The 126,114-nt window shown below is 32.9% G+C and overlaps 10 protein-coding genes and 7 pseudogenes across 13 annotated transcripts; 8 read left to right on the forward strand and 9 right to left on the reverse strand.

Moving 5' to 3' along the window:
- Positions 1-5,727: 5,727 nt before the first annotated feature.
- LOC120164312 lies at positions 5,728-7,228 on the reverse strand (annotated as a pseudogene).
- A 544-nt stretch (positions 7,229-7,772) lies between these two features.
- LOC120164313 lies at positions 7,773-9,426 on the forward strand (annotated as a pseudogene).
- Positions 9,427-9,846: 420 nt separating this feature from the next.
- LOC120164269 lies at positions 9,847-11,244 on the reverse strand (annotated as a pseudogene).
- Positions 11,245-11,664: 420 nt separating this feature from the next.
- On the reverse strand, positions 11,665-14,387 carry LOC120164268 (ATP-dependent Clp protease proteolytic subunit 4, chloroplastic-like). The gene is made up of 2 exons (XM_039174027.1): positions 13,941-14,387; positions 11,665-12,352 (listed from the first exon to the last, which is right to left on the reverse strand). The coding sequence occupies exons 1-2, from the start codon at positions 14,315-14,317 to the stop codon at positions 11,869-11,871; spliced, it is 861 nt and encodes a 286-aa protein (XP_039029958.1). The 5' UTR covers positions 14,318-14,387; the 3' UTR covers positions 11,665-11,868.
- Positions 14,388-16,546: 2,159 nt separating this feature from the next.
- On the forward strand, positions 16,547-19,304 carry LOC120164272 (phytochrome-interacting ankyrin-repeat protein 2-like). 2 transcript variants are annotated; one of them, XM_039174029.1, is made up of 3 exons: positions 16,547-17,230; positions 18,044-18,215; positions 18,972-19,304. In XM_039174029.1, the coding sequence occupies exons 1-3, from the start codon at positions 17,105-17,107 to the stop codon at positions 19,184-19,186; spliced, it is 513 nt and encodes a 170-aa protein (XP_039029960.1). In that variant the 5' UTR covers positions 16,547-17,104; the 3' UTR covers positions 19,187-19,304. The 2 variants fall into 2 exon arrangements, with proteins under 2 accessions (XP_039029960.1, XP_039029961.1); XM_039174030.1 differs by having other exon boundaries at positions 18,044-18,212.
- A 4,118-nt stretch (positions 19,305-23,422) lies between these two features.
- LOC120164266 (LRR receptor-like serine/threonine-protein kinase FEI 1) lies at positions 23,423-30,206 on the forward strand. The gene is made up of 13 exons (XM_039174023.1): positions 23,423-23,557; positions 24,587-24,815; positions 25,184-25,319; positions 25,421-25,492; positions 25,599-25,670; positions 26,575-26,646; positions 26,746-26,817; positions 27,219-27,319; positions 27,514-27,681; positions 27,788-28,120; positions 28,470-28,715; positions 29,358-29,491; positions 29,674-30,206. The coding sequence occupies exons 2-13, from the start codon at positions 24,719-24,721 to the stop codon at positions 29,683-29,685; spliced, it is 1,515 nt and encodes a 504-aa protein (XP_039029954.1). The 5' UTR covers positions 23,423-23,557; positions 24,587-24,718; the 3' UTR covers positions 29,686-30,206.
- Positions 30,207-31,390: 1,184 nt separating this feature from the next.
- LOC120164265 lies at positions 31,391-34,924 on the reverse strand. 2 transcript variants are annotated; one of them, XM_039174022.1, is made up of 6 exons: positions 34,631-34,924; positions 34,149-34,552; positions 33,936-34,070; positions 32,969-33,151; positions 32,047-32,208; positions 31,391-31,863 (listed from the first exon to the last, which is right to left on the reverse strand). In XM_039174022.1, exons 1-6 carry the CDS (start codon positions 34,875-34,877, stop codon positions 31,462-31,464), a joined length of 1,533 nt encoding a protein of 510 aa, XP_039029953.1. In that variant the 5' UTR covers positions 34,878-34,924; the 3' UTR covers positions 31,391-31,461. The 2 variants fall into 2 exon arrangements, with proteins under 2 accessions (XP_039029953.1, XP_039029952.1); XM_039174021.1 differs by having other exon boundaries at positions 34,149-34,564.
- Positions 34,925-37,817: 2,893 nt separating this feature from the next.
- LOC120164277 lies at positions 37,818-41,215 on the reverse strand (annotated as a pseudogene).
- Positions 41,216-42,955: 1,740 nt separating this feature from the next.
- On the reverse strand, positions 42,956-46,449 carry LOC120164271 (annotated as a pseudogene).
- Positions 46,450-53,746: 7,297 nt separating this feature from the next.
- Positions 53,747-69,488, forward strand: LOC120164267 (pectin acetylesterase 7-like). Of its 2 annotated transcripts, none has more exons than XM_039174026.1 (13): positions 53,747-53,758; positions 67,107-67,242; positions 67,338-67,420; positions 67,571-67,700; positions 67,774-67,847; positions 67,926-68,012; positions 68,124-68,248; positions 68,343-68,403; positions 68,486-68,545; positions 68,619-68,696; positions 68,827-68,932; positions 69,061-69,212; positions 69,292-69,488. In XM_039174026.1, exons 2-13 carry the CDS (start codon positions 67,116-67,118, stop codon positions 69,412-69,414), a joined length of 1,206 nt encoding a protein of 401 aa, XP_039029957.1. In that variant the 5' UTR covers positions 53,747-53,758; positions 67,107-67,115; the 3' UTR covers positions 69,415-69,488. The 2 variants fall into 2 exon arrangements, with proteins under 2 accessions (XP_039029957.1, XP_039029956.1); XM_039174025.1 differs by lacking the exon at positions 53,747-53,758 and adding an exon at positions 66,078-66,177 and having other exon boundaries at positions 67,101-67,242.
- On the forward strand, positions 58,553-61,117 carry LOC120164276 (annotated as a pseudogene).
- Positions 69,489-74,693: 5,205 nt separating the features above from the next.
- On the forward strand, positions 74,694-77,416 carry LOC120164273. Its single transcript, XM_039174031.1, has 5 exons — positions 74,694-74,778; positions 74,896-74,965; positions 75,476-75,585; positions 76,597-76,711; positions 76,877-77,416. Exons 1-5 carry the CDS (start codon positions 74,715-74,717, stop codon positions 76,986-76,988), a joined length of 471 nt encoding a protein of 156 aa, XP_039029962.1. The 5' UTR covers positions 74,694-74,714; the 3' UTR covers positions 76,989-77,416.
- A 180-nt stretch (positions 77,417-77,596) lies between these two features.
- LOC120164275 (rop guanine nucleotide exchange factor 14-like) lies at positions 77,597-83,621 on the reverse strand. The gene is made up of 8 exons (XM_039174032.1): positions 83,431-83,621; positions 83,030-83,191; positions 79,779-80,170; positions 79,332-79,481; positions 79,163-79,237; positions 78,801-79,070; positions 78,138-78,485; positions 77,597-78,027 (listed from the first exon to the last, which is right to left on the reverse strand). The coding sequence occupies exons 2-8, from the start codon at positions 83,106-83,108 to the stop codon at positions 77,692-77,694; spliced, it is 1,650 nt and encodes a 549-aa protein (XP_039029963.1). The 5' UTR covers positions 83,109-83,191; positions 83,431-83,621; the 3' UTR covers positions 77,597-77,691.
- Positions 83,622-93,504: 9,883 nt separating this feature from the next.
- On the reverse strand, positions 93,505-94,449 carry LOC120164258. The gene is made up of 4 exons (XM_039174015.1): positions 94,341-94,449; positions 94,133-94,249; positions 93,828-94,007; positions 93,505-93,670 (listed from the first exon to the last, which is right to left on the reverse strand). Exons 1-4 carry the CDS (start codon positions 94,368-94,370, stop codon positions 93,524-93,526), a joined length of 474 nt encoding a protein of 157 aa, XP_039029946.1. The 5' UTR covers positions 94,371-94,449; the 3' UTR covers positions 93,505-93,523.
- Positions 94,450-96,540: 2,091 nt separating this feature from the next.
- Positions 96,541-97,334, reverse strand: LOC120164210. The gene has a single exon (XM_039173972.1). It carries the CDS (start codon positions 97,162-97,164, stop codon positions 96,556-96,558), a length of 609 nt encoding a protein of 202 aa, XP_039029903.1. The 5' UTR covers positions 97,165-97,334; the 3' UTR covers positions 96,541-96,555.
- Positions 97,335-110,872: 13,538 nt separating this feature from the next.
- On the forward strand, positions 110,873-112,237 carry LOC120164314 (protein MODIFYING WALL LIGNIN-1-like). Its single transcript, XM_039174063.1, has 3 exons — positions 110,873-111,138; positions 111,281-111,420; positions 111,879-112,237. Exons 1-3 carry the CDS (start codon positions 111,034-111,036, stop codon positions 112,105-112,107), a joined length of 474 nt encoding a protein of 157 aa, XP_039029994.1. The 5' UTR covers positions 110,873-111,033; the 3' UTR covers positions 112,108-112,237.
- Positions 112,238-112,848: 611 nt separating this feature from the next.
- On the forward strand, positions 112,849-121,665 carry LOC120164256 (annotated as a pseudogene).
- The last annotated feature ends 4,449 nt before the right edge of the window (positions 121,666-126,114 follow it).

Here is a 126,114-nt window from a genome sequence, read left to right on the forward strand (position 1 = left end):
TCAATTATGTGATGGTTTATTATTATTTAAATTAAGATTAAATGATTATTAGGTTGTTGTCTTATCGTTATCAGCTCTGATTGCCTTCTTTTTTTTCATTGCTGCAAGTAGCCATTATAGTCATAGATGACCAACTTCTTGTTTATGCATAAATAATTGTTGTACAAGCTGCTAAATGAAGTCAAATAGTACAGGCTCGGCAGCAGCAGGTGCAATTAATACATATATTATAATAATTAGTTGAGTTCAAACTAATATCCCTAAATAATAATAATAATGGTTATATTATTTTTTTATCAACTTGTGCTAAATATAAGATCGTGTATTTTAAGAGGTTATTAATTATTTGACATTAAACATTTATATATTTATGTATACGTTGCGTTTATATTTACAATCTTTAAAAAAATAAAAAATTCTTTAATCACTAAAATCATCTAATTTGTACAATAATTAATTATATAATTATGATACATTAATTGTCACACCTAGGGGTGTATTCGGTTCGGTTCGGTTCGGTTTTTTATCAAAAATTGAACCGAACCGAAATAAACAATTTTTCAATATTTAAACCGAAACCAAAACCGAATAGTTAAAAAACTGAAACCGGTTTTTTCGGTTCGGTTCGGGTTTTTTAACGGTTCAGGTTTTTCGGTTCGGTTCGGTTCGGTTTTTCAATGAAAAAATCACTTGAAACTATAATTTTTTTTAAAAAAATTGCCTATTCGGTTTAATATGGAACAAATGGGTTCCATATGGAAAACCCAAACCGAACCGAATTAAAAAAACGAAGCCTTTAAACCGAACCGAAAACCGAACCGTTTAAAGCCAAACCGAACCAAACCGAACCGTTTTACTCAATTCGTATCGATTTTTCGATTTTCTCGGTTTCGTTGCTCACCCCTAGTCACACCCATGGCCATGGCCATGCCCGATGGTAATGCCATCAGCCTACTTGGACAAGTTAAGAAAGAGGTGGCCAGCCACTTTATTTTGGATTTTTTCTTTTGGTTTAGGACAATGATTAATCATTAATAGTAAAACATGTACACATGGAGTAGTGGGTCGACATGTTCTACACTTTTTTATACAAAAGACAACTGTTTCCTCACCAAGCATCTGTTGGGATGTTAACACACGAATTGTTGGATGGTTAAATATAGTTTTTTTTATAAAATAATTGCAAATGCTTTGGAGTAGAACATAGTAAATAATACTTAGCTATTTACAAATTTATTGTATTGATTATTTTGTAGCACGACTGTATGAAGATAATAATAATAATAAAAAATATAGGATGAGGGAATTTGTTGAGTGTCCTTAATAGTTAAAGAAAATGTTATTTTTCTTTTGAAGTTATAGGTTCGAACAACTACGTCTGTAAGATATATATATTATCAATGATTGAGAAAATTTTTGAATAAATATTATCTTATAATCATCTCAAAACATAAAAAATAATATAGGACAGGTAGAACCGATTTTCTTTCGGTTATTGAGAATGAAGCGATTAAGGTATATTATCTTATAATCATCTCAAATTATCCATAAAAAATAATATAGGACAGGTAGAACCGATTTTCTTTCGGTTATTGAGAATGAAGCGATTAAGGTAATACTTTATCCCATCTATTATATCAAATTATTATTTTATCCTTATATATATTAATTATTAAAAAAAAGTAACTATGTAAAAACGTCTATTATATCGAATAAATATAATTTGATCCTCGAACTTTTGAGAAATTGCAAATTTGATCCTCAAAATTTTGAGAAATTGCAAATTGGATCATAAATGATTAAACTCCTATACAATGGGAATAGATGATGTTTTTAACTTTATTGATTATAATCTAATTATGAGTTTGATCCATGAATTTTTGTATAAATTTTTTAAATTATTTATGTTTCTATTTCGACAATCGTATGCAACATCCTCTATCTTATCATTCGTATGAGTCGAGTAAAGAGTGTTATAGGAGGGTTATGTATTTGTATAACCCCTGTAAATTTTACCCTATCTACAATTCACATATCAGTCGTGCCACCACATTGCAGAACAAGAGCTCTTGTGGAGCCTTTTATCTTTGGTGTAACAGTGGTGGAATGTAACATAATATTACGGTCACATAATACAAGGGTCAAAAGTAGGATAATCTCGACCAAAATATGACACGTTAAGGGCTTAATATGCACAATCTTATATGGACCAAAATACATTGTTGTGAATGTTTAAAAATAGACTAAGGGAGTAGGCAGGGGTGATCGTCCTCTGAAAATTTAAAATTTAAGGGTCTAATATGCATAATCTTATATGGACCAAAATACAATGTTGAGAATGTTCAAGAATGTTGATAGTGGAATTACAACAAATAATTATAATCGTAGTTTTTAAATTGTGATAATAATTACACAATGGATTGGAAATCAAGTGACAGAATAGATTACGTTTGTGTATAAAACAAGTTTAATTCCAAGGTAGTAGTTTGAAGAGTACATGCATAGGGTTCGGCTGTCAATTTCCGTCATTCATAAAATGGTTGTCCCTTGTTCCCATGTGTAATGGGTAAGGGGAAGGTAAGATAGTAGGCTGCCCTCAACCTGGTGTTAAGGGCAGTTTCCGTAAAAGACCTCCGAATTATAAAATGCCCTCCAAGGGACTCGATCTCACGACCTCAAGATTAAGAACCTTGTGCTCTATCAACTGAACTAGATAGTAACTCCATTTCCGTCATTCATGTTCTCTCTAATTATTGACCAATAGGTAACTATACATTTTGATGGAATTTTTATTGGAACATAAATTATATAAAAAGGCCGTATGGGGACCAATCTCCATGTGATAACTGAAAAGTAAAGTTAACTGTGACAACAATGCTAAGTAGTAAGCGTACAGGACAATATTTGCTTTTCCTGTAACAAGTATATTATTGTAAAAGGATTAAAGTGCGCTCCATGTCATTCAATTATATGTTTGATAATAATCATCAACCCAATGATTTCGGTAGTAAAATAAATATTATTATTCTTTGAAGTCTCGAATTTGAATACTAGGAATACAGTGATATTTTGCATTGATTAATGAGAACCTTGTATAGCAACTATAGAAGATTAAGATGTCAATTATGATTAACTAGGCATTGATGTAAAAGTAAATGATTTATATGGTTTTATTGATACAAAATAAGGAATTTAAACTTAAACAATCCATTGACCAACACATTCGTATATTATTCCTCCTTGTGGTAGAGCATAGGACAATAGGGCCATTGTTGAGACATAAGGGGTTCCTGAAATTAAAAGGCGCACATGATTGTAATATGTGTGGAAGGATAAGGATAAATAGCATGTTTCTCTCATGTGACCCTTGTCCCTCTTCCCCTTCTGCAGTTATGCTACTCCACTTTTTCATTTCTTTATGTTTGTGAAAATCATATTCGAATTGATTCAATAGAGAATTAATGATTTAATTATATAAATTAAACTGAAAGATTAGAGGACCGATTAATATTAAATAAACATAAAAATAGTAATTTGAAGCTAGGTGTGTCCAAGTAAAAATGTGAAGGTAATTGAGGCGGAGCAGACGAAGTGGGAAGATGGGCGATGTTGAGGTAGTAGGGTCTATTTGGTTTTTGGATCATCTAAGTTGAATGCTGTCAAAAGTAGCTAGCTACTGCTGGCTCATACTCCAATTTCATTTATCACTTATAAAGCCATTTGTTTATGAATAAAGTTCAAAGTTAGTCACTAAAATTTTATAAAATAATAATTTTTTAAGCTTCACATTTTCACACTTAATGTGGTCCTTAATTTTTTTTTCATTTAATGTGACCTTCAAACTCAAGAAAAAATTTAATAAGACCTTTAACTAATAGTTCCTATCGTTGATCGTTATAATGTTGACATAATCGTTCGTAATGTTTAAGTGACGGTTCACGATGCTAACATGATGATTAATGGTGGCTGATGACATGATAAATGAGTTAAACTGATTTTTTGTCAAGTTCGAGGATCAATTTATTTTTTAAAGTCGAAAGGTTTTTTTTAGAAAAATAAAATTTTATTTTAAATTATAAATTTATAAATATTCAAAAAATTAAATATAAAATAATAAAAATAAAAACTAAATTACTATATATATATATATATATACTAAACTATTATTTAAAAAATAAAAATACTAAAAGCATTACTAAAAGATTTTTTTTATCATTTAAGACTAAAAAATAAAAAATAAAATACTTAAAAAATAAAAAGAAAAAATTCTAATGATTTCAGAATTAATCATACATTCTTTACCAAAAAAATAAAAATAAAAATGTATTAATTTAATACTTAAATTTATTTTTATCATTTAAGACAAAATGTATTAATATTTACATAAATTTATAGTTAAATTTTAGGGAAAAATACTACTTAATTTTAATTTAGTTCGAGTCAAAACAAACAATTTAAAAATATTTTGTTTATGAACTTACCTATACGTTATAGAATGGAAAGAAGATTGAGGGATTGAAAATTAAAATATAGAAAAAGCGGAAAGATGAAAAATACATATTTGATTGGTATGCATGATACGAAAATAAAAATAATATAATTTTCTTTCTATTCATTGTTAAGTTATATTAAAAATTGAGTAAAAATAACTATTTTTTAAATATATATATATATATATATATATATATATATAATATAATTTCTAATTTTTTTACTTTTATATGCTAGATTAGAACATCATTTTCGTCCAAGCTCGAGTAAACCTTGATCAAAATCGAACTCCATGTCTTCAAAAACTCCGGAGTCCTTAGCCAGGGAGCTGGATTGCACCTTGTTCCCTGCCTCAGCTCTAGTTGATAAAGACAACTAAGTTACCGAGTGCCTTCTCAGACTTGTTGTGAGAAGGGATTTGATGCACATGCCTCATAAGATCAAATACCCGAGAGTCTAAAGAGTTGCCATTCTCTTTTATTTCCTCCTCCCTGAAGGTAACACCATTTTGGATTTCATTATCAGGAAGGTTCTCTCTGATAATTTCAAAATCGTAGTGCTCCATAGGAAGAAATACATGAATTACGGGATACTCTAGAACAACCGTATCAGCTAATTGTTGCCGAATTGGGGCCTTTATGTCGAACTCCCGGAAAGGTGACTTTCCCTACGACAACACAAGAAAATCATCAGTAGGATGGATAGAATATTTTCAGCAGAGGAAAACATGAAAGGAAAGCATCAAAACATATAATCTATAATTCAAGGTCAAAAACAGAAAAGCTAATTGTTAAGTACAGAGTGAAGCTCCCGATTCTATTGACTTCAATCCAGGATGAGTGCATTAAACATAACCCAGATAACTGAGCTTAACTCCAGTTTTAACATGGAAATATAGCAAAATCTAGCAAACAACAAGCAACAAGATCACGAGAAGGTTGCTGAACATATAGCTCAAAAGAAGAAAAAGAATAAAACCCAGAGGCATAAATCACCTTGGGGTATTTTCGAATGAAAAACTTGAGGCAGTCGAGCTGCTCTTCACAGAACCGCCTTAGAGGATGATTCCAGGCCCCAGGGGCTAGGTTGGAGATGGTTTTCAATTAATGTGCAGAGGCTTGTATCTTCATGAACACTGGAAAAAAGAGGGAAAAAACAATGCATCAGTTGTCCAAGAAATGTTAAGCAGCCACCTAATCTTAACGAATATTAAACGGCAGCTCACCCATGGTCAAATTAAACATCTGTAGAGTGAAACCGCCACTCATGGTCCACGAAATGCACTTCTTCCTATAGACAGAGCAAACTAGTAAGTAGGTGTTTACATGGAAATTAAACTAAAAAACATCATCACCATACATGATTTGGTTTTTTGAATGACTAGAAGGGGAAGAACCTGTGGTTAATTAGTGTTGGTAATGCTCAATCCCACATAGTATTGAAAATATTTAATGCTTGACTTTCTCACTTCCTTGAGTGATAGAGAACAAGGGGATTCTCACACACCGCCGCCGCCGGCTCGGCTCGTGGTCGTGGTCGTGTTTGTACGTGTCTTTGACACGTTCGCTCACTCGGATACTATCTTTTTAGAGGAATTTCTCTTTGAAAGAAACAAATGAAAAATTTAAAAGATTTCAAATGAAATTTATAGGCTGTTGAGGACTGTTTAAATTTCAAATGATAACAGGAGTTACAAGAGTTATTTGATTTAATTCCAGGGGTTACATGATATAATTTCAAGAGTTATAACAGCTGAATAATGATGCAATGAACATGTACTATTTTGAGTCAGGTTCATCTAGACGTTTCAGCTATTACAAAAGAATAGATTTAATCCTGAAATTTTATGGACGATATTAATATTATTTCTAGCCTATAAATAAAGACCCATATTCAGCTTCTCAACTCACTCTCAAACATTTACAATTCACTTACAAAAGTGTTTTCTACAGTTCTCTCTGTGAGTTCTCTCTGAGTGTTTTCCAATCAGAAGAGCAATACCACCAGCAGTCAACTCGATTTCGGGTAAGGAATTCGGAGTGGCCGTGTTAACATCGGGGGACGGTCCGCCTACTGCAGCGATTACACACATCGGGACGAATTCGTTTCTAAGACAGTGGTTTTTGCCACGACACGGTTTACGAATTTATTCCTTTTAATTACTGTTTATATTTTCAATCAGTGCTAACGGTGTAGTTTTGTACTTCATATATCCAACAACTAGAGTTTGAGTAGTTTCCCTCCTAGACATCCCAGAGGGGAGAAACAAGAGCTTAGTTCTCCGAGAAGCAACAACAGTACGGAGAGTTCGAAGGGGATATGGTAGCTTAAAGTGATGATGAGAGCAACTAGTAGTAGTATTACATAGTTTGGACCTTATTTTTCAGCAGTTTCTGCAACCCTTTTTATTTCCTCCAGCAGATTATAATCTACAAAGCAATTATGGGTTTAGAAAAGATGAACAGACTCATAAAGAAATAACAAAAGAAAAAGAAGGTGAAACCTGAGAGGAGAAGATTATCGTCAAATTGAGAGAGATGAACAAAGGAAGTGATGTTCCTTTTTCCATTGCAGCCGGTGCGTTGCTTGTCAGCTTTAACGCAAGGGAGACTGCATGTGCGGAGGCAGCAACCCGGGCACTTGTATTTTGACGCCTTCTCTTTGCATTCTTCACAATCACCTTTTCTTGAATCCTCCATTTTCTTTCTTTCTGTACTTTACGAATAAGGAACAGAGCAAAAGGGATTTTACGCCTGCATATAAACTACAGAAATGGTTACTGAAATATGAGCAAGTTTCTGCCTTCAACATTGAAGTTTCAAAAGTAATGAAACGATTACTAAAATTATCGATTTGTAACAAAATAATTTCTCAACTGTTAACAGGTGTTACCAGAGTCACATAAATCTGATGTGAATCATTTGAAAGGTTAAGTTGGTATTGTTTGATCACATTGACACCCTTTAATTAGTCACTTTGACTTCCACTTAAAAAATCATAAACCTCCGTATCGATCTTTATTGACATGTCGTCGATGCTGACATCATTTATGACATTCACATAGGTAAATAAATGCAATCTTGTGAAATTTGGAATAATAAAAATGTTCTCATTTTTCAAACACCAACTAGGTTGTTCATACATATTGTTGAAAGCTTGGGTTTGTTTGGATGGGAATTGAGACAAGTGAAGAAACTGTTGCAGAAATACAAAAATTATAATGGTAGGGGAGTTGAGACTTGAGAGAAGGCATTGATTGTTGTACAGTTGTAAAGTGTAAACTACTACAACCTTGTCCAAGTTGGTCTGATTTTAGACTAGGGTCTTTCTCTTTTTCCTAGCTGTTCCAACAAATTCCTTGAGCCCTCCAAAATTTCTTATAGATCTGACCAAAGCAATTCACTCAATACCACTTTCTTAAAACAACAAGAGATCTGTTTGAAATCGCCAGTGCTCATCAACCATGAAGAGATCACTTGGCAGCTTAGATTCTTTTGGTGCTTTGATGTCCATCTGTCCAACTACAGTTCCAACAAAACAATTCCAATTTTGTACTTTCATTTAATTTTCTTGAATTCATTATTTATACGTGAAAACAAGTTGTAATTAAATTTATTTGTTTCATTTTGGTCTGCAGATAAACATAGTCTGAGAAACGATCATATATACAGCAGGGACTGAGTTCCAGTCGATATTAGACGGATATGATGAAAAAGGGTGCTTGGAAGAATCGAGACATGTTTCTGAGAAGAAGCAGAGATTAAGTCCTTGGAGAAGAATTTCAAGTTCAAAAACAAGCTCCAACCTGAGAGAAAAGTGAAACTAGCTCAAGAACCTCGGCTTGAAACCGAGACAATTTCATATCATCATCTGCAGCCACCTGGAGAAGAGGTGCCACAACTTTACTAATCCAAAAAAAAGAAGAAACCGAGACAAGTTACCGTTTGGTTTCAAACTCGCCGTGCTAGATGGAAGACGAAGCAATTGGAAAGGGACTATGGCCTTCTCAAAACCAGTTATGACACTCTCCACCATGATAATGCAGCTCTTCTCAATGAGGTAATAATAATAAATTATATTTAACTTTTATATTATATTTGAACATATAGGAGATTAGAATTGTGATATTATGCAGATAAGAGAGTTGCAGGCGAAGCAGAGTGGGGAAAGCACCGAGAGCAATATTTCAGTGAAAGAGGAGGTGATTGTGCGTAAAACTACTTGGAACAAAGTGAACCTATTTGACAACTTCATCAGAGCCTGCAGATCTCAACTATGAGAGCTTCAACAACAGCACCAAGAGATGGACCGAAGTGGAAGATTATAAATTATCATATATTTTAGATTTTTTTAGTTTGTTTTTTCTATTGTTAACCTGTTTGCATCCCCTCAAATTTTATAAGTTCATCTCTTTTAAAATTTTAGAAGTTCGCCTCCCCTGATATAAAATCTTACGTCTCTAAACAACACTAAATCAATTGACGCCACCCTTTTCCTGAACTCAGAAGACGGTTCATTGGATAGTAACTCGAGTGTTATCTTGAATGAAGACATCATCATCAATAACAGTTGCCCCAACAAAGCGGCTATTTTTCACTATTTATATCATTGTCTCCTAAAATTTTATAAGTTTGTCTCTTCCTAAGATTTTAAAAATTCGCCTTTCCAATAATAAATTTTAGGTCTGTTACTGAACATCGCTAAATCAATTAGTGCCACCCTTTTCCCGAACTCGAAAGATAGGGTCATCGATAGTGACTCGAATGCTATCTTGAATACAATGCCACTATTTCTTCGCTGTTTATATCATCAACAACATCTTCTTCACCTTTATCCATGGATTGCTCCAATCTCTCCAAAACAACTTATCAACCACACCAGTATGTGAAGATGGAAGAACACAATTGTCAAATAATATTATTCGAAAGACTTTAATTTCACTCAATTTCATAGTATTAACTTTTCGGGGGGGGGGGGGATGAATTTTTTGAAGGATAAAATCAATTTTAGATTTAGTTTAAAAAAGTTTCAACTCAATCCAGTCTAAGATAATAATTAGTAAACAAAAAATATTAATTAAATTATTAAACTTTTAATTTTAATCAAAGAATCAACAATTAATATAACTACTATGCGATAAATAAATTTATATAATAACATTATTTATTCCTATTAGTTAGATATTTATCAATTTGTATAATAACACATTTAGAAGAGCAGATAGTAATGCTTGAAAAGGAAGAGGGTGATTTGCATGGAGATGAGATGAAAGAGGACAAAGTATAAAAACCCAAATCACTCAACATAAGGATTTGAACAATGAACTTATCATTAACATTAGCATCATTCAAAATAACACAAATACCTTCCTTTGTAATACCCATACAAATAGCAAAGCAACCCAAAACATATATGCATCATCAAAATTCAAACCTATGTATACTCATCTTTACAACACATAAAATGTATACATTCCAGGTCAGAGGTTACCATCGTTTATGAGTTCATTCAAGAGGGTGGTTAACAAGGAATCCCTTCTCTCAGCTCGGCTCTCTTCCCATCTCCTCTCTCCTCCTCCCTCTCCTTCCAAGCCTTTTCCACCATCAACCTCTCCCTCTCGAGCTTCTCCATCGATTGCTGCCATTCTTGCTCGAACAACTGCCTCTCACGGGCACGCCTCTCCATCATCTCCCCCCACTGCATCTCCATCCTCAGCTGCTGATTGAAAAATTCCCTAACCACTTCCTGGACACCAGAACTTGGTCTAGGAGATTTATCCGATACAATTGTGTCAGCTTTTTCCTCTTGCGTGAAATACCTCTAGTAGGCTTTCTTCTTCACTTTCATCTTCATCCTCGCCTTGTTCAGAGAATTCGTCCGAGGATCTATCAGCGGTTGTTCTTTTCATCCTTTCTTTGTCCAGGTAGAATCCGAACCTGCCTCCGACTCAAGTAGGCGGCGCTGCATATTCTTGGCTCTTTCAGTGAATAATGCATGTAGTTCCTCAAAGAATGGGAATTGGCAACCATTCTCAGGATCAGCTGTCTCCTTCCCCTGCACAAATATGACAAAGAAACATTTACACAAACATAAAGATTGTCGTGTGAACAAAACCAAAAATAAAAGATTTTGCATAAAGCATCCGTTTCGAAAGAAATTTGGAAAGATTGCAAAGCACAAATATATATATATATATGGTTAAGACAGGTTGTGAGGAATCACAGGACAAAAAAATGATAATTCAGGATTTCTATCCTTGAATTATACAACAAAAATTGCAGTTTGAGAGTAATTAAAGAGGGAGAATGAGGAAGAAAGGACCTTGTAACGATTGAGAAGATTTTTCCACTTAGACTTGCACTGATCAGGGGTTCGGGTGAAGCCTCCATCCTTCATCTTAGCACTGACGACCTCCCAGAGGGTCTTGTTGTGCTTGGTGGCGGTAAAGTCCCTTTCAAGCTCACCTCGTATGAAGATCAGTTCCCGAGTCTCCTCCTGCCCCCACTGCCCACCCCCTAACATCGCTGCTGTTTATTCCAACTCCACCAATCCCTCTTCCCTTTAAATTAGGGTTTTATTTTGCAAACTTATGACTATATTTTCTCCTTTCTTTCGATAGCAAAATAAAGGGCTGATCTTGCCACTATTTCACGTAAGCATCTTTTAACTTTGTTGTCTTTTAAATTAATCCGAGTTTTCCAAGCTTGGTTGTCTTTGCCATCAAGGTGGAAGCATGGAGGTCCCCTTGGTCCTTCCTCCATTGCCGGGCGTTTAGAAATTAGAAACTTAAACTGTATTTGGTAGGCAAAACTGCTGCATACGTGCCGGAGTTCTTCACTAGGCTGTGATAGCTAGCCAGCCCATTCATTTATAGATCCAATTTGACGAACACATTAGGCTTTGTTAGCTAGCCAGCCCGTTCATCTATAGATCACTTTAAAGTTTGAGATCAATTAAATTGGATGGTCGAATTCTCATCAAATTAGCAAATAGGTGTAATTTGCCGTCCCAGCAGACCACTAGAAGTTTCTTTCTGTATACAATAATTTGTTAAGTAGTGAAACTACCTCCAATGCAAATTAGTGTTACCAAAATATACACGTTTGTTTAGAACTAGCAAGTACAATTTTCATGAAAGCACCTAGTGCACTCAAATACACACCTGAAGAAGACTGAATGAACCAAATGTCTGTGCCTCCATTTCATTCCACAATATTCGAATCGTTTCTAAATCACATTAATCTATTTCACTTTATGCATGCAGCAACCAATATGTTCTTATTTGTGTTTTGCAATTCAATACATAAATCTACTTGACAAACACAAATTGAAAATCAAGGGACAAGCAAGCCCCATTAAAACATAAACCTCTTGCACCTAGTATATTTCATCATCTGGAATATCAGGGGTCAAGAATTTCTTTGGATCTTTACTGATTTCCTCATAGTTTAATCTTGGCTTCACTCTTTCCGGCACTGGTTCCAATGGAATAATCATATCTCTATCAATGACTCCATCTATTATTCCATATTCAACTGCTTCCATTGGAGACATATACCGATCCCTATCAATATCCTTCACTACTTGTTCAAATGAACGTCCAGTAAAACCGGAAATTATTCTGGACACATTGTTCTTGTTATGCATAATTTCCCGTGCTTGGATTTCTACATCTATAGCTTGTCCACTAGCACCTCCTAGAGGTTGATGAATCATTATCCGAGTGTTTGGCATTGCAAGGCGCTTGCCTTTGGTGCCACCACCAAGGATAATGGAAGCTGTTGATGCTGCGATGCCAATTGCAATCGTGGAAACATCAGCCCGCACAAGCTGCACTACATCGTATATAGCCATTGTAGCACTGGTACAAATAGCAAAAACAGAAAATAAGCAAAAGGAAAGGTGATACAATCAGAAATCAAATAGAAGGCAACAAACTGTTAAAATTGAAGCATAGCAGGAAAGTTTCAAGTCTTTTGTACCAACAGGAAGGAGAATACAAAAATGTTTTAAAAAATAGAAAGGGAAAGAAAAGGTAAATCACCCTTATTTTGATTGCACAAAGACAAAATAATAAATAAAAAAGGTTGTTCAAGCAGTCTTAGAAGGGAAGGAAATGGAAATTTATCAAGTTCATTAGCAAATTAGAGTCTTCGTATATCTTGCAAAGTGAATTGTAATAATGTAAGTACATTAAAAGAAATTACATGGAACAGTCCTATGAAGATCTTCGAATTTCTTCTCCGTCAAGTAAAATGTTTCCCTTACAAAAGAAGGTACCCTTTGTCTCAAGCCTCAATTCAAATATAGTATATAAGAATACATACATGATTTCTAGCCTAGATTGATGACCTAAACTGCATTTAAAGTGCAAATGCTCTATACTTTCAAGAATATGCAATTATGCACACTTCCAACAGACCCTACAACAACAACCTATGAATACCTGAAGATTGCATAAACCAAGGGGGTTGTCTTCCCAAGGAAAGGGTAGGTTAGAAGAAGACAAGGAAATGATTCAGCTGTCTTCTTAGAAAGCATCTATTGGGGGTAAAATTTGCCCCTTTTTTAAGGAATGGGAGGAATAAAGGGTACTAAGAAACTTGATCTTGGTCATTAGAAGAGACAAAGAATAAACACACACCCAAATGAACAATAAGATTGTGAACCATCACACATGACAATTGAACGATACAGAAGGATTCTTTATGCTCGGATGAAGCAATACAATTTCCATCCCCAAGTTGAATCTACAATTTAAGAGTTGCAATTTGGCTTGCTGGACTTTTATATCATAGGCTCAGCCATGATTTGATATATATTTTAGGCTACTTAAATTATTTTTTACTTTTTAGTAATTAGACTTGCCAGCTTACTGAGAACTAAGGTAAGGAATCTATGCCCTTCAATTAAAGGGGGTTTACAAACAAGATAGATCTTCAAATCATTACTATCATGCTCCTTCAATAAAAAATATAAGGAAGAAAATGACAATCCATATCCAAGGAGAATACAACCACCATCAGATAAAATTGTCATATCGTTTCCAAAATCCTAACAAATGATGTGATACTAGCTGAAGCAAATAAAAAGGTCATTATTCAGCTTTATAAGGGCATATTAAGGTCATAAATTGTCAGCTCAATAATTTACCATTGAACAATACCACATTATTCAAAGAAAAAAAGGTCACATTAGTGATTCCCCTCACGGCCTCACCCCCTTTTTTATTAAAGAAAATACCCATTGATGAAGCCATCTGATATGAATTTCCCAGATATCTATAAAAAAAGATCTTCCTTTCCCATTCAGAAAAAGGAATAGAACAAAAGTTTTAGCAACAACGCGTTTTTCTCATTATCTCAGATTCTCAAAAGAGAACAACTGAAAAACTGAATAATAGGATCTAAGCCTAAGGTTAAAGGGCAGAACTTGAAAAGGGATCATACCTCAAAGAACCACCAGGGGAATTAATGAATAGTCTGATATCTTTAGTAGGGTCCTGAGCGTCCAAAAGCAGCAACTGACTTATAATAGCATCGGCCAAAAAATCATCAATTTGGTTGCCAAGGAAAACAATTCGCTCCCTCAGCAGCAACCCCATAGCATCGGTTTCAGCCCCTCGCATGGCGGTGGCGGGGGTCTGAGGGGCTGATAATTTGAGGCTGTTAGCGGTGGCTTTCAGTTTGAGAGAAGAAGAAACGGGTGTGGGCGAGAGGCTCAAAAAGGGAGGGGTTTTGTTAGGGAAAGGAAGAGAGGGTTTACATTTGAGTTGAAGGGAGGAGAAAGCAGGGTTTAGAGCAGATGAGAGTGAGATTAAATCCATGGCGATTGTGGTGTTTGATGCGTGAGCGTCGAGAGACTCAGATAAGCAACTCCCACTCAAGCCGCCTCCCCTTTCGCCCTTTGATTTTGATATGATTTAAAGCAAATAACATACCAAATTATCTACCCACATTGGATGAGAATAACGAGGCTTAATTCACAATCAGGCCCTCCAAGTATAAACATTTTTTTTACTTTACACCCTAAACTTCTTTTTCTTATATTCTGACTCTCTAAATATACTCATCTTCGTTCTTTATACCTCAAAGTATGACCCCATTATACATTCTAGCCCCTAAACGTTACAAAGATTAAAAAATCCGGACCAATTAACTTGCGCCATTGGGCATCCTCCTCTTCCTTTTATGGTGATCGAGTCTGATTGATAAATTTTAAGATATTGATGGGTGCGAGGATAATTATGACAAATTCAGAAAGTTGAAAGATTTTTAATGACATGAATAAAGTATAATTAAGGTTTTAGTAGAGTTTGAGGGCATATATTTGATTGGTTGATCAAGTTGCATATCTTTGTTCCCTCGTGTTTTCTTATGACATTGGTTATAGATCTATTAGAAATACCCATCTTCCTTCCTTTAGAATTCTCTTTTTCCTCCTCTCTAAATAAGATTAGAAGAGAGATAAAAAAGGTTTCAATAAGCTTTGATGGCCAGATGTGAAAATGGAAATATGAGTATTTTAAACTTGAATATCGATTTCATAATTTTAAAAAATTTATTATAAATTCGGGTTATTGAAGTGACAACTAAAATCTTAATGTAAAAATTGGGGTAATAAGATATTAGAACACTATAGCCACAACTTTTTCATGATGCCTAAATCTGAATTTTATTTTTTGTATCTTGTCATTTATCACATTACAATGTATGAAACGTTAAGAGTCAAAATATAACAATACACATTAATAGTTAAACCAGGATAAAAAAATCAGGATGCAAAATATAAAAATGAGTGAACTTAGAGGGTTAATTTGTAAATTAAACCAAGATAATAATAGTAATAATTAGGCTTAATTTAAAAAGGTGCCTATGTTATAACTTTTTTTCATTTAAGTTCCACGTAACACGCAAGATGCGGCTTTTTTTTTTTTTTTCACATAACATTTTCGTTAAAGGGTGATCGTAAATTGTTGAAAGATAAAATTCAACAGACGGATAACGTAAGGAATCAAAATCATTCTGTTTAAATTAGTGATTAAAATCGGTTAGACTAAAACATATGGAACCATTTATATAATTTATCTATGTAAAAATTACATATTCAATATAATATAAATAATATAAATAGTATATATATATATATATATATATATATATATATATACACACACACACAACGTAAATAAAATTAAAAGAGATAAGAATTATAGGAAACATTAATACTAATTCATACTAAATTGAGATTAAAATAAAATGAATGTACATAATTCGGAGTAGCAACTCATCTAAATATCGGAATAAAGCGTGAATTTAAAATAATAATAAAATAGAAAAACTTGTAAAAAAATTATCTCAAGAGAACTTTGAAAAAAGTACTTAATTGAACAAAAAAAAAAGAACTTCAAATACCAAATTAACCTTGAATCCAATTTGAAGTACATAATTGGAGGAAAAAACTAAAGTAGCAAACTGAATCATGATATCAAATTGAAGTACTAAAATGTACATTAACTTTTTTTTTTAAAGGAAAACATGCATCTAAGATTAACCATAAATAGCATAAAAGCAAGGCTGATGAAGGCCTAAAGCAAACTGGGCAAGGGTGTGAGCCACCACATTGATCGAGCGGCGGATAGTGTGTACACCAACATGAGGATGATCCTGGAGCAAAGCACGAGCTTCAGCAAGATGAAATCCAAGAGAGGACAGGTCAGCCTGGGTAGAAAGCAACTGATGAACTACATTGGCCGCATCACTTTCCAGGCGAACATGTTGATAATCCAATTCAAGAGCCAGTCGGAGGCCATTAGTGATTGCCGCTGCCTCGATCGGGACTGCTTGAGCTGCAACAACCAGTCCACTATAATCCCGAGCAACGATACCAAGAGCTGGAGAACCAGAGGATGAGCGTGCACCGTCAGCATTTATGTATACTGAAATTTGTTAAAAGAAAAAGGATTCTGATATTGTGGGCTAGCCTGGACCGTCAGCCCATTATCAAGATAACCAAAAGTAGCATATGGCATTAGATATCGTGGCATCCATTTTGCGATACCTCTCCTCTCCCGTTTCCTTCCTGATTTAGGGTTTTCTTTCGCTACGTATTTTCCTTCCCGATTTCATAAACATCGGTATTCCCACTCCTAGTCGATCTATGATTTGTGCATTTCCTCTGATTTTACTGTAAATATTCAATCAATTTCATCAATTATGTTTGTAGTGTCTTCTCCGTTTATGACTTGCACCAAAAACCTCCGTGTCTTTGGTCCTGGTTTGAATCCCTTTGCTCCTTATTGCATCGCTCATCATTCCCCTGCTTATCGCTAATTCCTTTCTCCCCCCTCTTTTCCGTCTCTATCATGTGATTCCTCCTCCCACTGCCTCCCTCTCGTTATTGTCAACTTTCGGGGAATTTGTTTTTTTTCAAGAAAAAAAGATCTTACCCTTTGTGAAATTTCATCTTTTTACTACAATATCATGTAATTCTTCGCCTAAACAATCAATCAATCTGATCTGAGGCCCTCTTCTTTATTTTCTGGGTTAAGGAAATAAAAATTATATATATCTGCAACGATATTGGTTGGTTTTTTGTTATTGAGTCGAAGAATATGACCCAAGTGCAGTCTTTGAGGAGAAGTTTGTCAAGAAGGCGCTCGTTTAGGTGTGGGATTGATAGGGATGATAGAGGTTGGACGTTGCTTCACATCGGAGCCCGAAAAGGTGACCTCGATAAGGTATCTTTCTTTGTTTGAACCTTATTCTTCTTCTTGATCCATAAGTTATTTAACAGTTATAGTATTTAATGCCAACATCAGAAGGCAAGGATAATGCCGGAATTCTACCTGCCTTTAGTGGTAATACTTGAAATCACTTATCAAATTTAACAGAAAAGAAAATTCTTTTAGGACTATGACCTCTATTTTATACCAATAGTAAGTGGACATTTGTTCTTTGATTTATTGCTCTTCCATTCTTGCTTTTATCTGAGATTTCCCTTTTACCTGGATTTTATATGTTGAGGAATGGCTGTCAATGAGCTCTTCTGTGATTTATTTGTTTTGTATTCCCGTGGGGGTCTCACTTTATCAGTCATTCAGTTGTCCTTGCCACTAACTGATTTACTTGATTTTCACTAGATATTTTTTAGATACATCCCCTAATGGAGCTGAACATGTTAATCTTTCATCATCTGGCTCAAACAAAAGACTGTTGAACCCAATTGTTACAAACTGATTAAGATTCATATGAAGGATAGAAAGGAGTCGGAACAAAAAAAAAATTAATCAAGTGATTAAGATTCATTATCACTTTCTTATGTTGAAGCTTAGCTATTAGATGTACAAATTTTCATTCCTCCATACCAAATGGAACATATATGTTATCAACACATGTATGAATGATTCAATATGTAAGACTCAATTTCTTTTGAGCTCTTTGTCACTGGCATTTATTGTATATTATTATTTGTGTTTCTTGCCAAACATTTCGCTGAAATAATTCTCCTTTCCCATGGAAATTGAATTCTAATTTAAGGTTCTTTGGAACAGGTCAAACAACTTATCAATGAAGGGATGGATGTAAACGTGGCTGCATGGGGCCCCAAATCCCAAGGTATCACCCCACTCCATCTTGCCGCTGAGGGTGGCCATGTTGAAGTTCTGGATGAGTTGCTTGAACGTGGTGCTAATATTGATGCAAGAACTATGGGTGCCTGTGGTTGTAATTTCCTAATCTCATGTTTTCCTATTTTGTCTCTTTAGTGACTATATACCATAGTTAAAAATTGTGTTGTTGATAACTTATGACCTGGTAAGTACATTAAATAAAAAACTACAAGTTAATTTGGGCCCTGTTAACCATCTAATTTCCGCATTTAAACTTTGCTAATTTGATTATATTTCACAACTTAAAGCAGCTGCATTTCTTCTTCGAAGACTCCTCTATTTAAGCTTCCATGCTCATCAAACAAACACTATGAGACAATCAAACATTTGTAGTAATTAGTAACTACCCAACCCCCCCCCCCCACCAAAAAAAACACACCAATACACACAAACAAAAAGTCAATACTGTTGTCAGTGTTTTAAGAAAAAAACTTGGACACCACTAGGCCCAAATAAACTCTTAATTTGTTATAAATTGTGATCCATTTCCTGCTAAAAATGCTTTAAAGAATCCCAATCATCTAACTGCACGTTAGATTTTTTTCTTTTCATATTTTTGTGCAAAGTTAACAGCATTCAATTTGGACATATTAAAGATATGCTAGTTTATGATGATTTTGTGTATTTTGGACAGCTTATACTAGGAGTGTACATAGTATTAGTGGCTTGAGGGTAAACACCAGATTGGTGAATGAAATTTTGGGCTTGATATTACAAAAAATTGAAACTTAGGATTTGTTATAAAAGCATGCGCCTAGATGCAAGAAAGGCTACTGATTTCATTGCCCCTTGTTTTTGTTGTGAATCTCAGGGACACCACTTCACGCAGCAGCTAAAGAAAGAAAGAAAGAAGCAGTGAAGTTCGTGATAGAGAATGGGGCATTTTTGCCAGATGACATCAACGATTGCAGATTTAATCCACCACTCCATTACTGCCCTGGCCTTGAATGGGCCTATGAGGAGATGAAGCGTCTTCAAAGAGATAGCTCTTCAGCAGGGGAGACATCTTATAGCTCTGAAAGTTGACGCCCCTGCTGTGTTTGGTGCTTTAAGAAGTGTTGGCCTACTAATAGCTGTTTTTGGATGTGTGTTTGCTATCCGGTTTGGTTTTAAAGACTGTCGTTTGCATATTTGATGGCATGTTGCCAACCAATAAACTAATACTCCCATGGCATTGCATCACGTGCATATGATATTGTATGATACATTGATGCTTTGAACGTGAAAGTTTTACTCCTGTAAGAACTTAAATACTATCATGTTTTCTTTCTTTTCTCTACGCTCTACTGTACCATAGGTTCTCTTTACGAGTATCAGTTCTAGGCAAATGATGCAGGCCCAATTTATTAATAAATTAGACGCTAAGTTTTGGGTTAATGAAAATGTCGTCGTTTTGTAATTAGGTAACAAGGTGGTTTTGGGTTAGGGTTTCAATCAATGATGACTGAATGAAATTGTTTTCTTCTTCTTTTCTCTGCGAAAGCTGCCTGCTCTTTTCTATAATATTTATGTTCGACTTATTGGTTCCTTAAATCTTTACCACCTTCTAGTTTGTTCTCTATCAATAGGTATCAGTTGGATCCAAGTCATTTGATTTTTCTCCTATTTTCTTCCTAAATTCTTAAACTTCCATTCTTATCCACTTGATCTCTTGAAATTTGCCTTCTTCTCTTTGATTCTTCTTCTGTTTTCCCTCTATTTCTTAGATTCTCGATTTAATCCATGTCGCGAGTTGAATGAGTTTTTTCTTAATTTTTCTTCTTCTTCCGTTCTGTCTCCTTTCTCTGAAATTTCATGTTAGTTCCTTCGATTCTCCCTTACTTTATGCTTGCATCGGCGCAACATGGGTAGGGGAGTATCTAGGGCCTAGGTAGGCCGTACGACATGGCCCATGCGGACCCAAAATCAGCAAAACTCGCTGCACCTTCATTCGGTTTCGAAGTCTTGTGTGAAAAATAATGGTAAAAAAGTAAACTTAATCAAATACTAAAAAGGTAAAAAAGAGTTTTTTTTTCAAAGTAAATAACATATAATAAACTCACTCTAAATATAAATTAAATTTTTAGGTATTAACTAAATGTATAAAATCGAAGTTCAGAGATGAAGCTGACATCAGCCGTTCCCTATAGGCCCAATTAGGCCGAATAGTTAAAATTAAAAGTCCAAAAGTTCGGCCACTTATTGGGATACTTATATAATCGAGTTGAGTCAAACGTGAGTCCGGTTAAATTTGATTCGACTAAAAATGTATAAATCTGAGTTTAAATATACTCAAAAATTTACGAACTTAAAATGGTGTATAAAATTACACTGACGGTATGAAATCACCAATTAATTCGAGAATAGAGGGGTAACAGTGTCACCCACTTTCTTCCTCCTTCACAATGTATTTTGGAATCTAATCGATCATTTCTTGATATCCATGGCTTGCACTACAGACTAAAAATAATCATTAATTGAATTTTTTGTTACTTGATTGAACTGATATGTCAGTGATTTTCCTATTTATTATTGTAACTATTGTTAGTATTAATAAAACTCAATCTTATCAGTATTCCTACTGCTACCGCTTTGACTTGCTACGCTACCGCTGTCGATTTAGAAGATAGTGAGATACCTAGCAAAGTGATATAATATCATAAAACCTTGAATCCCCCTTCTTTGACATCCTAGATTTCTCCTCTCTCTCTTTTTTTTTTATCCATATATGCATGGTAATCAGAAGATGTTGCTAGTATATCTCAGTTAACACTAACTGTATTTCTTACAGAGTGTGAGTTTGTAGACCAGAACCCCTAATGGGTAGGAAAGAGATCTGCAAGTATTTTTTTTCCCCACTTTCAAATTTATGTTTCAAGGTGCTTCGCTACTACTTTTTGTTATGTAGATGTTCTGGTGGGTGTCTGTTTCCGTTTTAGCTGTTTTATGGAATTAAAAGGGTTTAGCACTTAGTATGGCAGAAGATACAGGATGGGTGATTTCATGGTGATTGATTAGCAACAGAGTGGAATTGGAATGGATGGTTTCTGGTTTGTTGAAGTGGCATCAGTTTCTAGAAGCACATATAAAGGAAAATAATAGTTAACAAAACTAAGATTTTAGAAAATCCAATTTCTGCATTTTGAATAATTCATATTAAAATATGATATAAATCACCAAATGTTTCATCCAAACATACAATGAGAGAATTAAGGATAGAGCATCTTGTTCATTGAGTGACCTGTTAAACTTGTGTACATGCATTTACCAGTTCTGCCCATGGATTGATTGTTTTTAGAAAGAACGAGCTCCTTGACATAAAAATAGGAACTTTTTGTACATTACCACTATTTGGTTTCATTACTTTGTTTTTAAAATGTAAAAGGATATAAAGAAAACAAATCATGATATTTGAGGGTTTACCTCCTTTTATATGGCTTGAGCAGCAATGAGCTTGTAGTTTTTCCTATGCTTTTGTTATTATATTTTTGTTCATCAAATAGATATATCACGAGTAGGACTAAGAAGAGGGGCAACTGCTAGAAGAAAAGGAATAAGTAATTTTGTATTTTTCATCTGTCATATTTGTAGACCTTATTTATGCTGTCTTTCCGTGAATCTACATTGTTTCTTTGATGTGATCTGGCAGCGAATGTGGAAGATAATATGTTAAACTTGAATTTTGTTAATCAATTCCATGTTGATGGTTGTACATACATGTAAGTTTGAATTGCATTGCAAAACATGTGGCTGTAGGTCAAGTTCATCATACATTCAAATTCAGACTGCAGTGTAATAAATCAAGGGCACCAACTGCCTGGTTTTTGCATGGAGTCTTCATTTGCTGTTTTATGTATTGCATTATCACAAACACCATATACTTTGAACATCATTTTGCCAAAAAAAAAAAAAGGGATTTGAACATATCACTGTTTGTTGCATGATGATAAGTTGCCTTTTCCCCCCTCTTTATTCAAGTTATAGAACTCTCTCTCTCTCTCTCTCTCTCTCTCTCTCTATGTGCCTGCATTTTGAATGAAAGATTTGGTTAGTGTTGTTAGGGTGGCAAAGTCTCGAGGCAGTTCGAGTCCACATATTTCTCTCTGGCCTCCTTTCCTGTAATATGCTAAAATGAGTGTTCCTTCATGTTGTAGGTGCAATTAGCAAATGAAAAACAACTCGGTGATCATTATGGCTCCAAACATCCGAAGGAAAACCCTCCGACTGTGTCAAGTTGATTGATTTCCAACGCAAAAGAAAAAGGAAAAGAACAGATTAGCTTTTCCTCTATGATTCTAGATGTTAAATGTTAAACCAATGGAAATGACTTGTCTATTTGCCTTTGCCTCACTTTTTTGTCATCTCATGTGTTGAATTGCATGAACGATAATAAAGATGTTACCTTTCTGCCTGGATATTAAGATTTTATGAGTTCATAAGAGAACTTTGTAGAACAAATTGGATTCTAATAAAATGTTAAATTTCTTGGTGTTGGTCAGCAAATCATATGTTTTAGGGTAGAATAAAAATTAATTGACATCAAGTAAATAGCAGTATAAAAAAGTAACTTTAATTTGATAGAGTAGAATAAAAAAAATTACTTTAGAATGAATTATTGTTTTTCGTGAACGATATATATTTCTTGAAAAAGAGCTTTTTTTATATATAAAAAATAATTGTTTTAAAAGATATATAAAAGTTTAACATTAATCTATAGACTGTGATATGATAAAATTTGATCATAAAATTTTAAATGATTATCATATCTAAGTTAACCAATTAACGTCTAGCTTAAACTATCATTAACTTTTTAACGAAAAATTTGAAACATATGAATAGTTCAATGATTATTCTAAAACTGTCGAGGGACTCAACAAAATAATATCTTATAATCAAGCGACTAATTTATAACTTTTAATAGTTAAGAGACTTAATAAAATAATATCCTATAATTATGGGATTATTTGTGTATTTTACCGTAAATATTTTTATATAGTAATTATAATAAATTTAATATTTTTAATATAATCGGATTAATCAAATATATAGATATATAAATCTTACATAAGATCCGGGCGTGGACAAAATTTACTGTACCTGCTTAGAGTTTAGACTACAGGTTTTACTCGCTTCTAGAAAGAAGAAGCGTCGGTTTGGCACGTACGGATAGTCGTGGTCGCACGTGAGAAAACAGTATCACCTCAGCTCGCCAGCATCGAATCTACTTCTGTTCATCAGCTAAATCTCTCTCTATAGTCTCAAAACATAACCAAAATTAACAAGAACTAAAAGTAATCGTAATCGAAGAAGAAATAAAGTATTAGCACCGAGTTTCATCTCTCCATTTTTCATTTTGTATTTTTTTGGCTCCTTTTCTCTCCACGGCTCACACTGCCTGCAGATCGACTCAATCTCAAGGTTTCTTCTTTTTCCTCTTTTTTAATTCCGTTTTATTCTCCAAAGTTTATCTCCGTTGTGTTTAAGTTCATGATTGATTAGTGTTTGCTTTCTTGCTCGAATCTTTACTTTGTTTTTAGGTAAATTTCTTTTAGCATATGCTTGGAATGTAAATAGCCAATGTTGAGGGACAATTTCCTAGAATCCCATTTTCGTTATTACCATGTTTTATGCCTTGTTATTGTTTCCGGTTAATGTTTCAAAGTTTCTGTCACTTTATCAATGTAGCTCTTCTGTTCTTTCAGCTCTAAAAGATGCTATGATCAATCAGTAATACTTTGAGAGGCCGTTAGTTTATTTTCTAATTGTGAGTTTGGGTTGGAGAAGTTGGTTATTAGAGTTTCGAATTTAACATAAATGCCTCAAAAATGACGGCAGATTTGGGGAAGGACTTGCTTGTATAGATGCTGGTAGTCAGTCTCGTTCTATTTAGATAAAGAATGCTAATGCAGCAAAAGTTTTCATGATGTACATGTTGTTTATCAGAAGTATTCATTTTCCTTGAAAATGCTTTTAAGGTCTAATTATGCTACTTTATATATATATATATATATATATATTCTGTTTGGTTTTATGGTGTATGCTGGCTGGAAACGCTTTATTGTACAAGTGTAAGCAACTCTCATACACTAGCATTGTCCACAACTCCACATCATGGATAGCCAAACTGAAATGGTTCTCACGTTGGACATTTTTTCATGATTAGAATTATTTGATCTGTTACAAGACTTCAGTCCTCTATTTGTCCTTTGGTTATACACGAGGCTGCTTTGACGACCTGTGTTTTTAAATAATGTTTGTGTGTGTGTGTGTAGAGAGAGAGGCGATTCTTGCTTGGTTTTGAATTATGCATTTCTTTCTGCACAAATGGGAAGGAACTTGGTAGCTATTTGAATTGGATTGAGAACATTGATCCGCATTCTGCACATTATTTCTGTTTCAAATATCTTTATCATTTGTAATTCATATTTTGCTTCTCTTTCCTGCCAGACATCATTCGATTTTTGTAGCTGCCAAGTGGAGTTGTAGTCCGGGTAACCATATGTTATAACAAGGGCAGATTTTTGAGTTTGGCGTATCGGATGATTTGTAGTATCTATAATATGCTTTGTCAGTGCCAACATGGGCATTCGTCTTATGAAATGTCAATGGCCATGGCTGCTTCTCATTCTTTTCTCTTTTATCCTTGCAAACAAAGTCAGAGCTATCAGTCCTGATGGTATGTGATAATTTAAGCTGATATTTGGAAATTTCTTTTTACTCCCCCTATTCTCTCACCATCTGCGGAAGGATCTCAAATGCTATCTTTATGTTAATGCTCATTTGGTTGGAAAATATTGGTTAATTTGTCTCACTTAGGAAAAATTACATGCTGAATATCTCCACCTTTTAAAACTTTGGTGAGGGTGTTTACATTTTGCTTTCTTTATCCTTTCCTTTTCCTTTTCCTTTTTGACACCATCTTTTAGAGTTAATTCAGATATAACTGATTTTGGCTGGTTATAGTCTCTCTAGGTAGGCAGTGATTCTTGCTAGAAATAGGATTATCTGGTTATAGATTGTGAAAATGCTTTTCCTGTTATGCAGGAGAGGCACTTCTGAGCTTCCGGATAGCAATTACTAGTTCAGATGGCATGCTTTCTAAGTGGAGACCAGAGGATCCCGATCCATGCAAATGGAAAGGGGTGGAATGTGATAACAAAACCAAGAGAGTAACGACTTTGTGAGTTTTGAAGATCATGTCCAAATATAACATCCCTTAACTCAACTGTGTGCCTGAAAGTGCCATTTAACATGTTTCCTTTCTCTACGTTTTCTCTTCAGGAGCCTTACCAATCATAAATTGAGTGGTCCTATATCACCTGACCTTGGGAAACTGGAGCACTTGAGGCTTTTGTATGTGTTAATAGGACTTGCTTATGTATCTTTGTACTTGATGCATGATTGGTATTCAAATGTATTTATTGCAGCTGATATTTTCTCTGGTTTTTATGTGTATCAGAATGCTTCATAACAACAACTTTTATGGGGCAATTCCTTCAGAGCTGGGTAATTGCACAGAGCTGCGAGGAATGTAAGTATTGTTGATTCTCCTTACTTGAAAATTGTTGTTGGCTATTCTATAGATATTTCTTTAAATTGTAAGTACTGTTGATTCTCCTTACTTGAAAAGTGTTGTTGGCTATTCTATAAATATTTCTTTATTTAGCTTTGGTTCTGACGCCAAACAATAGTTTGACCTCTAAAATATTTGTTCTATTATTGGATTATGATTTATAGATGGATTGGAAGGGATTTAACTAGGATTTCTGTTCTTATATGTGATACATACATACATGCATATATATATATATATATGAGAGAGAGAGAGAGAAAGATATTTCCGTTGTATATAAATTGATAAAAACTGTACATGCATTGGTGGCATATAAATTGTAGAGCAGTAGACTTGTTTAATTTCATTAGTATCAACCTACAAAATGTCCTTTTTGACAGTTGGGAAAGGCCAAGGGGAAAAGTGAATCTTGGACCTTCCCTCAATTTGGATGGGTACAATCGGTATAAAGATTGAAAGGACCTTTTCCAAAATTTGATCCAACTTGGTCGTTCTTGAATTAAATCTATTTATCATTCATATAAAGAGCTGAAGCAAAAACTCAACCTTTCACTTGCTTTTGATTGCTTAATGCTGTTAATTTTGTGGTACTTTTTTTTGCATGATCGGAGTAGACATATTTCTTACTTTTTCTTGAAAGCCACCAATGTTCTACTGGTTTTGGTTATATTACTTGGATAAACTTGCTATCTTAGTTATTGTACATATTTTTAAGTAATGGCATGGTTGTGTTCACCTAGTGTGCATGTAAATATGAAGTACCATATGTTTTAAAGATTCTTTAGATTTTTTATTAAAGAATTTATTTTGGAATTACCTGTATTCTTTATTTTATTATACTCTAATCTATTCTCCTTTGCAGATACTTGCAGGGTAATTACTTAAGTGGATTAATTCCAAGTGAATTGGGAAACCTTTCTTCACTTCAGAATCTGTAAGTTGTTTGTCTTACTAATAAATGTGAGCCAGAGTGATAAAGAGACTAAGCATTTGGATTACTTAATGATGCTTACACTGAGCTTTGAATTTTCAGGGATATCTCAAGCAATTCTCTCAGTGGATATATCCCTCCCTCGATTGGAAAGCTACATAATCTCGTTACATTGTTAGTCCCCTTAAAATTTGTTAGTTTTTAAGTGTAGGCTTTCTACTGAGTTGGTACTTAAAGAATTTATCGAACAGAAACTCATCTTTGATGATTGTATTGAATTTCCGGCAGCAATGTGTCTAACAACTTTCTGGTCGGGCCTATACCATCGCATGGTGTCTTCAGCAACTTTATGGCTAGTTCAAAAGTACAAACTAATTTGGTATACCATGTTCAATAGATATTTGGTTATTTATATGCTAGAATAATCATGCCAGAGGGATGTTACTCTTGTACTCAATTCTTTATTTGGCACTTTTAATATCTTCATCTTCCTCTAGCTACTTCATCCTGAAAAGTTAAAGAAGATTGATGTACCATTATTATGCTAAATTAACAGTTTAACTCTTTTTTTGTAGTTTCATTGGAAATCGTGGTTTATGTGGAAAACAAATCAACGTGGCATGCAAAGATGACAGTGGTGGAGGAGGTTCAACATATTTTGGATCACCTACTTCAGGTAAGCTGCGTGTGCCAGAAATGTGTAAGTCTGATTGTTTGGTGCTCATCTCAGTGTTAATTATGAATGTAAAAAGATCAATTTGTCCACAATCTGAAATCTTGATAGATCTGTTACCTTTATTCTTGGATTTATTATATTTTTGGGAGGCAACTCAATCTGGTTTGTATTCAATCTTTTTTCTTTTGGGATAGCTCAAAATCAAGTTGGTAAAAGGAAAAACTCCGGAAAACTTCTTGTTAGTGCATCAGCAACTGTAGGTGCACTGCTTTTGGTGGCACTTATGTGTTATTGGGGTTGTTTCCTATACAAGAAGTTTGGTAAAAATGAGAGCAGAACTCTTGCAATGGATGTCAGTGGAGGTTTGCTTCCAACTTATCTTCAATTTTGGAAAATCTAGCTGTGTCCAATTTTCATCTTTACCCTTTAAGAGTCAATGTCTTTGTTAATGTGGTATTGTTGCTTCAGGGGCATCCATTGTTATGTTCCATGGAGACTTGCCACACTCTTCGAAAGATATCATTAAGAAATTGGAAACTTTGAGTGAGGAAGACATTATAGGTACTGGGGGGTTTGGGACAGTATACAAGCTTGCAATGGATGATGGCAATGTTTTTGCATTGAAACGAATTGTGAAGATGAATGAGGGATTTAATCGGTTTTTTGAAAGAGAACTTGAAATTCTTGGAAGCATAAAACACCGGTACCTTGTAAATTTGCGAGGATATTGTAATTCACCTACATCAAAGCTGTTACTCTATTATTACCTGGCTGGTGGCAATCTTGATGAAGCTCTCCATGGTGAGTCTCCCTTAACCTACTTTTATTCAAAGCAGTGGTCTGACTGGCATAAACTTGACATTCTTATTGATAATACATATACATCTACGTATATGTATACGTATTGCGTCTTAATTTGCTTAGGCAAGCAATTTGTTTGCACCTTGTGCCTCACTCATTGTGTATGTTAATGCCTATATTGCCTCTTGGGCTCTTGACAACATTGAGCTTGAACATAAATATTTCTTCTTTTTCACCACTAGTTAAGATTTCCTTTATGATCTCGGGTCCATTTCTATTCTATTAATTTGTTGAATGGATTAATTTCTTTATTTGGGAAGATAATGCTGTTTTATGATTCTTTTAACAGAACGATCTGAGCAGTTAGACTGGGAGGCACGTTTGAACATTATTATGGGAGCAGCAAAAGGACTGGCCTATTTACACCATGATTGTTCTCCAAGGATCATTCATCGTGACATAAAGTCGAGCAACATTCTACTCGATAGCAACTTGGAGGCTCGGGTATCAGATTTTGGACTTGCCAAGCTGTTAGAGGATGGAGAATCTCATATTACAACCATTGTTGCAGGAACTTTTGGTTATTTGGCTCCAGGTATGCAGTTACGATATTTCCTTCTTGTCTATGATTGTGGAGCCTGATGCTTTGAAAATGATTACTGTTAATATTTGGCAGAAGACAAGTGAGAATTGATCCCATAAAAAAAGTTATTTTTTCTGAGTTGCTTTTAATGGCTTATTTGGCACTTGACAACCGATGATTTTCATTAATATTTTATTTGGCCCCTACAGATTTTTGAAGTAAAAATTTAGCTGAACTTCTATGCAAACCTCTTTTTATTAAAATTTCATTGGACCAAAATGTGCTCTTAAAGTATTTAAAAATATATTTTTTTTCCATCAATTTTTTACCTTTTGTAGATATAAAAATAAAAAATGCTGCTAAACAAGTTTGATGCTCTATGACCTTGAAGTTCACATCCCATCTCACGTTGCTTAAACAGATTATGGCTTGTTTAAATTTGTGTCTTACTGTCTCAAGAAAATAAGAACTCCAGTCTTAGCTTTATAATCTAACCAAAGGAAAGGTTCCGGTCATGCAATTTTGGTCTAAGTATTTATTATTGTTTTCTGTAAAGCTGCAATTAGGTTCTTGTTATGTGGTCTAGACATTGTTATGTAACGCAAGTTTTCTAAATTCAATTTGTCTGAAATCTGTTTACGCTTCCCTCAACAGAGTATGTGGCAAGTGGGAGAGCAACTGAAAAGACAGATGTCTATAGTTTTGGGGTCTTGGTGCTTGAAGTCATAAGTGGAAAGAGACCTACTGATGCATCCTTCATTGAGAAGGGCCTGAACATCGTTGGTTGGGTATGTTTTCACTTGTTGACATTTTGTCAAATTGGCTTAGTCTCTTTTTCATTAATTTTCTGATTAAGCCTTTAAATCACATGCTTGAGAAGTCTTGCATTTGGCAGTATATAAATATACCCTATATATATATAATACTTGTGGGTGTAATTACCTGACTGGCATGTCCACTTTTTATGCAGTTAATTTCCTAATTACAGAGAATAGGGAACGAGAGATCGGGGATCCAAATTGTGAAGGGGTGCAGGCAGAAAGCCTTGATGCTTTACTCTCAGTAGCCATCCAGTGTGTTAGTTCAAACCCAGAGGACCGGCCCACCATGCACAGGGTGGTGCAGTTGGTTGAATCAGAGGTTATGACCCCATGCCCAAGTGATTTTATGATTCCAACTCTGATTGAATAGTCAAAGCCGAAAATGAGATTTGTGTGTATGGTTTCACGGTCTCCTATTGTCTTGAGCAAATTCCATTTGAAGCAGTAAACGAAGAGATGTTGAATGTGCAAGATCCTCACTCGTGTTCATTTTTTGACTAATTCTTTTGTGCAGATGAATGGAATGTATGGTGTATTCGCGCATTGCGCATATTACATTTGAACCTCAATTTGAGTAGTTGAATAGAATTTGAGAAATGGCATGGGTGAACATCCATTGCCTGCAATTTGCCATGTGCAAGTGCGATGAGATCTAACCTTCACCTTCTCTACCCTTTTGGTACGAGTCAGTTGGTCATTTAAGTGTTTTTTTTTTTTTGGTATTATCCCATTCCTTAGTCCTTAGCTTTCATTTCTCCCTCTCCCCCTACCACATGTTGAAGTGAATATGAGATGATGACGCGTGTAAATTGAGAATATTTTGCCTTTTTGGGTTTGTTTCATTTTTCTGTTGCCTGCATGTGCCTGTTCTACATTTTACACACGGGACGACTTCTTAATCTTCAACCGAAGATTGAGAAGCGAACAAAAATTGAAGACGGGTTTTATTGATGATTTCAACCAAGTCGTGGGTTTGGAGATTAGAACGTAATGTACAAATTTTCATTTAATTTTCAAAATGAGCAATTTCCCCCCCAAAGGCTTAAAGCACGTGCATAGGTTAGGAGGTGCATATCGAGCGAATCAATTGATCACAAGTTGAGTAGTGCTTAACCCGATTAAAAAATAATTCAACTCGTTTAACTCGACCTGCTGTTTGTTAAGTTTGATAAAATTTTATTCGACCAGTACTTGTTAAAAAAATTTGTTGTTCAATTCGATTCGTTACTCATTGAATTTGCTAGAATTTGTTTTATTATTTTAAAAATATATATATAATTTAGTATAAACATAAATTAACACTTTAACAAAAAAATGATAAAAATAATATATAAAATAATTTCAAAGTTCAAATTTCAAAATAATAGTGTACAAATATACAAAAGTTACGTATTACAACTATAGTAACAATGCATAGATTGAACATTGATCGAATTTTGATTGAATCAAATTCGAATTGCTCAACTCAATTAATATCTCTATATAAGGTTATTCTTCATTTACCCCTATATAGGGTTATTCTTCATTTCCATAAACGAATGCTTCGGAGCCTGATTTGTTTCCAGACCTCTCGCACTACAGAACCTTCTCATTCTATTTCATTACAAACTGGCTCAGCTTGAACAGCTTACTCCAAACCCTGCTATGACCTAGTTTCAATTCAATTCTACTTGCCAATAAGAACCTCATTTCATTGGCGTACACGGAAACATCATCCTATCAAAACGTTGCTAATTGTTTTCCAATTATTTATCCATAGACATGTCAAAAAGTAAAATGCATTTGTAGCCACCACATAATAGGAACAGAAAAGAGAGCCATTTGGATATGTTGTAGAAATTGAATTTTGCAAGTATTCAAGATTTACAAATTAATGGTCGATCTGCACCGTATGTATTGGTTTAAGTGACAATAACTACATGGCCACGCAGTGAATCTTATGTCAATTTTGGCTTCCTCAAAGTTCCAACTAATGAAGAGACATACTCTATAAAATTTGGGCCACATTTGGGCATGTTTTTAATGAGCCATTCATAATCCAATAACGTGGCATCAGATAATGGCTCCAGGAACTCACACCTTTCCAATATTTCAAGTGGTGGCGCTCCAGCAACTATGTTTGTGTCTAGTTTTGGCTTACCCTTGGTCAGCTCTTCAGGCAATTTCAGAGGTCCACTCACTAGGGCCGAGGGGGACGCACCGGCTGTTACCCCTTGCCTGAAAGGTAGACTATTTGCTGTCTGTAAACAGAACTCCACCCATTGATGGATTAGTGGAGATGGACCTCTCACGCGGCCCCCAATACGGTCTGTTTTAAGTCCCGAGGCAGCTGGAATTACCTGCAAATAGAGAAAGAGAATATGCTAGAATAAACTTTATACTTCATTGCTATTCAGTTCCCTCGTTTTAGTTCCAATATACTACCTGACACACCCACCTCTTAACATGACACAGGAAAAAAATCGATGCAAGACAATATGTTACCAGCAAAAGGCAGAAAATGCAATGGTTTAGATGTATACCCATAGATCAGCCCATAAGCTAGCTCCAGACTTGGGAACAATGACGGCTACGTTTGACATACGCTTTGCAACTGGAAGAACATCACTACTCCACCCAACAGCCACCCAAACATCTCCCACAGAAAATGCTCTGAGATAGTTCGCACTGTCAAAAAAATTTACCTACAAAACCCCCAAGGATATACTGCTATAATACAACAAAGAAGCAGCTAAAACCAAGTAAAGAGTAAAATGATCGCGGAGAGAAATCAAATATCCAGCTTAACATTTAAAATAATATTTTTAAGATAAAAAAAGAAAAAGGGACAACTATTGCACATCTAGTTCTCCAGAAAATAGCTCAAGCTCTAATCACTTGCATTGAATGAAAAGTGAATAACTTAGAGAATAGCAAGCCATTACATTTGCATCGAATATGTTATTCAGTCTACTTTCTCTACCATCTTCCACAAAATTCATGTGGTACAATATCTTGTCTATTTCACATTTCTGCACTTAAATAAACAATCCATTGAGTGTCACAGCTAAAATGACCCACGTTACTAAGGAAAATGATAAACTATCCACCAATTGATGAACTGGACAAGTGCCAGTTTGGAGAATGTGTCTATAAATTCATAAAAGAAGTCTTACAAATTCTGCTTCAGCCAATGTGGCATGGAAATCCAAGGGTGCAAGATCCAAGTCAACACATAGGGACCTCGAATTTGGATTTTGAGCATCAAACAGAGCCCTTTCTCTTAAGACTAATGATAAGTATCTTATAATAAGATCATATAATTCAGCAAATCAACACCCGTAATTTCTATCGGGTCAGTCCACAATAGACTTATCACTACAAGAATAAAGATGTAATGGCTACTAATCATGCTATACGAACTCGTACAAAGAATGGGGAGACATATCATTTATGCTGTGCTACCTGTTTTGCAAGTAATTCTAGATTCTGAAGAACAGCGTTCCTCCCTCCAGGAACTTGCAAGTCAATGTCCATTGTGTTGTATGATGCACCCATGTACTTCAAAACTGCACCAACGACCTCTCTAGGGGAATTCACCATTGAAATTCTTCCAGCAAGTTCGGGCCTCCACAAATCTGCCCAATCCTGCAATAGGGTTTCCCCCCCTAGATTGTCAGTATTAATGAGTGAAGATAAACGCTAGGTCATGTTAGATGATTTGTTCATGAGTTGAGTGAACCTGGAAAACATGTAAAAAAAGGATCGATGCAAGGGAAGACTGGGGCATTTCAGAAAACTGTAAAGCCCATGTTTTAGCAGTCCAAGGCTCCAAGCAGAAAAAATTGTAAAACATAGGAAAGGGAAATTGCAATTCAGAGATTCAAAGCCCATTCATTTCTGCAGTCATTTAACTGACAGCCACAAATAGAATATAGCAAAATTCTTTATGCACTAGATTTCAAAATGGAAATAAGTTCTGCAATTCTTTCCAAGAAAAAACTTAAAAAATAAACATCTAACTAATGCTACGATGAGAAAATAACCTCCAAGAAGATCTACCTAATGCCATTATCAGAAAGTGCTACACATATCAATGAAATAAAGAAGAAAATAGACATGCTATAAAGGTTTGTATGAAGAGTAAAGTGCCTACTGTTTCTCCACAAGCCAAACAAAACTAGATTAACCTTTATGCTACAATAAAAAAGGGCAGGTCTGAACATAGATGAAGGATTCTTCGGTGACTTAAATACCATTACAAATTTACAACCAAATTTGAGATCATATGGGAAAAAAGAGGAACCTATGGACAATTCTAGAAGAATAGATAACACATGCACATATTGGCTTGAAATTGAAATTATCACGAATCAATCCTATTAGACTTAAAGTCAGCACTGGTTTTATTTTGCGGATAGATTAAAATTACCTGTATAGGAGGCAACTTTTGCTTTTGAAATTTGGTTTTCTTGTATGCTATGACCATGGTACCCCATCGATAGGGTGCAGCCCATACCTGACCCTGTGGATCAATATCTCCATTGAGGTTCCTGCGTAGATAAACCTGGGACATTTCAAGAGTTGGGCAATGTTTTGGGATTTGTTTTGAATTGGATAAGAGCAAAATATGATGGGGTTTTACCTTCCATTTGTGACTTAAATCCTTAAACCAATCCAGGTGTTCAGCAGCAGTAATGGGTTCGATAACAGCTTTTCTGATAGCGAAAGAGAGCCAAGAGTCACCCAGGGTGACAATATCAGCAGCAGCCGTAGATGCAGGCCCAATATTCACTTTGCCTTTGGCTGGAGTAAAGGGCAGGCATAACTGAGCAAAAATATCTTCAAGAGATGGGCGGAATTTGGCCTGGAACTTTAAGCGCCTGGATTGAGAGGAGATGAAATCCTTGGACCAGGAGGGAGGCATGGAGCCCTGAAGAGCAACCATGGATAGAGAAACGGTGAGAGCAAAAGATTTGGATTTCCAAACCTCAAAAGCTGCGTCCGATTTCTCATCTTCTTCTTCTACAGCTGCTGACCTGCTATCCGCTGTTTGGCTCTCTGTAGAAGAAGCACGGTGAGTGAATTAATGAATTGACTCAAAAGGGGAGAGAGAAAGGTGGGTACCTTTTTCAAGGCGGCGGGGCAATGGCGTAAGAGCGGAAGCGGAGGAGCAAATGCAAAGACTCAGCCCCACAAACACAATTGTTGAGGTAGAAATGCTAACAAGCAACGGCTTTTTGCTGGATTCGTGGATACGGAGGCGAAGAGGAAAATTGATGGAGGAGCTCTTGTATCTGTCCGAGTTGGAATCGGCGAGGGGGGCATCGAAGCAAATACAAGAAGAGCACCTAAGGGATGCCGCTAATGCCATTCAGCCTCAGGGAACACTAATTGTTCTTCCTCCAAATCATTCTATAATCTACACCAAACCAACTTACTAGTGTAGCACTATTTTGTAATTATATAGGGTAAAACACACTGAACTATTTTAAGGGGGTAAAGTACACAAATGGTCCCTCAATTATTTTTTTGAATCCCTATATTATTAAAAATTATAAAATAATCCCTTAATTATAGGACTCAATCTTATTAAGTCCCTCGCTATTAAAAGTTAGAAAACGATCACTTGATTATTCATATGTTTCAAACTCGTAATTTTTCGTTAAAAATAAGGCCTTATGAGTTGAACTTAACTAGCTGATTGAGATATAATAAAATCATATATTTAATAATGTCCAGTGGCAACGTCGTTGCTTTCGAACAATGGCTCGACAACATAATATACAAGCATTGACTTAACGTAAACGAAGATTCGATCCACAAAATACAACTCAAACAATTCAATGATAAGATTTATCATATCCTAGTTAATAGATTAACGTTCAACTCATATAACCATCATTTTTTTAACAGAAAAATATGAGTTTGGAACATATGAATAGTTGGATCACCATTTTGTAACTTTTAATAGTCAGAAGACTCAACAAATAGTGTCTTATAATCGATATACTATTTTGTAACTTTTAATAGTCGAGTAAATCACCAAAGCAACATCCTATATTCGAGAGATCATTTGTGTAATTTTTCCTTATTTTAAATTATCAAATTAATATAAGGATAAACTACACATTTAATATCTAAACTATTACTATGTTTTGGTACCTAAACTTTATCTTTTTTTCAAAATCATACCTAACGTTTAGTTTAATAATTATTATTCAAGTAATAATAATCTTGAGTGTATTTTACTTTGTTATTTGAAGTTTTATTTTTTAAATCTTAATCAAGTAATTCATGAAAGCTTAGTTAGACGCTTAATCAAGTTTTATTTACATCAGAGTAATTATATTTAATAATATGAATATTTATAATTATATTTTAATATTTAATAATTTACTATTATATTTTATGTAAGCGTTTGTTTAATTTGTAATATATTAGTTTTAATTATATTTTTATTAAAATTATTTATTTTGATTAATTAAAACTGAAAGAATTTAAATATAATTCTATAATAAATCTGATAAAACTTAAAGCATATATCAACCACTTTTAGATATTATCATCTGGTTAATGAAAGTTTAAAGAATTTGATATAATTCTGTAATGAATAATAAAACTAAGGCATATATCAACACACTTTTAGATATTATTATCAATATAATAGTTGACAATTTAGATAATTTAATAGAAACAATTATTTTATTACACATATCAAATTCAAATTCAAATCAAAATAAGTTAGATTTTAAGAAAGTGATAATCAAATTTGAATCGAATCAATTTTACAATAAACAATATAAAATACGATCCAATCTGACCCAGAATATTTTATAATAACAACCATTACAGTCCTTGAAATATCGAAATCAATTATTACAAATATTTAATAAAAAATGATACGACACTGAACTCAATAATCAGTAATTCAAGCAATTAAATCAATTATGTTAAAAGATAATAATTAACGTACCTTAAACGTAGCTGGTTTCCAATCAACTAACATGAGTTCAATAATTCAAATCGATTAATAATTTTGTTTAAAATATTCTCTTTTTTTTGTACAAAGTATGCCTGATTCGTCAATGCGTGTACGAGATGTCAATTGAGTCCTTCACTTCTTTTTTTCTTACCAGAGGTAAACCGACAAAATGCTCCTGCATGCAATATACCTACGTCAGTTACAATCACAATACCGTCATTTACATTTTATGTATTACTATTTAGGGTCCTTGCATTTACATTATTCTCATTCATTCTATCATATTCCATCATTGTTTTGTAGAATAAGAGTGGTATTTTGCATCCTTATTGTTGTCTGAATTTGTTTAAATATAGAAGGGATAAAACAACATTTTAGCCCTGAACTTGATAATTTCTAACTTGGTCTCTACTTTTTTTTCATCCGTACTAATCCCTGAATTTAACATTTTTCTCAATTGGATCCTTAGATTCTAAAAAAATGTCAAATTCTAGGACAAATGTAGTTGAAAAAAAATCAAGTTGACAAGTTACTAATATAGAAAAATATCAAGTGCCAAATCCGTAAAAATTATGAAATCCAAGCATGCATTTTCTGGTGTGTTCCCAATGAGTGTGGATCATCATCACTCTGCTCGGCCTCCATGTTGGCGCAAACCACAGGTACTTTACAGATAAATGTGGATGATGCTTTTTTCTCTCATATTCCTGCGGGTATTGGGGTACGTGCTCGTGATGCTTCTGGGAGGGTGATCGCGGTACATGCGCTGCCCCATGCTAATGTTGTGTTGACCCAGTGTCAACCACAACCGGTTCTCCTGTTTACCTTTCTTATGATATCCCGGATTGTAGTGTGAATGTTGTCTTTAGACGCCATTTTCGGTTAATGATAATCTATGACCTAACTTTCAAAAGAAAAAAGATTAAATGTTATCATCACATGTCAAATTTCCATCCAATATTTTTTTTATCCATCATCAGTCAATACGAACTTGAGTAGAGGTCTAAAATATCTCTGAAAAATTCAAGCTAGAAAGTATGATAAAAGCACAATCGACTACAAATCAATTGAAAAACTCTGAAAAGAATACAACATAAGTGGAGGGCAAAAATTTACAGCCACTTGGCTTGTCCAAATTGACAGTGAAGGCCTGAAGGGATAGAAGATGGCAATTGGTGGCGTTTCTTTTCAAAACCAACCAATATCCACGTTTTGTCCGAACAACATTAAGAGAGAGTGAAGTTATTATACATATGCAAGGGCTGACCTGAGGTTTAGAGTGGGACTGAAATGTAAAATATATGTAGTTAAAAAATTTACACAAGGATCAATCCAAATCCAACCCAAAGATGCAAATCCATTTCTTAAAAAAAACAGAGTAAACGCGGAGACATAGTTTACATTAATATCATCAAATCACTGCTGCCAACCATACTGTTGATTGCGGTTTCCACCCATCATGTTAGAGCTACGTCCACACCAGAACTTCCATAGGGCCCACCTTGTGAGTAATTGGGAGCTCCAACTCCATAACCACTACCTCCACCACCCCTTGGACCAGCACCAGGCATACCACTTGAGCCGTATGGTGGCCCCCGTCCTTGTGGTGGATACGGCCCACTGCTATAGCCTCCCCCGCCACCCTGACCACCACGATTTGGGTGATTGTATCCCCCACTTGCTCCATTTGCAGGGTACCTCCCTGGCCCACCTGAAGGTCCAGGCTTCCCATAATGGTGGCTTGGCCCTGCAGCACCGGTGTTGAGAACCATGCAAGGGTGGGTTAGGTCCAGGCCTCATTTGTGCATGTGCTTGTCCAGACTGAATTGGCGGAAGCCGGGCATGCGGTTGTGGATGCTGTTGTTTCTGTCGCTTAGCATTTTCTTCATGCTGTCTCTGTTGCTGGCGCTTTTTCTTGGTTTGGAACTCATGTGATATTCATATTTAGGTAAGCTGAGCCAAAAGGAAACATAGATAATTGATCAAAATCAGAAAAATAATGAAGTTACCAAAGAGGGGGCATCCAAGCAAACCTCTTGGATCGCATGGTAATGGTCTGTCCAGAAATACTCGGCATCAAGTGCATCCTTGGCACATATTCTCTGCATTTTTCAAACAAAGAGAACATTAAAATGAGAAGTTGCTAACTTTGAAACAGCTAAGTACTTCAGCTTTCTTAATTGTAATTCCAAAGGTTAAAAATTTCTTAATGATAGTCAAATTGCTATTTTCACTGCTAAATAAAGTCATAATATCTATTCGGAAAAAAAAAAGCCAATAACACATAGAGAAAACTTAATAAATAAATTGGCTACACATTTAAAGGGGATACGAAGAGAAAATTCCAGTACAAATGAACCCCGAGATAAGTCAAGACCATCGGTCTTTGATTTAAAGTTAAGAAAAGAAATTCAGTGATTCTAAAGCATAAATGAATAGGCAGACAATTAATGAAGGTACCTGAGATATCAACATTCTTCTCCAAAATCCAACAACGGTCAAAACTATAGCAAATAGAGATAAGTCAGTGATGAGGGACAAACATAACCATAATCACATAGCATAATTCAATCTAGAACGAGTTTCAGGCACATGACACCCTGGGAGGGTAGGGGCCCACTGGTTCCCAGAACCAGCCTATTATGACCCTAAGGAATTGCTATATAACGATGAAAGTGAACTTACTGCCTAAACTTCCCGGAGACGTCTCTTCATCGGCCTTGTTGCTTGAAGTTGTTATACCAAGGAATCTTAGAAACCCCAGGCCAGTTGACTTCATCTGGTGCTCCACACAGCTCAAATATCTTATTTAAGTTCTGGCTGGCAATAGTCCAAGTAAGCATTTCATACCCACGTCGCAAGAAATTACAAGATTAAGGTCCGTTAAACAGGATACCATCCAATATGCAAATGAACATTCGTATATCAAACATGATTTGGTTCAGCAAAATGTGTGCAACACCAGGAGAAGTTTTCACCCAGAGTTTAAGATAAACATATAATGACCTTCAATGTCTAATGTTTCTATAAAATTCAATCATTTAATTCAACATAAAAACTAACCCCTCTCAAATATAGCCCATGCAGGAGTTCAGCAAAATGCAACCAACAGACCACATATCAACAACAGCTGGACCATACTTGTTGCCCCAAGAAGCAGCTCCGGAGGTCTGAGAAATTGACCAAAAATGGGAAGTACACACTGCATCAATTAATTTTTTATGCTTTTCTTTAAAGTTCAAATCCATTCGTTGGTTGTTAACATACACCAACCCAAGGAAAAACACATACCTGTACCATAAAGTAATGACACGATTCGTAAGGTTTGCATTGTGATCATTTGAGAATGAACGGGCAAGACCGAAATCAGCAAGCTTGAGGTTACCCTGTCTATAAGAAGATTTGAGCCTGCAATGAACAAGCAGAGCCTCACTTTGGATGTCATGGTCAAGGCCACAGCATCATATAAATATGGGAATCAGAAATGTATGTAAGAACCTTGATGTCACGGTGAAGCACTTGATTTACAGACAATAGTGAAGTCCGGTGAAAGTTGCCTCATGTAACACTGGAGGAAAAGGTAGATAATTAGAAGAAAAAAAATTTGATGATTGAATGCAGAGTGCTCTTTTTTTCCCTTTCTGCTATAAACGGGTACCTTAATTTGGGGAACTGAAAATCTCATCCCAGGTCGATCAGCAAGGCCAGTCAAATCATGGTCCATGTATTCAAAACCATATAAATTCCACCTTATACTTATTACCATCTAATGCAGAAAAGGAAAGTTTAACTAGAAGAAAAATTAGATGCAAGGTGATAAGACTATTTGTTAGGAATGGAACAACACTTGCCTGGCCTTCCCTGTTCGTCCTTCTCGGGACCTAAAATCAAATCATATAAAACCAGATAGTATAAAGCAAAGGTGATAGAAGTAAGTTCAAAAACCATGATTTAAATAAAAAATTAATAATAAATGCATTAAAGCAGCAGAGGCAATTGGGCAATTGCAGCGTAGCGAAGAAGTGTAACACCAGGAGAAGTAACAATCTCTTTGAGCTTAATCACATTCTCATGGTGGAGCTTCTTCAGAATTTTGATTTCACGAATAGCGGTTATGGGAACTGCACAAGTTTTTTGAGGAAGAACAACTTTAAGTTAGGGTAACTTTTTCTATTTATACGATAACAACTTATGCGAGAACATACCCCCTTCTCTCTCATTGTCCATGCGAATTTTCTTCAAAGCAACAATTTCACCGGTTCTTTATTTCTCTGGCCATGTAAACTTGGCTGCAAAAACGTACAGTCTAATAATTAATTTGGCAATGAATCGCTACTAAGTAAAGAGAAATCGCAACACCCAATAAAAGAATGAATAGACAAACCAAAAGAAAACCCTAAATTGAAAAAATAAAAAAAAAAAAAAGAAGAACAGACCCGTAGGTACCCTCGCCAATCTGCTCTTTTTCGAAACAATCGACGCTTCTTGATCCCCAACAGGGCGACTCGTTCAGATTAAGCTGCCCTGCCCCTGCTATCGCCATCTGATGCTTCAATTGAGAATCAATTGGCACCTACTTAAACAAACTCACAATCCCCAAAACCGAAAAGAAATATTTGCTACACCACCAGCACCGGGATAGAAATATTCACAATTCCAAAACCCTAACTACGGCAATTAAATTATGACCTTGTACAGTGACTCTATATAGTATGTTTTTAATTTGATTTTTCTTTTCTTTTTATATATCCTCTCTTATGATAGATATTATAGTTAAATTCTTTTCTCCAAGAAACTGAACTCTTACGTGTTGATTAATGTCTAAATCTTGTTTTTATATTTTAATATTCTTTCATAAATGTAAAATTTTGAAAAGTTCTCAAAGTACTTTTCAAATAATACTCTTTTAAAAATATATTTTTTAAATTATTCAAAAAAATCATGTAATACTATAATTATTTTTTAAAAATAATTCTATATTTTAAATAAATCAAATTTTTAGTTTTTTTCCTAAATATATGCCTACCTAATTTTATTGTTATGAGATGGTTGTTATAGGATGAAGTTATTTTTGGTTTAGTAGATTAGATAATACTATAGTCTCCTCTGCTTCGTGCAAAGGTAATTCCTTATTTCATGTTCTTCTATTCTATGCAGAAGGCAATTTCTTATCGAACTATAAGTTGGTGAAAGATTATAGGAAATTTATATATTTCTAATGATTGGATGAAAGTAGTGTTCATATTTTTACGAACTATACTATAAACAAATTTTCATAGTATTTTCAATCTCTATACGTTTTTTTGAACTTTACGAAGTACATTGAGCTTTCTAGTTTATCCCTTAATTTTATTTTTTTAGATACAATTGAAATGTAGACTTTTTAGACTCGGCATTTGGATGATCAAGAGCTTCTGGTTTTTGTACTTTTATATGCCTCGTATTTATTTTGGTGACATGATCTTCGCTACTAATTATTCAAGTCTAAATGACTAAAATTTACATAAATTAATTAGAGTTGTTATAATTTAATAAAAGAATGACGCTTTTGTACTTTCCTTAAACTATTATCGTATCATTAGGCAAAGGGGTTTCTAAAAATTGAATAATAGTTTGGATTGTAATTTATTCGTTATAGAACAGCTCTCATTACGCTACGTGATGCCAAGTCTTTCTCTTCCTCTACTTCTACCAATCCACGGTTCCGTTCAAAAGCGTCATAAGCATGCTTGGTTCTCAGAAATAACAGCAGACTAGAAACTAAGCCAACAAGTGATAAGCAACCCCACAACACAAACGTTAAGAAATAACATTCCCTCCCCATGCATACCACTGAATCCGATGAACATTAGTTTCAGGCCTACCCCGGCGTTTTCATCATAGTTTTATTGCAGCAAGAAAACCGTAAACCAGTGACCCTATCGGGATATTGGTTATCAAAATGTTGTGATTCACGCCTACGCTATTCGGTCCGAACAGCTCCGATGTAATAGAAACCGCGGCGGCAAATATGAACCCCGAACTCAACCCGATTAATGACGTTCCTATACGCAATGCCACTGTTGAGTCGTCCAACGCGGCCAGCAAGAAGAATGCAACCGGAGTTGGTAACAACGCAATGGCTAGCCACCCTGTGCAAAGTAAAATTTCCTGCACAGGTAGATAGATGTTTTTAACTAGGTAGATACCAATCAGTTAAAATAGAACTCAAATTCTGTCTTGCAAGGCTCAACCTAGTCAATCCAAAATGCATCCAACAGTGATCGAAATATATAAACTAGTACACCTACTAGTACTTACGCTCGAACATAGTCGGCGCAGCTGAAAGCAAACGGCCAAAAAAGGGAAGGAGAATGAATAAAGTGAGAGTAAGGTAGTAGTGGAAGACTGTCCCAGTGATTGTGCAATTTGACCTAGATTGTTGCTGGTAAACAAGCCCAATTGTTCCCCCGCAGAAATGCTATGTAGTAGCCAAAATCCAATCTCCCAACAAGTACTTGAGCTGGGTGCTCTTCGCCTAGCATTACAAGTTGATCTTTTTCCATGATTTTCTCACAACATCTTGTCTTGTCTTCTTCGCTGCACAGTTTTTGGCTGCTCATTTATATTCGAGTGTCTCATCATCATACAAAGAGCCATTCAAAGACCCAATCAGTGAGCAGTTATGATTATTTAAACTACTCTCACGGCTTAGCAGCCGTTTATGAAGCTCAAGATCGTCGTCATCCACAAGAATGAAGCCCGATCCACTTAGGTGGAAGCTAGAGTGAACAGTATGATGAAACCAACGTCGAGCGTAGACAACACCAGGAACACATAATGGAAAAATCAGGAGAAAAATAGCTCCCCAAGAAGGAGACGAGCTGTTGTATTCGTATCCGATGTGTTTGACCCGAAAAGGAGGAGATAAAACCGGTTAGAACGGCCGCACGTTCAATAGTAGGAACATAATGGAGTCGCTGCGGACCGCCTCGGGGGAAAGAGGATCCACCGAGGGTTGGCGAAGGATAGGGATGAGTGCTGCAATCGAAACGATAAGGGGAACAAGGGAGTTCAGAAGAAGATATAGCGAACTGGATGATGCATTAAATGCACCACCAGCAAGGCGTACAAGGCTGCACTTACACCATTGTAGCTTACTGTGAGGGATAACGCAAGTGCTCGGTTAGCCGGGAAATTCTTTATGCAAAGAACAAAGCAAACTGTGTTGAACCAGCATATGCTACATCCTGCTAACAAACACAGAAAGAAGACCTGCCACATATCCAAGCCAATAATTCATACATACTTATGTATACACACACATATATAGAGCTATTAGCAAAAAACCTAGATAATAGATATTATTGACATCAAGCTTTATGAAATATTACAAAGTTGAATTCTGTCTCTATGTAAATCAGTTTTTAATTTCCAGTACAGCAAAAAATTGTTGTCTTTGCCAATTGCCAAGAAAGTCAATGTCCTTTGGTTCAATGGGCGAACAGCTTTATTATTTATTATTATTCCCAGGCCCAACCTGTAGTTTACTCGGCAGAAACGGACAAAGAACAGAGCTTAAATGATTCGAAACAAATCTTTTCCAAAATGTTTATTAACTTTTTGGTAGGCAGCAGAATCATTGCATGTAGAACCCCAGAAGTTTCTTCCAATAAAAAAAGTTATAAATGACAATCGCCAGTTGCGGCTGATAAATTACCAATTTTCCTAAAACAAACTATTGTTGGATTCCTGACTAGAAATCGAATTATTTTTAGTTCATCAAATTGCCATAAAATTGGCAATATTTAATCCAGGTATGGGGCATGAAAATTCAATGTGGGTGATGTGCTGCCAATTAAAGTGCATTTATTAAAAGGAATGGAGGGGACTAACTCTTTCAGTATTCATCATACATGCATATATCATTTAATTGGTAATTCATTTGGAACGTTCTCAACCACATGTATATTGCCTCTCAATAATGGCTAATAAATACCACAGCTATAATACTCTTGATCAGAGTCCCAGTTTAAGGGGTTGTTTGTTTGGTTTTGAACCGTTCAGCATTCAGACTGTTTGTTTCTCACTTCTGAATGATTCAGTGCTGATTGATTCAGCAAAACAATATTGAATGGTTCAGCACTGAAGTACATTCTGATAACAGAGCCATTATCAAACAGCATGTCACATTCAGCTAATTCATTCAGAGTCTCTAAATCATTCAGCGCTTAATCATTCTGAAGTAAACAAACAGCCCCTAAGACTCGTTTAACTAATTAGGGGGGAGGAAACCACTGCGATGTAAGAGTACATTAGCAGAAGATAAGTGATCCATTGCACACAAGAAAATAATTTAACTGATTAAGAAAAACCCATAAATCGGATGTACACAAGTCCTTGGATCATTTGCGCGCGGTAATATAAGCAAACTATATTTTTCATCATTTAAATTCGATCATATATATATATATTAATTATTAAATTTAAAAATCAACTTAGTCCTTTAATTTCAAATTGTCTTATTCATTACTCCTACTAAAAAAAGTAAAACAACATTAAAAATTTACAGTTTCATACCGACACCACTATTCTTTGATATCTTCTTCAATCACTATAGATATTAATGATTTTTTTTGTTCTTCAATCGCTATAGATATATGATTTTTTTTCTCTATCGGTTTATCTTTAGATTTTATCGAAATCCCTTAAAAATCATGAAATTTTAATTCAAAAGAAAAATAATAATTTTAATCTATATCTTGCATCGTTCGATCACATGAAATAAAAAAGTTATTTGTTTCTCCTTATTCTCCATCATTAAGATTTCAAAAAGATGTTTAACATTGAAAGCATCAAAAATTTAAAAAAAAATTTGGGAAATAAGATTTTAGAGCTACTTTTAAAGAAAACTTTAAGTTTTTTCATCAAAGATTAATGTATTAAATATCGTTAAATCATTAATGACAATAATAAAAAATATATATATTAAATTGAGATTAAATTTAAAGATTTACCACGGATGAAGTTTGGTGGATTGAGCACACTTCTTTCTCCTTTTCTGGGTTTTAAGATTTTAATTTCTATTTGGTGTTTTAATCTCCTTTGTTTTTTTTAATAAAGTGTTTGTCGACCTTTTGATAAAAATAAGAGACATGTGATTATTATGTTAAATGTTATGAGTCTTTTTGTCCTAAAATAAAATATTATAGTCAAAATATTCCAAAAAAATAAAATAAAAAACTAAATAATCGTTTTGATAAACATTAGAAGTTAATTTTGATATTACGCCTAAAAAAATAAAGTTGGAAGATAAAATTTATATAATATATCTCATTATTATTAAACCTAAAGTCAAAAAGTGGAAAGTTAAATTTAATAGTGTTGCATCATTATTCTGTTTTCTAGGAGCTAATTTCTGAAGATGGAAGAAACTAGAAAGCACGTGAAACGTTAGATTCAGCAAAACAAACCCCATGAATATGAAATTGAAATTTGAGTGAGAAAGAGAAGCTCGGTATCGAATTCTGAATTGTATTAGCATAGTTGAGTTCATTTGGGACTGAATGGAATGGGAAATATAAAGAATAAGAGCAGATGGTGAGAGGGCGCGTACCAGTATATAAGGCAATGAGATGAGATTAGAAATGACAAGCCATTGGATTCCATAACCAACAAGTCCCATGAAAGCAGCCATGAAGAGCACCGTCCACAAAGGAAATACATGAGAGCCAACCCAGAAGACCAGCCGAAAACCTTCCCCATATCCGACGCCACCGCCAGGTATTCAACTGCACCTGCGATATTCCCAACACTTCTTCATCTCCGATGAATAAGCGGAGAAATCGAAATTCGTCCCCGTGAAAGCTTGAATCCAAATAACCGCCACCAGAATCATCCATTTCCTTGACTGCCCAGCCATACTAAAAAACTACCAAAATTATGGTTTATAAAGGACCAAGATTTTGGTTGGGATTGAAGAATTTTGGTGTTTGTTTCGGGCAGCGACAGATCATTTATTTATAAGGCTGGCAAATAAGAGAATTTTTTTCTTCACTTTGATGTTATTGCGTGGACCGCAACTGAATTTTTGGTAGGTTGTCCCTCCCTTCACATTGGATTTTTTTTTACCGCATACGTTGCATTACGGAGCGACTGTTGAGATGTGTAATAGCAAGGAACCCATGTGATTGCCATCGCAAGGCCAGACCGGCCCGGCTCTTCTTCATTTATTTCTCACCAAATAATTGATCACATGAACCAATAAATTAATACACCTAAGATACTGTGACTTGACAATTATTGATTTTGTGTTTAGATTTAAAAGCCTAATTGACACTGAAGCGAATCATGATTATCCCAAAAAAAACAAAACCTTAAATATTATACTAAAATTTCTATTTAATAGAGCTTTAGAAATTATTTTTTATTAATATGAGAAATATAAGGTAGAATATATTCAAATATAACTCTCAAACATTTGATATTGAACGCTCATACCCGTTACATTTATGGTGCTCGAACCAAGGATCATTGATAATCGATTTTATTTTTTCCTATAAATATGGGGTATAATCTCTATATTTATAAATTTATAGTGAGCTATTATCCTTTTATTCATAAAAATAAATAAAATGAAATCATGTTAAATTTTATTATATACGTCTTACTTTTTTATTAATCTCACTTCGTTTTTTTCGCCTCCAATTTCCTATCAAACTTACTGGCACTATTCTAATCCATTCAACAGCACAAATTATTTGAAGACTTGGCTGATTGAAAAAGCGGCCAACGAAAAGGGTGTGATGCAATTGAAAGTTGAAACAAATACGAAAAGGTCTTATTTAATAATATAGATTAAGCAGAGGTGTAATTTTGTTTGTTCCATTGTATTTAATGGGTGGAGGTGAAAATAAAATTTAACATTATAAGATCTATTTATAAAATTTTAAAATAAATAAAAATAATTGTTAATAAAAATTTAAAAATTTAAAAATAAAAAATATAATTTTTATCAATCCATCCTTACTGACAGAGCTGGAATTCATGTGGTGCTAATGGGGACGAACATCATGCATCGCTGACAGCGGTATTCTGCAACTGCGTTACAATGGACACATGATTTTGGTATCCGCGGCCTGCATATGTTCAATTGTGTTGGGTTTCATTCGCAAATCACGGGGAAATGGAATATCACGTTGTTATGCAGGTCATTGTAAAAATGTGATTAAAGTGTATTTTTATATTTTAAAATTTAGGAATCTATTTAATGAGAAATGAGTCATTACAGTGTCAATTGCATGTGTCAAATCTACCTTTAAACGAATAAACTGTGGCGGTGACATATAGGAACTTTTCCTCCAACCATTTGAAAATTTTATATTATTCTGTGGATTTGCTTTCTGTTTTGTTTGTTTCCGACCATCAATCCACCATCACGTTGGCCGAAATGGATGTGATATCACACGATGTACAAACCCTCAATCTTTGTAGTTCTCTTCTATATAATTTTATATAAATTTAAGACTATTATAAGAGTATGAAATAGATAATTGGTATTAAATTATTGTATGTATATATATATTGAGATAAAGATCTACTTATACAATATATTTTTTTGAATTTTATATAAATTTAAAACAATTTGATGAATGGAAATAAAATATTAATATGAATTCATTATTTTTTCCAACTTAATATATTCTCATTTCTTATGGTTTTTAAGTACCCAATCCTACTAAGTATTGGAATTTTGTAAGGAAAACTATACAAATGATAAGTGAAATTTGAGTAAGTTTTTTACTACTAAAGTTTGAAAAATTACAAAATAACCATTTATGTTGTCGAAAAACAATAAAACAGTCGCTCAACCCTTAACCTCTGTTATTTGGGTCACGATGATGTGTAATAAGGGAAGCTGACTTGGTGTCCTTTAGTCATGTTGTCGTCTTTAGAAGCCACTAGTCTTATATATATATAAAAGGAAATATCCAAAATCACAATGAAATTTTTATGATGACCGTTATTTTTTTATAAGATTTTATTAAGAAAATTAAAATGCAATCGTTTAATCACAACTTCACCCCTCATTTTCACGACCACGAGCATCTTTGCGCAACGTATCAACAAACAAAATTCACAAAGCAATCTAAATTTAAAATTATTATGAGAAGAAGAAGAAAACACAATGGGAACCCAAGTACGATGTCGTGTTGGATGAAGATGAGTGTTGTTGGGTTTGATTTAGCAACGAGAGCTCTATTGTCGTTGTTGCGAGGTATACAGGGATTAATGTCGTGCTTAATGATGAATCAAAGTGTGAAACTTCGTCCATTGGGAGAAGTAGGGATTCATTGGGCTGTAGCCTGTAAGGGTAACGAACAGAATTCTTCGGCCCCTCACATATGCTCTTATTTGTGTCCCACCAATTTTCTTTACAGTGCCATTTTTAAGGGTAACATCTTCTACAATACAATTCTCAGATAGAGCATTTGCTTGGCCGTAGATTCTCACATCCTGAGTTGCAATTGAAGTGACAAATTTATTTTCATTATTTTAAGGAACGAAAATAAATTTTTAATAAAAATATATATACAATTTTAGAATTTTTAAGATCAATGATTTCTCTCACTCAATCCCTCTTGATCTATTCCTGACATTAACATTAACATGATTACATGACATGCATAGACCAGAGAACCTAATTTCTCATGTGAACTCAATAGGGCTGCCTATGTCTTAAGCATTTCTTTTGGAAAAGGCAAATCTGTGGATTGGACCAAATTAAAATGATTAATGAGTTAAACCCAACTTAGAGTTTGTTTGGGTGGGACCGTTTACGTCTTAAATTTTGTACCTAAATGATGTCCAAGTGTCAACCAATTACTCATTAATTTTGTGGGTTACGAAGTTGGACTAGAGTACATAGACATCCTTTACTTTGCGTTTTCTGTTATTCATATTATAGAAAATTGATTTCACCAACTAAATTGAGTATTTAATTTAATATATAATTTGTTACATAATTTTGATTTTATTTGATAATCGTCTGTTTTAGTTTATTTTTTATAAATCATTAATAATGTTATCAGCATGATACTTTTTACATATGAAAATGGTTAGATTTATTTATTTTTGAAATAATTGAATAAAAGAATCGTAATATGCTTTAACCAGGGATCCCAAAAATATACCCACTTTATGTTCAAATCATCTCATATAAGGGTTGAAGATATGTTTAAAGCACACATCGCATACCGTAATAAATCGAAACGTATCATAATTAAATTTGTTCTTATTATACAAATATTAAAAGTATAAAAATTTATTTAAAATTAATCATTTATTAGAATTTAATTATAATTTCAATAGAATTATAATTAATTATAATTTTTTATTAAAAATAATAATTAATTTAAGTAATTTAGTTTGTTTATAATTAGAATTGTTAAGTTATATAAGTTATAGCCGACCATCCGTAATAGTCACCGTCGGCGATCACCTTAACTCGATGGAAAACCAACTGCTACAACATTCAGCGCTTTCGTTTGTCGTCGCGCAGTTCGTCGTCACCCAACAGTCGGTTGTCTCAAAGGAAAAGTTATGTTTTTTGTGTCAGTCACCGTTAGTTTGTTTTTTCTTCTTCTTTTTTTATGCACGGTGACATTTGAAGAATCATCCCCAACCGTCATCCACCCCAACCATACCGACCACGACTGTCAGTTTTCGTTTTTCCACAACTGCCAGTTGCGTTTAAGTCCATCACACTTAACTCTTTGGTCATCTTTTCCATTTGCACGATTAGGTTCATTTTTATGGTAAAATTACATTTCAACCCTCTTATTTGTGTTTAATTTAGAATTGTTAAATTCATGAAAATCCCTCAATAGTTTCTCCCATTTATATTTTATACTAACAGTATGTTTCTATTTTAAAATACATGGCTAAATAACAATATCCCATACCTACTTGTTTTTTAATTTAAATGGTCAAATTGCATGCAAACTCAAACACTTTTCCATATTTAGATTTTAGACTTCTAAATTTTAAATCTTCTATAATTTTTACTTTATTTTTATTTTGATAATTAATTTTGAATTTACTCTTTGATTTTAATTAACAATAATATTAATACTTTATTTTACCCCCACCTACTTGTTTTTTTAATTTAAATGGTCAAATTGCATGCAAACTCTAACACTTTTCCCTATTTAGATTTTAGACTTCTAGATTTTAAATCTTCTATAGTTTTTTTATTTTATTTTGATAATTAATTTTGAATTTACTTTTTGATTTTAATTAACAATAATATTAATAGTTTATTTTATTCATTAATTTTTATTAGCATTAATTTCATATCATTTGCTATTAATTGTTACCATTAATCTTAACAATTTGATACTTAATTTTACATGCTATTAATTGTGATTATTTGAATCATGATAATATTAATTTGATACGCAAATTTTAATATCATTAATTTTAATTTTGATGCTTATTTTTATTTTGATGTTTATTTTTATCATTGCTTTGATTTAGTATTGATTTTGCTCAAATAAATCTTAACTTGGATTTTATAACAAAAACATACGTTAGTCTAAAAAATAATCGGGAGAAACTATTGGGGTTTCATGCAATTTAACCATTTGAAATAAAACAAAAATAAGGGGGTTGAAATGTAATTTTACCTTAAAAAACTAACATAATCGTGCAAATGGTAAAGATAACCATATAGTTAAGTGTGATGGACTTACACACGACGACAGTTGCGGACGAACAAGGATCGACAATTGTGGTTGGTTTCGATGGGATGGGCGACGGTCGGGGACTATTCTTCAAATGTCATCTTGCGTAAAAAGAGGAAAAACAAACGGACGACACAAACGACAAAGCTTCTCCTTAGGGACGATCGAATGCTAGGGGACGGCGAATTGGGTGACAATAAACGAAAGCGTTGGATGTTGTAGCAATTGGTTTTCTGATGAGTTAAGGTAGTCGCTGACGATGACTGATGTTGGCATTCGGTTCTAACATATATAATTTAAAAATCTTAATTCTGAACAAATTAAATTACTTAGATTAATTATATTTTTTAAATAAAATTATAATTTTATTAAAAATATAATTAAATTTTAATAAATGATTAATTTTAAAAAAATTCTTATTATGTAAATATTAAAATTATAATTTTAATAGAATTATAATTAAATTATAATTTGTTAAGAATTAGGATCTTTTAAGTTATATAAGTTAAAATTATAATTAATTTTAATAAATGATTAATTTTAAATAAATCCTTATACTTTTTAATAATTACATAATAAAGACAAATTTGTATGTGGTACGTTTAGATATGTCGCTTTAGTGATACGTTTCGGTATGCGACGTGCGATGTAAAATTTTCCCTTGAATTTTTAAATGTGGTACTTAAATATTTAAATGTGGGTTGAATAATATTTTAATATTTAAATGTGTAGGTTATTTCAATTTGGTACTTAAATATTTTTTTTGTTCATTTTACCCTTGAACTTTCATTCATCTTCTGTTACCCTAGCAATACTTTGTATTAAAAAATCACGTATTAAATTCAAAATAATAAATTTTAAAAGCAAAAGGATAGGTGAATTTTTTAAAATCTATATTTTCTTCAAATATCAGAAAAAAATTCGAACGAAAGTATAAAAAATATCTTTTATAAAAAAAAAGGAATTTAAAAAATGTGTAAAACAAAATTTTAAAAAAATTTGCTTATACATTTTTAAGAACTAAGACTTTCTGTTTTTTAATAGGTTTTTTTTAATTGAAAAAAATATATTAAATTCAAAAAATCCAAAAGAAAAAAAATCATAAAATTATAAATTTTTTAATTATCATGAGTTTCGCCACTTGTTTTTTAAGTTTTTAAAATAATAATAATAATAATAATTTTTTAAAAAATACACTAAAATAAAAATAATATAATATAAACGTAAAATGTAAAAATCGAAATATATTATTAAATATCTTTGACATTATTTAAAATTTGAGAATTTTTTAATTTTTCATCTTAATTTTTTATATTATACCACGTGATTCGTTTTATAAAATAACCCATTGATCAAAATGTACAATTCTTTTGTGGTCCTAGCTTACAAAATACAGTGAGGAGGGATACAAACCTCTAAATTTCAGAATTTGCATCTGCTCCAAATTTATAATTTAAATTTATCATCCTTATGTTTTAGTCCCACTTTGTGTGAACATGTCTTGTCTTTAGCTCCGGCAAATTTCACCCAAATTTGATTATTTGAACCGATTTATCCGACTCCATACTTGATATAAACTCGAACAAGATGACTAAATTTGATCCGAAACCTAAACCATATCCGACCCGAAAAAATTTAGATGGACCAATATAGACCCATATCCAATTTGATTCGAATCGAAAATAACTCGAATGAAAATTAGCCCTAACCGAAAAAACCCAAACCGAATTGAATTTAACTGGATCCGAAAGTAATCCGAATCAAAACTAATCTAAACCGAAAGCAATCCGAATCGAAACTAATCTAAACCGAAAGCAATCTGAACTGAAAATAACCCAAATAGAAATGAACCCAAACCAAAAGCAATATGAATTTAATTTATTTAAATCCGACCCAAACATAACATTGGCCCAATTTTTAACCCAATAAATGAGTACATGTGAATGAATATTTTATTGTTATTATATATTTGTTAACAATACGATGAATAGTAAAATGATGCACATTTTGTTCTCTTTTTACATTACATTACCAGTTAATTACCATATTTGATAATAGTTTAATGACCACCCATACCACATTTGATAATAATTTAATGGTTTAATATTATTTTCTCTCGTTTAAAAAATATGATCTCCATATTTGATCTGATAATTTCTAAAAAGAATAAAAATTATTTGATATGAATGATTATAAAGTTAAGTTACTACCCAAAATTTAATTTTATAAGATTAACTTTAATTATCATCACTTAAGATATATTGTAATTAACTTTAAAAGGAAATAAAATTATTTTTATAAACAAAAATTAACATGAAAACATATCTTAAATAAAGAACATATAATATATAAAAAATCACTTTGATTCAAACAATGAAAATTATTTAAATAATAAATTAATTTAAAGAAATATAAATTTAAATAAATATTAAATTTATAATAAAAATATTAGAAAATTTTAAGTGAGAATGAAATTTTAACAGAAAATATTATTTTTTATCAATAGTTTACTATAAATTTTTCGGATCATTGAAATACAAAATTCAAGTTATATACTCTAATACACGTTATAGGATCGAGTTTGGGTCAATTATCATTTATAAATGATGATTTAATTCAAAATATTGAACGATTGAAAGTTAAAATTGAGTATAAATGATATTATTAACAAAAAATAAACCTATTTTTTTACAATAATAGATCATAATTATATATACTTAATTAGGTTCATATTTGATTCAATCTAAATTGACCAGATCCAAGGTTGATCTAAATCGAAATTAATCGATCTGACATTAACCCAAACTGAATCTCAATCGATCTGATATTGACCATATCAGAAAAATCAACCGATCCGATATTGACCTAGCCCGAAGATCGATCGACCCAAATTAACCCAAATCGAAAATAACTGATCCAATTTACTATACACCCGAACTTAATACAAATCAGACTCATTCGACCCGAAGATCGATCGATTTGATATTAACCTGAATAAAAAACAACTGACCCGACACTCGAACTGACCCGATTTACCATGCACCCAAATAAATCCGAATCAAAATCAATTTGATTCGAATGAAATTGAATCAATATAATTCATACTCGAAATGACTCAACACAACCCAATCCGACTGACTCGTTTACCACATCTACTTCTGTTCATATTTTTATAGTTTAAATATTTTAACGTATAAATCTTATTACTTTTTTTTTTATTTAAATTTAAATATATTTCGTTTATTAACTTGATGGTAGATTTTTTTGAATTAATCATGTTATCCGATCTATTGACCGACTAATCCAGATCGGGTATTGCAGAGGCGAGGGCGACCCTCCCAACCCAGTTTGCTCCATTCGCAAACTTCATGATTCAAACCCCTGACCTTGCTTAAGGGACCTAATACCTCATTCCACCATACTAACTGGTTGTTGGTTGGTAGTTATTTTTAATTAAATTGTTTGTACTTAATAATACTTTACTCCTAGCATTTAAAAATAATATATTTATTAATAAAAATAAAATAAAATATTTTTGAGAATACTATATATTTAGTACATAAACTATTACTTTTTCCTTTAATACCCAAATTTTTTCTTCAAAATCATACTAACGTTTAGTTTAGGTTTTATTTTGATACTATATCGTTAAAAATTTAACAGTAATGTTGACGTATCATCATAAGATAATATCAAGTCATCATTAAAAAAATAAAAAACGTCACATCAATAGTTCTGTTAATTTTTTAACGAGAAATATCAAATTAAAATATAAATTAAATATTAAATGTGATTTTTTAAAATAAAATTTAAGTACTAAAATAAAATAAAAAATAAAATTTAAATATTAAACGTGTAGTTTATCCAATATTTTTTTAGTGTTTAAGGATGATATAAACTAGGGTATAAAGTTGTGGTGAAAGTGTGGCTAAAATGTGAGGAACATATTCCGTGTATGACCAATCATCTTATTGATGATGTATGGATTGGATTGTAATGACGGAGATAATTATTACATGTTGGAATTAATTTGGCGGCTCTTCCGATTGTTGTAAAATTGTAATCGCTCCTTTAGCTTTATGTTTACTTTTCAAGGGCAAAAAAAAAAAAAAAAAAAGACGAAAAGTAGAGAGAGGAAGTGGGTTGGGTGAGGCAACTTTGAAACAATTACAAAAAGATTACCGTCAATCACGCGGCCGTGTTAACCCAAAACATCTTCAGCGTACCATCACGTGACACGTTTGGAACCAATCAAAACCGTTTCCTGTTCCAATCATGGCAAGGAAATGGATTCCACCCCAAACATCTCTCTTTTGTTTAATGTTTTCTTATCCAACCAACCATACCAACATACACTTGAAACATACGTCTCTGGTATGAATGCATCAAGATGCGGGCTAATTATGTTAAACAAGGCGACTTGCATTCCTTAGCGTACCATAGTAGTGACTTTCACCATAAAAGTCGAGGTAATATTTGTATTTCGCCTACACCCACCTCCTAAAATATTACCATTACCATCGCGTATAACAAAACTTGAATGGATTCCCTGTTTGCTTTGTGATAACACAGAGAGTCAAATGGGGATAATCGTCTCATGAAAATTTAAAATTATATTATATTTTTAAAAAAAATCTATGTATTTTTTTTTATTGAGAATCGGTTTCTCCTTGAAATTTTATACGTGATTTGGATAAGTGATTTACATTAAGAGATAATTTCTCACGATGCTCGACTATGATTGGTTATTGACAGTAGTTTTTCAATAATTTTACTATTGTGATTCGTTTGCTGATACAATCAAATCTATTGTGATTCATCCCTAATTATGAGTTTATTTTATAATTATAAACATTTTATTGTAATTTTAGATATTTTATATTTTAATAAGAATAATTGTTTCTATTTGCATAAAAAAATCATTCTGACTCTCTCTCCCATAAAATTTATTAGAAAAGTATTCACTTTAATTGTATAATTCATTCATATTTTAATTTGGGTTGATGGAGATGTGGATGTAACAATCACTAATTTGGATATATATATATAGAAAGAAAAGATCAGAGAAGAAACCCAAAAACTAAAAACTCTAAGATGACGTTTGGTTCGCTGGAATGTTTCTGAGAGAATTAGAATCTGTGAAGGAATTGAAATCTGTAGGAATTAGAATCTGAATCTGAAACTTGTTTGGTTGGTAGGAAATTGAATTGGAATCAAATTTCATATTCTGTTTAGTTCGCAGACATGTCAGATGAATTTGATTTCAGTAATGTAAAATGACAGAATTACCCTTCTTGTTTTTTTGTTTAATTTTATTTTGTTTTATAACTTACATGTTGCAATATATTATAAAAAAATTAAAAAAATTAAATTTTCATTTTATTGATTAATTATTCATTTTAATAAATTATAAAAATCATACTAATGAACATCATAAGTTAAAATAATCCCAATTAGGGATAGCCATGGGTCGGGTTGGGTCTGGTTTTTGGTCCACCTGACCTGACCCAAGAACAAGAGAACCTCCACCCGAGACCCGACCCGACCCGATCCGAATATATGAATTAGAGATTGACCCGACCCGGAATAATAAAAAATTATTTTTATTCAATAAAAATAGTGAGTTAATTGAAAAAAATTTTATATAGAGGGGTATTATTGTAATTATTTCTAAATATATAAGGTAAAATTATATATTTTTTTCGGGTCGGGTTGAGTATTTTCACCTAAACTAACCCGACCCGACCCGAATATCACACTTTAAAAAACTTGACCCAAACCCGATTTTTTTTAAAAAATCCGACCAGAATACCAAAAAATTGATGAGGGTAGTATGGTCAAATTTCACATTCCCTCTTCCAAAGGATTTTAATTTCATCATGTTATGGATGAAATTTACTTTTTCTCCTTTGATGAAATTAGATTCTAATTCCCCTTTGAAAATTTGAATCAAACATGAGAAAATAGTGGAATTAGATTTCAATTCCATCTAATTCCAAGGGATTTCAACGAACCAAACGCTACCTAATTATATGTAGAGAAGAGAAGAAGGCTGCGAGAAGGAAAGGGGAAGGCGTAACTGCAACGCATCAACCGGTAAGTATTGGAATTAGATTATTGCTGTAATGGTTTTCCTTCTATGTATTTTCTATTGAGAATATGTTTTTTTCTAAAATTTTATAAGTGATTTGTATTCGGAGATAATTTCTCACGATACTCGACTATGATTTGTTATTGTCAGTAGTCTTTCAATAATTTCATCTCTGTCGTGATTCATTTTCTTATACAATCAAATCTATTATGATTTATCCCTAATTATGCGTTTAGTTTACAATTATAAATATTTCATTGTAATTTTAGATATTTTCTATTTTAATAAGACTAGTTACATCTATTTGCATAAAAAAATCATTCTGACTCTCTCTTCGATAAAATTTATTCAGAAAAAAACCACTTTAATTGTATAATTCATTCATATTTTAATTTGGTTTGATGGAGATGTGGGTGTAACAATCACTAATTTGGATATATATACATACATATATATATATATATATACATCTAGAGAAAGAAAAGATTGGAGAAGAAACCCAAAAACTAAAAACTCTAATTATATATGTGGAGAAGAGAAGAGGCTGCGAGAAGGAAAGGGAAAGGCGTAACTGCAACGCATCAGCCGATAAGATGGGCTCTTTATTCCACTCCCTTCACCACATGCAAATTGAAGTTTCTGGGTCAGCTTAAATTCCACTCCAACCCCACTTTAACTAAAAAATAAAAATCTAAAACCAGCACTCAATATAGCTTTCACCCCTCGCCCACCACCACAAGTCCACCCCAATAGTAATTTTATAAACTTCAAAAGTAGAAAGACACTTAAAAATATAATATTTTAAGTTTTGGAGTTGCTGTTGGTGTTTTTAAGAGAATCAGTGTCGGCTCCTCTCAAGTTCTGTTCACTCTGGGAGCCTCTTTTGTTGCATTACAACTACAAATTGCTGCAAAAGACACAGCTGGTAATTTCCCTTTTCATTCATAGAATAAGAAAAAAAAACCCAACTTTTATCAACGTTTGTGTTAGATCTCTTTTTCCTCGTACCACTTGCATTGCAGGTACATTTATCTGTACCTCTGTTATCTATGTATAAATCTTCAATTTTGATTGGAATATCTATCATCTTCTTGCCTGCATGTTTCTTCTTTTTTACCCATTAGTTTATCAGGAGACAATAAGATCAATCACCCACTAGTTATCAATGTATCAATTCCATTGGTGAAGTAGCAAAGAATTCTCCTTTTTTAAAAATCGTTTGGCGTGCTCTGTTTCCCTTTCTTGCATAGATGGTGGATACTGGAAGCTCCTGGCAATGGCTGTGTGTTGTTTTGGGGCTGCTGTTTTTTAAAAAGACGGTGTTTATGTCCCAATTACATATGTTCAAAGTGCAATAGCAAAAGGAGCCGGTCAGTGTCCCCCACCCCCAAAAGAGATGGTATAACTTTATCGGATTTGTTATTAATATGTTTAAATTCGTGATGAAAATGTAGTTTGTTTGGATGGAAGTCCCCCAGCTTACCATTGGGATAAGGGATTCGGAACTGGAATAAACAGCTGGTTAATCCAACTTGAGGTTTGTCCACTTTGTCAAAAACTCCAGTTATATCATAAGACATGATATTGGGATTCTTGACAACAGTAATGGGATTGGTTTGGTTTGGTTTCTTGTCATAAACATGTTGTTGGATTGCAACAGGGAGGGGGATGGTGCAATAATGCCACTAGCTGCCTCATTCGGAAAAATACTCATCTAGGTTCATCTAACAGAATGGTCAAGCAAATTCCTTTCTCTGGCATATTGAACAATAAACATATGTTCAATCCAGGCATGAACTTTTTTTTAACTCATCTTTTCCTTCTATTTGTTTGTTTGCCAGCAGTTTAGTGGATTTCATTTTGGATTTTTTGTAGACTTTTACAATTGGAATAGAGTTAAGGTCAGATATTGTGATGGATCATCGTTCACCGGCGACGTCGCAGCAGTCAATCCAATTACTAATCTTCACTTCAGAGGTGCTAGGGTCTGGCTTGCTGTCATGGAGGATCTATTGAGCAAAGGAATGAGAAATGCTGAAAATGTAGTAGTTAACATTGTTTTTGCCTTTTCCTTATTTATTTGTTTCGAGCTAATGGTTTTTCAATGAAATTACCTTTGTATAGGTGTTATGTCGGGATGTTCGGCGGGCGGTTTGGCGTCGATTTTGCATTGTGATAGCTTCCGGGCCCTCCTACCTATGGGTACTAAAGTAAAATGTATTTCAGATGCTGGTTATTTTATCAATGCGTAAGCTCATTAATAGGACCTTCTGCCCAGATCTTTATGTTGAAGCATACACATGGTAGTTTACATCTTTCGTTTACACAATATTTACTAATTGCATCGTAATTGTTCTTTTGCAGGAAAGATGTATCTGGAGGACATTACATTCAAACCTTCTTTGACCAATTAGTTGCAACACATGTACTCATTCTTTCTTTCTCCTCATATGAATGCTTAATGTATGTATGTATGTATGCAATATTGATCATATTTACTTTCTTTCTGAAGGGGTCGGCAAAGAATTTGCCTCCATATTGTACTTCAAGAATGAAACCTGGTCTAGTGAGTGCTTCTATTTCGTTGTTAGTTTCATTGTTCAGTTTGTTGTTTCAACTTCTGATATTCTTACCGATACTCATCCAATCATGCAGTGTTTTTTCCCACAATACACGGCACAACAAATACGAACACCACTTTTTTTCATCAACGCAGCATATGATTCGTGGCAGGTTTGCTCATTTCCATTTTGGATTAGTTAAAAATGATTTTGCAATTCAATACCGAACTGTATGTAGCAAATGCAACTTTGCTGCAAAACCACAAAACTCAGCTTTGCTGATGTGCCACCAGGACCAAATCCTTTGCCTAATTTTCAGGCTTTAGTTCATTGCTGTTCTTTGTTTATCTAGTTTGAGCTTTAATTTTCTCTAAATCTTTTATTTTCCATTCAGATACGAAATATTTTGGCACCCGGCATCGCTGATCCCCATGGATACTGGGAAAGCTGCAAGCTCAATATAAAGAACTGCTTGCCCAGACAGAAAAAAGTAATGCAAGGTGACTCTTAAGGAAGCAGCCTCCATTTGTTATTTAGTTAGTGCACAACAGAGTAGATTGTGAAGTTTATGTTGAACAACCTCAAACGTAAACGCTTAATCCATTTTCAGGATTCAGTCGCAATTCTTAGTCGCACTTCTTCGACTCGGCAAATCTGCATCAAGAGGAATGTTTATAGACTCATGCTTCGCGCATTGCCAAACCGAGATGCAAGAACTATGGTTTATGCAAGGCTCCCCATTGTTGAACAAAACCGTAAGCCAACGATGGCTGCCTTTACATATGTTGGTTTGATTATGTTATGGAAAACATGAATTTGAACTGAATTGTGTGTGCAGAGAATTGGAAAGGCAGTTGGAGACTGGTTTTATGATCGTAATCCCTTCCAAAAGATAGACTGCCCTTATCCTTGCAACCCAACTTGCCACAACCGTGTTTACGATGATCCACATGCACCCCATTCATAATATACATATATCATATACACTATCATAATATAGACTTCCTCAGCATGAAGTCCATATCCATTCATACATACGCATACGTAGTTGTAGCAAATATATATATATATATATATATATATATATATATATATATATTATATGATTATTCATCATTAAATGAAATTAGCATGGGTTAAGTCCTCTGAATAAGCAAATACCACCACTGCACTAAACTTGTGTGCTGGGTTGGCTCCATTTGTGTATTGATGTTATTATCATCATTCTTAATAAATCAGGTTTCTTTCTTATAATTTGTTTCTTGTGTGTTACCATTTATTATCTATCATCATATTTTGTATTTCAATGAGACCAGGAAAAGGAATGAAGTTTCAGGCAGGATGAAGTAGACTATTAATAAGACTATTATGCAGTCACACCCTATGTATAACATTGTTCGAACCCGAATCATTTAGAAAAAAACATGTCACTCTCAACCATTAAAACCACTTTTTGAGTACAATTAATTAAAGTTAAAATCTAAGAATTGAATCGACGACATTCAATTTAGTAAATGGGGTTTCTCAAGGTTGAAGATGGGACTCTCATTTCCTAGTTTCCCTCCAAACCGGTTGAGAAAACCCTCTGAAGAAGATAAGTTAATTTGCACAAATTAAAGAATTAGTGAAAAAAGATTAAATTACAACAATTCAAAACCTAAGTAGCTTATTCATTAAAAATAAAAGGATGAAATCATGTAACTAGTCTTCCATCTTTTCTACTCATTTCACTAACTGCAGTCTCTAATCAATCCCTTACACATCAGTATTCTCCATTGTTTTCGTAAGTTTCTCTTTTTACTAAAGTCATCATATTCTGCATTTATAACATTTTAGTATTTAAATCTTTTTCAAAGCAAATTATACTTTTATTCCATCTATAAAATAAAATTAATCACTTTCTAAAAAATTTAAAAATTTAAAAAGAATTTATCAAAAAAGAATTCTCTGATCATCCGATACAAAAGAAAAAATCTAAATTAATTTTCAATGTGTTACAATGTGAAAATCAAATTTATTTGTGCTAGTTTACTCGATTTGTGTGTTAATTTATGATGACTATTGTTATGATATTAGTGATCTTACTTTGAATTGATAGCCGCATCAAATCGCAAAAATTAATAACGAGCTGATATACAATAAGGAGGGCCTGATTTATCTCTTGCAACAAGCGAAAGAACATCCGATGACATAGAATCAAGCAGGGAGACTTGATAGTGATCAGGAGTTGACATCTTCATTAAGTGGTCTGTCACCATATTGCATTCACGTGGAATTTAAGTAATCTCTGTACTCCAAGCACGGTTATGCATTGAGACAATAGCTTTAACTAAGGGGAGGGGACTATGGTCTACATACGGATCAAGAACTAATTTAACAGCTTCAGCACTATCAGATTGCATATGGAGTTGCTCGAAACCTTGAACGCAAGCTAGAGTCCGATGAAGAGTCCCCAGAGTTCGGCTTGAAGTGGGGCAGCGATGCCAATGAATTTCTGAAATCCATAGACCATATCACTTTCATGCGATCGGGATACTCCACCAATTGATGCGTACCCTGTGGAGGAGGATACTGATGCATCTGTCTTCATACAAACCCAGTTAGTGGTCATGGTGTTGATGAGTGAGCAAACCAGCATTGGAGAGGGAGTTCATGAAGTGGAGAGCCCAGAAGCTGCTGATGCGTTCGATGTCAAATAAGGGTGAGCAGGTGTCGTTGCAAATGTAGTCATTTCGTCGCTTCCAAATCAGCCATAAGAGTGAGGAGAATATGAGATTCCATGGGACATTTCCATTGTTGACAGTAGAGGTATTTAGCAGGTTCATATAGAGCCAAACATCAAAGGGGAAGGCAGAAGAAATCTGACATGTGATTTGTGATGTGATAGGTCTGCCAAAGATTTCGGGCAGCATGACAATCTCGAAGGACATGCAAGATGGTTTCACGACCATTTCCACAGGCCAGGCAGAAAGAGTCGGAGGCAAACCAAGTCTAACTCTCTCATCATTGGTCATCAAGCGTTGGATGAGGACAAGCCATAGGAAATGTCTGATTCTTTGCTGAACTTGTAAAGACCAAATTGATTTCCAAGAGCTTTTCATAAGCTGGTTCAACACTAAAAGTGAAGGTGGAACCCCATCGCCAAGCACAATTATCTCCTCCATTATTGTCGCATGGGGGAGAGATGCCCATGATATGGGGTATAGCTTCAAGAGAGAATAGTGTGGAGAGTCGATTAACATACCACTGACCGTCAGAATTAATGAGATCGCATACTTGTAAAGAAGGATCAATCACCGACAGAGACAACGCCCAGTTCCGTAGAGGATCAAGTGGCGAAAGCCAAGTGTCGTTCCATAGATTAACCGTTTTCCCATCTCCAATTAACCAAAGAGTGTTTTCGCGGAGAGTGCACCATGAGCGACTGAACCATTTGCATGACTTAGATACTTCGTGCGTTAGGTTTTTTAATCTATTTGCATTACTTACATCGTATTATATTATTTAGTAGTTGTGTATTATGGAGTCTTGTAAGTTTAATGTTAGGTTATTCTACATTATATATATATATATATAGGGGTGTATTCGATTTTGTTTGTTTAATCGATAAAGATTGAATTAAACTGAATCATATGATTTTTCTAAAATGAAACCGAAACCGACTGACATAGAAATAGTAATATTCAGTTCGGTTTAGTTCAGCTCAATTCAGTTTTACAATTTTTAACTATTCATTATTTTTCAAACTCAACGTCCAAAAAAGTAAACTTCAAGCTTAAATCAATTTGATTTAATTAAATTTATCTTATAACATCTTCAAAATGAAATTGATTTGGATAACTATTTATTTATTTATTTTTTAATTCGATTTGATTTGGAATAAACATGTTTCATATGAAAAAACCAAAATCGAATCGAATCGTAAAATTAAATTATTTAAATCAAATCAAAACCAAATTACAAAATAAAAAACTCGAATCGAATTATACTGCACAATACGATTCAACTCAATTTTTTAGTTTTCTCGATTTCCTTACTCAACCACATATACAAGTAGTTAGATTGTGTTAAATACAAATTAAGACACCAATATTTTTTGGGAGTTCCAGCAACATCGGTATCTGAGTACAATTTTATATCATTATAATGGGCATATACTATTCATAGACTCTTATATCATTATAAGTTAAAGGAATGATCGTTTATCTAAAAGATTTTGAGTTTAAACACCAACAACTACATGATATTTAAGTATTCATTGTCAAATGATTGAGAGTCTTTAACACATACACTACCACTTGTAATTACCCTTGGTTAATAAAAAAATATTTTTTGAATAGTCTGAAATTATTACTAGGTAATATATTTTTTTACACTTTTAAATATTATATATTGAGTTATAAATATATTTTAAAAATGTAGCAATCTTAACGAGTTACTGTTAATTTAACTTACATACTTAACAAAATAATAATAAATTAGTACTTAATTAAATTAAATTTAATATAATAAAATTATAGAAATAATTTTAAGCTTTGTTTGATTGGATGAGAAAATAGTAGATTGAGAGGAATAAGTGAAAAAATGAAAGGAAAAAAAGAGAGGAATGTGCTTAGTAGGAAAAAAAATGAAAGGATGATAATTTTTCATCCTTGTGTGTAAAAATAAATCATCTTATTTAAAATTAAAAATATATATGAGTTAATTCAAAATATATTTTTTAAAATTATTTTTTTTTCTCATTCTTTTCGATTTTATCAATTAATGACTAAAAATATAGTTTTTAATATTTCTGTTATTCCTACTAAAAACACCATTGAAAAATAAGTTATTGTTTTTATCTTTCTATTTTTGGCATAATATCAAAATTAGTCCCCCAACATTTATCAAAATGATCATGTTAACTCATATTCTTTTTTAAAGAGTATTTTAACCTCTAACATTTCATTTTAGACAAAAAAAAGTTTTCGTAGATGAAAACTGTTGGTTAATAAAAGATTAAAACTCTAAAATAAGGATCTTTTATTTTAAAAAAATGTCAAAGATTAAAATACTTTAAAAAATGAAATATTAAAAACTAATTTTGGTATTTTCCATTCTTTCATCATTCTATTTCGCTTTCCACTCTATGAATTAAAATTTTAGACGAAAACACTAGTTCCCCAAATGTTGATAAAGAAAGTGGGGGGGGGGGGTCCAAACTTAGTGTAGGTGCATGAATATAATGGTTTTACTATTTGAAATGTTTAATCACATGGGCGAGAGCCCACCGCCACATGCAATCACAAACGATGGATTAAGACGTATGTACTTGGATTTATTTCATTTTAACATTTGATAAGGATGGTTAATTATTTTCAGAATATACAATAAAATAGAAAAGAATAACATGCTTTACTTACTTTCAAGGAAAAAAGAAGAAAAAAAGCCAATATATGCTTTACTTTGCCTGCGAAAGAGAGACGAATCAATGGAAAAGTTGGAAAATATTGATCCCTTAGTCAGCCAGGCCCAGCCAATACCGTTCCTGCTTTGCAGCTTCTTTCTTTTGTTTTAATTAGGGTAATATATAGTTAAGAAAAATGTTATTGATTTTGTTATTAATTTTTAATATTTTTGATAAAAAATTATTTAAAATATTATTATCTCTACCTAAAATATTAATATTTTTTAATATTTCTGTTAAAGTGTTTAATAATAACAAAATCAGTAAAAAAATAATATTTTAAATAACGTTTTACTAGATATATTAATAAAACCAACAAAACACCCAATAATAAAAAAAATTAATAAAAATAATAATATTTTAAATATTTTTTTTATCAAAAATAAAATAATAATAAAACTAATAACATTTTTCCTTTAACTTAATATTAAAACTGTCTCATATGAAACTTCCACGTTATGTAGTATTTCATTAGGATAATGTAAAGTGTTTCATTTTCTTTATTATTTTTTGTATGTATGTACGGGTGTCGCCATGCAAGCAAACAAATGATAGTTGTATCCATCAATCATCAGTGATGGCTGTTATTAATACATATATATATTTAATAAAACCCTTGGCCTCGGTTTTAAGTATGAAAGAAAAAGTAAATAACAAAAAGGAGGGCACCGACAACTAAACTATGGACTTAACAACAACTTTTGTGCGCTTAGTTGGCACGCGTTACCGGATGAGGCCTATAAATGAAATCAGCGGTGGCTAAGGCTTAGCCAAAAGAAGCAGCGTACTCGTAGAAAGAAGAAACTAGTAGTAAGCTACACCAATTATAGCTTTTCCCTTCACCTTCCTCAAAGTTTCAGCTCTCAAGGTAAAGCTTTCATCTTAACCACCAAAAAACAATGAAAATTACTCATTCATCCTACATGCTGTGTTTGCTATATTTACTGTTATTATTATACTAGCTTTCCTTTTGTGGAAATGTAGTCTTAGGACTAGACAGACAGAGACGCATAGTGTTTATTTTTTCAACCTCGTTGTTTCAGTTCTTACTGCTCCGGCGATTTATGAGCGGTAGCTCTCCTCCCAGGCTGTCGGAAAATTAGAAAATCCGATCGGTTTTAATATGGAGAGAGCAGTATGATTGTTTTACGATCTCGAGGATGGGACATGATTCCGGTCTTTTTGTCATGTGTGACTGTGACGTTTGTCGGATGCCATTTTCTTATTTTTGGTTCATGACCTTAGTCGGATTCTCATACAATAAAATAATGGTGCTTTTAATTTTATTTTATGAGATCTTGATCTCAGCCGACTCTCCACTATCAAATGGGCCGGCCAGGCCTGCTTTTACTCATAAATTATCTTTGGTACAATATTTAGCTTAGATTCTGTTTAAATTCTATATTTTGTAGACTATTTGATAACGAAACTTATAAATGAAGTAATAAGATGGAAATTTTTGTAAATACAAATTCTCCATAAAAAAACCCTAGATTGGCAAAGTTTATCATGTAGGAGAAAAAGTAGATTTGGTAAAAAGAAGTAGACCTCGTTGTCTCTGTTGTTTCAACTCACACATCAACGTCATCATCTTTAATCGGCCTTCATAATGACTTATATCATGTTTAATCATTTGGCCTATGGGTTGTGTTCTGTAGTAGCAATATTTTTGTTGGATGAATATTTTTCAATTATAGCAGGAAAAGCTCCTTCAAAAGGCAGGGAAACCTATGCCAGAAACATATTTTTGTTTATCTTTGCTTTTATTTATTTATCTATACAATGTAATAGCTGCAGTAGAGCAGAATGATTAGTGCAAGAGTACGCCAGTGGTCAAGTCTTCTGGCCATTGTGCTTACAATCATATCACTGAAAGCTGAAGGCGCTAGCGTAGGCATCACGTTTCTGCAAGATGCAGTAGCAAAAGGAGCTGGTAGGGATTTGCCTTCTATGTAGTTTATATATGTGTGTGTATGTATATGTTCTATTTAACGTTACATTTTTTTTGGTTTGGGTGGCGGTTTGCAGTGTGTTTGGATGGGAGCCCACCAGCTTACCATTTTCACGAGGGCTCTGGCACCGGGGTTAATAATTGGATCGTTCACATAGAGGTTAGTCCTTTTCTCATCTCGCATCGATTGGCTATTGGCCGTTGTATTGCTTGCTTGTGGTGTGTGCTTTACTTATATAAGGCTTTGGCTTTAGACTACTGTGTTGTTAGCTTTATTAAACTGACAGACGATAACATAATGACCTAACAGGGTGGAGGATGGTGCGAAGACGTGGAAACTTGCCTTTCTCGAAAGAAGACCGACTTAGGGTCATCGAAGCTAATGGTTAAGCAATTCGGTTTCTCTGGACTTTTGAGCAGCCAGCAAAAATCCAATCCAGGTAGGTTGGATTCAACAATTTCACTCTGCCTCGGATTTAGCTTCACTGTTATCCTAACACATTCATTACGTAGATTTCTACAATTGGAATCGAATTAAGGTTAGGTACTGCGACGGATCATCATTCACGGGCGACGCTGTCGATCCAGTAAGTTACATAAATTAATCATTAGATTTGAGAAATTAAACAAATACATATGTTAATGCATAACGGTTCTGTGATCAGGCTAATAATCTCTTCTTCAGAGGACATAGAATTTTTGAAGCGATCGTTGCTGATCTATTAGCAAAAGGAATGAAAAACGCTAAAAATGTAAGACCTAGCTTAGCTTGTGTAATTATTTTGTAATTCCTTTAGTAACCCATTTTTTCTTACTTGTTCATAACCTGTTGGAATCTGATTATATGTATATGCAAAAAATAGGCTATTCTTTCCGGCTGTTCCGCTGGTGGATTGGCAGCGATATTGAACTGTGACAAATTCCGAGCTCTTCTTCCTGCTACAACTAAAGTTAAATGCATTTCAGATGCTGGCTTTTTCATCCATGCGTGAGTTCAGAGACCTTAACCTCATGTATTATATACATTTATGTTTGGTTTCCATCTCATTTAACATTAAAGATATCGTTATTTGTTTCTGCAGGAAGGACGTTTCCGGAGGGCAGCACATAGAAAGTTTCTATAGCAAAGTGGCTAAATTACATGTATAGTTGTTCCTTAAATATATCATTGATTCGTTTTTTCTCGAATGAGACCGATGCCTTAAAGATGTAATGTCTTGTGCAGGGCTCCGTTAAGAATTTGCCGGCGTCTTGCACTTCGAGAATGGGAACTAGACCAGAGTTGGTATGACAACCTTGTCCGTAATTCAATAATTTATCACTTTGTTCTTACCATTTTCCTTTGCAAAAAACTGCAGTGTTTCTTCCCGCAGTACGTGGTGCAGACCATGCAAACGCCAATCTTCTTCATAAATTCAGCTTACGACTCCTGGCAGGTCCGTTCTTGAGCCAATCGGATCCAGTATCACTCTGTATTTGCTTTCATGCACTTGCAATACCGAATCATTATGATCCTATGTTTACATACTCTCGTCTGACGATCTCGATATATTCTTCTCTCATCAGATTAAGAACATTTTGGCTCCCAGTGCTGCTGATAAAGGTAAGGCGTGGAAAAGCTGTAAGCTTGATTTGAAGAAGTGTACACCTGCGCAGCTCAAAGTCATCCAAGGTGACAACGCTTCTCCAACACACGCACGCTTGCACACACACACACACATATATATATATCATTAATCTCCTCTCTTAATGAACGAATGGATAAAGTGAAGCAATTGTTATTTCAAATCTTCAATACAGATTTCAGGACGTCGTTCTTACTTGCAATCAATAGAGCTGGTGTCCTCAATTCTCCCAGTAAAGGAATGTTCATAGATTCCTGCCACGCTCACTGTCAAATAGGAAAGCAAATAACATGGTCTAGCGATAGTTCTCCGGTTGTCGGTAACACGGTAAGAGACTCGAAATTCTTCTCATATAAATAGTAAATCGATCGGCCATCTTGACATTAACTCATGACATTGCATGCAGAAAATTGCCAAGGCTGTGGGAGACTGGTATTACGAGCGGAGCCCCGTGAGGAAGCTTGACTGCCCATATCCTTGCAACCCTACCTGCCCAAAAGTGGATTCGGAATCAGCGCTGGATGGATAATTTATTTATTTATTAGATAGTGTGAATCATTTAGAATTGATTCATGGATATCTATCCATTGCTCACTTTTCTTTTAACGTCTAGTTCTGTATAATCTATTTATTTATGCGTCTTATTTTAGTAAGACAGAATAAAAGTGTATGAACTTGGAAAACAAATAAAGTTGCTTGAGCTTGTATCATTACCGCTACTAGATTCTACTAGTATTTTTACGAGTGAAGTATTGAGGTTTACGTCAACCATTTATTATTTTTTAATCCTTCCTATATTGATTTATAATTATTTCTTTAGTGTTTTTTAACCGAACTAATTCAGTTAATCGATCGAATCGAATTAGTTCGATTAATTCGGTTCGGTTATCGAATTAGTTCGGTCGGTTAACGGTTAAGAAAATTTTTAGAATTCGGTTAACGGTTAATTCGGTTCGAATTCGGTTAATTAACCGAATTAACCGAAATTAAATTTTAAATATTAAATATATTATATATAACATATAAGTTCAACCCAAATCATTTAAAACCCAATTAATAATTTAAGATCCAATAACTTTTAAACTTAAATCAATATTAATTAATTAAAAAATTATATAATTTTTTTATTTTATAATTATATATTATTTAAATTAATTGTAAACTGTTTTTTAATTAAAAAATATTAAATATATTATATATAAAATATGGACTAAGCCCAAACCATTTAAAACTCAATTAATAATTTAAGATCCAATAACTTTTAAACTTAAATCAATATTAATTAATTAAAAAATTTATCTAAAATTTTTATTTTATAATTATATATTATTTAAATTAATTATAAACTTTTTTTGAATTAAAAAATATTTAATTTTTATATAAATTAGAAAATTAAAAAAAAAATCGGTTAATTCGAAATTAACCGAATTAACCGAAATTTATTCGGTTCGGTTAATATGTTCGAAAAAAATTTGGTTCGGTTAACGGTTAAAGAAAAAAAGTTTAGTTAATTCGGTTATGGTTAATTCGGTTCGGTCGGCCACCGTTTTAACCGAATGAACACCCCTAATTTTTTCTCAAAAAAGTAGTTATTGGGATTTTTAATTTGAATCGACTCACGTCGCATTTATTAGACTATATATTAATATATATTTTAATTTTTAAACATAAATTATAAATAATCACAAATGTACGATATGTACATTATTTTTATAAAATTATAGCAAAATCTTAAGTCAGTTTATTAGTTCAGTTTTAATCTTTGTTTTTAAATGTCTAAGTAAAATATTATTTTAATATTTTTAAGTAAAATGACGTGGATTTGGATTTTTTTATATTAAAACAGTCACACTAAAAAAATGTTGTTTTGGTGTGACAGATGTCCACAATGAAATTTAAATTTTATTTCGTTAGTTATTTATTTTATTGATTGTGTCAATTATGAAAATTTTATTTTTGTTTGTCTCATATCAATCAATTTTTTGTGTATAAATGAGTCTAAAAAAATTAAGTAGTATGTGTAATTTATCCTTTAAATTATTTAAGGCTTAATATAAAAATAAGTGCCTAAATTATATACTATTTTCTATTTAGGTACCTAAACTATTTTTTATCAATCTAGGTGTCTAACGTTTCCAACGTTATATTTTTAGGTGCCTGGACCGTTAGCACTATTAAATTCTGTCGTTAAATGATACGTGTCGCATTTATAAAAAATTTATATAATTTTTTAAAATAAAATATTTAAATTATATGAGTGTGACATGTGTCATTTAATAACGAAATTTAACGTCCGTTATGGCAGAGGCACATAAAAGTGTAACGTTAAAAACGTTAAGCATATATATTAAACGAAAAAAGTTTAGAAACCTAAATGAAAAAAAGGGTATAGTTTGGGCACCTATTTTTATATTAAGCCATTATTTAAATTTTATAGAACCGATTCGACCTAATCTGTAAATAAATCCAAATACGACTGGTCAGATCGGGCCCGGATTGTCTCAGGAAAGGCGGGTTAATATACGGCTAATATACGGCGTTACCGGATACATTAAAAGATATTTAACAAATTCGGTTTAGCGCTATCGGAAATGTTGACTAATAATAATGTAGTAGGTCTAAGTCATGAAGAAATATTAAAAAATTGTTCAACCGGCAAACTTAACTTGTCGGTTTGTGTCGATCCAAATTAAAAATGTGTCGATCCAAAACGATATAACATGTAAAACTATGACAAAACCGGTATTGAAATGATAAAACCGGTAAAGCGCTATCGGATACATTTAAAGTGTCGGTACTTTAATATAAGGATCGACACTTCGTGAATTTAAAAGAGAAGCAGTTTTAAATCCTATAAAGTGTCGATACTTTTAAAAAATGTATCGATCCAAAACGATATACCAGGTAAAAATATGAAAAAATCGGTATCAAAATGATAAAACCGGTAAAACGTTACCAGATATATTGAAAGTGTCGATACTTTATATAAGGATCGACACTTTGTGAATTTAAAAGAGAAGTAGTTTTAGCGCCTATAATGTGTCGATACTTTAAAAAAAATATCGATCCACAACGATATAACAGGTAAAAATATGATAAAACCGGTATCAAAATGATAAAACCGGTAAAACGATACCGGATATATTGAAAGTGTCGATACTTTCGTAAGTACGTGTAATAAATTATCGACACTTTCAAAGAAATATGTAATTATCCTTTCGAAAGTATCGACACCTGACATAAAAGTATCGACACTTTTGTATTTGTATCGATTAAATATAAATAACATATCCGATGAAAATATAAAGGCCATATCTAAATATCATCTGAAAATCGATAGAACGGACGAGTTTTTGAAATCGAATCGTAATTGTTGCTGCATTTCAGAAGGCGTTTCTAAAGCGATGTTTGTTTGTTTGTTGATGCAGTCGAATCGAAAAGTATGTTGTCGAAACCCTAATTTTTTATTATTATAGAAATCGCGAATAGGGTTTTTATGTGTTGTTTGGGGTTTTGGAGTAAAGAAGCATTTGGGACCGATTGCAGGTAGAAAGTGATATTGAAGGTAAAATATAAATGTCGATACTTTTATTAAATATTATAGGTAGAAAATGATATTATAGGTTGTATAAATGTGCCGACACATTTTGTAGTGGCCATTCAAATTCTTTTGAAGAAAACCATTTTACCACAATAGTAGTTATCTATATTTGTATATTGAATAAAGTGTATGTAACAAAATAATTTGATTTGCGTAAACTGATATATGAAGGAAAAATGAAGTCAATGGGTTGGAAAATTGTTAGTGGCGCAGATGACTTTGAAATTGAGGTCGAGACTCGAAAGCAACCAAAGGGTGGATATATGTACTTCTAGTAAGTATCAATGTCTTTTTGTTATTATTGTTGAAATGGTAATTGGATTAAAGTATCGATAAACTTTAAATTGATTACAAATTTTAAATGTTGACAGTATGGCTGAATGCAAAAGGATAAAGGAAGATGGCACACAGAGCGATTCGGTATGTAAAATGAAATTGACATTGAGTAGTATTTAGTGTTAATGTATTGATTAAGAAACGTTTATGTTTAATATTAGGTGATAAACTTTAAATTAATTACAAATTTTAAATGTTGACAATGTAACAAGTATCGACCCAAACGAGGTGCACGCATAATATATTAGGTCAACATAAAGTATCGACACTTATTAAAAGTATCGATTCCGAAAATATCGAAACCAATAATTATAATGTATTAAGTAAATTTACAATGTAACCGATATAAATATATCGATTTTATGCTAAAATAGGTCAGCATATAGTATCGACACTTGTTAAAGTTGTGTCGATACTTACGGCCTAGAATGAATGCCAAAAAAGGTGTACCCTTAAAGTGTCGATACATTTATTAAAAAAGTATCGATCCCTAAAACATCGAAACCCATAATTAAAATGTTCAATGAAACCGGTATAATTATACCGGTTTTATGAGAGAATAAGTCTAAATCATGTATAGACACTTTTTTAGTTTGTGTCGATATTTTTGTCCAGAATGAAATATTAAAACCAACGAGGTGCAAACATAAAGTGTCGATACTTACGTTCTAGAATGAATGCCAAAAAATGTATACCCTTAAAAAGTGTCGATACATTTATTAAAAAAATATCGATCTCTAAAACATCGAAACCCATAAGTATAATGTAATAGGTAAATGGTCAATGAAACCGGTATAATTATACCGGTTTTATGAGAGAATAGGTCTAAATCATGTATCGACACTTTTTTAGTTTGTGTCGATATTTTTGTCCAGAATGAAATATTAATGCCCAACGAGGTGCAAGCATAAAGTGTCGATACTTTTATAAAAAGTTTCAACACTTTATGAAATATCGAAACCGATAATTATAATGTAATAGGTAAATTTACAATGTTACCGGTATAAATATACCGATTTACTTATAAAATATGTCAATATAAGCGCTACCTATTACATTATATAAACGTTACATAATATGTTATTGTACTTAATAATATTTCCCGTTAAATACCTATTTTATTATATAAGCGATATTTATTACATTATGTAAGCGTTACCTAATATGTTATTGTACTTGATAATATTTTCTGTTAAATACATATTTTATTATATAAGCGCTATCTATTACATTATATAAGCGTTACCTAATATGTTATTGTACTTGATAATATTTCCGGTTAAATAATATAACATAATCGATCTAAATTTTAACCGTTCACTTATTTAACTAATCACGCCGTATATTAACCGTTTTTTAGACGCCGCACCGCATATCTACCCGATCGGGCCGGACGAACCACCTAGGAAAAAAGACTTTCAAAATACGTGATGACAAAAGGTAGCAAAAGCCGCGAAAACCCCCAAATCAGAAGAATCAGTTGAAGCTGAAAGCATCGGCCATTTTACTTTATTCAGACTTCAGTTGACGCCATTTGTGAGAGCTTGAGAGTGACTCTTCCAGTTTCTTATTAGGAGTCAACGAAGAAAACAAGTCCTTCAATTTTAAATTATCATTAAACGTAAGCACTCTTTCTTTTCCTTTCTGTTATACCCAGTTTCATATCTTTCTTCTTCATTTCAGATTTCCTTTTCTGGGTATTGTATTATCAGCTCTTAGAATTATTATTATCCAGAAAAAGTAAGAAAGCAGTATGCTTTTAGGGGTGAAGCATCAGTTTAAGTAGTTGCGCTGGGTTATCTTCTCCAAATCATGGTGTAATCCTTTTGAAACCAATATCTAACGTAAACTGTTGTTCAATTGCTTGTTAGGTTAGGTTAGGTTAGGTTGCAATGGATTGGGCATTTGTGCAAAAATCTTGGGAGAAATGGGCTTCCACCAATATTGGCTCTTCTGGTAAGTGGTAACCTATCTCACCTTTTTACCATTTAATATGATCCTGGGGATTACATTGCATTGTAATTTGTGATCTGTGATCTGTAACTACTAATCTTGCTTGTTCCGAAATTGCAGGTCAGCCATTGAAGGCTGCTTTGTTGATTAACTATGACCTATTCAGACCTTCACGGTTATTGTCTACTATGTAAGATACATTTCTACTCTTTAATCTGAATTTCTAGATTGATCTTTGGCTGCTCATGTTTTTTCTAATGATTTAATTTAATTTTAGGATTCATTGGTTATGTCTTCACATTCTCCATGCATAAGTCATAACTCAGTGATTGTGTTAATTCCTTTTCTTTCCATAATCTTCGTATTCAAAACTTGATGCTGGTTGCCATTGTATTGTTGCTTTACGTTTTGTTAATAGCTTGTCATATTAATCATTTAGACACCAAATAAAGATATTTTTGTCTATCCTTGTGTCAAAAGTTGTTTGGCATTACTTCTTGGTTATTATCAAGCTAAAATGCATTCTGAAGTTATCTCATTGTTTATATGTGGCTGGTAGATCTGTTCAGATTCTTGGTTTGTATGGAAGTAACATATGGTTTAATATGTCGGAAGTAACATGCTTAATGCTACTGTGTTCATCATTGCCCAAGATATTTTTTTTTGTTTGGAAAACTGGAAATGATGCTTTGCTTGACAGTGCAGAACAGGAAGGAATGAAAATCAGCCCAATTGGATTGAGTCAATTGATCAGTTTCATCAAGCGCAACCAACTGCAAAAAGAGACTTTTGTGATCGGGAATAACCAATGTAAATTTTGCTTTAGCCAACCTTTCTTTAATTTATATACTTTTTTGAATTTCGCATAAATTTTGATATGAACTTAATCTCTCCTTTCTAAAGTTGTTGCTTTACTCACCCTTTTAAAGAACTACTACCTTTTGCATGTGCAGGTAATTTTTTTGTTCTAGGAATATAAATTAATGTAATTTAGATTCATGGAGCTTCTTCTCCGGATTGCTAATACATCAAAATAAATAATTATAGTTCCGTAATGAGTAATTATATTTCTGTCTTGCTTTGGTAGGAGAGTTGCAAGCCATATATTTCAAAGATTTTCGAAGGAAAGGGTGTCTAGATTTTTCCCTTTTTCCTTTGGCATGTATATTTCTGTTATTTGTTGATTTGTAAAGGTTATATGCAGTTCTTGCTTCTATTATAGATCCGTGTTTCATGAATAGCCAGGCTTTGAATAGGTTAATTTTTTTTTATAAAAGTTGGAGGTCTCATTAAAAACTCCCTTCGTATTCATCCACGTACTAACAAGTATGTTAACGAACATTGGAATGAAGAAAAGAGTACCTCATATTTCATTAAATAAAACACCCAATACATATGAAAACACGGAATACCCTCAAACGGGGATATACACCATTACAAAAAAACCATAACCACCTAATTTGAATAGGTTAATTGATTTCTTTTAGGTTTGCTAACATCTCAAATTTGGTTTTCGTTCCAATATAAGCCGAGTCTAGTCCCTGGATACTATACTCTCAAAAAAAAATACATGGATTACTCATTTAAGATTTAGCATATAAAGGAAGCAAAACAAAATAACCTGTTAACAATAATTAAATTTTGAATTAGCATGCTGATCCAGCGATTTGGCTTGTGATATTGGAAATGTCTATCGGCAAATTAGTTTCTATTTTTAGACATGTTACCAATAAATTTCGTGTCTGGTTTTATTTAAATAATAAGTCTGGTTTCAATAATCATATGGATATTAAAGTTTTGAAGCTGATTAATGGATGACAGACATGGTTACATCAATCCATGAAAATTGGTTCTGTGCGAGGTGCCTGAATGCATCAAAATCCTCTGGTGAAGGTGCCATTGTCATGCAGACATCAGGGTTTCTCTTGGTTGCGCTGTAAGTTTATTCATCTTCACATGTTACGAACAACATTAACAAAATTGTGTTTTGCTTTGCATGATGTGAGAGCACTTGAGTACAATATACACACATATGCATAGATATAGTTTCTTAACATGACTGAACTGAAATTTCACTTGTTATGCCATCCGTTTTTGTCAGGTACGATGGGTCAATTGGCTTAGCATCTCGTGCCATGGTATCTGTGGATCAACTTGTTTGGTCATTTGAATCGAAGGAACCTTTAACCTTGGCCTCCATATCAAAAGAGTAATTCTAAGTTACCTTGCTAAAAGGATGGGCTACTTCTATGCTGTCTCTGGCCTTTTTATTATTATTATAATGGCATTGTTTTCTTTTGGTAATGAGAAATGACATGGAGCAATTGTCATGAATGTAACAGAAATTGAGTAAATCATTGCAGGCAAGTTGTTGAGATCATTGTTTCAGACTCCAGTCTGCCTATCTGCAACATCTGATCATATATGACGGAGAATCATAGGTGCATGAAATTTGAAGGATGGAATGGGATGCAATGTGGCGGTGAATAATGAAATTTCTAGTTTGCGGGAAGTTACCTTTGCTTTGTATGTCCAAAATATTAACCATTTGTGTTACCAAGTGGTTTTTTCACCCGGGCACATTGTTATACCTGATTTTGTGTTTTTAATTGGTATTGGGAAGCATCCAGTCAGCTGCTAATTTGATCCATGATTTGCCATTTAAACCTTTAATTAACTATAAACAATATCAGAATCAAATGAAAGTCCAAATGTCAGTTCTTGGTAGTTGTAAGTAAATGATTCTTTCTGCATTTGTACCTCAGTTTTAATCTATTGAAACCGTGGTATTAACCTTACAAAAAACGTAAATGATTATCTCAAGGCTATAATTAACTAATTAATTAATTAATAAAACTTAATAATCATTTACAAAAGCAGTGTTATAATAATACTTTTATAAATCCTTCTGACGTATCAAGGAGACATTCCTACACTTCTACATGTCTCTTTACCCATACACCAGACTAGACGACTCCTACTTGTACTCGGTGTTGCATGTACACTTGCATCACTGTTCGACTCCCTATCAGTATCAGATTCGCAGTAGTTCCCTTCTACTTTATTCGTTGCATCAGTAATGGAGTGCCTTGGATTCCCCACTTTTATTCCTGGAAAGAACCATGTTGCAACACTCGAATCAGGGTTACACAAACTATCTTCTTGCAGAATTTCTCCCATCCTGCTCATTATGCTGAATGCCAAATTTTTCAAGACACGAGAATACGCTTCCAGAATCAAATGTCCAACATCCTATGCACAGACGATTTTAACATGGATTCAGTAGTGAAAGATAAATGCATGACAACAGATGCTATCACATGTATGTATAATACATTTTACTTTAAACACACGAAACTTACCTTGCCATATTGAATTTTTGTGGCATCAAGAAAAGTTTGAGGCAGGTTTGGATATGCAGTCTTTATGTGCTGTAAAAGTGATTCGGCTCGGTCCACTAGTTGCTCCATCTTATCTATCTCAGACAATGGATCCTTAATGAAAGACCATGACTTTCGCACTGGGGATTTGCCACTAGCTTGTTCTGTAAGTCTCCCTTTCCATGCAAATACAGCAGCTTCTAACCTATTAATGGCCTCGAGAGCATTATTTTCAGACTTTAAATTGAGCGAAACGAACATTTCCTCAACTGAGCTGGATTCGAGAGTCAAAACCTTGTACAGTTCATCACCGAGGCTAGCCTTCCCAGACTGTAAACATGTGGAATGAGATTGAGTTGCCATAAATGCAATACAAACATCTTGTAAAACTTTAATCTGGAATTTTGCTCTCTTCATTCAAAATTATCAGACATTTGATAAGATATTAAAGTAGACCAACGTCAGCTGGTTCCAACTAAAACCTCAAGATTCCATTTTTTATATTTCCTTTTAAAGCATGGTTTTCAAAATTGACCTTCATCATGTAATCAGGGCTTCAAGTTACGATGTATCATCATAAAAAAAACAATTAAAGGATCCAACATTTAAAGTTAAGAATACCCTTAAGGCAGTGAGTATGCTCACCTTGGGAAGGGCATCCCTAATCATGGATGGAATAGGCATTTCAAGCAACACATTTTCATTAATTGATCTCGCAGCCTTGAATACTTGATACACCACCTTGCCTTTGCATTGCAACTTCTTCTTTTCGGTATCAGAGAGCCCAGTTTTTGGTACTTGTGGCAATGGAAGCCACCACCTCTTGCACTCCCCTGCCCTCTTGCTTCTTCCTTTGGCTTTGCTTTCAACTTCTGCATAACAAAACTCGGTATTCACCATTGACTCCAAGGTTTCCTGACGATATTCAAAATTTGATCGGGTGAATGAGGGTGACATGTTCATAAAAGAATGTACAAACTATTAGGAAGAGTAAACAGATCGCCTACAATAAGCATAGAGTCCAACTTCTGAAGTGCTGGGAGATTCATGTGAATGTCTGCACGGGCTTTTGGTGTCATTATCTGCTCAAAAGAGAATTTATATAAATCGCACCACATTGCAGAATGCACATTTTCATTTTTAATCAGAACCCAACAACCACAACCACAAGAGTACCTCCATAGTCCCGCCATTTGCACCATTTTGCTTAGCAGGCACTAACTCCACCATATAGTTGGTAGGAGAGAGTAACCAGTCCATTTCTCTTCGCCATTTATTTTTCCTTTCTTCAGCTAGTGGCTCCAGTTTCCACAACTCCCCCAAAAACTGAAGCTGCACATTCGGATTTGCAGACCTTATAAGTTGAAGACTAATGAAAGAAGACAATCCTATGATAAAAGGAAAACACAAACGAACTTTGTAAAATGTACATGCTTTTTTTATGGTTTTTAAGTTGCAGCTCCTCCTCATGATGCATGTTTCCCGTTGACGGGAGACAAAATAAATACAGTACAACAAGAAGTGCCATGACTTTTCTTGGTTAACTTCAAACATGTTATACCAAGTTCCAATCCAGAATAAAAGTTTCTAAATATATACACAAACACGCAATGATCTAGAAACAAACTTACCAGCAAGATTTATTATGGCATTTGATAAAGCTAAAGCCGTGGAGACTCCCTTCCGTCCACCTGTAATATCTTCCCCCAATAGAAGCTTTGCAAAATTTTCTTTCATTATCTCAACATCTGAAAATTGTATGGGATAAGCAGGTTTCTCTTTGACATAAAAATGCTTGGGGCTTTCCGAGAGATCCAATTCATCCAAACCCTGTTCATCTCTCTTCATCCACTTGGAAGAAAATGATCCAAATGCATCTTTGCTAGAAGAACAGCTTGAGAAATCATCATCCATGGAATCAGATGCACATCCATCTCCTTGGCTTGTTCTACTTTCATTCTCGTAAGACTGATTGTTGAGAATGCAGCTCTTGAGACCATTATACGTCATTATCCCTGAAAATTCTGAATTTAATATCCATTTACTGAAATCAAGTGGGAACATACGACAGCAAATAGAAGCATAATCAACTAGAAACCTTGGCATGTGGTCATCAGCTTCAGGCAGCTCAAAAGCAAACATAGATGAGCTCAAGTTTCTGGTGTATGTAATTACATTGTAACCATTTTATGGAATGAAAACTGTTGCACTGCTTGCAAAAGGACTCAGATTATTTTCTTTGTTTCAAGGGATGAGAAAGTGAAAACTGAGAAAACATATAAAAAAAATCATGGGAGAAAATAACTTATCAGTCCATTTAAGTCATACAATTATATTTAATTGGAGGAGGGGGAGTAGGCAATTTTCTGTAGACATTTTTTTTATATGATTATGGAACATTCAATCAGCACAATTGCAGAGACTCCAGCAATCACCAGTAACAATTCAAAGGACACTTTCTACACTAATGATCCTTGCAAGAACTAGTCAAGGAAGTTTATTTCACACACTTGTAATTTCTGCATTATCATTTGCCAAATAGTGGATCAGGTAACAGATTGGTTAAATGCCATTTCTGTTCATATTTAACGAGACAAGATCTGAAAACCAGATCTATCCGGGCACATATGAACCTTTTCCGTTTGGAATAAATGAGTCTGTCAAATTTGTCTTCATTATAAAAATGTCAGATGTTAGCACATGCACATGGCAGTGCAAGGGCCCAATTTTAGCATATGTAAGATTATTATATAAGATGACTCATTTATTCAATAAACATAGCATAAATAATTATTAGTTTTGCATTGTGCATAACTTCAACTACCCATCTATTCTCTGATGACTCATGCATGGTAAATAAAGGCACTGATCGTACATGTCATGGATGCTCCCAAAAGAAAAACACGACATGGAAATCCACATGGCATGCTTTTGAAAATCCCATTTTTTGTTCAGCAATTTGAGGTTTTTTTAACAATGTGTGTTTCTCAAATCAGTCATGTGAGAATAAACAGCAATAATAATAGCATCCTTGCCAATTGGCACTACAAATAAATGATAAAGTTTACCATTCAAAAATAAAAGACGAGAGATTACATCAAGGCAGAAGCTTCCCAAGTTTTTTGAGACCTAGCACTACATCCAAAAAGAGAAATTTCCAAGCAACAAGTGCTCAACAGCAAAGCACGCTCCAAAAAGGACATGCACTACTTATAACTTGAAGTCAAGATGGCCCAAAGTTAAAAAGGAGGAGGGGAGGGGATAAAGTTTAAACAGGATAATTTTATTTATGTTCCTTTAACGTCCTTTCCTTTTTCTAGTGACAGGATGGATCTCATTTTTACTTACTGTTGTCTATTGCATTGCAGAAGGAATAAACGTAAGATTTTATGTTAGGGGAGTGAGCTTCTAAAATTTTAAAAGGAGACAAACTTATAAAATTATAGGGGATAAAAACATATTATCAATAAAAAATATAAAGAAAATATCTAAAATACATGATAATTTGAAATCTTGGGCAACTGCCCCACCCGCTCCCCCTCGGTCCGTCCATGCATTTGAGGGTATACTTCTTTATGCAATTGCTAGTGGTGCTTAATCAAGTCAAGTGGATACAAGAAATGGGTGAAATATAATGGAAGGCTAACCTAAAGCTAAAGGGTAGGGTAATCAAGGCATCAATAATTACTAGCATTTCAAACTTTTTCAGGAGAAAGAAAAGTCGTCTTTCACATGAGTTTTTTTAATTTATGTCCCTACTTAATAACTTTCACACTGTCTACATTGACTATGACTGTGCACTAAGAGTTTTAAATGATAACACAACTGCTTATATATTGAATGAAGGGAAGTGAAGGGGCCACCACTAAATACCAGCAAAAAAAGGTTAACTTAATTAGTAGTTAATAATGAAATGATTATCACTTCATTTTTGTTTGTAACTTGTGGATTGCAGCAGCACCCTTGAAACTTCCAAGTTCAAACAAAATGAAAACTAAAACCAAAAAGCTTCCAATTATGAGATAACCCCACCCCAATGTGGTTTGCTTTGCTTGCACATAGAATATACCATGACTACAAGGCATCTCCTTGGCCATGCCGAAGAGATCGATCAAAGACCGGATTTGACGAGAACCACTACGGTTAGAAGATTAATTAGGGTTTCTCATCTGTCTTAATTAAGAAAAGGTTCACACTAAATCTCCAAGAATCCTCAAGGAAGTTCATTGAATATTTTAGTCATGGATGCATGCTTCTTGGTGCTAAAAAATTGATCTTGAATATTCACTTATGAAGGGTAGTAAAAGGGAAGAAATAAGGTATTATGGGTGTGTCGGTTGTAGAGAAAGAGAGGAACATGACATTCACACCTCGCCTTCAGGTACCATAAATGTTCGGGTAAGAATTAAATAGAGGCAATACATTGCTGCCTGCATGATAATGGCAATGACTAATACAAGTGAAGATCAGCTAATGGCCAAAAAAAGAAGAAGAAGAAGACCCACACGTTAAGGCGTTATGGGCCCCTTCCCCATCCTCTCAGTTCTTTCCCCACCACAATCCTCAACCTTCCCACTCACTCACACACACTGCTCAATTCCAATCCAGGAAAGAGGAAACGACACCAAAAACAATATGATATATGTAAAGATAAATGTGAACATGTATATATATATATATATATATTATTTATTTTCATATGTTTGGTCAATAAAACAAAATTAAGCAAGACAATAAGAAACGGCTAGAATCACATGGCAACAATCACGGTATTTTTCATGACAAAATAATAATACTCCCCTTCAAAACATGTAACCATAACCATAAATTAAAATTAAAACGGTAATGGGTGTATTAATTAATAATTAACTTACTATCTTCTTGCTCATCAAAATCGAGGCTAAACTCCCTGTCGCGCGTACAGCATGCCAGTCTTTTCCTCATCGTCAGCATGTTCCTTTCGTCTTTTACTCTGTTTCATCAAAAGATTTAACCCCCGCGGCCGCCCCACATAATATCATCATCCCCTCTTTTTTCTTGATGACCATAAAGAGAAAAAAAACATGGTTTTGTTAAAGAGAAAAGGGGCGGAGAATTGGAACCAAAAGAACCAACCAGCAAGCAAACAAAGCTTCATTATGTGTAAACGACAGAGAGATAGATCATAGATGCATTTCTTAAACAGAAACAATGTTCAAAACATCTCAGAATAGTTTCTCAAACCCAGACGTTAAAATGAAAAAAAAACTAGAGAAACTGTATTTGGAGAACAAACCTGGTGGACTGCTAATGCAAGGGCTAAGGGAGTGAAGTTGAAAAGCGATCAAAGCTGCATCTGTGGATCATGGAAGGGAAAAGGGAAAATCTAGAAAGAAAGGGAGAGAAGCTGCGATATTCAAAAGCGGCGCAAGATGGAATTGAGATTCGAATTGCGAGCCATTGAGTGTTATTTAGCGTTAGGCTGCTGCTTACTGAACTGAAAAGATGGAGCTTTATATTCCCAGTCATACGGGTTAGAGGGAGGATGCGGCGAACTTATTATTTACTACTTCACCAAATATATAAAATGAAAAAGTCGTCCATTTAAAGATCGTTATTTTTCTATTCAAAAAAATATTTAATATATTATTACTAAAAAATAATTTAATTAAAATAAAAATAATATTATGTGTTATGTTGATTTATTTTTAATTTCAAATTTTTTATTATAATATTAATATTTTGTGTAAAATTGTTTTTATTAATGATATTTTAAATAATGACCATTCTATGTAAATGTTAAAATTAATAAAAGATGAATATCTAACTCAGTTGGTAGAGTACAAGGTTCTTAACCTTGAGGTCGTGGGATCGAGTCCCACGGAGGGCATTTCATAATTTGAATGTTTTCTACGGAAGTTGCTCTCAACCTGGTGTTGGAGGCAACCTACTATCTTACCTCCTCTTACCTCATTACATATGAGAACAAGGGATAACCATTATTTAGTGATGGGTCGAATGAGTGTTTAGATTGGTCGTATTTTTAAAAAAAATATTTTTTTATATTTTTATAATAATTTAATTTTAATTTATACTCTCTAAAATTTTAATATATTTTCTTGAAGACTCATATCTAAATATAAAATATTATATTCGTATGTGAGAATATCCAAACATGTGTAGGAATCAAGTGTAGCCTTCTACATATATTATATGCTCATTATTTAAAAAAAATATTAAATTTAGTTTAATATATTTATGAAAAGATTAAAAAATTTAAAACTACGTATTAAAATTTTGGATTTTTTTTTTGAATTTGTCGATGATGCTATTATTTCGTAGCATCAATTCAATTATAATGAAAATGAAGATTCATTGGGGTTTTCCCACTTGAATTTTAAAATTTGAAAAATGGAGAATTAATCATGCTAACTCTTCTTACCCACCAGGTAAGTAGGTGGGGATGGCATATTGCCATTGATAAACATGGAAGCAAGTTTTTCATTAAGTGCACGTCAAGGTTACAAACTCCAAAAACACCATCTCTAATGCAGTTGGTCGTAAAATTCAAGCTGATGCTACTATTTACAATGAATAACTACTTGTATTAATTGCAGATTAAGGCAGGGAACATTTTATGCTTGCTTAGATCATAATTTTTTATGTTGTAGTCAAAGCATGATGTGGGTATTTGAATTGCGGTGCAATGGGAAAAAGATGTATTAACATCAATCAAAATCAATGGACCAATCTTTCAAAAAAAAAATTGAAATTTGTTAACGGTGGCCAAAAATGGTGCCGGAAGAGAGGGACACTGTCTTTTGTCTTGTCCGAGATGGATTCATCATCATTGCAAAATGCAATCGTCAAACTATTCTAGGTTACCAAGAGGGGTGGAGCCATTGGGATAATATCTCTTAAAATTCTTAAATATTTTAGTTATTTTTTAAACTTTTATTAAAATTCTATTTTCATTATTTAAAATTTTATAAGTTTATTATCTTTAAAATTTTATAAATTAATTTGATAATAAAATAATATGTAAAAGATATTATTATCCTTGGGTACCTAAGAATCATGGCTAACACCTACAACAAAGTGGCAACTGGCAAGGCAACATAAACCAAAGAACCCCGTCATGAGGGCACTATCCATTAGGTCCCCTATCTTATTCCCATCTTTTTTACTTTGGCTAAACTATACATTTAGTATTCTAATTATCATTTTTCTATTTTAATCACCTAATTATTTTTGTTTCAAAATCATAACTAATGTTATATTTTTAATTTTATTTTGGTCAACAATTGTTAATAAAATTAACAGTGAAGCTATTAGTCACTATAAGGTAATGACAAGTCATTATTTGAAAAAAATAAATAAAAAAAGATTATGTCAGTAGTTCTGTTAAATTTTTAATAACATGTGATCAAAATAAAACTAAAATATATCGTAAATAGGCTTTTGAAAAAAATAATAGTTGAATAACTAAAATGGAATACAAGTGATAGTTGATGTACTAAACATATAATTTACCCTTTCGGTTTTTTAATCAAAGAGTCAAATTTATCATGTAAAATAATAATAAACGCGGGCCAAACACCCGAGTACAAACAATCCAAAAGCCGAAATAAAGATGGGCCCAACAACAAGAAACTCATAACAAAATCCAAATTAAATAAAAGGGAAACAGAGCCGAAATTGACAAACATGAGTAGGAATGCAACGGGCCGGGTTCGGAGTGGATTTTGCTTGTCCGTCCTCAAAATGAATCCCCATCCCCGACCTGATCCCTGTCAGATTTTTTATCGGGACTCCCCGTCGGAAATTTTATTTGCCCCTCCCCGAACCCGACCAGAAATATTATACTCAAACCCAAACCCAAAAATATTATATATATAATTAATATAAAAATATAAAATATTATACATATATATAATCGGGACGGGGCGGGGATACTTGCCTCATCCCCGACCCAAAAAAATCCTCGATATCCAACCCGATATTATTTAAATCCGATCTAACCCGAACTTAACCGAATTTCAGGTTTTTCCATCGAATTCGGGTCATTATACCATCCTAAACATGAGCCTATAGACACCAAAAAGTTGTCACGCCTTACGTAGTTCAAGAGACTTGGTGATCTGAATCTAAAGAGCTCTTAGATCAGAGATGGTTTGAAAATGCAAAAAAAGGAACGAGAAGGGGGAAGAGGGAAAGAGGGACTCGAACAACGTCCGATACTGTTCAGCCCGTCATAAGAGATATTTATTTTTCCGATAAAATTTCCCAACTATTTATTTGTGTCCAAATTCTAAATTTTTCAATCCAATTATATTTCATTATTCAGTAAAAAATATACTCACTTTTTAATATAAATCATAAAGAATATTATTGTCAGGTTCCACTTTTATCTTTAAAAACTAAACAAATTAATGGATTTGTAAAAAATTTAGTGTAAATAACTAAAATAATAAATATAAACTTGATTTAAAAATCGAATCGCTTTACAATCACTTATGTTTTATTTGAGATGATTACAAGATTAGTCACTAAGATCATTCAACGAATTCACTTATGTTTTTTTTACTAACGTAAATTTCCACCAAAATTTTTAATACCGACTCAATTAAATCACTAAGCTTTTGGTTAACTCAATATAAACAGTTTAAACACAAAGATATTCAATCTGTCAAACGTGTGATTTAGTCTGGCAGGAAACCTAAAGTAAAGATAATGCTAAGCTTTTGCACAACTATGTATCCATTAGTAATCGCCAAAGATGTTCTCACTTGCTGCAAAGAAGAGTGCAAACAAGAAATTTGTTGCCGAGAGGAATCAAACAAGCAGCACTTCAATTAGAAAGACAAAAGTTAGTCCTCAATGAATATGAATGCTTCACCAGTAAGCTTGAACTCTAAGTATGCAACTTCCGAAGTAAATAAAATTTCAATGATACTATAAACATGGAACAAAACAGCAGCGGAGAGAGGAATAGAACACAATCTATCAATTTCAGATGCTGGTAGAGAAGTGAGAATGCAAATATGACAAATTTCGGTTTGTCGGAATTCTTCATTTCTTGAAGCTCCCCAAATTTTATAGTAAGAACAATGAGGCTGGAAATATTTTACAGCTTATTTATACTATAGTTAGAGATAATGTTTTGATCCTAACCTTGGTTATAACTTAGATTCCTCATTCTGTTTATCTATATGTCTAATAAAATAACATAATCTAAAGATTCAGAAGCAAATCAATAGGAATAATGATAAAAAAGAAGACAACTACAGAAAACAAGCAACAAAGACTAAATCCAAGCTGAGATCTGATATTATAAGCCGAAAAAAGAGAGAGGAATAGGCAAGATCCACGCAACCTCACCGCGGTCTCCGATTCAGTTGATGCAAGGCGGGATCCGAATCGTGCTTCCTCCAATCGCTGCCCTTCATCTGGCTTAAAATTCAAAATCAAATCTAATCCAATATTAAGGAACAGCCAATCAGTTCCCGACCTGCACCAAGCGAATTAGAGACCGCCGGTAACTGAAATCAATCTTCAGCTCCTTCTCCCATTTACCGAAATGGTTGGTTTCGGGAAAATGGCATTTCCATGCCAGCTATAACTATTACCATTTCTATAACCCTATCACCGAGCTTGATTTTGCCATATTTGCCCGTTATTTATAATCGCAACAGACCAGTTTCTTCTCTCCACGTGTCCCAAAAGGACTCCTGTTCTTTCCGTGAGCAGACCAAACGAAAAGTCTCACCGTCTCCACTGTTAACTGAAAGCACAAGGCATGTGATTTTTAAGATTTTTCTCTTTTAAATATAATACCTTCCTGTTTCAAAAGCTTTCAAATTTCGTGAATCATTTGTTTAATGCTTTGAAGCTGATATTTATGGAACACCAGCGGTGATTATTCAATTATTTTCACTTTTAATATTTGGATTTTTGTCACAATATCATCATAAAAAGTAATCTCCAATCCAACACTTATTTTATTAATTATTAAAATAGTATTTTAATCATCACTTCGACACATGTAAAAAAATATTATGATATTTTATTTTATAATGTTTTTAAATCGATCATTTATTATATATCATAAAGATCAATATCGTTTAAAACTAAAAAGAAGTGTCACAATAGATTTTCAACTCTATAAACCGATTGATGAAAAGGAAACTGAAATAATTTATTTCTATATCATAGGGAAGAAAAATGATCACCTCTTACATTTTCTTTCCTCCAATTTTTTTCTACCAAATACACTTAGGCCTATAAACGAATCGAACGTTCAGCGAATTGTTTGACGGGAAGTTCGTTTATATTCGTTTATTTATTAAACGAACGAACATTAATAAGATTTTGTGTTCGTTTAATTAAATGAACGAATATAAACAGATGGTTCGTTTTATTCATTTACGTTTGTAAACGTTTAGTAATATGTTCGTTTATGTGCGTTCATTTATGTTTACCCCAATCTCTCTAAACCCATTTAAAATATTCAAGTTCAATAAATTTCAATCTGATATGCATAAAAATTTTAAAAATCAATTAATTTTAAATACTAAAAAAGCTCAAAACAATTACATAAAAATATAATCCTAAAATTGTTAGGAAAAAAAATCTATTTTCAATTATGTTCATTTATTGTGTTCGTTTACGTTCGTTCATTTGTGTTCATTAACGTTCGTTTATTGTGTTCATTTATGTTCGTTTACATCCGTTCGTTTATGTTCGTTCTTTTGTGCTCGTTTATTATTTAAATGAACTAATATAAACGAACACGAACAAACTAAATTCTTAACGAATGAAAATGAACAAGAATTTTTTTTATTCGTTTATGTTCTGTTAAAGTTAAATGAACGAACATTAACATACCCTGTTTGTATTCATTCAGTTCGTTTATAGGACTATACACTCAGTCTTTTATGTTTTTCATCCAATCATACAAAACCTAAGTTTCTTTATCTTTTTATTAGAAAATATTTTTCCACACTAATTTTTATTATATTTTACTTTTAACAGTTAATGTAACAATTTTAAATTTTAGTCATCATAATTTGATTTTTATGACATCGAATAAGTTATTGTTTTATGTTCGAAAATCTCGACTTCTTATTCAATTTCATTGTTAATCGTTGATATGATGATTATAAAAAAGTAAAAGAAAAGTATTTTTACTTTTATATATTTATATTTTTTATTAATTTATCCCTTAATATTTAAAAATATAAAAATTATCTTTGATTGAACAATATACCTTTTAATCATTTAAATTTTATTATTTTTAAGAATTGAATTGATAAAAACTGTAAACATAAAAATGGTTGTCTTCCCTAATAGGGTAAGGGGAGGTAAGATGATAGGTTGCCCTAACACCAAGTTGAGAGCAACTTCTGTAGAAGACCTCCGAATTATGAAATACCCTCCGTGGGACTCGATCCCACGACCCAAGATTAAGAACTTGTGCTCTACCAACTGAGCTAGATAGTCATCTTTTTATAACTATTAAGTTAATGGTTAAAGATAAGATTGAATAAAAGTAAGTGGAAACAACAATATCTTTAAATTAAAATAATGAAGAGATTTTATAAAAGAAAATAGAGATTAAAATTTAAATCTTTAAATAATATGCAGACCTTTGGTAGACTTAAATTTGTTTATTTAATTAAAATACATGTATTTTTGCTGAGACATAATTAACATTTAGCTTATGAAATGAGTGTTTAATTAAAAACGCTTTTAAAATAATGAATGTTTTTTTATTATAATAAATAATTAAAGGTAAATGTTATTTTAATAATTAATTTAAAAATATATATAAATAAAAAATATTAAATTAAAAAATTATTAAACAATATCATCTTTTAGATAATCAAGTGAGATTACTCACTTCTATTTATTTATTTTATTTCACAGTTACTCATTTTCTTCGTTATATTTCTTTTAAATGATAATATTCATTAATTTTATCGAAAAGAGAATACATATAGCAAAATTATATAAAAAAAGTCGGCATAATTCGAGTAGATTAAATGAAATTAATTATCATTTCTCTTATATCAATAGAGTACAAATCACAAATAAACCATTAAATAATAAAATATGATCATATAAGAAAAATTAAAATTTACCCAAACAACTCAAAAATTAATATATACAAATAAATATCGTAGTCGAAGTAAAAGATTAATACAATCCATGGTTTTCAGAACCGGACTGGTTAGCTAACAGACCGTGCTACCGGTTCACTAGTTCAATCGATCGAACCGGATAGATCGATCGGAAGAACCGGATGACGTCATAATTAATTAATTATTTAAAAAATTAAATAAAAATATAAAAAAACATTTAATAAAAAATAATTGTTTATATCACAAGTCATATTCAAAGCAAGTTATAACATATATAAGTTAAAAACCATAAAATCAAGTAAAACAAAATAATTCAAATCAACAACAACATAACTTTTAAGGTAAAACATATTAAATAATAAATATAATTATATAATTATAATCAAAAAATAAATTTGGGGCTAAAAAATAATAACAAACGATGTCGTTTGGTTTATTTTTTTTTTTAAATCTCACATGGCTAAGAAACATAGAAGAGCATCGTAACTAACTTCTATAAATAATAGAGGTAATTTGACATTCAAAATCATAGAGCTTTTTGGTGAGCACAGAGCGAACTATTCTTTCGCTTCAATCGAGCATCTATTTTTTTTTTGAGTTCGAGCCTTTTTGAGTTCAAGTTTCAATATTATATTTTAAGTTCAAGTTGAACTTGATAATTTTTAGCTCGTTTGACAAACGACGTTGTTTGATTTAATTTTTTAGAAAAAAAACAGAATCGGGTTCAACCGGTTCACGGTCTGGTCCGGTTTAACGGTTCACAGCCGATCAACGATTCCTTCCGGTTCACTAATAACGATTTAACCGATGTAGAATGAACCGGACCAGACAACGATTCCCGGTTGAACCGACCGGTCCGGTCCGATTTTCAAAACAATATACAATAACATATATATATATATATAACAATGACCATATAGATAAATTAATTTTGTTATAACTCAATTGCTTGCGTCCTAACTTTAATAATTGTATAAATATCTATTAATAAAAGAAAATAAAAGAAATAATATGCTATGAGAATAAATAAAATATTCATTATTTTTATACGGAAAATATAACAATTAAATAAAATAATGTAATTTAATTTAATTGTTCGATTTTTATTTTTAGCGGTGTTTAAATGTGGAATTCCTTTTTCTTTCCTTTGTCTACATCGGCAGTTGCAGTGTCCATGCATCAGAAATTACTCAAGTCAAAAAGGAGAAAATTAATCAACAATTTCACCTGCTGCTGGACCCACCTATTGACGTCAAATCTAAAATAACAAGGTTTTATATATTAATTTGGAAAATTTGAAGCAAATCAAATAGGTATGGGTTAGTGTATAAGCGACGGTGTTGATTTCTATTCGGGTAAAGACTACTTTTATTTTAGGGTGCAAAGCAAGCAAACTCCGGGCTTCTTTCAAACGGAGGTAACTCCGGGCTTCTTTCAAATGGAGGTAAAGAGAGGGTTGATCACTACTTGTGGTGGACGTTTCCAACAGATCTTTTCGGGTACGTTAGCTGTCGTTCTACGGGCGCTAGCAGATTGGAAGTCAGAGAGGAGTAGCATGGCATTATCGTGGACCATTTTGGACGTCTGCAAGGTGTTGTTATGCTTCAACTTATTTCTTCAATTCAATATATTCCAAAGCAAAACAAGCAGTAGAGCAAAGTGCTCTCCATCAAGAAAATCGAGAATATGATTGAGCTAATCTTTGCAAGTAAGAAGAAATTAGTTAAAGATTCTATTATTGCATGGAGTAAAGGAGAGGACTTCTCAGGTAAGACCTAAGAGGACAGTCATGGAGTGCGTGGTCATTTGCACAGTCACCAACTGATAGAACCTAACTGATTCATGAGGCTTGAAGTAGGTAAGATCTTCATCGACCGCCGGCTCACATATGACATATCCTTGTGCTTAGAAATTTGAGACTAACTTGAATAATTTAAAATTTTTAAAAATAATATCCTGCTTATAATTAAAAATAATAAGTAATTTAGACCTAACAATTCTAACCATATAATTAATAAATTTTAATCATACGATCCTTTTTTCTCAAAAATTAAATTCAAATGAAATTAAGTTAAATTTCATAAAAAATAAGATGGAGCAGATCGAGTTTAAATTTATTATAAAAATCTTTAGTATGCTTTTAAGAATTTTCTTATATACATTTATGAAAATTATGAAAATACTTTTATTTGATCAAATAATTTTTTTTTTAATATTTATGTTAAAAATCAAAACTAAAATAATGTTAAATTAATGAAGCACTAACATCAACTGAATGGACAAAAGCATAGATAAATAAAAATGCAAATGGAAGTCCCTTTGATCCCATGTCCATCAAATTCCGAAAGCAAATAGCCATAAACATGGCCTTTTTAATTATATTTTTATATGACAAACGGCTACAATTTCCAATACTGTCGTTTATAATGCCATATATTTCCCTCACATATTTGATAAAATGCTGGAGAAAATGGATAACCAAGCGCGAAAAAGAAACTAAACTAGCTTAGTGTTGCATTAATGAAAAAAACTATCCCCCTTTATACACCTCTGCCCTGTGACCCTGTCCATCCTACAAGTTTACATGGTAATAGGAACTCGTTGATTTGAGGTCAAATTTGAAACAGGAAGCAGAAACAAGCGAGAAAATATGAAAAACCTTTACCTTACAAGCTATGGAGAGAACACTTGTGCAGGTATCCTAATGGAACTCCATGGGACAAATGCTAGTTGAAGGAGATACCAAGCCAGCTCGCTACTCGGTTCACGAGGCTCAAGGTCACTGTTGCCAGCAATCGGGTAACCTTGGGCAGCGCTGGATAACTTAGTGTCCCCACTACGAACCAATTGAAACTCAAGAGAGCAACTGCATCAGATGCAGGTTTGTTCTTTATAGTGAAGAAAAACTGAACAACACTTTTAAGTGACATGCCCACAACAGTGAAGAGAGCCACCACAAGAGGCATGCAAGGATCTTCGGCTTCCCACACAATCATTCCAACCAAAAGTGACAGAATTGCACTGAAAAGAGTTTGCGAAAGTGCAATGTCTCTTCGTTCTTCGATAACAGTGTTGACATCCGGATTTTGGACACTGGGTGTAAATAGTTCTACGGACCCACTTGGTGCAGGGGCAGCTTTTAATAAATTGAACGTTCCGAAATTACTCTTGCTCTTACCTTCCCATGCTTCTCTGTTCATCATCAGCTCTTGTAAGGAGATCCACTACTTCCCATATAACTGGGAATCAATGAGGCAACACTGTAGGGAAGACATGATTATCAACGGTATTTAGGCTTTTGTTTTTATTTGTCGCATCATGATCTCTATAACTCCATGCTGCTTTATCTTGAACTTCTTTCAGCCGAAGGTTTTCGTCCTTTAAATCCTGCAACTGGTTGGGCGCACAATACTTTCAGCATGCAATGCAGAAAGTTCTACACAGATTACGGTCTTCCCGACCGCACGTTAATAAATGATCAATGGTACATACCCCAGCATGATACATTCAATCGTACCAGTCAAACTTAGAGACAGTTTAAGATATTTACCTCGCCCTCTAATAGTTCAATCCTGGCAACAGCCTTGTTATGTTCCCCTTCGAGTTCAATTAACACCGACTCCATAATTCTGCTTTCTCTGGCAGCTGCTTGGAGATGTTCCTCAAGATCCTTCCTGTCCCAAACAAGAGTCTCGAACTCAAATTGCATCTCTTGTAGATGTTGTTCCAGCTGCAAACAAGACCATGCTTCTTATATCAAATTACAAACAACGCCGCCTTAATATCAATAATCTGCAGGCATGAATTAGGAAAACCACAGTATGTGTTTCTCAGCTAACGTATACTGAAACTAACCAGCTTTTCCCTCTGCAAGGCAGTCAACATTCTGTAAGGAAGAGATACAAGTGCAACTGTCCAAAGTACTGATTTCCAGAACATGTTCCCAGGGAAGGAAATTGCTGCCTTTACCATCTGCAACCAGGTTTTAACAGAAATAAAGATCGTCTCGAAACATACCGATTTGCTAAGAGAAAATGGAATGGTTACCGCATTGTTATGCTACCTTGGGAAACATCATTATCAACCCAGCCATTATTAATCAAGGGAGCTTCTTCTTAATAATCACACTCCGCCTACTCATAACCATATTTAAAGATTCAGCTTGCGATACACTGCACAACATAAACCCCATAATCCTTTTCTAAAGGCACCATAAATTTAAACAAATTGCAGCAAAGAAACAGCTTCACTAAATGGAGTGGAATAATCATGAATATAAAAACTAATCTTTTTGAGAAGAAAGATAACAAACGTTATTCCTAAGATCACTCGGCATATGATGCACCATTGATGGACCTCATATACGACAGAAAAGCCACATCCAGATAACATAAATTACCAGGAGATCAAAAACATATGTGCCATACATAAGTTAATTGTTGAATTAAAATCCTTAATTGTGAGCACATATGTATAATGTACAATATTATCATAAAGCATGACACAAAATTAAGTGATCAATTATGTATTTATAATTTGACGAGAGAAAAAAATGATAAATACTTAATAGATTAGTCCAATTATTAATTCTAAATACCTGTATTTATTTTTATCTGGGAGAGTTTTTACGACAAGAGAAAACGATTTAATGATTTCAACATTTCAATTAATTCAGTTACCCTTAGTTCCATTTTTTTTTGGACAAATTATAAATCTAATTCTAATCTTAGTTGGAGGAGAGGGAAAAGATAGACTTTAGAGAAAGGAAGGGAAGTGCTATTGGTGAGTCTATAATCTATTATTGGACAACTGTACAAGAAGAAGACAATCAGAACAAATCAAATTAAAACAAATGAGAGTATGACATTCAGAAAACAAAAAGGAAAAAAGGGGAATAATCAGTTCATCGATTAATTACGAAAACAAAAAAGGATATTGACAGTAAATGATATCATTACGATGTAAAAAATTTATCACAAAAATTAAACTTGAGCGAAAATTGATCTCAATGAACGACAGTAGGGATGAAGAAAACAAGCAGAAGCGGCGCATTAATTAAACCCTTGATTACTACACAGACGAACAACGGAAGCAAAGGCAGAGGCAAAGCATTTCACCAAGTACAATATATATGTATGTGTGTGTGTATATATATATATATATATATATAGAGAGAGAGAGAGAGAGAGAGAGAGAGAGAGGTTGGAATATTGGGAAAGTGCTTACAGTTACAGTAGAGAGAAAGCAATGGAGAGAGCGGTAGAAGATTTCAAATCAACTTACAGAGAGTGCGGTTGAATGAGAGGGGAGGCTGTTATGAAGGGGGAGAAAGGTGGCACCTAGAGCGCGCCCTGGCTGACACGTATGCAAGTTTACATGCAATTTATATTTATTTTATTTATGGAAAAGCTTATCTTATGGTGATTTGTTAGAACTGTGATGTGCCTGTATATAGCTGAATATCCAATTCCTAGTTTCAGTACTGACACCGCCCACCGCCGTTGTTATAGCCTTCACTTCACTTTTGACTTTTTTTTGTTTCACTGCCATTGCGTTTAATTTGCTTAATAATTGGATCTTTCTGTTTGTTATGGGTCGGGTAATGGACTGGGCATTGGGTTCTGAGTACAGTGTAATCGGGTCGTTAAGTTCCAATAATAGATTTAGTTGAATCCTATACTATTTTATCTTGATCCCTCGATTGGATTGGATAACAATGATAATAGTGTTAATATTTTAGTGTTAATTCAGTTAATACTAAAAAATGGAAAGCATATTGTAGCTTTCTCTTTAAGAAGAGTGGGAATAATAGTAGTTTATGTTGTTCAAATTCTTTATTTATTATTGAATACATGTATCAAATGTTCGTTTGTTAGTCTAAAGCGATTACAAGATAATATCTATTCAAAATACCCTAAATCATTTTGACACTGAATGTTTAAACACTTACAGACGTCATGCTCGAACTTGATACCTCTAAATGTAACAACCATCCTTTTAAACGGTGTTTTCATTATCTCTACATCTCACATCACAATGTGCAATAATACTGTAATAGCATACAAGATTTCAAGATTGATCATGTCTTTTGACCCAACATTAACCATCTTAAGCTTAAACATATTAATAATGATGAAGAACAAAAAGGCAGGTGGGGTGGGGTGGGGAGAGAAGAGGTTTATCTGCTTTTGCCTGCTTTTTGCGCATATAGAAAGCAGGTCATACAAAAGAAATATCTAATAATTACATGGATATGAATATAAAGAGAAAAGAAAACATCACTTGGCCTTGGAACTACAGCGTGAGGGAATGTAGGTGCCATTCAAAGGATGGAAATGCAACTGACAACGGAGACCACACAAGAACCTAACGGAACCCAGATGGCCTATTCTCCATCTCACCCTGCTGCCCCCTTTCAAATCGAATACAATCAGATCTTTCTTCAAACCCGCGTCCACATATTCTGCTTGTTCCGGATTCAAAGGTATGGGTGATGATGGCACTACGTAGTTAAAATCAACCGAACTGTTCTTACCTACTTCAAAGGGTGGTGCTACCAGCCGCGCTACCACTTCCCCGTTCAAACCTAGGCTGTAACTTGAATCCGAGAAGCTCGTGTGCGCCTTCCCGTTCCCGTTCTTAGCTCGGATTAATATCGTTACCTGAATCTCCAGAATACCGGCATAATCGAGCTGCATACGGTCTAGGTGAGCGTCCACGACGCTAACGTAAGGCACCCTGGGATGTATGACTAAGTATCCTATGAAGGTGACAATGCCCGCGATGATCACGGCTATGGTCAGGATAGTGCAGATGATGGCGGCACACCACACTAATGGGTTCGTCGATCGTTCCCGACTCGTTGAGAACTTCGATTTCGGGTTCATTGGGTTAGGAGAGGCTCATCAATCGATGTCAACATTAGGAGGATATTTTGTTTTACTCTAGGTTTTTGGACAAGGCTTTATGTAGTGCACTAGGGAGGTGAAGCTCTGTTTCAGGCTTGCCGAGATAGGTAAGGTATAAATTAGCTCCAATTGGCAGGGAAGTATCTTCTTTTCCTGCATTTAAAGCATTTTCCATACAAAATAAACTCTTATAGTATTAGCCACTCTATTAAGTAATCTAAGGACACTTTTATCTGTGTAAACCAAAAACACATAGCTTTAGCTTGCAGTGCCATTTGTTTTCAATAAAGCAAGCAAGCATACTAACTGATTCTCATCACTAGTTATATAATTATTTTGAAAGGCTGTAGGTTGTCTGAAGGCTGTAGCTGCACACTTACACGGCCTGCCCAAGGACAGAGAGAGATAGAGGTACACACTAAACAACATAACACAACCATGTGATATGTGATTTGACCACCGATATTTATCTATTAGTTGATATCGTAGAAGTTTATTATGGGACGACCTTTCAAATTAAATTTTCTTTATTTATAATATCATAATTCGAAACTTAGAGAATCAGTCTATTACTATTTTTTTCATTATCTTTAATTAATCATTATCATACATACGTGCATGCCTCACTAATAGATTTTAAAATCATGTACATAAATAATGATGGATGATGATTTAAGTTTGTGTTGAACAATAATGGAGGGAAGCTTGACCCGAGGAGTAGACTTAATCAAGAATTAGGCTACATGTCCAAGCCCAAAGTTTGTAGAATTTGAAAAAAGAATATTCGGCTTGAAAGTGGGCATAAACAGAAAGATCAGGTCCATTTAAATATAGGTCGAGATCAAAATCTATCATTTAAGGCACAGTTTAACTTGACTTGTTTTTTGAAAGTTTATTTAACATATTGTATTGTTTTATTTTTTATATTATATAGTTTAGATAACATATATATTATATTTATAGTAATACATAATATATATGTTATCTAAAAAATTTAAGAGCTTTTCATGTAGTTCTTGTAGCATCTCTTTTTTCTTATATGTATTTTTCTAAAAATTTCTTTTATGGAGGAAAAAGGGGTGGAGGTTTATATTGCAAGGATACAGATATCGGGACGAGGACGAGAAACAATAACTTTTAAAATTATAGAGTACAAGTACGATAAATATAAAATATAATTTTAAAAATCTAAAAACAATATTAAAATTTATAATAAATTAAAAATAAAATTCATAAAAAAACCCATAATATTAAAGTGTCAAATCTCATATAATAAACTAAGTCTAGAACAACACTAAATAATAGAAATCAATAATTGTTAACATCATTTGAGATCAACTCGCTTTCTAAGTCGAACTCATCAAGTGAGAGTTCCATAAATTCTAAACATCTCGCACCTTTCAAAGAATCAAATATATCTCCACAACATCTCGTATCTTAGTTTTCTCATCCTCATATTGACTATAATTCATTGATAAAAGACAAAGGTGTAGCCGATGTAAACCAAATCTTCAACACGACTTGGATTTAACTTATATATCGTAAGTGAGTGGATGAAGGAATACATACTCCGATTTCTTCCACAACAAAAAGATAAAGTAGGTTGTTATAAGATTTTGAAAATACTTTATTATCTCTTGAGATATTTCACCATCTTTATGAGGAGTAACTCTATTAGGATCCTTAATTAGCCAATCTTCACTTTAAAATGTTCGACATATTAAAAAAATTTTATATATATATATGAATAAACTAAGATTTAAGAATATAAAATTCATAAAAATAAGATTATATATCTTAAATTTAGTGAGTGAGCCAAACGATAAAGAGGAGTATAACAACATGGTAAAAAAGATTTAAGTTTGAAAGGGAACAATTTTTAAATTTTATTTTTTCAGTCATGGAATCTTGCACCTCGTGTACCAGATAATTCTGTGAAAGAGAAGATTGTGAGTGATGCTTTCATATGCTTTAAGCATATTATAAATAAGCCTTATGAAATCAATAAGGTAAGCCACTCGATCCACCATGCATCACTCACAATCTTTTCTTTCACATAGTTTGACTTCCTCATATCATCCTTTATATAGGAAGCACATTTATCATTTACGATCATTTCTTGAAGTCCTCGTTTAATGAGCTTAAACCTTTTAAGCATCATAATAATCGAGGCAAAATGAGTATCGACAACTACAAGGTGGAAATGAAATCTATCAATGAATATCATGTACCAACAAGCTTATCTACAGTCTCGATAAGGTGTAAGGAGTTTAAGGAGTCTCACTCAAATAACCCACTTAAATTATATATCTATAGTTGCCTACCCACGTTGCCAAAACAAACATTGGCACTCATATCTCTCTGATTTAACATGCATCTCTCGTTGCTATAGGCGCTATCAAACCTCACTCAGTCACCCGTCGAACCTAGTAAGTTCTGCAATTTATATTTTATAGCAAATGTGTATAAAAAATAAGCTAAAGATAAACTGATGTCGAAACAAGATTTCCATTAACAAAAGTATGAAAGTATTTTAAACAACAAGATAGAAGAATATATTAAGTTGGGAAATGGTTCGATAATCACGTAGGATCACAACGGAAGTATAAATCCCTCTCGGGATCGAATAGATCAATGGTGAATTTAGCTGCAACGTGTCGATACAACAATTGGATCGAAAACATACTCAATTAGGCCCAAACTTAGTCGAATGACTTCAACGCACAAACTAAAATACTTGTCAAGACTTGGGTCAATGCTCGAATATTGACTCGAAAATTTGGATCGTTACACAAAATGTACCCGACCCTTCTCAGAGATGTATCGAGTACGTGGGACGGCCTTGGGCCTTCGTACCCGTACCTCATAGGCGAAAGTCAATATTATGTTTTGTTATGTTCAATTATGTTGGTAAATTACAGTAAACTATAGTAAAATTTTATGAATTCTTATTTGATACACGAGTTATGAAAAAATTATTTTATCTAATATATCTATTTTAGTTCGAAATATTAAATCTTAAATTTTAAAATTTACACATTTATATATCACAAGTTTTCCGGTTTTAATTTATACTTTTGATTTATTTCCTCTATTTTTATTGAATTGCTAATGCAAGTAGCAGCAAAGCGAAATTCAATGTTGTAGTTCGAAATAAAGAATGGCTTCTACTTCTCTTTTTCTTTTTTGGGTTGAAAAAAAGGAATCACATTTGTGTTGTAAAGCTGTCGTCCAGAAAATTTAAAGCAAACTTTTTCATTTATATCGACAAGAATATTAAGCATCTGCCAATGGCTCAGGGAATACAGATCCTAGTCCTAGAGTTGTAAAATTAGGGAATTAACTAATTGGTGGTAGGCATGGCATATAATGACAAATCTTGTACTTTTTGACCAGCTATATATATATATATATATATATGTCAATAGACTAAAAATATTCTGAAAAAATAGAGAGTAAAATAACATCATATGAAAATTCATTTATAATATAATAAAAAAATTAAGTTTAATTTAGTTGATATTATTGTTGGTACAATGATATTATTGTTGATACAATACACGATGATATGAGATTGAACATGTTTAGACACTCAATGACCTTCGATTTATGAATATATGTATTAATTTATTCAACAAAACACCAAAATATGAATAAATTATAATTGAATACTCTAAACATATAATTTTATCATTCTAATCAGAGTATGTTTTTCCTCTTTTAAAAAATTATAGTAAAAAATTGTAATTAAATATTAGTAAACATCAAATAATAATAATAATACTTTTGTGATGAAAACAAAATGTATCAAATACTACTAAGGGGTGTTTGGTTCAAGTATTGTGGGATGGGAATCCCACATCCCCATGTTTGGTTGGCCGGGAATCTCATTCCCGGTAATATTTTATTACAATAGTAGATTTTTTGGGGTATATTACCGAGAATGTCATTACCTCCCTTCCCTTAGGTATTGTAACATTACCGGCGTTTTGGACTAAAATACCCTTAAATTTTTATTTTTTTCAAAAATATCATTCTTCTGTCATTGAATAATAAAAATTCTACGAAAGTTAAATTACAAATTTATCCTTAAATTATTTTAAATTTACAAAAAAAATCTATAATTAAAATTTTATATGAAGTTCAGGGGTTAAATTTTTTTACCCTTTCATTAAACCTTTTTTATATTTTTAATTTTGTAAAAAATTATATAAATATTATGAATTTAATTTTTTAAAGAAAATATATAAATATTTTACAATTTGTAATATTATACAAATATATAATAAGGACAAATTGGTCAAATATACATTCCAATAATCTTTTATTCCTTTAACCAAACACGGTAATCTTACATTCCTGCTAAACCAACCAAACACAAAATACAACATTCCCAGTAATCCTATTCCGTGGTAATCTTTTATTCCCACTGGTAATCTTACATTCCGTGAACCAAATGCACCCTAAGAGTCTAAGAAAATATTTTTTAGTAATTATTTAACCGTGGCAATGAAAATACTTATTAATACATTTTTATTTTATTTATAATGTTAAATCTTATTTTTAATAAGTATATAATTAAAATAATTATTACATGGGAATTAATAATAAATAATTGGATTTTTTCATTATTTATTTATCTAATTATAATCAATGATTTATAGATATAAAAAATTTATTAATTAATATTATATATTTATACGAAGATAGCTTTTCAACGTCATCTTTTAATAGAACTTTTAAATATAGTATGGTTTAATTAATTTATCATTATATATTATTAGTTAGTATTACTTTTAATATTATCACATAATAATAATTAGTAATAGTAATAAATTATTTTAATGCATCATATTGTCAAATATTCTCTTCTTTTTTCTTTTATTTTTTTATCATTTCTATTATAGAAAGAATTGGAAGCTTCCTTGTTCAATTTTAGGACTTTGAATTAGTTTACCTAGATTCTTCCCTTACAAGTGACACTTCTAAAAATCCTATCAACGTCAAAAGATGGAAGCCTGGGTGGGTTTTCCTGGTCAACTAAAGTGACACTTACACTTGTACTAAATACGATTTAACCCAAAATCATTTTATTAAAACTTTAGTTAAGAAAATTTTAAATATATATTACCGTATAATCACTATTCAAAAAAATTAGTTATTTGTTAGTTACATTTGATTTTAATTAGATTTGTAATTGAATCAGACTTTTAAATAAATGATAAACTTTTAAATTTATTGAGTGGTTTAAATGGTAAAAATATAATTACAACATAAATTATAAAATAATATAAGACATATTTTTAACATCAATTAAAATATATTGATTTTTAAAAATATTTATGTTAACTATGATTGGAATTATTAATTATATTTATTTTATATTAATATATTAATTATAACATAAAGTATAAAATATTATAAAAATAAATTTATTATATCAATAAAATATATAAATTTTACAAAAATATTTATTTTTCTTTAAAAAATAAAAGAAAATTTAATGAATAAAAATAAAATATATAAGGAATAAAAAATTATAAATATATTCTTATAATGTTTTGTAATTTATGTTATATTTAATATATTTATAAAATAAATATAATTAATTTCAATCATAATTTAATTAAAATGTTATTTTTGTTAATTATATATTAGTACGTAGCTTGATGCAATTGTCACGAGACTAAAGATTCACCTAATGGTCCATTGACCTTAGACGATAAAACTCGAGTTAATCGCTTAAGTCATCATGCAAAACAACATTATAAGAACTCGAGTTCATTGAAACCACGAACAAGTCACCAGGGAAAAACATGCAGAAGCGTAACAGCAAAGGAGGTCATTACTAAGAGAGACAATGAAGACAGAGAGCCAAGAGTAAGAAAAAAATGTAGAATAAATGATTCGTTGTATTACTCCAAAACGATAGATGATACAAATAAAACGGAGAAGATCTCTATTAGTTGAATCTTCTTATAATGTGCAATTTGTATCAATTTACATCAACGACTCAGATGAAAATAAAGTATTTTTTAATATCGAAGTCAAATTAAATGATCTAGACAAACTCAAGACTCTCACGTAATCTCTTTGGAGAATAACGACACACACATCTCGATTTCAAACTCGCAGTCTATAATACAATGATTAAGCATTGAACTGAGGTTCTAGATTTGAACTCCCAAGCAGAACATGTCTTTTTTTATGGTTGGCCAATAAAGTGGTGATATTGTCTCCAAAATTTAAAGTTTACCTACTCTAATACAACTTTTAAAAGTATGATCACAAAAATACAAGCATTTTATGAGTTCTATGACCATTACGATAGTTTACCCTTAGTTCCATTTTTTTGGGGACAAATTATAAATCTAATTCTAATCTCAGTTGGAGGAGAGGGAAAGGATAGACTTTAGAGAAAGGAAGGGAAGTGCTCGTAGTGATCTATAATCTATGACCTAAGGGAATATAAGAGAATAAATATGAACACTTAATCAATCGGTAAAATGTGATCGTTCAAATTTAATTTTTGTTTTAAGAAGGAAGGAATAGAACAAAGCACGCCAAGGCCATCATTTTAAGTAATAACTAAAAAGCTTAGTGGAAGAAGCATTTTCTTTGTAAACCTTACCTAGACAAATACATAGTACGTTCAGATTTCAATCCTCTATAAATTATACATTAAATATTATATTATTAAAATTAAAAAGAAATGTTGATCAAAGTGTTAATGGTGTTGTCTAATCAAAATCCATGCCCGACTTTAAAAATAAAAATTAAAGTTGTGTAAACTAGCAATGAGCGGCTGTGAGAAAGATGGCTAAAATGGAATGCGAGAAATGCTAAACTTGCCATTTTTTGAATGATTCCCACGCTTGCTTCTCTACTTCATCAATATCGAACAGACAACGCCATGTGCAGCAAACTCCTGATGACTAGAAACACCTGCAAGTGCATAATTGGCGGATCTAAGAATATTTCTTCGGTTGGATAAACGTATATTAATGACATAATACACAAATAAAATTTTAAGGTGAACCCTGTAAAATAAACTACTAATATAAAAATTCAAATTTTATGATAATTACGTATCCACCTGGGCAAAACCTACATCGGTGACCGAGTGGGGTCGTACCATCGTTTTAAATAGCAGCAAATTGGTAATTGAAGCTCTCACCTCATTCATCACACCCCTTATCAATCTTTTCTCTTTCACTTCTTCGTCAAACCCTAATGGCATGCATGAGAACCAACGCTTTCGTGCTTTCTTTGTTCGCGTTTCTTCTTTTGCAGCAACATTTTGACCTGATATCAGCAGCATCACGACCACTGGCATTTCGTGCACCGCCGAGCATCAGCAAAGCTTATAAGGGAAACCCAACTTTTCCTTCCCTTAATCTTGATAGGTTTACCATAAACCGTTATAAGAAGACTGAGACGGAAGCTTTTCGGCCCACGAGTCCCGGTCACAGCCCTGGGGTTGGCCACTATAACCCCCCATCCGGTCGTCCTTAATGGCGGGATCTCTAGCTAATATATTTTTCTAGGTGCTCAGCGAGTGTGGCAGTATGAGTTAGGAACTTAGGGTCGGTGACTCGGTTCCCCTTAGCACCTTTTGATATTGATTTTTCATTGTTGAATATCTTCTTCCAACTTGTCAGCAGTGCTACTGCTGGCATAATATGTATGAAGAAGTCATCCTTTTAGTATGCATGGGTGTAGTTTTTCCTTTTATGATATCTAGTAATATATTTTTCATCTATGATATCCACTTGTCCACAAATTATTATTATTTTTTGGTATACTGCGATTATAAGATAATATTTGTTTTATAAATAAGGTTGACAAATTAAGTGTAAGAGTTTGGATATTCTTATTTATAGATCGGGTAAAGTCGATTTAAAAACTATTTTCTAAACCTTAGTCGATTTAATAAATGCCAACTGCAAACTAATAATTTGATTAGATTTATAGGTCAAGTTTCTCTTCATTATTTTATATCATTATTAACCAATATAATTTAATTATTATTTATAATTTAATTTACATATTTCATGAATAAAGCATACATATAAAATTATGTTAATTCGCTCATTAAAGATAATAAATACCGTAAAACGTTGATAAATAAAATTAGAGTAGACTACATGTTTAGTACTAAACTATTACTTTTATTTCGTTTTGATATCTAAACTTTATTTTTTTCAAAACTATACTTAATGTTTATTTATGTTTCATTTTGATATCCCGTTATTAAAAAAATTAACATAACTACTGATGTGATATTTTTATTTTTTAATGATGACATGTCAATATTCCTTTAAGTTTTTACGTGGGGTATCAAAATGAAACAAAAAACAAACTTTATGTATGGTTTTGAATAAAAATAAAACTTGAGTATCAAAACGGAACAAAAATAACCATTTAAGTATTAAAAGTGTAGTTTACCCATAAAAGTATAATCTAAACTTTCAATTTAGGTTAAACTACGCATTTAGTACTTAAACTATCAGTTTTGATCCGTTTTAGTACCTAAACTTTCATTTTTTTCAAAATATACGTAACGTTTAGTTTTTGTTTCATTTTATACCTCTTCGTTAAAACTTAACGAAACTTTTTCACATGACACCTTTTTATGAGTAAATTACATCATTCATCACTTAACTATCTTCTCACTTCTATTTTGGTCATTAAAGTTTACAAATTTTCAATTTAACTATTCAACTTTTAAAGTGTCAAGTTGTAATAGTTTCGTTAAGTTTTTAACGGCGGATTACTAAAATGAAATAAAAACTAAACATTAGATGTGGTTTTGAAAAAATTAAAAGTTTAGGTACTAAAATTGATAAAAATAAATACTTTAGGTATCGAATGTGTAGTTTACCCTTAAATTTAATATCATGGTTGATTGAATACTTTGTAATGACATATGATATGACTAACATCATCTCCATCTCTGAAACTTAAGGACAAAGATACATGCATAGATTTTCTGTTTTGTAAATGATTCCCAGCTAGTGCACCACTGCCCTTTCCTTTGACATTGGCTTATCAAGACAGTATAAATTAATTGTGCAGATAAAGCTTCTTGGCCTTGGCTTGGAAAATAGGTAGATAAGATGTACAACTTAATATATGGTTAAAGAAAAATAATATTTTAAGTAATGTTATTTAAATTATTAATTTTTACCAAAATTCTATCGAAATATTAATTTCGTTACTTAATTTCTGGTAGAAAAAAATAACATTTTAGGTAACACTCAATATTAATATTTTGGTAGAAAAATAATATTTTAATAAACATTTTACCGAAAATATTAAAAAAATATTAACATTTCTGATAGCATATTTTCTTATCGTAATTAGTTGTCTTTCCTTAAACATCTCCATGATCAGATTTTGTCAGTGTAAAATATCTTCTGAATTTGCTTTATTTATTAGAATTTAGAATGTGAACCATACATGTCTGCTACCTTCTACTCTGTGCTCCTTGAAGCGTCTGCACAAAGCTCCCATTTATTTAGCCATTTGCATGTTCACAACAAAAATTGTAAGAAAATATTACAAATTTTATGAATATGATTAGGTATTTAGTTTCGTTTCTTCCAGTCTATGTATGTCTATAGTCGAAGTTTTGGTGTAGAATTATACATTTTTATTCTTCGAGCATTTGATATTTTGGCAATTACGTATTCTAGGATGAATTTTTGTTATTAGAAGTTGTTGGTCCCGTTAGATTGTTAAAGTTGTTAATGAATTAGTTAGGCTTATAATAAATATTAAGGGAGTGCAGGAAAATCTAATTCGATGGATCCAATTAAAAAATTCGAATATCCGATTCGTTTTTAATTTCTGGATAATTTGGATCCATTATCCAAAAAAATCAGATATTTAGATCATATACGAACCAAATAAATTTTAATTTCGGATTAAAAAGCGAGCCTTTAATTTTTTTTTACCTTGGCCCAGTAATCTTAGCCAGCCTACCCCTAACATGAAATATCCAACCTTACCATGCAGCCCTGATCTATTCTTTTCCCTAACAAATATGATTTTATTTTCAGTTTTGTCGATGTCTGCCAAGTGCTAACCACATAACATGTATTTTATAATATATTTCTAAGATAAGTTTTAAAATATATATTTCCAAGATAAGTTCTAAAATTTAATATATGCAGCTATATTCTCCCTTAACATTTTTTTTAATTTTCAAGATTTGATAAATATATATTATTATTTTCATTAAAAAAATTCTTGAAATTATTTAAATATGTTTTGATAGGTACACAAAATATTAAATTTAAATTTTTTTGTCAAATTAAAATTCATATTTCAATTCTGATACTCGAATATCTGATCTGAAATTTGAATATTCATTTTTTCATATAAGATATAGATCAAAATTTTAACGATTCGAATTTTCGAATATCCAAAATTTAGATAGGATAATATCTAATATCCGAAAATGCACACTCATAATTATAAATATGGTGTATTGGGTCATTTTCCATTGATCCAATTAAATATTCAAAGTTAATAAAATTAGTTCCTTATATTTTGTCATTTAAAAAAATCATAACCCTCTAATAAGCTATCGTCTCTTTTTCCCTCCCACTTTTTTGGTTGAACGACGGTTACCTTCGTTGGCCACTTATAGTATTTTTCTCATACGATATCATTAGCCAAACGATCCTGATGCCGCTATCTCTATCACTGTCGAGGTTCTCTGATCTAATCGATATTGTTGTTTCTTTTGCTATTGCTCATTTTTCGTGGTCCTGATGTCACTTCTTTCGTCGATGATTAGCTCTATCTTGAAGTTGTGTTCATCGACGTCACAATCACAAGTATGAAGCATTGTTGTTGCGGTTTGTTCCGTCATCGTTGTTGTGTTGATTCATCTCCGTAGATGACTACAATTGTTGTGTCGTTGTGAGGTCATCCGTTGTTCATTAATCTCCAGATATGTAACTCGTTGTGACAACTTTTTGGATGAAACACATGTGTTTTAATCTCTCTCTTCGGTGTTTCATATTTGATGTCGAATCTTTTTGGAGAGAGGGGATGATACATGCTCCACATGCCTCAAAGGAAGATGGGCTGACTCTCTCAATTGATCCACCTGAAAAAGAAGACCAAAATAGCAGCAGACTTACAACGACTTTTTGAAAGGAATCCAGATGTCTTTCGACATGTATTCTAGAAAGACGACCGACTGTCTCTTACCTTTCCAACCTCTCTTGAAACACATCAATCCAATGTCGGGACCTCAAGATACATCCATTTTAATGAAGACAAAATAAAATGTCTTCTTATCCAAGAGAGGCTTCTGATTGCACCCAAGAGCTCGTAACTTGACCGCCCTACTTCCACTAAAAAGATCATCCGAAAAAGCGAAGAAGAATGACAGTAAAAATAAACAAAGAAAATCGTATAAGAAACTTAAGAAAGTTTCTTTCAACACTCTGCAAGTGAAGCTTGGAGAAAGCATAAAATGTAGCTCAATGTGCTTGCCTATTATTTGATCAACTCTCTAATCACAAGTTAAATTCCAAGGAGTCAAGAAGTTTAACTAGCATGGTGAATATTAGAAAATATTTTATGATGATTTCTGTTATTAGAAGTTGTTGGCCCTGTTAGTTTGTTACAACTATTAATGAATTAGTTAGGTTTATAATAGGGTGTAAATATGGTGTATTGGGTCATTATTTTGCCATATTAATGAAGTGGTTTGAGCGCTTAATCATATGTCAATCATCCTCCCATTGTCCAACCCAACGATTGGAGCTTCAATTAATGTGATTTACATGAGATCCCTAATCAACTTTGGAATGAAATATAATAAAATCCCTCCATAAATGAATTATTTGATCAAGTATTTCTTCTGTAACGTGTTTCATCTGCACAGTTTAAATGTGATTTAAATATCATTTGTTTTTATTAAAAACAGAAAATATTTCAATTACAATAAAGATTTATAACTACAATCGTAACTGAATATGCATTTTCCTATAATCATTAACACAATAACCATACAAGGAAAATGTAACTAAATATATTCGAACAAAAGGTAGATATGAATAAATCTAATTGCATCAAAAAAAATAAACCACAAAAGAAGATCAAGCTATTAAAAGACCACCAGCAAACCACAAATAAAAATTGAGCGACGTGAAAAAACTATCAACGAATATAAATCCCATATCCAAATATAATCCGAGAGTTCAAAGCAGAGAATATCAACACTATAACAAATAACTAACATCTTGATTAGTCGTGACGATATCAAACCCAATCATGAGAAAAATAATAAACGAAAACAACAACCAAATAACCAAAAACGTTATATAAAAACATAGAAAAACATGCCATAAAATCATAGGAAGACATGACATAAGAGCATAATTATTAAAGATGAAGTAATAAGAGAGTAAAGATACATTATAATAAAAGAAAAGAAAAATAATAAATATCGATGGTCGGCGACTTACATAAAGACTGTGTCATTGTTGATCACAAAAATAAAGAAATTAAACACCCTTAAGTTTATATATATATATATACTTTATTTGACAAAACAATATTATGAAAACCCTAAACCCTAATATTTAAAATCATTAAACCCTAAATCTTCATCCTAAATCATACTATAATCCTAATTCTTATTTTAAACTCTAAAATATTAAATCACAAATCTTATACCTTAATTCATATTCCAATTACAAACCATAAAACCATTATCACGATTTTAAAACTAAATCTTGAACTCGTTCTAGAACATTAAAATTTAAACTTTGTATTTGACATTAACCCTAAACCTTAAAAACTTACTATAATTATTATTAGTTATTTTTATTTAATTATTCAACATAAAATTAAAAATATTTAGGAGTGAAATATTTGATTAAATATTTATATTATATAATAAAAAATTAAATTCAAAATCTCGATTAAATTGAAAAATTCATGTGAGTTAATCAAGGATTTAAGAGTCATAATATTTGATTTCAATATATATTACTTGATATACGTTACAGCTCAAAAGCAATATAAGTAAGCTTTAGAACTAGAATCAGATGCCTGCGTGCGTGTATATGTGTATATATATATATAGGCATTAGGTTTGAGCATCTCGATTCCAAATGATACGTAGGTTGTGTGCTATTTTTTAAAATGAGGTATCTAAAATATATTATATTAAAGATTAATTTGTCAAATTTGAAATTATGAGAGATTTATGAGGCTTTTTTACCAAAATTGATTATGGAAAATGATTAAATATGTTGCAAAATCTCTGTTTATAACTTTTTCTGTTATTTTCTCGAGAATCAAATGATAAGTTTGTTTTTCATTTGAACGAAAATGTCGTTAGGACACAAATATTATACATATACGAGCCTAAATAATATTTATGTGTGAGACTCTTAAATTTTAGAACCTGACACACATTTTATTGGACGGGCCTAAGTTTGAATAGTTATATTTATAAGATATATATACACGCTATAAATAAATTAATAAAATTTTGAATAAATATTATCTTATAATTTTTATTATTAAAAAAGTTAGTCAACAGTCCGGCAATTTTGTGGAAACTTAGTATCGAGTCTTGAGGTGGTTGAGAATAACAAAGTGTTGGTCATGAGTCATCAGTTTCCACCGATCCAAAAACTTGCCAAATAATTCTAAAATACCAACTTGGGATTGGGGACAGGGGCATGCATGGTTTCTCTCCTTACAAGCAACGCCAATGAAAGAAATGTTTGAAAGAGAAAAACGGGGCTCACCTCACCGCTCACAACAGGACCTCTTTTCTTAGTTTCTATCCCCTTGGGTAAGCCACCTGCAATGGCAAAACATCCACTCGGTTGTGTCTTAACCTACTCTGTCGTCGCCTCCCTCGGCCTTGTCTCCTTCGCCGCATGTCTCGTTGCCGAGGGTAAGAGATCCAAGGTACGTATTTATTATTTAGCTTTATAAATATATTTTTTGTTAATTCGTTTAGTAATCAGAAATCGTTTTAATTTTTTCAGAAGGGTGATCTCAAGTTGGATGGGAAACTGTGTTTCTTACCTACGAGGGGTCATGTCTTTGAATTGGTGTTGCCGCAACGGTCTGTCTCTCCACCGCCCAAGTCATAGGGAACGTACTACTCTGTGCAAATCACCGGCGGAGACCAAACACAAGAACGCCTAAGAAACCAGCTCTTACTGCAGTTTTGCTGGCGTTTTCCTGGTACCTCTTTCATTGCTTTGCATGTGTATTGATTGATTATAAACACACAAAGTTACTCTGATTATATATTCATGAACGCATTCTTTCTTTCTCCTTTAATATTTCTAGGATTTCTGGTTACCTGAGGAAAGTCAAAGTATTAGTTTCCCAGAGAAGCTAAGATGTGGGTTTGTTCTGATTGGGTAGAGTAGATCAGAATATGAAACTTTTGATGCTTTTTAAGAGAGAGATATAAAGGATATTGGAGACCAACTAGTTGGTGGTACAGCTGGAAATATACTCCCTCGTATCATTCAAAAATATATAATTTAAAAATAGACACATGGTCTTGGTCGTTGTTGTCTGGTGCTACTAAAACTGAAATGAAATAAAATCATTAATTGCGTTTGCAGGAACATGGATGGTCATTGGTTTTATATTTTATTTATAAATCAAAATGAAAAGAAATACTTTTACAGGATCAGCTTTGGGGTTGCAGCAATCCTAATAAGTGCAGCGACGAGTATGAGCAGAACACAAGCGTATGGAGAAGGATGGTTGGAGGGGGAATGCTACCTGGTTAGAGACGGGGTTTACATCAGCTCCGGGGTGTTAAGCCTGCTCGCGGTTCTCACCTTGCTTGGAGCTGCCTCCATCAAAATCACCACCAATCAACAAGTTGATCAAGACCACAAAATAAATGCATGAAAATCAAACAAAAATAACAGTGATAGGAAAGGGAAGAAAAATGTATAGACACGAGGAGTGTTGAATTTTCTTCTAAATCCCAACATTACGGAGGTAGATGAGTAGGGGAAAATAATATATCATGATTCTACGCTAAAGGGTGATGGATGTATATCGGAATTATTTTCTTTTAAATATTTGATTTAATTTTCATGAGTTTTAACGAAATTTTAAGAAAAATAAACTAATAGAGTGATGAATGACGGAGATGATGACATGTTTTTAATATAATAATAAATTTAATCTTAAAACTTACCCATTCTATCAATTAGATTCTAATGTGAAATTATTCAATAAATATTCAACATTTAAAAACTCAATTCAATATTTTTCTTAAAAATATTTATCAACCACAATTTAATTTAAATAAAAATATTTATCCATCATTGAATAATCAACAAAGATCAAATAAATAATTTTTTTAAATACCAATAATTTATAAAATTATTTTAAAGTATAATAAAATCGATAGAATATATAATTTTAAAAAATATTATTACACTTTACTTAAAAAACTGTTATTATACTAGATAACATCATTTTTAAATAATTAAAATAAAAACTAATAATAATTAGTGACAAATTTTAAATTTACCCATAGTAATTATATCTTTTGTTGTGGTGGTGGCTTTAGAAAAAGGATCATACTAAATATACTGTTAGTAAGAAAACACGTTTATGTTTTGCTCTCTAGGTCTCCTTTCTCCTCTCGAGGCTGTAAAAAAGCAAGTGAAATTATCTGATTTCTGGGTGTAGATCTAATCTCAGCGCCAAAGGGAAAAGTGATTTAGGCAAAGTGTAGCTAAGATGGAGCAATTGAAGACGATTGGTAGGGAGCTCGCTATGGGCTCCCAAGGTGGATTCTACCAATCCAAAGAATTTCTGGATCTGGTCAAGTCCATTGGCGAGGCTCGATCCAAGGCCGAAGAGGACCGGATTGTTCTCAGCGAGATCGAGACTCTCAAACGCCGCATCTCCGAGCCCGACATACCCAAACGCAAGATGAAAGAGTACATCATCAGATTGGTTTACGTCGAGATGCTCGGTCACGATGCTTCCTTCGGCTACATTCACGCCGTTAAGATGACTCACGACGATAGCCTTCTCGTCAAACGGACCGGTTATTTAGCCGTCACCCTCTTCTTAAACGAAGACCATGATTTGATCATTTTGATTGTCAATACCATCCAGAAGGATTTGAAGTCTGACAATTACTTGGTAGTCTGCGCAGCCTTGAATGCCGTTTGCAAGTTGATCAATGAGGAGACGATTCCTGCCGTGTTGCCGCAGGTTGTGGAGTTGCTCGCACATCCTAAGGAGGCTGTACGGAAGAAAGCCATCATGGCTCTCCATCGCTTTTATCAGAAATCCCCCTCTTCTGTTTCGCATCTCGTCTCCAATTTTCGCAAGGTAGGTCTTCCTCATTTAGCTTATTCTATTTCTAGGTTTTTTAATCAAATTTTTATATCATTGCCATTCCAAATGAATGTGTTGATGCATTTTCATTTTAACCAGCATACAACCATGTTTTTGTCTATTTACTAGTATGGAATCGGGAAAACATCTTGTTTCTGTGCATGCATGTGAGTGATATGCTAAATGAACACTACAATTTTTTAAAAGTCGTGCCTTTTCTTCTTCATTACTGTATTAGTTTTTTTTAATTGAACTAACTTACGTATGTTTCACAACTAGAACCATAAATTTCAAATATCTCTATCCTTGAATGACCTCCGTTAAGGGAAGAATTAGCACCATAATGGAGATTGGAAAGATAATGGTTAATACCTTGAGAAGTTGAAATACAAGAATTATTAGATATTTTGATGTTTCTCATCATATATTTTTCTCATCGACCATATACTATCTTATTTATCTATTAATACAATGTGATTTCCTTTGTTTCAGAACTTTGTGATAATGATCCTGGAGTTATGGGTGCAACCCTCTGCCCACTTTTTGAGCTTATAACAACTGATGTTAATTCTTACAAAGAATTGGTCATCAGCTTTGTAAGCATTCTTAAACAAGTAGCTGAACGCAGACTGCCAAAGGCTTATGATTACCATCAGATGCCAGCTCCATTTATTCAGGTAATGCTTTTATTTTCCAAGGTTTCAACTTTATTGGCTTAAATTTTCAATTAAAAATACAGTTATATGATAATCATAGTTACATTCTGCAGATCAAGTTGCTGAAAATTTTAGCCCTGCTTGGAAGTGGTGACAAGCAAGCAAGTGAAAACATGTATACTGTGGTGGGAGACATATTCAGGAAATGCGATTCCTCAAGCAATATAGGAAATGCTGTACTCTACGAGTGCATATGCTGTGTTTCCTCTATATATCCAAATCCTAAAATATTAGAGTCCGCAGCGGATGCTATATCCAGATTTTTAAAGGTATTACTAATGTTGCTAGTGTCTGCTGTTTGGAAGTACACATTTATTGTAAAGCGGATTTTGAGTCTTTTTTCTACTTAGTGAATCAAGCCTATTCTTGTTTCTTGTTGGCAGAGTGATAATCATAACCTAAAATACATGGGCATTGATGCTCTTGGCCGATTGATAAAGATAAGCCCAGAGATTGCTGAGCAACATCAATTGGCTGTGATTGATTGCTTAGAGGTAAGTAGTTTCTATGTTTTATCACACTTTTTATTTGGTAATGTTATTAACCGACTAACCTTTGGGTAGATTATCATAATATATCCTGTAGAGGCTAGGAGTCATGTATCTGTTTCCATATAGATTACCATATATGGTCTAGTTTAATGCTTACTTGGTTCTTTAAATGGGGAAAAGGCAAGGAGCAGGAGTGCAGAAGATCGATGGACGAGCTTTAGAGGAAAATAGGGAGAATGCTTGCAAAAAATTGTAATATATTTGTCTTCCAGTGGCATAAAATGTTATACTAGGATTGACTCCTAGGGGAGTCAGTGAGAAAAGAAGCTTCTTAAATCAATGTAATCAGAGTTTTTTTTTTTCCCTGAATATCCTTTAATAATTTAATAGTGGATTTACAAGACCCCCAGAGGTTTATGTCTGATTCAATCAGCCTCAATTATGTTTTTTTGCTTAAAAAATTTGGCAATTCTGTTGTGGTTTCATCTTTACATAAATGAGGATATTTGGGTGCTTTCATCTTTACATAAACGAGGATATTTGGGTGATTTCATCTGGCCAAAGGCCAGCTTTCCAGACATGAGCCTATGAGTGATTAGCTGGACCATCTAACACTACCAAGCACCTTTTTTGTGGTTTAAGACTTGGGAGTAATTAGCTCAAATTGCCGTTTCTATGCATGCTTAATTGTGCCGATCCACTGATGTATATTATAGAAGAATATTTTCTATCACTGTAAATTCCTTATGCATCTGTGTTTACAGTTTGGTTTGGCTTCAGATTTCTTAGCGAATGATTATCCCTCTTCGTTATGCTATTCCATGCAACTGCCATTTTTTTCATTACAATTATTTATTAACCTGAAGGCACCACACAGGACCAGATGATATTTGAGAGAAACCTTCGAACTACTGTACAAAATGACCAAGTCTACAAATGTGGAGGTTATTGTTGATCGCATGATTGATTACATGATCAGTATTAACGATAATCATTATAAAACTGAAATAGCATCTCGATGTGTTGAACTTGCGGAGCAATTTGCACCAAGCAGTCAATGGTTCATTCAGGTATGTTTTACCTTCCATCGGAAAATTAGTTTCTTAGCTTAGAATGTAGCCATTCCTGATAATTCTTATTTGACAGACTATGAATAAAGTGTTTGAGCATGCGGGATATCTGGTCAATATTAAGGTAGCACACAATTTGATGCGGTTGATTGCTGAGGGATTTGCGGAGCAATTTGCACCAAGCAGTCAATGGTTCATTCAGGTATGTTTTACCTTCCATCGGAAAATAGTTTCTTAGCTTAGAATGTAGCCATTCTGATAATTCTTATTTGACAGACTATGAATAAAGTGTTTGAGCATGCGGGATATCTGGTCAATATTAAGGTAGCACACAATTTGATGCGGTTGATTGCTGAGGGATTTGGAGAAGATGATGATAATGCAGACAGTCAACTGAGATCATCTGCTGTAAGTTATTTACTAATTTTGATTATTGCCTTTTGTATGCGTGCTTACTGCCTATTATATGTCGTTGTATGTCAAATTCAGGCATTGTATGAATTTACGACATTTTTACATCTTGCATCCTGTTCAATCTTCTTTATCTATGTTTTAACTAATGACATTTCAATTTGAGTCTTAAAAAAAAAAGAAATCCTCTCCTGAAAGCTAGAAACCTTGGATTTTGTTATACCTTGTGACTTGTCTATTTTATTCATGACATGAATTGAGTTTCTCAATCGACACATATAGAGGTGAGTAAAACTTGATTCAACAATGAAAAAAAAAATCCAAATTTTGGGTTAATCGAATTTGGAGTTATTCATTTTCTTGAATTAATTCATTTTTAAAAGTTCAAGTCGAGTTGAATTTTTACAACTACAATATTTGAAAATTTGATTAACAAATTCTAAAAAAAGTAACTAGGTTATATAATCATTAATACTGGAGTTAATTGAAGTTACATTAAAATTAACATTAAACAAGTAAGTTACCATATCAAGTTTATTATACTAAAGCCTCTTGGTTTTCTCTTAATTTGCTTTGGAAGAAGTTTTCATGTTTGCTCTCAAATTTGTGCTCTAGCTTGAATTTCAGTCAAATTGTCGACAAGGTTTTGATTTGACCTTATTAAATTCTTTTAGTTTAATTCAATCAAATTCATTTAACTCAAAGTGATTTTGAATTTCTTTTCACTCTGATGCGATTCGGAAACATTTCAAATTGGGTTTGGTTGATAAAGTATGTCTCGTCAATTCTACCTAACTTGATTTTTTTTTTCCATTTGATTTTATTCAACTTGATCAAACACTCACTCCTAGATATATTCAGTCATTTTTTAACAAATTAAAGTTAATGCATTTAGTCATAAAATTGATATGGAAGTCAAGCTTTAGCCCCAGATCTGTTAATGTTGTTGTACAGGCAATTGGCAGAATACGATTGGCTTAAATGAAACGTATAAGATATAGAATTGGTGTAACAGTTCCTTTTTTTAATGGGATATTCCGTGTCAATAAATTCTATGAACCTATAAGTATATGGGGTTTCACAATGAGTTCAACATTATCCTGGAAATATTTTTGCCTCCTAAGGAACTAATCATTTATTGGAAAAGACTGGAGCTTAAGGTCTAGTTCTTTGCAATGCCTCCTAGAAAAAAATTTTGGTGCACTGTCACCCGTCTGAATTAATCTGTATTCTACTTTTAATCTTTGTCGTTTTGGTCCTTCTATTTTTTGCCACAGGTAGAGTCATACTTGCACATTCTTGGTGAACCAAAGCTACAATCTGTTTTTCTTCAAGTATGTGTTGTATTGACCAACCTTTGTATTTTTTTATTTCTTTTCATGCAAACAATACTAAATTTTGATTGCCATCTTAATTGTGACTTGTGAGTTCTGATTGCAGGTAATTTGTTGGGTCTTGGGGGAATATGGAACAGCTGATGGAAAGTATTCGGCTTCCTATATAACCGGGAAGTTGTGTGATGTGGCAGAGGCATATTCTAATGATGATACTGTTAAGGTATCAACTAATATGGTTTAATGCTTCATAAACCAGTTATTACCACATCTTGATGTGGTTGATCAAGATGTTTGTATCCTGACAATGATCATAGTTATCTGAAAATAAGTGTATGGTTCTTATAATATTATATCGGACATTCAAAGTCTGAAAATGTGACAATCCTTCATGTATTTTTGAAGGCAAATGCAGTTACAGCTCTCATGAAAATATATGCATTTGAAATAGCGGCTGGGAGGAAAGTAGATATGCTGCCTGAGGTTGGTTCCCAAACACTTGATGACATTTGTTTTACACAAATGCATCCGAATTACTGTTTTTCATGTTGTTGACTGTTTGCATCAATCGGTAATGTTATGTTAGATTGCATGTCCTTAGTGCAGCATTGTGAAAATTAAACTAGCATTATTAGCTTTTCATGCATCTGATTGATGCTGAACAACGCCCTTTGAAAATGGTTCTTAATTTTCATGTACTCAAGTTGGGTTTTTGTATTTTGCATGTTTGGTAATAGTTCATTGCCTAAAACAGAACTTTAGTACTGTAATTCTCTCAACAGCAGAGTCTGATTGTTTTGAGGTATCGGGGACTTGAAAGTAGTGATGTTAAAATTTGAAAATGTTAACCATCTCATACATGTTGGCTTGAAGCAAAATGATCAAATGGAGGAAACCTGAAACTTTAACCTCTTAGCTATAGTTCATAAGAAGCTGCATATAGGAAACTGGCAAGAGTGAGCTAAAGTCATGTTGAAGCTACCAATGTAGTAATTATCCAAAAAAATAAAAAAAATAAAATAGACTGCATCATGTATAGGCTGTTTGTGACTCCTTTTTCTGGAAGAAAATGGCTATAATATTAGCAAACAACAGCAAGGTCCAAGGAAAGTTTGACCCTGGTTACAAGATAAAACTAGTACATCTCTCGCCTCTTTCCATATGATTTGGCAATGAAGAAACATAATTAGTCTTCAAATTGGATCAGATTGATAGTTCATGTTTGCATTATCTCAGTGGATTGGTTGTGAACTTTAGTTTGATAGAAATGCTATCTTTTGCTTAGCAATAGCTGTAGCTTTAAAACGAGTTTCTGTTGGTTAAATCTTCTATTTGTGAACTTTAGTTTGATAGAAATACTATCCTTTGCTTAGCAATAGCTGTAGTTTAAAATTAGTTTCTGTTGGTTAAATCTTCTATTCTCTCTCTCTGAGTATTTGACCTGAAAGGAAGTAGAGCTTAAGCTACCATTAAAAGTTTTCATTTAATAAAAAATAAACATGCAAATAAGACACATTGGAGGTTCTTCAATTGTTTAAAATTACGAATGGTAAGGTATCGGGCATATTGGCAGTAGGTTGGGCAAGGGAATGAAAGCAATGTGTGAAGCAACAAGCTTTCTATTCGGGAATAAGAATTACAAGTTGGCAATCAGCTGTTAGCGATGCCAATTATGTGGTGTTCGGGTAGAATGGAGTCCACTGCCGAGTTCTTGTAACTGGATAGTGATGAAACTGCTGTTGATATAATTAATATTTGGGATGAAAATTTCATTTTAATGCTTTCTAACGTCTGTAGAAGCTAGATTTGATTTATTTTTAGGCTATGTATAGATGCCAGCATATAATACTTGCATGCTTAATTTTTCAGCTCTTGCAATCGTAACAAATTTGGACTGATTGCTCTTTCCTCTGTTGCAGTGTCAGTCTCTAATGGAAGAATTTTTGGCTTCTCACTCGACAGATCTGCAGCAACGTGCCTATGAACTGCAAGCAGTGATTGGCCTTGATGCTCATGCCGTTGAGAGTATTATGCCATCAGATGCAAGTTGTGAAGATATTGAGGTAATTTTTACTTTGAATTTTATGTGCATATTCTCATTTTCTGAGCTTTAAAACTTGTGTGCCCTGTTTTTAACATCTATTTCTTTATAGTTTGAGCTGCAAAATCTCTGAAACTTTTATCTCAATATTGAAGCTTCCATGGCCTAAATTTCAGTTTTATGAAGTGTCTAGGACTTCAACTTATGGTTGATGTTTTTTAAACATCTGCACCTTAGTTTACAGTATCATCTCTCCTTGCTTTCTCAAATATGAGGTGCTACTTCTTTAATTTTAAATTTTCCCTCAAGGAAAGAGTAATGCCATAGCTTCCTGCACCTGTATTCTGCTTTTGCATTGAATTGACCTACAATCATGCTGGATATTTCTTTTCAAACATGCCCAAAACTGGAGCTCCACATGATTGTGAATGTATCTGTGCTAGTTTAACTAATTGATGTTTAAGGCCGTATTTCTACAAAAGCCATGGCCCGTTACGTTGCAGTTTTAGATTATTGCATAAGTACCAGGGCTATTTGTCATTTTAGTTCCTTGTTTGTTCTCTCGACTGCATCTTGATGGAATACTGTTTGCTAAATTTATACATATCTTTTCATGCAAGAGTACATAATTTTTAGTCCTCCCTTGCAGGTTGATAATGCCCTTTCATTCCTTAATGGTTATATCCAATATTCAATAGAAAAAGGTGCTCAGCCCTATATTCCTGAGAGTGAACGCTCTGGAATGCTAAATATTAGCAATTTTAGGAATCAAGATCACCACGAAGCTTCATCACATGGTCTCAGGTTTGAGGCATATGAGCTTCCAAAGCAGACAGTGCAATCAAGGATTCCTCCAGCCACGCTTGCTTCAACTGAATTTGTTCCAGTGCCTGAGCCAATTAATGTTAGGGAAAGCTACCCAACTACTATTGGGCCATCTGCATCACCAGATGCAGGATCGACCGAGCTCAAACTACGACTAGATGGAGTCCAAAAAAAGTGGGGTAGGCAGACACACTCTCCTGCAACATCTACCTCAAGTTCCACGTCCCAGAAAACAGTTAATGGTATCACACAAGTTGATGGATCAAATACTTCAAATTCAAGAACTCGTGAAACCTATGATTCTAGGAAACATGTTGAAATTAATCCAGAAAAGCAGAAACTTGCTGCTTCACTGTTTGGAGGTCCATCGAAAACAGAAAAGAAGCCAGCTACTGGTCATAAGGTCTCAAAGCCAAGCAGCCACATGGTGGAGAAGTCTCATGTGCGAAAGTCTAGTATGGAAATTGAATCAGAAAAGAAAGCTCCCGTTCACCAACCTCCGGACTTACTGATTTTGGAGAACCAACTGTCCAAAGTACTGCTCCTTCGGTAGATCCATTTAAAGAATTGAAGGGTCTTCTTGAGCCAACAACTCAAGTTGGCTCAACTGCTGTTGCTACTACTACAAAGTCACCTGATATAATGGGATTGTTTACAGAAACACCTGGCGGCATACACAATAAAGAGACAGTGATATTTTATCCAGCTTATCAAATCAGCCTGTTACAAATATGGTTGGTGGTACTACAAGCACGCAAGTAGAACAAACTAGCAAGGGCCCCAACCTTAAAGATTCATTGGAAAAGGATTCACTGGTGAGCAGATGGGTGTGACTCCATCGAGTCCAAATCCAAACTTGTTTAAAGATCTACTCGGGTGAAGTATTGGAAGGATTGACGTCAGTTTACAGATGCAGTTTCAGTGTGGTTTCCTTGCATGCAGCATGTAGGTGAACCATACGAGCAAAGACGAGCTGATTTGCCAGGGAGAGTGGTCTTAATATTATTCAGCCACCTCGAATGAGGTTTAAGAGTCGGTAGTTGTTTGAGACTTGAGAGGTTTTTGTTTTTATAATTTTTGCTTCTTTTTTGTCAAATTGGTCGGCTAAATAGCACAGCATTGCGGTCTTTGTGTTGTGAATGTGAGATTTTGTGGCTGATCCAACTGTAAGGCTTTTTATATGGGCTGGCTCAATCCGAGAAACGCTTTTTTTCATTGTATGATGTGATGACAATAAAGATACTTCTGTATAAATAAGAAGTGGTATATTATGTTTTGTTGGTGTGTTTGCTATATATAGATAGGGTAAAGTATAATAATGGTCACTGATTTTTTCCAAAGCTTTCATTTAGGTTTCCAAACTTTTAAAACTTGCAATACAGTCTTCTAACATTTAGTCCGTTTGCAATATGGTTTCCGCTGTTACACTGCCGTTAGTACGTTTGCAATATGATCACTGAACTTTTCAAGCACTTGCATTTAGGTCCTCCAACTTTTAAAACTTGTAACATAGTCCTCAATTTCATTTTAAATCCCAAATTCCTTTTCGATCTCGAATTTCTTTTTTCGCTTCTCTCTTCTCATTTCCAACGTAACTTTTCAGTCGGGGATGCATGAAAAATTTTAATCTAACTTTGAATTATGTGGAGGTGTTGACTTGAATAAGGGTCCATTGAGAGAAGACCCGACCAAGGGACTATCGAGACCATTAACGATTCAAGGTGTAATGTTAGATACAAGTTATCTCAGGTGAAGCATAGATGTTCGATGAAATGATTGTGAGAAAAAAATAGGGTTAGAAATGCAGAGTTGACAAATACTACTAAGGTGAACTAAGTATCATTGTGAAAGTCACCAACAAAGCTGGAATTATTTTGTATAAATGACATAATAATTTATTCATTTAATCCTTGTGGTTAAAGATTTTCTAACATATGATCAAATATAATGAAATCTCAAACAGCGCATTCACCTCTCAGTCTATTTCGCAACTCGAAAGGCATCATGACAGGGTTAAGTAGCTGCTCCAAATATACTACCATATCATGATGTCTTTCGAGTTGCGTGCATGCAGAATTGTCTTCTAAAGCTATAATTCAATACAATTCAACTGTACAATTTTCAAAACATGTAAAAAAATCAAATTCGTTCACGATATATCAGTCTCATAATCAACGTGAACTTATTAAAAAGAATACGATCTCACAGGATGCCGAAAACCATAGGTCGGATCAATACAATTCCCAGAAAACTAGTACCAGCAGTCTCTCGGATTGAGCCTGGCGATTTCACTATGTCGATACTCACAACCAATTCCCTGATTTAAAGAAAAACCAAACAATAAGATAAAAAATTAGAATAGGATCCTCTTTCACTTCTATTCTGATGGACTGAATATCTTTCATAAGGAGTACTAAAAGTTTTGATTAAGAAGAAAGAAAGAAAGAAAATTAGATGTTTTGGTTCAAAACTAACATTGGATATCCAGATCATTGACATGCAGTTCCAGAAACAAAAAAAATCAACAAAAAACACACAATGAGAGCTGAAAATGAGAAAGTGCGAAAGAGGAAAAGCTTATTTCCGGATAGCCCAAAAGAGAAAACAAATACCTTCTTGCAAGTGAGGGGAGATGCTAAGAAATAAACGCAATCGGTGTTGCGTTCTAGCAATTCTTCCTCCATTTTTTCTTTGTAAATAAAAAACTGAAAGACAAAGCACTGCTTGGGTTTACAATTTTACATGGCGGAAAATTGAAGAACAAAAACCAAACGAGAGTGCAGTGAGCGAAAGAGACTGAGAGGTTAATACGCTGTTTGGGATTTCATTATATTTGATCATCTGTTGGAAAATCTTTAATCACAAGGATCAAACGAATAAATTATTATATGCCATTTATACAAAATAATTTCAGCTTTGTTGGTGACTTTCAACAATGATACTTAGTTCATCTTAGTAGTATTTTTCAACTATGTATTTCTAACCCCATTTTTTTCTCACAAGCATTTCATTGAACATCTATGCTTCACTTGAGATGACATGTATCTAACACTACACCTTGAATTGTTGATTGTCCTGATAGTCCCTTGGTCGGGTATTCTCTCAATGGACCCTTATTCGAGTCAACACCTCAACATAATTCAAAGTTAGATTAGAATTTCTCGTGCATCTCCGACTGAAAAGTTACGCTGGAAATGAGAAGAGAGAAACGAAAAAGGAAATTTAAGATCAAAAAGGAATTTGACGATTAAAATTAAATTGAGAACTATGTTGTAAGTTTTAAAAGTTGGGGACCTAAATGCAAGCGTTTGAAAAGTTATTGACCATATTGCAAACGTACTAACGACAGTGTAACGACGGGGATCATATTGCAAACAGACTAAATGTTGGAGGACTGTATTGTAAGTTTTAAAAGTTGGGGGACCTAAATAAAACTTTAGAAAAGTTCAGTGACCATTACTATACTTTACCCATATAGATATAAGGTAAATTTTTTTTTAGTTTTACACATATTTAAAACCTTTAAGTGAGTTAAAATAGATGATTAAGCTTAACAATAAGACATAAGAAGATATTTTGATGAAAAAAATGAGTTAATTTCGGTCATCTATTTTTATTTATCTAATTATCTTAAATTTGTGTAAATTTTTTTAAAACTAAAAAGTTTTACATTGTGTAACTGGATATATATATATATATATATATATATATATAATAATTAATGGAATTAATATATATAGATTTGAATATACATGCATTAAAGAGTTCATTTGAAATTAAACTTAGAATTTAAATTTCTAATCTCTATTAATTTATTTAAATATAGATATATGCATTTGGTTTCCTTGGTGTCATAAGAAAGTCATGACCGTAAGTTTGATTCAGTCAATTATAGACAACTTGATTATGTTTAATAACAATAATAACAATCCTGTAAAGATTTTCATTTCATTTTGTATTATACCTATTCTACAAATTTGATAGGTTAATCATTATTAATTTGTTCATATTAAAAAAAAAAGTAAAAGAGTCACTTATGCTTATGTAGTAGACGTAATTTATCATTTTCATCCTTATTATTTTTTTTATTAATTTAACCCTTGAAGTTGTTCAATTGCATCATTCTATATCATACCCCTCACTTAAAATTGAGGCGTTTAAGTTAGAGATGATGGGTTATGTTTTAGGGTTATCAATTTAGGATTTTAAGTTAGGAGTAGGGTATAGAATGATGTAATTAAACAACTTTAATAGTTAAATTGATGCGAAAATACGATAGGAACGAAAAATGATAAATTGAATCTACTACAAGACAAAAGTGACCCTTAAACCTAAAAAAATTAATAAGATAGTCAGATCGGATAATATTATTAAACTTTCTCTTTAAATCTAAAAAATAACATTTCAATAATTTATATAAAAGGAATCAACAAAAAACAAATAATGTTTACTAAAATTTAATATTCTCTTGTTTACTAAAATTTGAACTAACTTCTCATTTTTCATGAAGCAATACATCAGTGATACTTGATAATGTTTGTTTCTCAGTTTTTTTTTCTTAAATCATATAAATTGGTATTTTTTTCCAAATAATGAAAACATTCAATATACGTGCAATTCAAAATAATAATAATAAAATACACAAACGATCTTTTAGTCATTAAGCTTTCAAAAGTTATAAAATAGATACTACACTTTGGGTGAATTAAAAATTTCATCACTCAAACTTACTCACTCCTATTTTGCTTATTAAAGTTTAAATTTTTTTAATTTAATTACTAACCTTTCGAATTACTAATTTGTTATTTCATCGTTAAGATGGTATCATGATATAACATATGACACCAAATCGATATCATTTCAAAAAAACAAAATATATATCAAAACGACGTCGTTTTAAATTTATATAAAATCTTATCTTCTCTCTTTTTTTCTTCATTTTCTTTCTTTTTTTTTTTTCTTCTTGAGGACTGTTGTCAATAAGACTCAACATAGTATATTTTTGGTCTAAAGCAAAACTGAGGAGCGTTGGTTAGGTATTTGTCCTACTTTCATAGTAAGATATGAAGTACATGAGATGTATTATGTGGCCTGGCAGTGGGTGAGTTGGGTAGATTTGACATCTGTCTTGTCTTTGTCTTTCTATTGGTGGGCTGATGCAGACACAGTATAATAACAATTAATGGTTAATTTTGCTGGTTTTAGTTACTACTTTCATAGTTTGTATTTCTGAGACTCGGGCAATTCAAGTTAAATTAAGGTATAATGATAAAATTAGATAGTATACGTTTATTTAAATAATTTTTTTATTCTTATTCTTTATAGTATTTTACTTTTATCATTTTATTTTTTTGGTCAAAATAATTCATGTTACATGAAAATCGTTAATTAGTTAACAATCAATATATATTACTAACGTGATATTTATTATATTATTATTTTAAATAATATGACATATGTCATACCATCATTTTAGATAATATGATATATTACATTTCATCATTAAGCTTGTGTGAGAATGTCAGTAATATGCATTAAGAATTAGTCAACTAGCTCTTTTCATCCGATATGAATTATTTTGATTAAAAATTAAAACGTTAAAAGCTAAAATGCTCTAAACAAAATAGGAACCAAAGTAACTATTTAGGTAAATATTGGGGGGTT

Source organism: Hibiscus syriacus, unplaced genomic scaffold (assembly GCF_006381635.1).
Source record: "Hibiscus syriacus cultivar Baekdansim isolate YM2019G1 unplaced genomic scaffold, ASM638163v2 tig00111506_pilon, whole genome shotgun sequence".
Classification (NCBI taxonomy): domain Eukaryota; kingdom Viridiplantae; phylum Streptophyta; class Magnoliopsida; order Malvales; family Malvaceae; genus Hibiscus; species Hibiscus syriacus.

What these genes read in the sequence shown, in the direction of transcription:
- LOC120164258 (XM_039174015.1), bottom strand. Translation starts at nt 94,370, where the DNA reads ATGGCTGGGTTGATAATGATGTTTCCCAAG. An exon ending in CCTTGCAGAGGGAAAAGCTG is followed by an intron (nt 94,008 to 94,132) that starts GTTAGTTTCAGT and finishes TCTTGTTTGCAG; the next exon opens with CTGGAACAACATCTACAAGA. An exon ending in TTGAACTATTAGAGGGCGAG is followed by an intron (nt 93,671 to 93,827) that starts GTAAATATCTTA and finishes GCGCCCAACCAG; the next exon opens with TTGCAGGATTTAAAGGACGA.
- LOC120164265 (XM_039174021.1), bottom strand. Translation starts at nt 34,877, where the DNA reads ATGGCATTAGCGGCATCCCTTAGGTGCTCTTCTTGTATTTGCTTCGAT. An exon ending in GCCCCGCCGCCTTGAAAAAG is followed by an intron (nt 34,565 to 34,630) that starts GTACCCACCTTT and finishes CTTCTTCTACAG; the next exon opens with AGAGCCAAACAGCGGATAGC. An exon ending in GCTTATGGGCTGATCTATGG is followed by an intron (nt 31,864 to 32,046) that starts GTATACATCTAA and finishes CTCTATTTGCAG; the next exon opens with GTAATTCCAGCTGCCTCGGG.
- LOC120164273 (XM_039174031.1), top strand. Translation starts at nt 74,715, where the DNA reads ATGGATTGGGCATTTGTGCAAAAATCTTGGGAGAAATGGGCTTCCACC. An exon ending in CACCAATATTGGCTCTTCTG is followed by an intron (nt 74,779 to 74,895) that starts GTAAGTGGTAAC and finishes CCGAAATTGCAG; the next exon opens with GTCAGCCATTGAAGGCTGCT. An exon ending in TGTGATCGGGAATAACCAAT is followed by an intron (nt 75,586 to 76,596) that starts GTAAATTTTGCT and finishes AATGGATGACAG; the next exon opens with ACATGGTTACATCAATCCAT.
- LOC120164266 (XM_039174023.1), top strand. Translation starts at nt 24,719, where the DNA reads ATGGGCATTCGTCTTATGAAATGTCAATGGCCATGGCTGCTTCTCATT. An exon ending in CAGAGCTATCAGTCCTGATG is followed by an intron (nt 24,816 to 25,183) that starts GTATGTGATAAT and finishes CCTGTTATGCAG; the next exon opens with GAGAGGCACTTCTGAGCTTC. An exon ending in TTTTGGTTATTTGGCTCCAG is followed by an intron (nt 28,716 to 29,357) that starts GTATGCAGTTAC and finishes TTCCCTCAACAG; the next exon opens with AGTATGTGGCAAGTGGGAGA.
- LOC120164267 (XM_039174026.1), top strand. Translation starts at nt 67,116, where the DNA reads ATGATTAGTGCAAGAGTACGCCAGTGGTCAAGTCTTCTGGCCATTGTG. An exon ending in CCAGCAAAAATCCAATCCAG is followed by an intron (nt 67,701 to 67,773) that starts GTAGGTTGGATT and finishes TTCATTACGTAG; the next exon opens with ATTTCTACAATTGGAATCGA. An exon ending in GCTGGCTTTTTCATCCATGC is followed by an intron (nt 68,249 to 68,342) that starts GTGAGTTCAGAG and finishes TTGTTTCTGCAG; the next exon opens with GAAGGACGTTTCCGGAGGGC.
- LOC120164314 (XM_039174063.1), top strand. Translation starts at nt 111,034, where the DNA reads ATGGCAAAACATCCACTCGGTTGTGTCTTAACCTACTCTGTCGTCGCC. An exon ending in CCGAGGGTAAGAGATCCAAG is followed by an intron (nt 111,139 to 111,280) that starts GTACGTATTTAT and finishes TCATGTCTTTGA; the next exon opens with ATTGGTGTTGCCGCAACGGT. An exon ending in GTTTTGCTGGCGTTTTCCTG is followed by an intron (nt 111,421 to 111,878) that starts GTACCTCTTTCA and finishes ATACTTTTACAG; the next exon opens with GATCAGCTTTGGGGTTGCAG.
- LOC120164268 (XM_039174027.1), bottom strand. Translation starts at nt 14,317, where the DNA reads ATGGATTTAATCTCACTCTCATCTGCTCTAAACCCTGCTTTCTCCTCC. An exon ending in TCCCCTGGTGGTTCTTTGAG is followed by an intron (nt 12,353 to 13,940) that starts GTATGATCCCTT and finishes TATTTGTACCAG; the next exon opens with TGCTACAATGGCTATATACG.
- LOC120164272 (XM_039174029.1), top strand. Translation starts at nt 17,105, where the DNA reads ATGACCCAAGTGCAGTCTTTGAGGAGAAGTTTGTCAAGAAGGCGCTCG. An exon ending in GAAAAGGTGACCTCGATAAG is followed by an intron (nt 17,231 to 18,043) that starts GTATCTTTCTTT and finishes TCTTTGGAACAG; the next exon opens with GTCAAACAACTTATCAATGA. An exon ending in AACTATGGGTGCCTGTGGTT is followed by an intron (nt 18,216 to 18,971) that starts GTAATTTCCTAA and finishes TGTGAATCTCAG; the next exon opens with GGACACCACTTCACGCAGCA.
- LOC120164275 (XM_039174032.1), bottom strand. Translation starts at nt 83,108, where the DNA reads ATGCTGACGATGAGGAAAAGACTGGCATGCTGTACGCGCGACAGGGAG. An exon ending in TTTTGATGAGCAAGAAGATA is followed by an intron (nt 80,171 to 83,029) that starts GTAAGTTAATTA and finishes CAGAATTTTCAG; the next exon opens with GGATAATGACGTATAATGGT. An exon ending in TAAATCTTGCTGGTAAGTTT is followed by an intron (nt 79,482 to 79,778) that starts GTTTCTAGATCA and finishes GTGCAGCTTCAG; the next exon opens with TTTTTGGGGGAGTTGTGGAA.
- LOC120164210 (XM_039173972.1), bottom strand. Translation starts at nt 97,164, where the DNA reads ATGAACCCGAAATCGAAGTTCTCAACGAGTCGGGAACGATCGACGAAC.